Genomic DNA, 119,376 nt, shown 5'->3' on the forward strand with positions numbered 1-119,376 from the left:
ACTCGAGAGGTCAGGGAACGCTCGGCATTCTCTCGGCGGTCACTGTTGGCGTACGTACCGAGGAGCTGGCTTCGGAAGGCCGACCACGCAGAGAATGTGGCCTCGCGGTTCTCGAACCATGTCCGGGCAGCGTCTTCAAGGCTGAAGTAGCCGTTCCGCATTTTCGCAGCGCCGTCCCAGCCGTTAAACGTCGCGGCCCTTTCGTAGTGAGCTAGCCAGTCCTCGGCGTCTTCAAACTGCTCACCGTGAAATGGTTCAGGGGTACGTGGGGTCTGAAGGATGAGACAGAACGAAGGGGTGGAAGGGACAGTCATGGTACGGGCGGGCGGTGTAGTTGCCACAGCTAGGGTCTCTTCGTCAAGAGCGAAGGCCTCGGGGGCAAGCCTCGGAGCCGTCGGCTGGTACTATGAACAGGAGTGGTCACGAGAGGCGGCCGCGTAGGATCGTCCGCAGGAAAAGGGATCATCGATGGCACATCCACCAGTGTCACGACTGAAGTCACAGGGAGCCGTGAAGGTACACGTAGCCGAGGACCAGAGAATAAGGTCGGCTTGTCGTTCCGACCACAGAGTCCAGCACCAGCGCCGCTCGTGCCAACAACGACCGCTTCGTCGTCGTCGGCACTAAACACGGCTGCCGCGCGGCGCTAGGCACGTGGCAATATTGTTACGGGCGATGAAGAAGAAGCGGGCACTGGCGTGGGTAAGCGCGGTCGGCGCTAGATCAGCCATCTTTCATTAAACGTCATCTGCCATCGCCATCGGTCATGTATCGTCTCCTTTCTTCATCGGCTTGCCGCCACGTAACAATATGTTCGCTGATCTGTATGACCTTTTTCTGCGACTTTATTCGCGCTTATAAAACACGTGAGCAGTCGAATTTAAGTATGTCGATGACCAGTTTCAAGTGCAGCGCAGAAGAAGCGCGTCTCGCCTATAGACCCGAAAGTCGGAATACACAACGTCTTATGCGGCTAGTTCAGATTGAACACCACCTATATGATTTCGATGGCAAATGATTGTTTTTGACGAATGTGTGCTTTGGTTTTGTTTTACCAGCAAAATTTACTCAAACCACGTAAAATTTAATCTGACAGCATCAAAGTTTCATGAGTTCCAATAGTTATGCAGCCGCCGTTCCCATGCTTCATACTGCCCGTATTGTCATACGCACTGATGCCCTCCAGCTGATACAGCTACTTAGACCCGTCAGTAGCAGCAGACAAATCTGCCAAAACATGCAGTCCAGCGGCACGCATACCACAGCCAATTCGAGCTGAATGGATTCCGCGGTGATTTCTAAGTTTCCAAAGCCATGCGGATTCTACGACACGCCTTTCCACCTCAATGTCGTCATCGCCAAACCTCCTAAAATTAGATAATGCTACCTTCCTTTTAACAAGAAGCACCTCCAACGCCGTATGCGTGCTCTTATATCTCCGTCTACGGTAAGCCTGCCCCGCGGTCCAACCTTTGCAAAGGAGGTGGCGCTTCAGAGGATCCGAGTTTGGGTGGCCCTAATACCTGCAGTCACTCAAAAGTAGTCTCAATATCGAGATTTGTATCCCCACTCTGGGCACCATGTCTGCAAGTCCCAAGATACAGAAGCCGATATGCCTCACCTGCTGTGGGAATGTCCAGCGCTGAAGCCGACGCGAATCCGGCACCTGGTTGCAGCTGTCCTGTCGACCACCATAATCCGTCGTCATACGCCGCTTGGACGCAGAGAAAACATCATCGTTCACTTCTAGACTTCATTACATCAGCCAATGTGTTTTCATTTATTTGACTATGCCCTTCATCCTTCATAACATTCATTTTATGCACCGAGACAATAAACATCGCGAAACAAAAATTATGCACATCTGCTCTTTCACACTATGATGTCATATGTCATGTCAGAGGTGGCGTATGACATCGTAACGCAAACGAGTTGAGACGCAATTAAAGTGGCAAACATTTTTGGAATTGTTTTCAATGCTAGAAAATGCCAAGAATTATTTTTTTTTATAATTATTGAAAACGTTTTGAATGTACTGAAAACAGTAATGCAGATAATTCATTTTCGGACAAGCAAGGACGTCCGACACCAAAATTACTTGTCGGCGATTCTTTTCAAATACATGTATTCGACAAAAAATTTTATTCGGGATATTTATAGCCCGACGAAGAAACACAAGGAACAAGCAGAACGGGACAAGCGCTACTCTCAACTGCTTTTATTCACCGAAGAAACACACACGTGTATATATTTCTTCCCATGCACAGAAACCCAAATACAGACACTCGTGCAGATGACATTTAAAAAAGCCAAACACTTTCATACATACGTCTAGCCAAAAGACTGTGTTCACTGGAAAATAACTTAACCGAAGGGCTGCTACCGCATTCGGCCCCTTTCTTAGACTATAAAAAGCTTCAATCAATTATCGTGCTAGCTCGTCTTTGCGCCGTCCTAAAACATTTGTCATTCTTAGGTATGGCGAACACTTCCCCGGCTTATTGCAAGGTTTGCTGTGAACATTTGGATTCGGGCCGCTCCCATTATCAAGGCATATTTCGTGCTCGAGAAGCCGCTTATTGAGGCAGCGCCTGAATTGTCCAATGTAGACCCCACACTAATACACAATGCCTATATTGCACTCAACATATCTGTGCTTGCTTATGTTTAGTTACGCAACTCCTCGTTCTTTTTGCATTGTTTACCCACGGGCAAAGGCTTTTCAACCTGCATGGTGCCGAAAAAAGAACAGGAACCTTGTATCTATTCTCCACTTTCTTCATATTGTGGTGGGCCACACGATGCGAGTACGGAATAACCTGTGGCCTTTTGTTCGATTCCCTTTCTTTTTGTTCCTTTCTTGCTGCCTGATTTGCGGAACTGTAGCGCTTGATATTTTCAGCAAGGTTTCTGCAATTGCAGATAGAAGTGAAAGGGGGAACTCGGCTGATAGCAGCCTTGAAATCTGAAAATCAAAACTCCGTTGATCAGCATGATAGCAAGACATTGATGGCTTCTCTCATGCACATGGTATCAACAGCTCTTTTAACCGTCTTGGACTGGGCCGACTCATACGGCATTACTTCTTTTTCTGCATGAGGCTTATAACCCCAGCAAACATGTCCCCTCTAAATAGAAATGTGAAGGTCTAAAAACTGTAGTGTGTTATTTATCGAAACTTCATGAGTAAAGTTTAGCCCTTTCCCAGCTGTTCTCCACGTAGTCAAACTTTCCACCAGAGTGTCATGGTAGGTTTCGGGCTTCGTTTTTCTCAAAAAGACTAAACAATCGTCAACATACCTAAACATTTTAACTCAAATTTAACATGTATTCGTTCTCTGTCTTAGCTTCCCAAAGGCTGCGACTTGCTGGCGTGTGACAGTGATGGTAAATTCGTTTTTTTTTTTTTTTCTACTTCGAGCCATGGTGAGACAAAGAAAGCGGTAATATGGAGCTAAGCTGTGCTACCGGTAAATCTTGCGTTCAGTGTCTACGTGGAGCTTTTCCATGATTTCGTCTCATTTCACTCTCACGGGAAGCTAATTAAGTGAAGTTTTGAGACCGGAGGTAAGCCATTTAGAGCCCACGGCGCAAGTTAAATTAACAAAGGCTGACAGGCAAACAAACCATTCCAGCTTTTAGAAACGCTCTGCCGAGCAAGAGTGCCAGAAAATGCTAGATTAAGCGCTGACGCCAACGATATACACCTTCAGAATAAACTTGTTGCTACGAACACAGAAGCAGAAAAAGCAGCACTAGAGTGCAAAAAGCTTTCATGCAGCATCGTTAAAATTCGCAATAGAGAAATGCAGTACTCAGACCCAATCTCAATTATCTTTATCATCAGCAGGCTTAGCGCTTAGTGCATATGAATGCTTTTGTTCGTTTTTTTTTCTGAAATAAGCAATAAGTTCTGTAATGCTGCCTAGATGGGGAAAAAATGGAAACCGTCTCTTTTTTTTTCACATTTTACAGGCGTTGATGTGGGGCAGCGAGAGAATAACAGTTGAAAAGCTTTCGTTTTTATTTCCACATACCTGCCGCTTTCTGATGTATGTGCAACGCATACAGTGTATGTGCAATGCGTTGTATAATGTATGTGCAGTACATTGCGCAACATTTGTCGTTTAATCTTTCTGTACCAACTGAAATGTAAGCACGACTTCACCGCTCTCACCCTAATTGCTTTAAAACAAGACGATGATGCAACCAGAAACGTTTTTTCGTGTCTTTTTAAAGTGCTACTCTTAGGCGCCCGTTCCTGCCTGGAAAACCGGCCACTTTTCAGACGTTGCAGGTAGTAGTAGAGTCACTGGAAAGTTATCAGAGTACCGCAAAGATGCCCGCGAGTGCCATTTTCCTTCACGGCCGCTCGACATGGCTGCCGTCTGAACGGCGAGTAACCGCCGTCGTAGGCTTAGAGCATATCTTTAAGCTCAGTATACCTGGACAAGCTTTGCACGTTTATTCATAACTGTAGCAATAGTGATTGTGTGGTCGCAGACTTCATTACTGTAGTCAGCAACCGATGCGAAAAGAAGTGAGTGGGTGGATCAGCGAAAACTGCACGTTGCCTGCAAATTATTATATACGGTGGTGCGATGTTGAACTGTTTTGTGTCATTCTGTAACAGCGGCTACAAATCGTGCAAGGAGTAATACTAATATCTGTCAGACTTGTGCCGTGGACACCTGACCGCGTCGTAAGGTAAGGGAGGAAAGTGGCAAGTGAGAAGTGAGAAAGAGGAGCCGTAGTGGAGGTCTACGGTTTAATATCGACCACCCGGGGGTCTTTACCGTGCGCTGACATCGCACTGCACACGGACGCCTCTTCGTTTCGCCTCCATCGTGAAATTTAAGTGAGGAAGGAACTGGCTGTAAACTCATAAATGCTGGCGTACGCTGGCCTCATCGATCTTGGGGAGGGCGACAACCAAAGCAATGAGCTTACGGATTATGGTCTTGTCTCTGCTTTTTCGCCTCCCGACGAAAATTATCCACAGCCAGTGGCTGTGTCTGCACTGAAAGAGTCAACAAAGGGGACGCTCCTCGCTGAGCTCGCGATTCAATGAATTGTACATTTCGATAAGGTCGGCTTTATTGCCGACAGAGTTGCGTGCGACAGCGTTTCCACGAACCGCGCGATGTGGAAGCAGCTCTGCATCAGTGGTGCACTGGGACATATAGTTAACTGCTTTCAGTAACCAAGACAGGTGTATGTTTTTTCTGATGCACCTCATCTCTTTAGTGCGTTAGGAACCTCCTGCACGACAGAAAAGTTCCCAAGTAAGGTGACCAATTTGTTAGATGGTCGCGCTACGACACTCTATTGCCGACAGCAAAAAACACTGGTGCGCTTCGAGCCTGCCCCACGCTTGCTAACAATCATGTAAACCCATTCAACACGCTAAAAATAAGAGTAAAGCTCGCCACACAGCTTTTCAGCAATTCTGTTAGCCAAGGAATCATTTTTTTTTTATGCTCGCGGAGGTGCACCAATATTGGCTGATGCGGAATCGACAGCTGAGTTCACACTTTTTATGAATGACCTGTTCGACACTCTACACCGCCGTTACCCTGCCGAAGAAATTTGACTGGGATGCAGACATTTTACTACTCTCCAGGCTGCATGTCACTGGCTAGACTGATGGGAGCAAGACGTCGTAAACCATGATATAAATCTTTGACCCAGCCGACCACAAAAGGTTTGCGCGTTACATTGACAACTGTTCAACAATTTGCTAGCTACCTCCTAAAAGACAGCGGTTTCAAGTAATGTGATTCCGGTCAATATGAATCACGACCCTTTAGAATGCTTCTTTAGTATCGTCAGACAAACGGAAGGACAAAGTAAACATCTAACTTTTCCCACATTCTTGCAGCTCTATTGCTTGCTAAGCATATGTGCATTGCTAAAACATCGGCAGTTTGACAAGTATACAGGGTCTAATTAGTGCCAGGCAGCGTTTGTCACTTTGTCAGATTTGAGGGAGATATATAAGAGTTCAGCTAAGCTGCACCCTAATGAACTACAGAAATTGAAGCAGAAGCTTGACGGGCTAATTGTCGAAGGCAGCTCTTAATGCGAGACATATTTGAGATAGACGTCTCCGACGCAGGTGTTCAAGACTGTATCGCACATCAAATTATACTGGCTTTGTTTCAAGGAAGGTTGCAAGCGATACCTCCTTCACGGTTTGCAAACAGAAAAAAAGAGGTCGAAAACATCCCTAAAGCCGACCTGGTGAATATTAAAACAACAGGCAGGCTGACGCACCCTTACATGCATCTTCTTGAACTTTTCAAATACTGCGAGGAAAAGTTTGAAAATCACGCGAGTGACTCCATTGTGTACGAAAAGACCATTAATGCTGTGATGGGAAATTTGCGCTTTACACATGCATAAAGTCTTCACAAAGAAGATATGCTTGGGAAACTACATCACTATAACGTGTACCTACAAATGCGTCAGTATTGCAGCCAATTGAAAATTTAGAAGGGCATAAAGAGCCAGTATTAGCGAAATTTGCCAAAACACATGTGAGTTCGTAGTTATAGGGACGAGTGCGACGGAGTTGAAATTTAAACTCTCGTGCAAAATGTTACTTCACCTCAGTTTCCAATGTTAAGAATTGTTTCGTGACTTGTGATTTTATCAGAAATGCTGCCCTATTGCACGAATAAATTATGCACTGAAGCGACTAGAGATCCTTATGTGGTGGGTAGGAATCTAATTCATGTTCTAAAAAAATCGCGGTAGCGCCCGATGCGATGCGGCCCTGTATTTTTCCGGATTTGGCAAGGGGTCTGTTTCCTTACTCAGTGCATGGTTCGGCCATATTTGATAACTGGTAGCCTCAGCGCGATGCCTGCAATGCGACACAAAATGCGGCGCTTTATTTGTGCACAAATTTCGCTGCATATATTGAAGGCAGACCAAAATTTGTCATTGCTTCAATTTTTATACATTGTAATTGCCATCGTTGGATAAAACCATTAGTTTTGTTGGTTCAGCAGCGCACAGGAAAATTACACTAAACTGAACAAATGCCATTCGGCTCGAATGACTTCGAACGTTTTTTCTGGCAAGAGTATTGCGTCTGTCGCGGTGATGCGGTTTTTGGCTCGATATCTAGGAAGCAATGGGAATTTGGAATAGCAGTAACGATCACTCGTCCTCATATATGCCGGGCACCTGCATCAGGGTACGTGAGTGCACAAATCGATGAAGAATTCTAGGGAATGCTTCATACAACAGTGATTTAGCCGCATTCAAGATCGCTGGCTCGTTCTGCCCTCATTAGCCATGAGTACCGAGTAGTGCCTTTTTTTATGTTCAAAGAAGCTTGTCCCCATGGGTTTTCATCACGATTACGGGGGACTGAAAATAGAAGAAAAATAATTGTATCTGGAAGAGGACCAAACAATCAAGCCGGGGAGAACGTGTGGTCGAAATCGTATCATTATGAAATGAAACAGCGCAGGCTGCGGGAGGTGGTCAGTTCGAAACCCACCGCCGGACACCCACCGGTAAAAATGGGTACAAGCGTCCCCCGGTCTGGCACTCGGCTTTCTTAGGGGTGTGCGTTTGGGAGAAGCTCCGTAAACCCCGCTGCGCGCCCCTCCTCCGCAGTGGGCCCAAACCCAGTTTCGAACCTCGCAGCCTGCAAAGGTGGTTCAGTTTGTCTTGCAAATGTGCTTCCTTTGAGCCTCACCTGAAGTGCTCCCTTTGAGCCTCAGCTGCAGCAGTCCTAAAAGTATTTTCGTAAAAAGATATGCTGAATAAAGGATTTGGATTTGGATTTGGAACGGGACAAAACACGGAGGGAAAGGAACACGGACACGGGCGCTGACTAACAACTGAAATTTTATTTCGATGCAAGACACATATATAAAGGTAGAAAGAGGGAGACGGGGGGGGAGGGGGGGGTTGTAGCCAAGGCGATCCTGCACAATCACCAAAACAGTAAAAGGTGAACGGCCGAAACGACTAAAAGAGATAAAAAGCACGGTGTAAGAAGCCGGGACGCAAAGAAAAACCGATAAATATAGATATACACGTAGCCAAAGAAAGCAAGTAAAGACATTAAAATGTAACGGTGAGAACACGGCACTAAAATCGTGGCACAAGGTAATTAATAAAAAATGGCAGAGAGGGTCATTTATAAGAGAAAAATTCAACATTTACCCTACCTCTCAGAAATTCCAAGAAAGCCATTATTATTATTTTGCGACAAGCACAGGTGGGGGGGGGGGGGGGGGGGGGGGGTGTACTCACAAATTGTTCCTTTGCGCTGTGGATTTTGAAAGCTTCTGTGATTTCCCTGGATATCCTATCCCGTCCTCTAACAAGCATTGTGCAGCGGTTCAAATCTGGTAAGCAGGTTTCGTCCGGATCATCATCATTACGTTTACACTTTTTGCAGTGCATGGCGAGGTGCCCGGAAATTGCAATGCTGTTTACGTTTTTCCTGTGTTCTTGAAGTCTAATGTTGAGGCACCTACCTGTCTGGCCAATGTATCTCTTCCCACAGGAAACGGGCACAGAGTAGACGACGCCGGTTTTACCCTAACAGTGCTCGTGGTGTGTTCTTACTCTTGTGTCTTGTCCATGGTTTTTGCGCTGTTACCTGAAGATGAAGTCAGGATGATGATCCGGATGAAACCTGTTACCCAGATTTCAATAGCTGCACAATTCTTGGTAGAGAACGGAATAGGATATCGAGGGAAATTACAGAAGCTTTCGAAATCCACAGCGCAAAGGAACAATGTGTGAGTACACCCTCCCTGTGCTTGTCGCAAAAAGAATTGCAATTTCAGAGAGGCAGGGTACATGTTTAATTTTTTTCATAAAAGCCCCCCTCTGCCATTTCTTGTTAATCACCTTGTGCCGCGATGTTATTCCTGTGCTTCCACCGTTATATTTTAACGTCCTTACATGCCTTTTCTGTCTACGTGTATATCGGTTTTTATCGGTTTTACTTTCCGTCTCGGCTTCTTACACTGTGGTTTTTATCACTTTTAGTCGTTTCGGCTTTTCACCTTTTTTATCGTTTTTACTCTTGGACGTGACCACATTGTTTCAGCGATTGTGCAGGATCGCCTTGGCTGCTCCCCCTTCTTTGTACCTTTATATACGTGTACTACATCAAAATAAATTGTCAGTTGTTAGTCAGCGCCCGTGACCGTGTTTCTTTCCTTCCGTGTTTTGTCCCGTTCTTGGCGCTGTTTATTTCATTATGCAGTACCAACTAGCCCGGCATCATGCACTTCTGGTCCTATCATTATTTAAATATAGCCAGAAAAGCCGATCAAACGTCGAAGTAGCAGCGCGAGCTAATGTGGATGTTCAAACGAATGCGACGTCACGCAACAGCAAGACGGCCTGTGTTTCGACGTCACAGTTTATATGTGCTAATAAATGATTAGATCGGACAAACATGATTAAATATAAACATTTAATTAGGACAAAAGAGGATGCGCAGGAGCAAAAAAAAAGCATACAAGTATAATATGAAGTATAAAAGTATGTTCTGGCGTCACCTCGGCGAAGTCCACTTTTGCTCAAAATATACTTCTTTAATAACAGACACCCATTAATCACTTCTGTATGATCTCAACCATGTATTAACACCTTTACACTGAAGTCGAAACGCATGTCTTCCGGCTTCATGACGTCGCGTTCTTTTACACACCGACATTAGCTTGCTCTCCTATTTCGACGTTTTATTGACTTTTCTGGCTATTCCTAGTTGGGAGGGAGAAAGAGAGGGAGGGAGGGAGGGAGGGAGGGAGGGACGTACGTACGTACGTACGTACGTATGTATGTATGTATGTATGTATGTATGTATGTATGTATGTATGTATGTATGTATGTATGTATGTATGTATGTATGTATGTATGTATGTATGTATGTATGTATGTATGTATGTATGGTTCCGTTTGGTTGGGTTCGGTTTGGGTTGTGGGGTTTAACGTCGCATAGCCACTCAGGCTATCAGAGACGCCGTAGGGGAGGACTCCGGAGATTTCGAACACCTGGGGTTCTTTAATGTGCACTGACATCGCATATGTATGTATGTATGTATGTATGTATGTATGTATGTATGTATGTATGTATGTATGTATGTATGTATGTATGTATGTATGTATGTATGTATGTATGTATGTATGTATGTATGTATGTATGTATGTATGTATGTATGGTTTCGCTTGGTTCGGTGTGGTTTGGGTTGTGGGGTTCAACATCCCAAAGCCACTCAGGCTATGAGAGACGCCGTAGGGGAGGACTCCGGAAATTTCGACCACCTGGGATTCTTTAACATGCACTGACATTGCACACGTATGTATGTATGTATGTATGTATGTATGTATGTATGTATGTATGTATGTATGTATGTATGTATGTATGTATGTATGTATGTATGTATGTATGTATGTATGTATGTATGTATGTATGTATGTATGTATGTACGTATGTATGCATGTATGTATGCATGTATGTATGCATGTATGTATGCATGTATGTATGTATGTATGTATGTATGTATGCATGTATGTATGCGTGTATGTATGCATGTATGTATGTATGTATGTATGTATGTATGCATGTATGTATGCATGTATGTATGCGTGTATGTATGCATGTATGTATGTATGTATGTATGTATGCATGTATGCATGCATGTATGTATGCGTGTATGTATGCATGTATGTATGTATGTATGTATGTATGTATGTATGATCTGGTTTGGTTTGGTTTGGGTTTTGGGATTTAACGTCCCAAAGCCACTCAGGCAATCAGAGACGCCGTAGCGGAGGACTCCTGAAATTTCGACCGCCTGGGGTTCTTTAACATGCACTGACATTGCATATGTATGTATGAATGTATGTATGTATGTATGTATGTATGTATGTATGTATGTATGTATGTATGTATGTATGTATGTATGTATGTATGTATGTATGTATGTATGTATGTATGTATGTATGTATGTATGTATGTATGTATGTATGTATGTATGTATGTATGTATGTATGTATGTATGTATGTATGTATGGTTTCGTTTGGTTCGGTTTGGGTTATGGGGTTCAACGTCCCAAAGCCACTCAGGCTATGAGAGACGCCGTAGGGGAGGACTCCGGAAATTTCGACCACCTGGGGTTCTTTAACATGCACTATCATCGCACATCTATGTATGTATGTATGTATGTATGTGTGTATGTATGTATGTATGTATGTATGTATGTATGTATGTATGTATGTATGTATGTATGTATGTATGTATGTATGTATGTATGGTTTCGTTTGGTTCGGTTTGGGTTATGGGGTTTAACGTCCCAAAGCCACTCAGGCTATGAGAGACGCCGTAGGGGAGGACTCTGGAAACTTCGACCACCTGGGGTTCTTTAACATGCACTGACATCGCACATGTATGTATGTATGTATGTATGTATGTATGTATGTATGTATGTATGTATGTATGTATGTATGTATGTATGTATGTATGTATGTATGTATGTATGTATGTATGTATGTATGTATGTATGTATGTATGTATGTATGTATGTATGTATGGCAAGGAACAATAATTTCAGAGATATCATTACTGAGCGCGCGGTAGAAATAGGCGGCAGGATAGTTAGAGAGGATACCGGTAAGCTGTCTAAGGAGACGAAAGATTTCATTAAGAAACGGCAGAGTATGAAAGCTTCCAATCCAACAGACAAGATCGAATTGGCCGAGATATCAAAGCTAATCAATAAGCGCAAGGTGGCCGATATAAGGAATTATAACATGGAGAAAATTGAGCATGCTGTAAAGAACGGGGAAAGTCTTAAAGCGGTAAAGAAGAAATTGGGCATAGGCAAAAACCAGATGTGTGCGATAAGGGACAAGGCGGGCAACGTCATCACTAATATGGACAAAATAGTCAAAGTAGCCGAGGAGTTCTATACAGATCTCTACAGTAGCCAAAGTAGTCAGGACCGTAATGAGATTGGCGGTAGGGAAAAACAGTCAGCTGTTCCACCTGTGACGAAGGACAAGGTCACGAAAGCACTAGAAACTATGAAAAGGGGGAAATCAGCTGGAGAGGGTCAGATAACTACAAATTTGCTGAAGGACGGGGGGGGGGGGGATATCGTGCTAGAAAAACTGGCCACCCTGTATACGCAGTGCATGGTCTCATCGACGGTACGGGAACCATGGAAGAATGCAAACATTATCCTCGTTCACAAGAAAGGGGACTCTAAGGAACATAAAAATTACAGACCAATCAGCTTACTGTCTGTTACGTATAAGATATTTACTAAGGTAATCGCTAATAGAATCAGGACAGCCTTAGACTGCAATCAAGCAATGGATCAAGCAGGGTTTCGAAAACGGTACTCTACTATCGATCATATCCATACCATCAATCAGGTGATAGAAAAATGCTCGGAATATAACCAGCCTTTATACATAGCATTCATTGATTACGAAAAAGCATTTGACTCAGTTGAAATCTCAGCGGTGACGCAGGCATTGCGAAAACAGGGGGTAGACGAGCCGTACGTGAAAGTGCTGGAAGATATATATAGTGGCTGCACAGCAACCATAGTTCTGCATAAAGAAAGTAACAAAATTTTCATAAAGAAAGGTGTTAGGCAAGGAGACACAATCTCCCCAGTAGTATTCACAGCTTGCTTAGAGGAGGTATTCAGAGACTTGGGATGAGAGCAGTTATGGATAAGGGTAGATGGAGAATACCTCAGTAATCTGCGATTTGCTGATGACATCGCCTTGCTAAGCAACTCGGGGGATGAACTGCAAATAATGATTGATGACCTAGACAGGAAAAGTAGAAAGGTAGGCTTGAAAATCAACATGCAGAAGACTAAGGTAATGTTCAACAGCCTCGGGAAAGAACAGCAGTTTACATTTGGTAGCGAAATACTGGAAGTAGTAGGCTTATATGTCTACTTAGCACAGGTAGTAACCGCAGATCCAGACCATGAAAAGGAAATAACAAGAAGAATAAGATTGGGATGGAGTGCATTTGGCAAGCACTCGCAAATTATGACTAGCAGCTTACCGGTATCGCTCAAGAGGAAAGTATACAACAGTTGCATCTTACCTGTACTCACCTATGGGGCTGAAACGTAGAGGCTAACCAAGAGAGTTCTACTTAAGTTGAGGACAACCCAGAGGGCTATGGAACGAAAAATGGAAGGGGTAACATTAAGAGATAGAAAGCGTGCAGAGTGGGTCAGAGAAATAACTCAAGTTACCGACATTCTAGTGGAAATTAAAAAGAAGAAATGGGCATGGGCAGGACATGTAGTACGAAGAGAGGATAACCGATGGTCGCTTAGGGTAAAAAAACTGGACTCCAAGGGGAGGAAAGCGTAGCAGGGGGCGGCAGAACGTTAGGTGAGCGGATGAGGTTAAGATGTTCGCAGGGGTCAAGTGGATGCAGCTTGCACAGAACCGGGTTAAGTGGAGAAAAATGGGAGAGGCCTTCGCCCTGCAGTGGGTATAGTCAGGCTGCTGATGATGATGATGAAGCGCTTATCAGGGCCAAGCAGTGCTCTGCGGAAATTAAATCTTCACAGTACCACTTTTGTGATGTCAAAATGCACATCTTTCTAAAAACCGACCCCCGAAAGATCTGGATGCATCTGTCACAAAAAGAAAAAAGACCCAGTAAACCAACTTCTGCTTAACAATACAGTTGCTGCCGACACCCTCAACTTAGCGTCTGCCTTCAATGAGCACTTCCTCAAGTCAAGTGGATGCAGCTAGCACAGAACTGGGTTAAGTGGAGAAATATTGGAGAGGCCTTCGTCCTGTAGTTGGTATAGTCAGGCTAATGATGATGATGGTGATGATGATGATGTATTGAAGGCCACTGCCTTCACCCCGGTAAGGGGGAGGGTCTGCGAGGCGCAATAATTCGTACAACGGACAACCACAGACTAAATTTGGCAAACCGCTTTTACTTTGGGCAAACACAAGGAGAATAACGAAGTCGCTACTTTTGCGATAAACAGAAACAAGGAAAACCGCGACAGTGTGAAGGTAACAATCTTCACGGAACAGAAAAGTTGAAAGGAACAACAGCACAATCAGGGACTCACCCCGAACGTCCGGAATCTGCGTCCAAACACGACGCGACGAAAAAATACTCCGTCCAGGTAGTACGCCCCGCCAAACGTTGTCCACGCCGCACGAAGCAAAAAAAGCCCTGCCCCCCTGTCGCGCGGCCTACTTATCGGGAAACCACTATCCCGGCTTCCAACGCGCGGATTCGCTCTCACGCGCATGTGCTGCCGCGCCTGCTGTTGGCGCGAGTTTTAAGTGCATGACTGTATTGCCGCTGCCGAGGACCGAAGGCCCGACACTCCCCACCTCACAAGACGCGACACTCTGGTGTTGCGGCAAACAACAAAAAAAGGGAGCGAGAAATACAATATAGCCACATACAAAAAAAAGATGAGCACTCGGGGAGGATTAATAGTCCAAGTCCAGCAAATCTTCTTGGTCAGCGGCCGGTGGTGCACAGCGGTCTTGACGACGGAGAGCGGCGACAGCAAAGTCCGCCAGCATGCGACGCTGGGCGTTGTTGGGTGCCCCAGGCTCCAGTGACCGTTGCAGAATATCGTGGAGCCGCTGCTGCTCCTGGTGGCCGATGCTGGCGACGTGTGCAGCCTGCGACACCACACAAGTGTCGCAAAGCCAGCACCAGCCGACGTTAGCCTCCTCTGCGAGGGGGCGGAGAGGATCGTCGCGGCGCAGGTCATCGGCACTGCGACCGGTGAATGGTGCCGGCGCCGGTAGACAGCCCCTCTCGGGGCGCTCCTGAAGGTGCCATGGGGCTGCCGAGAAACACCTGGCCGCCGTCTCGCCTCAGATGTGTCACCAGGTTGCCACGTCCTGCCTTTGACCAGTCTCCTCCAGCATCGCCGCTTGTCCTCGTCGATGCGCTCGGGGGATCAGAGGAGGGCGCGGGTCGTAGGGAAACCGGGTGGTTTCGCGACGCCGATGGCGGTTGCGGTGGTCACATCTGAAGTGGCTGCTCCATCTTGGATTGAACCGCTCCATTCTGTGCAAGGTGAGAACGCAGCACAAGTGCCGAATGCCACGATAAGGAGATTATGTTTATGATATCCACTAGCACAAAATAAGTTTTCAACCCTTGTAATGCCACGAGTAGGCAACGTGGTTGATGTGCTCGTGTTGCATGCCCTGAGGTCAGAAACGTTTATGGGCCCGATTACACGACCACCATGTTTCTTACGCAGAAGATAAGCCAAACGAGAAATGCGCTTTGCTACTACATAAGGACCATCCCATCGTGGCGCGAGGGAGACTGCAAACCCTTTTGCTGCGTCGCTGAGAGGGTGCGTGCGGCGAAGTACTTCCTCGCCGACCGGGAACTCCAATGTTCGTCTGCCCTTGTATTGGCTGCAATGTTCCAGGTGGGCGAGGTCCAAGTTCTCTCTGGCCTCCCTCAGAATTCTGGCAAGGCGGATGGATAGTGTGATGTTATATATGGGCCCAGGTCCGTTCAGGAGCTCTGGGCAGGTAGCAGAGCAGGTTCACAGACACACGGACGCTTTTCTTTTCTTGACCAATTAACGTAACTGGCACAGACATGCATACAGCCTAGCTTATCCCAATAGGATATGTCCCAACACAAAACCGTCCTACTTCTGGTTTTCCGCTCGTGGACTAGATGCCGGTGCAGGCGAGTCCGGTTGAGGCAAGACCAGCGGCCGGGGTGTGACGCGGCCTTCGTTCACGCCAGTCGCCCGAAGTCTCGGTAGCGCGGCAGGCCACGCTCCGGCGTCTGTGTCCGGCGTCTGCTTCACAGTCCGGGGTACTGCGGTGTACCGCGGGGTACCGCGTCACGCCCGGGTACTGCAAAGTGCGGCACCAGTGCGGCAGCACAAGTGCGGCGGCCAGGCACGCTGGAGCGGTTGAGCTGTCTCCGCAAGCTGTTCGCCGGATGGCGAAGCGCTGGGCAGTACCAGACCTCGGACCAGGTGCCCGACAGGTGCTGGCGAGCCGGCCTTGAACGCCAGGCCCAGGACGATGAACTCCGCCGCCAGCGACGCCCAGGAACGTCCGACCCGTTCGCTTGCCGGAACAAACTCACGCGCACTGGCACGCCCCGCACGCGGCCACACTTCACTTCCTTTCGAGCCACCCGCACACTCGCCACAATCACCATCATCACAGATACGTCCTCGGTGAATCTGGAATAACTGAATCAGAGTCATGAGTAAGGGCATGTTCAATAGGAAATCGAAGCTCCCGACCAAGAAGTATAGCCGCCGGCGTAAAACCAGTCGACCTGTTTACTGTGGTTCGGTTCGGTTTGGGTTGTGGGGTTTAACGTCCCAAAGCCACTCAGGCTATGAGAGACGCCGTAGAGTAGGACTCCGGAAATTTCGACCACCTGGGGTTGTTTAACATGCACTGACATCGCACATGTATGTATGTATAGTTTGGTTTCGTTTGGTTTGGTTCGGTTTGGGTTGTGGGGTTTAATGTCCCAAAGCCCCTCAGGCTATGAGAGACGCCGTAGGGGAGGACTTCAGAAATTTCGACCACATGTGGTCCTTTAACGTGCACTGACATCGCGCATGTATGTATGTATGTATGTATGTATGTATGTATGTATGTATGTATGTATGTATGTATGTATGTATGTATGTATGTATGTATGTATGTATGTATGTATGTATGTATGTATGTACGTATGTATGTATGTATGTATGTATGTATGGTTTGGTTTCGATTGGTTTGGTTCGGTTTGGGTTGTGGGGTTTAACGTCCCAAAGCCGCTCAGGCTATGAGAGACGCCGTAGGGGAGGACTCCGGAAATTTCGACCACCTGGGGTTCTTTAATGTGCACTGACATCGCACATGCATGTATGTATGTATGGTTTGGTTTCGTTCGGTTTGGTTCGGTTTGGGTTGTGGGGTTTAATGTCCCAAAGCCATTCAGGCTATGAGAGACGCCGTAGGGGGAGAACTCCGGATATTTCGCCCACCTGGGGTTCTTTAACGTGCACTGACATCGCACATGTATGTATGTATGTATGTATGTATGTATGGTTTGCTTGCTTGGGTTTGGTTCGGTTTGGGTTGTGTGGTTTAACGTCCCAAAGCCACTCAGGCTATGAGAGACGCCGTAGGGGAGGACTCCGCAAATTTCGACCACCTGGGGTTCTTTAATGTGCACTGACGTCGCACATATATGTATGCATGTATGTATGTACGGTTTGGTTTCATTTGGTTTGGTTTGGTTTGGGTTGTGCGGTTTAACGTCCCAAAGCCATTCAGGCTATGAGAGACGCCGTAGGGGAGGACTCCGGAAATTTCGACCACCTGGGGTTCTTTAACGTGCACAGACATCGCACATGTATGTATGTATGTATGTATGTATGTATGTATGTATGTATGTATGTATGTATGTATGTATGTATGTATGTATGTATGTATGTATGTATGTATGTATGTATGTATGTATGTATGTATGTATGTATGTATGTATGTATGTATGTATGTAAGTATGTATGTATGTATGTACGTACGTATGTATGTATGTATGTATGTACGTATGTATGTATGTATGTACGTATGTATGTATGTATGCATGTATGTATGTATGTATGCATGCATGTGTGTATTGTCATGTGGTGCACCATGCTGGTATTCAGCAAGTGAAAGACGAAGTGTCTGGATGTGTGGACGAAGACGACGCTGAGTGTTGAGTTGTGCGGTTAAGCGGTGCCCATCAATTTCTGAGTGGTGTTGCCCATCGCTAGGCGATTTCCACTCGTAACATCTTTGGCGGAGGTGAAATAATCGATCCCGTAAAACAGACTGAGCTCCACAGCGGACGCCACGTCGGTACCACCACCATGTCCACTGACCCCACCCTCTCTACCGCTGCCGCCTCAACTGTCGTCAGCGCTTGGACTCCGCGCTCCGGTCTATCATCGACTGTCTGACTACCGGACAGACTCATCCTGCCCTCACCATGTTCGTACTCTAAGGGGACGCCCTATATGCGACCTGATGGCGCTGAGCTATTGCTCGTCGTTCGGAAACATCTGCGCTTCGTCACTCTGGAACTATTTCGTGATGCTCCCATTGCTGGACATATTGGCGTGTCCCGCACGTATGACAGCGTGCGCCGACGTTTTTACTGGCCGGGTCTCTATCGCTCAGTTCAGCATTATGTGGCCGCATGTGATCTATGCCAGCTTCAGAAAAAAAACCATCTGTATTGACATCAGGACACCTGCAGCTACCCTCCATCCAACTGACCCGTTTTTCCTTGTTGGTGTTGATTTGCTTGGACGCCTCCCGGTCTCTGCATCGGGCAACAAATCGATCGCCGTAGCGACCGACTATGCTAGCGTTACGCCATTACCCGCGCGATCCCGACTAGCTGCGCTACAGACGTCGCTGATTTCCTCCTCTACGGCCTGATAATACAACACTGTTTCCCTCGTGAACTACTGACGGATCGTAGTCGCTGCTTCCTCTTCAGAGTGGTTGACGAGCTACTTCGTGTGTGCACCGTCCGCCACACATTTATCACTGCCTATCACTGCAGCCACGAAATTAGGAGACGCCTACTTCTGGGAAAGAGAGCAATGGTTAGCCTTGACCGCCTATTAAAGAGCAGAGACATTAGTCTGCCAACCAAGATCCGTATAACTCGTGCTATGGTCTTCCAGTTGTGATGTATGGATGCGAGAGTTGAACTGTGAAAAAGGCTGACCGCCGAAGAATTGACGCGTTTGAATTGTGGTGCTGGCGAAGACTCTTGAGAGTTCCGTGGACTGCCAGAAGATCAAATCAGTCGATATTGTCGACCATAAACCCTGACTGCTCATTGGAGGGTCCAATTCTAAAGTTAAAGCTCAGCTACTTCGGTCATCTGATGAGAAGAGAGGAGTCGCTGGAGAAAGATTTGATGTTGGGAAAGGTTGAGGTTCGCCGGAGAAGGGGTAAGCAGCGAACGCGATGGTTAAATGGCATCCTCTAGGCACTGCAGATGAAGTTATGTGATCATAGGAAGATAGTGAGAGACCGGAAAGCGTGGCGTGACATGGTCCATAGGGTCACGAAGAGTCGGACACGACTGAACGACTGAACTGAACTGATCATTCGCAGACCAACGGCCTCACAGAACGCCTCAACCGTACGCTCACAGATATGTTATCAATGCACGTTTCCGGTGACCATCGGGATTGGGACAATAATCTACCCATTGTAACATTCGCCTATAACTCTTCTCGTCATGATACCGCTGGCTACGCTCCCTTTTATCTGCTCTTTGGCCGACACCCATTACTCCCCTTTGATACATCGCTACCCACTACTGACGCCGCCACTAGTACTTACGCTCGTGATGCCATATCTCCTACTTGGACCACATGAGGTCTGCAGTATTGTATAAAAATCAAAAAATAAAGATGCTCGCCAGTTTGCTCGCGACAGGCTCTTTGCCTCCCAAGGCTCCCAGCAATCCCGTTATAACACTCGCCACAGCGATGTGAACTACGCCCCTAGCTCTCTCGTTCTGCTCTGACTCCCATCTCGCCGGGTGGGCTTGTGCGAAAACCTTCTAACACGCTACATAGGCCCCTACCGTATCTTGCACCGAGTCGCCGACGTCACATACGAAATCGAACCTTTGAACCCAAAGTCTTCTGCATCACAAGCTTCCGACATTGTGCATGTGACACGACTCAAGCCGTATTATTCACGTCCTACTTCGTTTACCTAGAACGCACCGGGACTGTGCTTCTGCGGGGGGGTAGTGTTATCTGGTGCACCATGCTGGCATTCAGCAAGTGAAGAACGAAGTGTCTCGGTGTGTGGACGAACACAACGCTGAGTGTTGAGTTCTGCGGTTAAGCGGTGCCCATCGACTTCAGAGTGGTGTTGCCCATCGGTGCGTTATTTCCACTCATAACAGTATGTATGTATGTATGTATGTATGTATGTATGTATGTATGTATGTATGTATGTATGTATGTATGTATGTATGTATGTATGTATGTATGTATGTATGTATGTATGTATGTATGTATGTATGTATGTATGTATGTATGTATGTATGTATGTATGTATGTATGTATGTATGTATGTATGTATGTATGTATGTATGTATGTATGTATGTATGTATGTATGTATGGATGGATGGATGGATGGATGGATGGATGGATGGATGGATGGATGGATGGATGGATGGATGGATGGATGGATGGATGGATGGATGGATGGATGGATGGATGGATGGATGGATGTGTGCGTGTATGCATGTATCTGTACATTGTGTGTATATTTATTTATTTATTTATTTATTTATTGTTTCCTCAAGGGTCCACAGGGGACATTACATGAGGGGTGGGCAAACAAAAAGTTAATACGAACACAGATGGTCTTCAATGGCGGTTTTGAATAGAACACGATTGGTGATGGCCGCCACTTCGGATGGAAGGTCATTCCAGTCATTGGCTGTTCGAAGAAAAAATGACATTTTATATGTTTCGGTGCGGGCCCGTTCAGGGTAGACGGCGTTAGGGTGACTATGACGAGAAAAGCGATGAGCGCGTGTTATCGGGGCAGTTTCATGATCGGAAGTGTGATAAAATTTATGATACAGCGAAAGACGGGCGATTTTACGCCGACAGGCCAGTGTTGGGAGATTAAGCTGAGATTTTAGTGCTGTAACGCTAGTATAGCGAGAGTAGTCTGAGCAAATGAATCTGGCGGCGCGGTTTTGGACTGCTTCGAGCGTGGTGATTAGGTTAGTATAGTGGGGATCATATGCAGCACATGCGTAATCAAGTTTAGGACGTATGAAAGTTATGTAAGCAAGAAGCTTAATGGGAGGGGGAGCTAGTGATAGGTTACGGCGCAAATACCCTAGAACTTGATTGGCTGAATTGGTGATGTGGTGAATATGATGCGACCAGGTTAAATCTTTACTTAAATGGATACCAAGATACTTGTATGAGTCAACGGATGAAATAGGATTGTTGATAATTGTATAAGTATTTTCACGGTGGTTGCGCCGGCGATGGAAAGAAATAAGTGACGTTTTACTGCTATTTAGGGACATGAGCCAAGTACTACACCATTCTTCGACGCGTGCGAGATCTTCTTGAAGAATGGTGGCGTCGGAGGAATTATGTATTGGGCGGTAGATGACGCAATCATCCGCAAAGAGTCGGACATTAGATCTGATGTTAGAGGGTAAATCATTTATGTAGATAAGGAACAGAAGAGGGCCTAAAACGGTCCCCTGAGGGACGCCAGACAAGACAGGGGAGAGGGATGACGAGTGTGAGTTAGCATGAACGAATTGATAACGATCAGTAAGGAAGGCTCGAATCCAATCCAGAACTAGGGGATGAAGGTTTAGGCGTGACAGTTTAAAAATTAGGCGCGCGTGCGGGACTTTATCAAATGCTTTTTCGAAATCCAGAAATATTGAATCCGTGGGAATGTTACGATCTAGGCATGCGTGTATATCATGAAGAAAAAGAACAAGTTGCGTGTCACAGGAATGGTCTTTACGAAAGCCGTGTTGGTTAGAATGAAAAAAATTACGAGATGATAAAAACTTGGCAGTATGAGAATATATGATATGTTCCATAATTTAACAACAAACACAGGTTAATGAGATTGGCCTATAGTTAAGTGGTGAAGATCTGTTACCTTTCTTGTGGACTGGAATGACCTTCCCAATGCGCCAGTCCCGTGGTAATGAGCACGAAGAATATGACTGCTGAAAAATCAGAGACAATATGATACTGCAGAGGTCTTTGGTGTTTTTGAGGATTTTGGCATTGATGCCGTCAATACCAGCGGATGAAGAATTTTTTAGTTTATCGATGACCATGGCGATGCCGCGCGGTTCAAATGCAATGTTATCCATAGGTGTGTGAAGAAAACTGGGTGCATCAGGGAGGTTATTAAGAGGTTCGTTTGTGAATATAGAACAAAATGCATCATTTAGAATATTAGGAACCTCTGATTCAGAAGAGGAAACACCAGAATTATCAGTCAGAGAAATTATGCTAGAGGTGGAGGGGCAAATAGTTTTCAAGAAACGCTTCGGGTTTTCATGCAGCATGTTAGGCAAGGTGGATGAGTAGAAGTTATTCTTAGTTTTGATGACCTCGGTATCGTAATTAGCCGCGGCAGTGTAATATTTCTCCCAGGCGGTAGCTGTGCCTGTAGTTTTAGCTGCACGAAATAATCGCTTCTTTTTGTTATTTAATCTTTTAAGTGTTTTGTTATACCATGGGGATCCAGGACGTTCTGTTACGGTTATGGTCGGGATATGTAAATTTATTAGGCGTTGCATTTCGGACTTAAAGAGTAACCAGTTAGATTCAAGAGAGCGTAGTGAAAAACCAGACGAAAAGTTATCAAGGAAAGCAGCAAGATCGCGGTTAAAGCCAACGTAGTTACCTTTATTATAGAGGGTAAGCGTTTTCTTGATCTTTTTCGCGTTTCGTAAATCACAAGAAAATGTAGCATGAATGGCCATGTGGTCGCTGAGCCCTTTAATGTAAGTGATGGGTGAGAAGCTATTAGGTTGTGATGTCAGCACAAGGTCCAGAATATTAGCAGAATGATCTGTTAAACGAGTTGGACGGTCGATTATTTGATCTAATCCAAACGTGAGGCAGGTGTGAACAAATTCACACTCAGGGTTAGATTTTGAAAGCGTGGAAGCAAGATCCGACCAGACGATAGATGGAAAGTTGAAGTCGCCAAACAATAAAATTGGAGTATTGGTATAAAGGGTCGTTAGCGTGTTTAGGGCATCATGCAACAAGGAATTAAATAAAGGATCATTGTTTGGGGGGCGATAGCATATACCAATGAGAACACGTGGATAACATGCATTACAGCAGAGCCAAACCATTTCCAATTTGCTTGAAATTGTCACACGTGAGCAACGTAATGAGCGATCAGTGGCAATGAGAACCCCCCCACCCCTCATTTCGCTACGATCTGCTCGAAATATATCAAAATTCGGAAGGGAGGGTAAAATCTCAGTGTCGCAAACAGTAGAGGTAAGCCAAGTTTCGGTTAACAGAATTACGTTAGCAGAACATGATTCAACGAGGTTACATAAAGCATCGCGTTTTGGGATCACACTACGGATGTTAGTGAATAAGAATGATAATGAGGAACGGTAAGTCTGCTTCGCAGTGTGATTCTGTTGAAGTGGTTGCTAGGGTTGCTCATGTTCAACTACATGATTAGTGGTGCGATCAAATATATAAGTCTTATTTCCGGATATCAACTTGTCATGGCGTAATTTAAATTTTAGCCCTTCGCGTTTACCATAGTCATAGAGGCTTTTCCGCGCGAGACGGGTGTTTGGGGAATAATCCTCGGAGACACTGAAGCCAGTACCTTTGAATTTGCTATTCACCGATAGTACATGCTGCTTGTCTTTAAAATGAGCTAATTTGACGATAATCGGCCGGTTTTTATTTGGTGAATATGTGCCTAGTCGGTGGGCACGTTCAATGCTGCGAGGTTCGAGGGATACGTTTAGGTACTGGCTGCAGTGTTCAGTAATTATTTTTTCTGAATCTTGCCACAATTCATTGTCGGAATCTTTTATACCATAAAATACTAGATTGTTTCTTCGTGCTCGATTTTCCATATCGTCCAGTCGGGCAGTCAGTGCTTCCATTTCAGCCATGCATTTAGCTGTCGTCGATTTTATATTTTCGACTTCAGGTTTTATTGAGGAGAAAGAAGCGCAGTCTGCTTCAATTCTAGAAAGGCGGTTATTCACTTCAGTGAAAGCTTTTTCGTGGTCGGATAAAGATGTTTGGATTGATTTTATTTCAGTAAGCATTGTTAACTGCCCGTTCTGGACGTCCTGGATGGCTTTAAGCAGGTCGGATAAGGTTGGTTCAGTAGGTCCAGGATTGGATTCGACATCACCAGCCATTAGAAGCAAGTCAAAAATTACACAAGAACATTCATAGAAAATACTACATGCACAGTGTGGGCTTGGCAGCACGAATAAAAGGCGGTTACTTGAGCGTTTTGCATACAAGGAATGGCAATTGCTCACCTGTACAAGCAAGAAGGGAAAATTCCGAAGGTAAGTGTGGCCCATCATTTCCGTGCCGCCAAGCCCACTGAAGGTCGCTTTGCTGTGGAAAGGGTTTATGTAGACATGCCGAAGTGGCGATAACTGAATCACGAGGCAGGTTCCCCGATAATGTGGTTGGAGCTGATGTGATTGATCCAGGGCAGGAAGACGCACATGCGCAAGTTGGGATGCGCGATGGTCAGATGCGTTGGCTACGCGGCAACGGCACTCGTCCGAGAGATGTTGTTCCTGCTCCCAGGGAAGGCGTTCCAAGGCTGGAACGTGAGCGCGGCCACCGCTGTCAACGAGGGGCATCGGTACATGGCGTGGCACACCGGCAGGGTCCTGGAAGCGAGCGCAGCAGAGGCCAAGGAGCTGTACAAGCAAGAAGGGAAAATTCCGAAGGTAAGTGTGGCCCATCATTTCCGTGCCGCCAAGCCCATGTGTGTGTACGTGCATGTGTGTATGTATGCGTGCACACGTGTACGCGCGCATTTGTGTACAGCCGCCCTGATTTTTAACAATATAGCGCGAGCATCGACCAAACTGCTGGTCAGCACCATACAACGGCGATAAGCGTGCAACACGGCGAGAGTTCGTGCATGCGCAAGAATGGAACGTCGCAAACAGATATTGGGGCAGAGCGTGTGTTTTTGTGATCCGAACAGCGTAGCAGAAGACGCTCTCTCTTCGTGCGCGTGCGCGAACTCTCACCGTGGTGCACGCTTATCGCCGTTATAAGGCGCTGAGTAGCAGTTTGGTCGACGCTCGCGCTATATTGTTAAAAATCAGGGCGGCTGTACGTGTGCGTGTGTGTGTGTGCGTGGATGGATGGATGGATGGATGTATGTATGCATGTGTGTATGTGTGTGTGTTGGTTTGTGAGCTAGGTTTAACGTCCCTAAGCGACTCAGGCTATGAGAAACGCCGTAGTGGAGGACTCCGGAAATTTCGACCACCTGGGTTTCTTTAACGTGCACTGACATTGCACAGCACACTGGCACCTTGCTTTTCGCCTCCATCGAACAGCGGCCGCCGAGGACGGGATTTGATCCCGCGTCCTTGGGCACAGTAGTCGAGCGCCGTAACCGCTGCACCAACCCGGCGGGTGTGTGCGTATGCGTGTCAGTGTGTGTGTGTGTGTGTGTGTGTGTGTGTGTGTGTGTGTGTGTGTGTGTGTGTGTGTGTGTGTGTGTGTGTGTGTGTGTGTGTGTGTGTGTGTGTGTGTGTGTGTGTGTGTGTGTGTGTGTGTGTGTGTGTGTGTGTGTGTGTGTGTGTGTGTGTGTGTGTGTGTGTGTGTGTGTGTGTGTGTGTGTGTGTGTGTGTGTGTGTGTGTGTGTGTGTGTGTGTGTGTGTGTGTGTGTGTGTGTGTGTGTGTGTGTGTGTGTGTGTGTGTGTGTGTGTGTGTGTGTGTGTGTGTGTGTGTGTGTGTGTGTGTGTGTGTGTGTGTGTGTGTGTGTGTGTGTGTGTGTGTGTGTGTGTGTGTGTGTGTGTGTGTGTGTGTGTGTGTGTGTGTGTGTGTGTGTGTGTGTGTGTGTGTGTGTGTGTGTGTGTGTGTGTGTGTGTGTGTGTGTGTGTGTGTGTGTGTGTGTGTGTGTGTGTGTGTGTGTGTGTGTGTGTGTGTGTGTGTGTGTGTGTGTGTGTGTGTGTGTGTGTGTGTGTGTGTGTGTGTGTGTGTGTGTGTGTGTGTGTGTGTGTGTGTGTGTGTGTGTGTGTGTGTGTGTGTGTGTGTGTGTGTGTGTGTGTGTGTGTGTGTGTGTGTGTGTGTGTGTGTGTGTGTGTGTGTGTGTGTGTGTGTGTGTGTGTGTGTGTGTGTGTGTGTGTGTGTGTGTGTGTGTGTGTGTGTGTGTGTGTGTGTGTGTGTGTGTGTGTGTGTGTGTGTGTGTGTGTGTGTGTGTGTGTGTGTGTGTGTGTGTGTGTGTGTGTGTGTGTGTGTGTGTGTGTGTGTGTGTGTGTGTGTGTGTGTGTGTGTGTGTGTGTGTGTGTGTGTGTGTGTGTGTGTGTGTGTGTGTGTGTGTGTGTGTGTGTGTGTGTACCGTCTGTTACGGAGCTATTTTTTGCCCGGGCCAATGTAGAGGAATTAAAAAACATTTAATAAAGAAAATTTTAAAGACAAAGATCGACGACAATATGTTCACGCTTCACCAAGCTTGAACCTCTCGACTTCGCGCCGTTACACACTTTTTGTGCATCGCACTGCCTCGTCCAGGTTCTGATGGTCCCATCATCATCACTTAAGGAGGGCCTTGAAACTCGAGCGCATGTGGGCCACAGTTACAAGCGCCGTCTGTCGGCGCCCTCGTGAAATCACATTTTGCTGCAGGGGTCTGGGCGTGGGCGGTCTCTGGGCGCGGCCTTTCAACTACTGTAGCCCGGGCACTTCCCACTGAAATAGATGCTTTTACTATATACTAATACGTACTACTGCTAAAGCTACAACTGCTACCAATACTGCTATTACCGCCATCACTACTAGTACTTCCTCTAGCACTATTACTGCTACTGCTGACAGCGACATGTACTACTATTTGCGCGGTAATTTGGCCGTGCTTGCGCGGGACAGGTTATTTAACGAAAGTGTCTATGTTTTGGCCTGCAGTGAGCGTAATTAGAAGGATGATGGCGGTGATGCAATGAATGGCACTCATCTCGAAAGAAGAGGACGATGTGCTATGAAAGGTCCGTGCCTCTCGCACGTGTGCTCTGAGCAGAAGAACAATGGCTCCCATGATGCAGGTTCCGAATTCAGGAGACGGGGCGCAAGGACCCGAAGGAAGGCGCGCTTCGGCCTTCTCCTCCGAGTCGAAGTGGTCCAAGGGCAAGGCGCGGTCGATGCTACGCGGCCGGGGCTCCGTCGACATTCCGGACGGTCCGCCGTCGCCTCCGCATCCCCCGATCGTCCTGGTGGGAGAGCAGGTGCGCAACCTGCCCAAACGCCGGTCGACAACCCCGCAGCTCGACGATGCTGCAGCAGGTGAGGTATGCGCCTCCCAAGTCTTCTGCCGCACCAGAGCCGGGAAAAAGTAGGCATATGTGCTTCGTGAAAACCTAGGTTGTCGGCCCTAAAATGAAGTTTGGAAAAGAACTTTTGAAAAAAAGGTTGCAGCGAAAGATTATTTCCTTCTGGCTAGGTACGTGGTCCGACATCACGAATTCTTCCGTGGGAAGTGCAGACCACGTTTGTAACCACATCTCCAAGGAGGTAACCTATTGAGCCTTTTCGCAATATTAAAGTCACAAAAACTTTTCTGTACACTTCTACGTAATTCCAGATGCTGGCAGCAGCCGACAATACGTTGGGAGTGAACATGTGACGTTGAGTAATTTTAATTTTGCTTAATAAGCATAGCCCCCTCGCCACTTACGTCTAACGTTGATGCAGCTTTGCCTACAGCCGTAGAAAGGATGTTTTGTCATCGAAGACCGATGTTTTCAACAAGGCTTATGGGCTCCCTTAGTGGCCACTCTAAAGGCGTGGTTTTTCCTCGTAAAGCCACAGTAGGCGACACAAAACGCCACACACTACGTCGTGTTTCTAGGTCCTGTTACATTTCGGGTATTTGATTTATTTACTTATTTATTTATTCATTTATTTAGTTATTTATTTACTTATTTATTTATTTACTTACTTAAATGCTGCCATCTGCCTCTTGGCAACCAGGGAAGGAGTGGTCACCATTGTTAAACAAATCCGATCATAATTGTAAAACAGCGCGAACAACGGTGGACAAGAACGGGAAAGACACGGGACGACCGCTGTTTTCAACAAGGCTGATGGGCTCCCTTAGTGGCCACACTAAAGGCGTGGTTTTTCTTCGTAAAACCACAATAGGCGACACAAAACGTCACACACTAACGTCCTGTTTCTAGGCCCTGTTACATTTCGGGTATTTGATTTCTCGTTCTTGTCTGTCATTGTTCGCGCTGTTTTACAATTATGAACGTCTACCAACTTGCCCAAATGGACATTCTGCCTAAACAAATCCGAGTTGCATTTTAACAGTGGCAAGGAAACAAAACCCATGGGAGGATGCACACAGTTGAAGAGAAGCAAAAAAAAAGTTCGAAAGACACCAAAATTACAAATCAAAATAAAGCATCGTTACAAAAACATACATACTACCACAGAAAAGGTGTCACGGTAATTACAAAAGTTTCAGCGGATAGCATATCTACAACTCCGTAGGGTAAAGCGTTCCACTCGGCTATATATCGAGGAAAGAATGAAAAGCGATAGGCATTAGTTTTAACCTGTGGCACTACAGTTGTCTTTCTGTGCCTTTCACTCGTTTTCCTGTATTGGATAAAATACATGTATATGAAAACTCATTTTTACATGGTTGTTCACAATGCTGTGCATCATCTGTCGTCCCTCTTCCCTTCTTTTCTTTTGTGAATATAAGTGTTTTTAAGCCATCGCTAGCTTAAGAGGGTTTTCGCACAGCTTCCGCCAACCCCGTTGATCACGTTCCGTTGGACACTCGCAGCAGTTAAACGACGTTCCACATCCGCCGCTATAGATGAGGGTGACGCTGGTGAGCCCTCTCAAGGTTCAGGAAGGGTGGCTGTTCTTGGCTCTACGGGGCTGGGACTGGTAGGTCAACGCCGCTTGCGGCGGGGGCTAGCCTGCCACAGAGTTTTTATCTGTTGTAGGCCGTCATTGCACCCGCCACCGCTTAGGGGGTGGACAACGGCTGCTGCTGCGCGCGTCTTTCTCTACCTCTTCTTTTTCTTTCTTCTATACTTTTTCTCTTCTGTCCGCACGAGGAGAAAAAGTATAGAAGAAAGAAAAAGAAGAGGTAGAGAAAGACGCGCGCCGCAACAGACGTTGTCCACCCCCTAAGCGGTGGCGGGTGCAATGATGATGATGATGATGTCCGCACGAGGCAGCGGAGGTGGCTCAGCTACAGAGCCAGCAGCAGGCCCATGCGTTTTCTCTTCCTTCTTCCTACAGCCACAACAACAACAACATTCTCAAGGTTCGGTTAAATGCAACATGAATACCCAAAAAAGCAAATGTTCGTACAACCGTCAATGCAGCTCAGTTGGTAAGAGCACCGGACGCGATATTCCGAGGTGTGGGCTCGGTCCCCAACACTGCCGCGTTGCTTTTCTTTCCACTTTGTATTTTTTAATCAATATTTATTGCCTCAGGGCATCAGTAGGATATGAGATGAAGAATGAATAAATGATTAAATGAATGGAAAAAGGCTTGCTGATTTTATGAAGTCCAGAAGTGAGCGATGATGAGGTCCCTGCGTTCAAGTGACATATGAGGCAGGAGTGGTTGCTGAAAGGCCAGCTATGCTCAGGTGCCGGATTCGTGTTGGTTTGAGTGCTGGGCAGTCCCACAGCAAGTGGTGGATGTCGGCCTCAACATCTTCGTTTTTACAGATCGGGCACCCTGGGCGGAGATATAAGTGCTGGAAGCATGACCACGTCCTAGTGACAGCTGGTGTAAGGGCAACACCGACCCGGATCCTCCTAAGCGCAACCTCCTCTGCACGGGTGAGACCGCGGGGAAAGGATATCGCACACGGAGGGATAAGTGCACGTGTGCGGCGCCGGAGGTGTTCCTTTCTTGACAAAAGGAGAGTAGGGTCGTCCACTTCGAGGAGCCGTGGGATTGATGCGTCTTGGTTCACGAGGCGGGTTGCTAAATCAGCTTGACTTTGGGAAGGCAGCAGATCTCGTGGGACCCTCTCAATACGTATTGAGTGTGGGATGCGCGCCGCAAGCTGGTGGATGTCTTGGCAAATTTTAGGGCAGCGGCTGACACGTCGGAGCAGACGTACTGCTTGAAGTGCGTCAGTGCGGATGACAACGTTGGCTATAGGGAGCATGGTTATGGAAGCCGCGGAGCAGAGTGCCTCCTGAACTGCCACGAGCTCAGCGCAGAAAGATGTAAGTGGTTCCGAAAGCTGAAACGTAGTAGTCTGATTCAGGCTAGGTCTCCGCGGGCAGTAGATTGCCGTTTTGGCTTCACAGCCTTGCAGGCTTCCATCCACGTACACTACTATGGAATCTTGAAGCAAGTGAGTATCTTGCTCTTCAAATTTCTGGCGAAGCAACGATGCCGAGTTAGCAGACGTTGGTCTGCGGATATCAGTTGGCTTGTTGTTTCCTAGCTGTACAAATTTCCAGGGAGGGAGAACTGGCGCAGGTGGCTGAAGAATAATGTGTGACGTTACATACGCCCTCAGTGCTAGCGTGGAATGTGACAAAGTGGCCTTGAGTCTGCGATCGTCACGGCGCTGCTGCACCAGTTCATCGATGGTGTTGAGCTGCGCATTCTCCTGTAACGCTACGACTGGTGTGAGCCGTGGAAGGCATGTTATGGTCCTAATAGCTTCTCGATTTAACGGCTTCAAGGTGATCCCATTGTGCTCTTGTAAGATGCTGGAGCTGGGCCTGATAAACAATACGTGGCTGCAGAACCGCCCTCACTAACTGGCGTGCAACAGACAAGCCAGCGCCACCCGTTTTAGGTGCAATTCTTTTTACTAAACTCATAGTTTGAAGTGCTTGCTTTTTTGCCTGAGAAAGCCAAGCAGTCGCTGATCCTGATTGGTGAATTGCTAAGCCCAGAATTTTCAAGCTCGAACTTTCTTGTATTGGGGGACCTGGTAGAGAGAGACGAATTGGATTTGAGGTAAGTTTACGGCATCCCCAGCGGTTGGCGACTGACGTGTATGACGTTTTACACACAGAAAGTTGAAGGCCAATGGAGGATGCGTAATCAGAGGTGATGTCTAATGCTGACTGAAGGACGGCCTCTTGAGTGAGAAAATCATGGTGAGTGCTCCATACCGTGATATCTTCTACGTATTGCAAAAACTTGATTTCAGGGATATCATGTAAACGCCACGGAAATAAGATGAAAGTAATATTGAACAACGTCGGAGGCAATACTAATCCCTGGGGCACGCCACGTAGTGAAACGAATGAACCAACTGTGTCACCACTGAGGCGTATTGCAAATTTTCTTCCGTCCAAAAATGATGCAACAAAAGTGCGTACTCTCGGAGGGAGATGAAGCAGGTCAATGGCATTCAGGATTGCAGCATGAATGATGTTATCATATGCCTTTTCAACGTCCATTGCTAATATGGTACGTACATTGTGGCTGCGGGTAGATGATAGAACTGCTGATGCCAAGACAGCCAACCCGTCCTCTGTACTTATGTATGGACGAAATCCAATTTGAGCAGGGTGATAAAAACCGTGCTGTTCAAGCCACCAAGAAAGCCGCGTGGCTAGCATTTTTTCTGCAAGCTTGCAAAGCGTGCATGTTAAGGAGATTGGTCGTAAGTTGGTGAGGTCTTTTGGAGGCTTCCCAGGTTTGGGAAAAGGGATCACGACAGCGGTTTTCCAGCTCTCGGGTACGACACCATCACGCCACACTTTGTTTATGGTGTCTAGTAGTTCAGGAAGTGCAGCACTACTGAGGTTCTTGTAAGCCTCATACTGATTTTTGTCCAGGCCGGGCGCTGTTTTCCGTTTCGCATCGTCAATTGCAGCCAGCAGCTCAGACGTCGAAAAGAAGCTCGCAATTCCATCCGCGTCGGCAGCAGATGGTAGTTTCCATGCGTCTGCAGTGATACCTGCCAAATTAAGATTTGCAGCTGAAGGAGGCAGTATATCGTATTTTGGGAAAAATGTTCGAGCAGCTTCTTTGGCGAAATCGCCCGGTGACAGATTAGCAGCAAAGCATACTGTTGCTGCTGCATCAATAGAACGACGACCGTGTTCCATTGCACGAAACGTTCTCCAGCGTGATGCATTCGGTGATTTATCAGAGAATTGTTTACACCATGCATGCCACTGGTGTCGCGAGAGGTCGCGTTCATATCTCCGAGCCTTCGTAGTAAGATAATTCAGTCTTGTGCGTGCCTGCCCCGAAGTAGGGTCTCGCGTAGCAGCCAGCTCAGCTTGACGGCGGGCTGCCCACAAGTTAAGCAGGCCGAGATCTGGTACCGCTCGACCTAGATCAATCCAGGTAGTAGTCGTAGCACTGTTTATTGCTCTTTGTATACGGTCAACAAGGAGTGACGGCGAATCTGAAGACATACTGTCGAGGCATGAGCGAAAGCTGTCCCAGTTGATCAGAGAACATTTGCAGCGCAATGGGTTGAGACGGGAGGGATGGAGACCGATGATGATAGGGCGGTGATCACTTCCCCAGCAGTCTAGCTCCATGGGCCATGAGGGAGTTACCGCGCCCAACCACCACGTCAAGTCTGGAGCATAGGCAGCACTACGTATGTGACGCACAGGCCGTGTTGCTGTCCCAGGATGATTAAGCAGAACAAACAGGACATCAGTGAAGGCGTCCCGCACACGCCTACTACGAGGGCTTGCAGTCGGGTACCCCCAATCCGGGTGAGGGGCGTTAAAGTCGCCTCCGAATAAAATTGGACGCCCGGAGTATTGCCGACGAACACTTATTAACCAGCCAAGATTACTACGGGAAGGGGCGCCTCCAGCTGGTCGAACGTAATATGAAACAAGAACAACAGTTCCTTTCGGAAATTTCGCAGCAACTGCTACTACCTCTTGATATGATGTGCACCAGTTTTCGAGAGAAAGTCGCATATAAGGAATACGCGTTTCAACATATACCGCCGCCTTTCCCGGGGGAGAAGCAGTCTGCACGCGACGGTCGGTCACTGACGGAGACACGTAGCCGCTGAAGCCCAGAATGGATGGCAAGGCGTTAGTTTCCTGAAGTAACATAGCCCCCACGCGAAGCTTGTTAAATCGCAGTTGGGTCTTGAGCTCGGCCACCTTCGTGGAAATGCCTCTACAGTTCCACTCTAGTACACCAGGGCGACTGGATATCACCATTTTCGTGTGCTAGTCCAAGCGCAGCAGTATCACAGATGTCAGGTTGGACAACTGGTTGACCATATTGCGGAGCAGCAATGTTGCAGAGTTATCATTGAGCGTAGTGGTACACTGGGAAGATGTAGCAAATGACCCTGTTGCGCGGGATGAAGGCGGCGGTGCTGGGCAATTGCTAGATTTGGCGGTTACTTCTGCAGCTCGCCGACGTCGAGCAAGCATTTCGCGGTGTTGTCGGAGCTTAGAGACCTCTGCTAAGAGACGATTGATTTGCTCATCTAGTACAGCCATGTCGTCGCCTGGTAGATCAGTACGCTGCTGTATTGGCTGTTCTCGACGGCGTTTCTTGAGCACCGTATCGTTAGACTTCGTCTTAGCTGGGGGTGCATTCGAAGCGGGCTCAGGAAGCTCTGGTCACTCGTCATCATCCCACTGGAGAGCTGCAAAGCGATTGGATGTCTGTACTGGTGTCATGTCTTCTATTGGCCAATGCTTAGCGTTCCGAAGACGAGCCTTCTGCGTTGCCTTTTGCTTTGTCAGACAACTTGGAGATGTTATCTCGTGATCGTCCGATTTGCAGAGGCTGCATCGGTACGTTACTTTTCCTTCAGACGCACCTTCATCGGCAGTAGCAAAAGGGCAATATTTGCGCATGTGTCCTGCCTGGAAACAGTTGTAACAGTAGACCAAACTCGGTTTATACGGCCGTGGCCTTAATATGCAGCCGTAATAGTACAGCCAGGCTGGGAGTGTCGGAGGGCCTTGCAAGGTGATCATGCAGGAACGCCCCTTCTCTATGTGTCGGGCCTGTATGACTTGGTGCGTTGGGCAGTACAGCTGAAAGTATGTATGAAAGTATGAAAGTACAGTATGAAATATAACGATAAATTTCGGCAAGAATACAATTAAAAAATCCCCTACGTTTTCATGTTAGTCTGCTTTGTTCTGCTGGCTCCAGGTGTAACCTGGATATCCTTGGTTGGCAATGTAGTCTAATAAGTTCACAGTGTCCCTCGGGAGAAGTAAGCTTTAAATATTTGCTCCCCAGCATACCATCAAGTGGATACAACTGCTATACACTTGATGGTATGCTGGGGAGCAAATATTTAAAGGGTACAATCTTGGAGGTATAATGAAAAGGGTTCAGCTTAAATTGAGGACAACGCAGAATGTTATAGGAAGAAATATGTGTAACTTAAAGATAGATGAAGCGAGATGTGTGAATCAGGGAATAAAGCGAATCTGTGACACTATAGGCACTCTACAATGAGTTTGCTGAGACATTTATTTAATGCCACCTAGAGGCCGACGAGAGCTATGAGTGGTCGGCTCAGAAGCAGCCGCTGTGTATCTTGTGGTCACTCTGTTCCTTTTGCGTTCGGTATTATTTTTTTTTATCCCATACAATGCCCTTCAACAAATCCTTGCGTCCTTCAACAAATCTGTAGTTACCTAGTCCTTCCCAGCTGCCTTCCCGTTATATCTCCTAATGCTTTCTTAACCTCGCCCTTCGTTACTGACGGAACGTCTGGTTGCTCTTCACTACTGCCAATCTTATTAGAGACCTGAGTAATTTGGCTACTGCATAGAACTGTATAGAACTCCTCGGCTACTTTGACTATCATGTTCATATTAGTGACTATATTGTTCATTGGCTACTGCATAGAACTGTATAGAACTCCTCGGCTACTTTGACTATCATGTTCATATTAGTGACTATGTTGTTCATATTGCCCGACCTCTCCCTTAGCGCATACATGTTTTTTTACATAGACCTAATTTTCTTTCCACCGCTTTAAGGCTGCGTCGCTCTTAAAAGCATTGTCGATTGTGGTTCACTTTGCACCTATTGATTACCTTTGATACCTTTTTCGAGTGCTGTGCAATGTCAGTGCACTTTAAAGAACCTCAGCTGGTCGAACTTTCCGGAGTCCTCCACTGCAGCTTCTTTCATAGCCTGACTTACTTTGGGACGTTATAACCCACAAACCAAACCACACCAACCAAACCAGTTCTGTGTGTTATGTTGGAGGCTTTCATGGTTTAACATTTCTTAATCAAATCTTTCGTCTCCTCAGATAATTTACTGCTTTCCTCTCTAACTTTCCTACCACCTACTTCATCCGCGGGCCCAGTAATGATATCTGAAGGTATCGTTCATTGCTTTTACACTGAGGTGGTCTTCCTCAGGTAAATCTGAATATCTATTCTTAGCGAGATTTTGAGTTCTTCTACCTTCCCTCTCACCGCTGATTATTTTATGGACTTCTTTACCAATCCGTTCTGTTCCCTCTTCAAATCTAGACTAATTCGGGACCTTACCATCCTGTGTGTGGGGCCTGTACGCCATCGAGTGACATATTGGCTGTCTTTTGACATACTAGTCGTTTTGCAAGCAAACTACGAAGCAGCTGGCATAGTTCCTTCGTATTTTCTAGCAGAGTGGAAATGATGAAATCACGAGATTCGGGCATGCTGTCCAACGCAAACGACACGGTTTCAAACGAGTGACGGTTTGGAGAGCTGCCCTCAGCAATGCAGAGTTAGAGCAGTACGCACGCTTGTTTCCTTTTTTTTTTTTTTCATAGCAGTGAGATATGGGCTCCGGTAGCCTGAGCAGCAGCGCAGAGAGCACTAAAGATTTGACTGCTTCGGTGCCCGCGCAGTGGTCTCAATCGGCTGTTTTTGTACCTTAAGTTCAGCCCCTTACATGAAACAACATCTTGTACAATTTCGTGGCTTAAATCCAAACGTCAACGTTTCGCGTTTTTTAGAACATTACTTCAGTCTTGACAGTTGTTTCTTTTCCCCCTCTGAAAAACTGCCTTTGTGTGGGCACGCGTGTGTGCAAATAACTCATGCACAGGTACTCAATATATTTGCACCCCGCATGCAGTCAATACCCTTGCACGTTTTAATTACAATGAGGAGAGCAAACGCACAATACCTGCAGAGCGCTGCTTGTTTCGCATACCAGCCACCCCGTCAAACCACCGGAAGAAAAAGAACGAAAGTCAACAACCTCGAACGCGACGAATCGGCGCTCGCTCTACAATCTGCATCGCGTCTTTTGACTGAGCAGAGGACCTCCTTGAAAGGAAAAAGGTACCTGTATGTAACGTAATGGCTACGTCATCCATTTGTCGCATGAGTGCCCACCCAGGATCTGCAAAAAAATTCTCCCATACTGAACACTACCCTTCCACTAGCGCTGCCTGGCCATTGCAGGTTGACTATAGTCATGAAGGAAGGAAACAACTTAGGAGAGGCCCTGCTCATTCCCAATGCATTGGAGAAAGTGTGGCGGAAGTGACGTCAAACTTTAGGGTTAGCCAAGTCGGGCCATTAGCAACGGCGACGCTGTTCCTATGAAAACTCGGGCCACTAGCAACAGCGTTGCTAAGGGCCCTAAGTATGTGAGCGTCGCGGAGAAAGAAAATGCGGAGGGTAAAGGAGGTGGAGAGACGTTGCAGCGTCCGGTCGCGGCGTGGCCGCGCTGGGTTCAAAAAAAAAATAACGTCAGGGCCTCTCCTAAGTTCTTTCCTTCCTCCATGCCTATAGTCAAATTAAGTTGGAAATGGTTAGGGGCAGGGCACGTGTAGTAAATGCAAGATAACCGATGGTCGCTAAGAGTGACGGGTTTCCAAAGGCAAATGTGGCACAGGGCAGCAAAAATTATGCAGACGTTGGGATTAGAAGGACTGTGGGGAATAGGTGGCAACCCCTGTAGCAAAAGACCAAGGAGGTTATATAATAACTTCGGTGGAGTAATATATAACCTCCTTGAAAAATCACTGTTCACTGGATGAATGTGGGAGAAGCATTTACCCTGAAGTGGGTGTTGTCATGCTGCTCCTCAAAATGATAATACTAGAATGTACTCGCAAACACAGACGAACGGATAAAATGAAGGATAAATATGGTTGTAGCTTCCACAGACAGTTTGTAGTTAACTCATAATGATTTCTACCATTTCCTATCTTTCATTTCGTTGATTGGTAGCGCGACTGTCCCGGACAGAGTTCAATCCCCGCAACAGGGAGCATTTTTTAGCTACATAAGCTGCCTGGTTGTCTGTTTTAGCTGCATGACCACGATATGTTTAATTATAATTGCGCTTACATTCGTTCGCTATTCCTCGGGTGGAAAAGCTAGGTATAAGATTCGACGACATATAATCGCCATAATAGACATCCTGGGGCTATAATAAGCCAGAGAGACTTGATATTAAGCTACACTGCGCTCGGTGTAGAACATGGTCCCTAAAAAAATGCGCATGTGTAAAGGTTTCATGAAAAAAGGTCAGGCCTGGTTACTGCTACTCTATCGATGGCCATTTGAGTCGAGAGGGGTGGCAAAAGAAGTAATGAAAAGAGGCAGAGCGAAAAAGAGATCGTAATCAATTTAAAACGAGTGCTTGCAATAACGCGAGCCTCATTTCGCCTGCTTCCATTGAAAGGCGGCCTCCACAGTCGGGATTCAGTCATAAGTCTAGTGATCTGTAGCTGACCGGCATGTCTACACGGAGCACAACAGAGCATGCTTAAGTTGTGCTGATTGTAACGTGCCGTTCTCCATGTGCGGATGAAACAGCGCGAACCGAACACTGTGCAGATGCGAGCCCAGGTTCGCATGCGAATGGTTTGCACCTTTGCGTCGTCATGTCTGAAGTTCTCGCAGAGACCAACGCATTTATTTTATATGTTTATTTTAGCAGCCTTCGCAAGGGCTCGTCTTTGTGTAATTAAATATGAAATCTATAATGTCGTAAAACGGTAGTCAAGTGCATGCATTTTTTTCGAGGGTAATCCTTGACAGCGTTGCCTGCCAGCCTATGTTTGCAGGAAGCGCAAGGTTTCGTAAAAAGACGTCTTCATTGCGATAATTGCATTTGTGACCCACGCTTCATTCTACAATTGCCTGCAGCGATCTTTTCTTGGTGGTTACTATTTATATACATCTCTAAGTAAACGAAATAATGCAGACCATACGTTGTACATTATCATATTCTCGCTGCGTGATAAATTATGACTCTTCGCAATGAGAGAAACTTTGCGGCTCACTCAATTACTAATGCCGTTAACTCCCTAACTGGCGCTCTAATAATAACTTTTAAACCATGAAGATTGGTAAAAGTAATAAATTGTCTGCGAAATACACAACCACGACCGGAATGATTTCCTTTATGGAATTCATTAAACTACGACGACAGCATTAATTTGTCCAACCCACCTGAACTAGCCTAGATGGATCAGGGACGACGCGTTGATTAAGTTAAGGTTTGTCAGAAACGGCGACTATTCCAAATGGGTTCAACCAGGTGGACCATTCCGTCTAAATAATCAAACCCTTCATTTTTCAACCCAAGCAGTGCTGGGTTGCAACAGACCATCGTACACTGACGATAAAAGACGAGAGACAAGAGACTGTTACAGTCAGAGCAAGGATATTGTACAACCAGGAATATCTAATTTGATCTACTTCAGAAGAGAGCAAAGTGATATAACTGTGCCTGCTAGCCTACACATGGCTTGCGAACGTGAGGTTAAGGACAACAGAGACAAACTCTTCCTTCTGCAGTTGCAAATAAAGGCTTGTTTATTGGGAACATAATTTTATGTGCTGCAATTTGTTTGTCTTCAGCCGGTTTAACGAGGCCTACTGAGGTTTAACTTCTTATTGCAACAAAAAGTTCATTAATTTCAACTTTCTCTTTGAAAAACATTCTTTTTCTTTGGTAGAGTAGTTCGCCTCAACGCGCGCTTTCGCGCGACTGGCGTAGCCGATTACGCCATAGAGAAAGGGATTGTGTAAAGAGCGGACACTCGGCGAAATCAGGCCCAGGAAATGACGCATGACTGATAATGTTAGTATTAGCTTCACGCACCATGAACTGGATGGCGCCACCAGCATTTGTCGCGCCGCGCGCGCGGGTGCTGCCGGCGCAAACCGAAGCAGACTGCGGAAGAGCAGGGCCGTCTACGCGGTCTGCGTGCGTGTTTGTGAGGACTGACTGCGTCTTCCTTGGCCTTCGAAGCGGTACTGCAGTTTGTCAAGACGGCAAGGTGAGGAACGTTATTCTGGCCTAAAACGTTGCATTTCGAGCAGTTTATGCTGACCGCACCGGCCGGTTTCTTGAACTGCGCAGCTCGTGAACAGGCGCCGGTGCGCACTTCATGGGTCAGCCAGTTCGTGACACCACGGCAGCTTCCAACAAAGGCAAGGTGAGAAACTGTTTCTGTTTGCAAAGTACGCTGCATATCAAGCAGTTTAGCTCAGCACTCTGGCTGGCGTGGTTGTGAATGGAAGGCCAATATGTGCTCGGTAATGGCGCAACAAGGGCTCGCCGGTTACTGCGCAGTTAGATAAGAGTCAACCCACGCCTGACGCTATTTGCTTGGTTTGCCTAGTGGTTGCTTGTGCGTGGTTTCTCGTTGAGTTTTACGGGTTGGGGTGGGGCGGGGGGGGGGGGGGGGGGGACGTCACCAGTGCGCAATCTCTTTTAGGTGATGTTTTGGCCGGCTGAAATCTGAACATCGAGGGTAGCCTAACGTGTTAAAGACAAGCGCTCTCGCGTGGTATGTACGGGACCGTTATTGTTAAGAGGACAAGAAAAAAAAGGTACCGCACAAAATCTGGAGAACCAGAAACTTGTGTGTCGAGGATCGTCATCTGCAACGCAAAACCCACGGGGAATGCGCTTAAAAAAAGGCAATAGAAAAGGAAACGCCGAGGTGCTTCTAAACAGCTTGATACTAAAGAAGTGGCGCGCTGATAATTCCGTCCCCTCCGTTTCTGAAAACATGCGTTCCACCCGAGCATTTTTTTTTTTTTCAGTGCTGCTAAAGCGCACTGTGGTATCCCCTGTATTCTTGCCGCCGGGTATCAAATAGTTTTGTCGAATGAAACGCGTAGTCGGCTGTCAATGCAGCTTTTAAAACCAAAGATTACCATCGGGAAATGAAGCAATCCTTGGAAATTACTGGTAGGGATCTTCGCCGTGTAGCTTGATTTGTGTATTTTACGTGGGTATGCTTACACAGTGTCAGTAAAAGGTGTATCACGATGACATATATTTCTACTGTAAATTTTCCAGCTGATGCCAGGATTCGGCAGTCTCTCCTGTGTGCCCTGGTGAGAATTGCAGCATACCTGCAAGAGGTCCGGACCAGCATCTCGCATTCCACGAGTGGATAGGTTTGAGCTTTCACTTTCAGCTAGCCATTTCACGTGATTTAATGTGCACATCAGGTATTTCTAAAACGATATAATTGTTATTTAACATGAAAATTGTGTTAATAGGCATGAAATAAATGTCCGTATTGTTTCCTGAAATATTTATATCAGCACATATTTTCACTTCCAACAAATTGACCATCTGAGAATATTGCAGGCTAAGCTTGATTGCTTTCTACTTACCGTCCCAAAGAGACCCAGGCTATAAAGACGCGCACAATAGACGAACCATTCTTATATTGGCACTGTTGAGCATTGTGGCTATGAATTTAACGAGTGCTAGTTACATTGCCATTGTAAAATGAATACAAGGCACTCTGTGCATGTCAGTGTTTTCCAGCTTATTTCGGGCTTACAGAATATTTGTGATTAGGACCCCATCAAACTTTCTACAGAACCGGGTTAAGTGGAGAAATATGGGAGAGGCCTTCGCCCTGCAGTGGGTATAATCAGGCTGATGATGATGATGAAACTTTCTAAAAAAGGCAATGCTGAGAATAAAAGAAGTGACAGTCTGCTGGAATTTTGCTGCCAAGGACATACGCAAAAACACATGCTTGTATGGAGAAGGGTACGCATTTAAGCTGAAAGCAATGTGTCTGTGGCATAATACCTAAACTACTTCAAGTGTATTTATTTGAAATCTGTGTTTAAAATAAAATACAGGATATTGTGAGGTAGTCGCGAATATATTTTGAGCATAGTGTATTTATTTATTTAATTATTTACCCTCAGGGCCCGGGGGCATTACAGAGGGGAATGGGATACATAAAAGTATATGAATGTACGTACAGCAAAGTTACAGAAGAAAATAAATTACAAGTACATAAAAAACATGCGCAAAAAGAACAAGGAAAACAAAACTTCACAATGCAGTGGGGATAAGTAAAAACTATGTCAAGAAGTAAAGGGTAAACAACATAGTAACAAGCAATATACATTCAAAGAAAAACAATGGCTTTCCGAAATGCGTCGTTATCTGTTATACGTGCGATATCATGGGGAAGGTGATTCCAACTGACACAAGTTCTAGGTATGAATGAGTCATGGAAACATTTTGTGTGACTAGATGGAACCCCAACTTTATGGCGGTGATCAATGCGCTGATATGTAAGATGGTCTTGTTAGTAATCTTTCTTTCACGTAGCTGTTGTGGTAAATTTTATGAAAAAGGGATAATGATGCAACTGATCTGCGGTGAGATAGAAGTGGAAGGGTCAAACTTGATTTCATGGCAGTTGCACTACTTGTTCGGTGATAGTTTGACAGTATGAAGCGACAGGCGCGGTTCTGCACAGCTTCCAAATCGGAAACGAGTGAATCAATGCCAGGGCTCCAGACAGATGCAGAATATTCTAATTTGGAGCGTACCAGAGTTTTATAAAGCAATAATTTTAAAGAACTGGATGAACGAGAGAAATTTCTCCGAAGGTACCCTAGCATGCGGTTTGCGTTATTTACGATATAGTCAACGTGGGGTTTCCAATATAGGTTAGAAGAAACGTAAACACCTAGATACTTGTAAGAGTACACAGTCTCAAGAGAAACATTGTTAATCTGATAATATGTCTATTGTGTATCATTTTTCATACTTTGTATATCTGCATGTAATGCTACATTTGTCTACCTATGTTTGTTCCTTGCCTTGTGTGATTTTTTTTACTTATAATATACACGTAGGCTGATGTATCCTACTTTTTGTCTGTCTTCCTGGTTGCTTTCGTGCACCAAACTGACAGGATTGTAAGTGTTTGATATTCGTATGAAGCAAAATAAATGTTTATTTCACAGAGCCTTTGGCGTCTTTCCTGCAATACTGCTGTTTAGCAAAAGAATTGACGCGTTGATGGCCAGGCAGCGGTAATTGTGATCTAATTTTATATTTCATTGCTGAAAATAAGTAGAAAAATAATACCACACCGCACAGAATAGAAATAATGTGTCAACGGGGCGCGGCAGTACGGCAAGCACTTGCTAGCATTCAAACGTCGCGCCTTCAACCGAAAGCGGATGTGCGTCAAGCATCAGCCGCTTGGTGCGCTACAGTCAATAGGGCCGCTGGGCTCCATGGAAGTGTCCCGTCTTTACCTGTCTTTACCTTATCCCTCTCTCTATGATTACGCTGTCGACGCCGTCTTGCCGTTGAACGAGGACAGCGCCAAGTCCGACTTTGCTTGCATCTGTGTGCACCTCTGTGTCAGCATCGTCGTCGAAATGTGCGAGTATTGGGGAGCTTGGAGACTGCGCTGTAGCTCGTCGAAAGCTGTCTGCTGTTCGCTGCCCTACGAAAATGCTGCGTCCTCCCGAGTTAAGGGCATAAAAGGGCTAGCGAGCTGAGCGAAGTTTTTGATGAAATGACGGTGCCGCAACTACTTGAGATTCCGAAACAGTCGCGAGTTTCTCAGGTTCAACCCGGATGCCGCCAGTACACACGACGTGCCCTAGAAACTATTTCAGTGAAACCGAAGTGGCACTTTTCAGGTTTGAGGGACAGGTTGGCAGTCCAAATGATGTCAAGGACAGCTCTGAGACGTTGAAAATGTTCCTTGAAAGTTGCCGAAAAGATCACATCGTGCAAGTAAACTTGACATGTCTGCCACTTTCGACCAGTGAGCACCGTGTCCATCATCCTCTGGAAGGTTGCAAGAGTACAGCACAGCCCGAAGGGGAGGACACGAAATTTGTAAAGCCCGTCCGGTGTGATGAAGGCAGGTTTCTCTTGGTCTCTCTCATAAACTTTGATCTGCCAATAGCCACTTCTGAGATCGACTGAAAAAAAAGTACTTAGCGTGTCGAAGCCTGTCCAGGGAATCGTCTATGCGCGGTAGTGGATAAACGCCTTTCTTCGTCACTCTATTTAGCTTTCTTTAATTGGCGCAGAAGCGCAGTGTGCCATCTTTTTTCTTGCGAGGACGACAGGAGACTATCCGGGATTTCTTGTTAGTTGGATGACGTCATCGGCGAGCATCTCTCGGACTTGCTTCTGGATAGCGTCTCGCTTGCGAGGATACGCATGATATGGCTGCTGATGGATTGGACAAGCGCCTTCATGCGTATTAATTCTTTGTTTCACGATTGATGTTTGGCGCACTTTAGAGGACGACCTTAAACAAGCCCCAAATTCAAGCAAGAGGTCCTGCAGCTCCCTCTTTCAAGAGTGCGGAAGATCTAGATTTATGTCAGCGCTCTTGACTGCAGCTTATACTTTAGACGTGATTGTCTCGCAGGTAAAGCATTCGGCAACTTTCTAACGCGGTCTATGTACGCTATGGTGGTTCCACGGAACAGATGGCGATGCTCATTGCTGAAATTTATATGAGCACTTATGTCTGATCGCCATAAAAGATACCAAGACCGCGTGGTACAGAAACGCCTAGAGCAAGCAGAAGAGATACATTAGACTGGATAATTCTCAGTCCCCGCTGTGGCTTGTCGCAGGTTACTCTCGCGAGGATACTGCCACGGGGGGGCATTGTGGCGTTATCGTCGGCGATTCACAGTGTGGAACGAAACTCACTGACCTCAGGCTTTTCTGTCGCCATCTAGATGTTGAACGTCATCAAACGATTCGGCAAATAAATTGTGGCCCCGTTTTTGCGGAGGAAGTCGCTGCCCAGGGCAACATCTCGAGACGCGAGAGCATTCGCGCAGAACGAGAAACGTGGCAACGAACGTGCAGCCACGCACCGAACTCGGGCCGTACACATACCACGGGATGCGCCAATATGACCTCCGGCCGTACGTATGTGGGGACCATCCCACGGCGTCGTCACTTTTTTTTAGAGCCATCGTCAGTCGTCAGCTAAGAATTGAGTAATCCGCCCCGGTGTCGATTAACGGGCTGACTTTCTGTGCGTCGACGAGAACAGCCATGAAGATCCAGTCATTTGTAGAGCCCGCCGATGTCGAATTGGGGTTAAAGTGGTTTACTCGGTGCGGTTACGTATAAGGTATTTACTAAAGTAATCGCTAATAGAATCAGGGCAACCTTAGACTGCAATCAAGCAAAGGATCAAGCAGGGTTTCGGAAACGGTACTCTACTATCGATCATATCGATACCATCAATCAGGTGATAGAAAAATGCGCGGAATATAACCAGCCCTTATACATAGCATTCATTGATTACGAAAAAGCATTTGACTCAGTTGAAACCTCGGCGGTGATGCAGGCATTGCGAAATCAGGGGGTAGACGAGCCGTACGTGAAAGTGCTGGAAGATATATATAGTGGCTGCACAGCAACCATAGTTCTGCATAAAGAAAGTAACAAAATTCCCATAAAGAAAGGTGTTAGGCAAGGAGACACAATCTCCCCAGTACTATTCACAGCTTGTTTAGAGGAAGTATTCAGAGACTTGGAATGGGAACAGTTAGGGATAAGGCTAGATGGAGAATACCTCAGTAATCTGCGATTTGCTGATGACATTGCCTTGCTAAGCAACTCGGGAGATGAACTGCAAATAATGATTGATGACCTAGACAGGAAAAGTAGAAAGATAGGCTTGAAAATCAATATGCAGAAGACTAAGATAATGTTCAACAGCCTCGGGAAGGAACAGGAGTTTACATTAGGAAGCAAAATACTGGAAGTAGTAGGCGAATATATCTACTTAGGACAGGTAGTAACCGCAGATCCGGACCATGAAAAGGAAATAACAAGAAGAATAAGATTGGGATGGAGCGCATTTGGCAAGCACTCGCAGATTATGACTAGCAGCTTACCGGTATCGCTCAAGAGGAAAGTATACAACAGTTGCATCTTGCTTGTACTCACCTATGGGGCTGAAACGTGGAGGCTAACCAAGAGAGTTCTAATTAAGTTGAGGACAACCCAGAGGGCTATGGAACGAAAAATGGTAGGGGTAACATTAAGAGATAGAAAGCGTGTAGAGTGGGTCAGAGAAATAACTCAAGTTAACGACATTCTAGTGGAAATTAAGAAGAAGAAATGGACATGGGCAGGACATGTAGTGCGAAGAGAGGATAACCGATGGTCGCTGAGGGTAACAAACTGGATTCCAAGGGAAGGAAAGCGTAGCAGGGGGCGGCAGAAAGTTAGGTGGGCGGATGAGATTAAGAAGTTCGCAGGGGTCAAGTGGATGCAGCTAGCACAGAACCGGGTTAAGTGGAGAGATATGGGAGAGGCCTTCGCCCTGCAGTGGGTATAATCAGGCTGATGATGATGATGATGATGATGATGACTCGGTGCGGCGGAGGGAGCTGTTCGATGATGTGGTGATCGGCTTCGGAGGGATTGAGCCGATGCGGAAACGGGAGATATTCGATGATGTGGCGGTCAGTTTCAGTGCCATTCAGTCGGTGCGGCGGCGAGAAATGTTGGTGTTGCGGCGGTCTGCTTCGGAGTGATTCCGATGATGAATGCTGATCGGTGATGCGGTGCCCAAGTAGCACACATCACGTGGCCCACCTGGGGCCCGTATGGGCAAGTTGGGCTTGGGCAACCACAATAACGCCTATGAGGGCCTCTTTAGGGATCAAGCGGGCAAGTCCAAATTGGGCTTGCCCCTGCTTTTTCCATCTGGGCATCATATAGGCGTGGAAAGGGCTGAGTGAGTACATATTCCCCCATCTGGCCCTCAAGGGTCTCGCTTGGGAAATTTTAGGGCCGATGCAAATAAAATTTGGGCTTTGTGTAGGGAAAGCCTGGGCTAATCTAATTGGGGCTGCCCACTGAAAAGCCGAATAGGTACCGCATGGGCCGCGGCGGGGCTAAATACGGGTATTCCCGCACATTGCGTACATGGAACTCTTGATGGGTACATCAGGGAAGGTCGGACGAAAATGTAGAATTCATGCAGAAAATTCCTGGGCGGCCCAAAATGGGGCTGCCCACCATAAACCTAGATAATTTCCTCATGGCCGTTGGCGGGGCAGGCAAGTACTCCTTACCGCATCTGCCCGCATCGGTCTCTTGCGGGCCAATTAAGGGCAGATGCAATGCAAATGTGGGCCTAAAGCAATTAGAAGATGGGCTAGGTCGACTGGGGCTGCCCACGCAAAAGCCGAATAGGTCCCGCATGGTTTGCGGCCGGGCTGAAAATCGAGCACACCCCCACTTTGCCCGCATGGGTATTAACGCGGTAGCGTTAAGGAGCTCGTGTCGCAGAAAAGCCGGTGTCGTCGGTGGCGTTGGCCGTGAGCGATAAATCCCGGCATGCACTTCATGCATGCACATCATAAATAAAAACCAACTTCCAAGATGGGCTGGGTGGGAATCGAACCAGGGTCTCCGGAGTGTGTGACGGAGACGCTACCACTCAGCCAGGAGTTCGATGATTGAAAGCGGTACAAAAGCGCTTCTAGTGAATGCGGTGTTGCCTTAGAAACGTGCCGTAGAACGTTATGCTGCGGTTTATACCGGTAATTATGAGCATGTTACAGAAGTCGCAGTTACACGAGTAGCGAAGTACGTTTCCGCTACATTTCTTCTCAGCTCTGCGCATATGCAGAGCCATCTTGCGGCAAACACAGAACAACCCCTCCTCGCAATGTGCGGCGCTGCTCCGACACGTGGCGCGCCACTCGCCCCTGACGTTTCGCCGTGCCCCCTCACTGGTTGTAGAATCAAGCGTCTTTCCTTTCTTTAGATCACTATCTTCGCTCACCCGCTTCTCCCCTTCGGGCCGCGCGGGTACCGGTGCGAGGATGCCCCAATACCCTTGCGTTTAATAAGTTTTCTCGCTCTCTCCCCTTCCAACATCCAGCGTGCGTCACTCGAAGTTCGAACAGTGGTGTTTAGGCGACGCGGCTTTTCCACTCACAGCGTGATTGCTAAGTGCAGCGTCTGATGCCGGACGCCTCTGACGTGATCGCTGCGCCGTAGCGCTTCTGCTGGGAAAGCGTCCCCTGCAATGTGTGCCGAGCTGCTTCCGAGGAATCATGCTTCTGCGTGGTGCTCCCAAGCAAGATAGAGGACGATCCCATCAAGGCGTCAGCCCCATGATCGCGTCCGCTTTCATGGTGCGTCGCTGCCCGGCTTTCTCCCTCCGAGACACCGAGTTCTTTGGTTCGTTCCGCTTGCTCAGGCGCACGTTTCGTTGCCGCGCCGAACGCTGTGTGACTCTAGAGCATACCGAGCGAATGAGTGGGCGGTGCGAACGAGGTGCAATAACGCTATCGCGTTCCACTCTTGAAGCCGAAGCTTAAGCGTCCTCCAATTTTTTCTTGGGGTACTTGCGGGAAAATGAAACATATATTCGTAGTCTATGCGGTAAAAATAATATCAGCCTAATTGGGGCGGCCCATGAAAGGCCGCAGTGGGCCCCAAATTGGCCGTAGGCGGGCTTACCGCTCTGAAACGTCTCCATGCTATCTTTAAGGCACCATTTTCTTTATGTAAATTATGGTATACCGTCCACTAATTGCCTCTTCTAAAGGTTTCACATAACTGTTCTAAGGATATCTATGCCGTGAATAAAGACTATCTATTTTTACTCTAAAAACTGCGTTAATTATGCAGTATCGACAGAAAATATGCAACATTAACTGTTCCGCTTTACGAGTATGTACTGAACGACCTCCAAATATTTCCTGCGGCATTACTATTCTACACGCACCACCGAAATAAATATTTAGACCAACATGTTGGGGGTGATGTGGGCCAGCCCATATTATTGTAGTGTTGGGAATAAATTTCTCTCATGTTACTGAGTGTCGCATACAAGCAAAAATAGTACCTGATGTTTCACATTTGATGATTATTGGAACATGGACAGCCCCGAAAATGCCAGATTCAACCCATGAGGGCAGCACGTGGGTCAGCCCGAAACGGACTGGCTTTCGCAAATCCCGCGCCTGTAAAATTCAGGTATTGCAGGGATTATTGGTTTAAAAATTAAAACCTTGATCAATGGGATGGCATTGCCTGCACAAACGTGGGACCCATTATTGATTCTGGTGGCTGCGCACACGGATACAGATTGGGACCGATCGCGACAAAATTGGGCAGCCCACGCGGGGCCCCTCTGGGTACGTGTTGCAAATCCGGCATGGGGCCCGTATGGGCTGCCCTCACGGGCCCCACGCGGGCCCCTACGTCATTGCCCACTTTGTGCTACTTGGGTGGTTGTCGGGGCGATACGATCGGGGCGGTGGTGGAAGCTTTTCAGTGAATCGATGTTCGGCGGCCTCACCTCCAAAGGTCGCCTGAGCTAGTTTCCCGACGGGGGCTGGAGGATGACCTACGTCGTTCAGTGGCATAAAGGAATATTGAAGGCGATTAGCGACGAGGCGACGGTGACCGCGATTGGCTGCGTGGTGTAGATGGTGGAAAGGCCTGACGGGTGACGTACTCGGCAATTTCATGTGGCCTCTCACCAGGCCGTGGACGAGGGCTGTCGGTGGAAAACCCGCGGGGTCTTAGTTCACGGTAAAGTAACCGACGGTAGAGGTGACCGCCCTCACCACAGTGGTAGCAGAGAGGCTGCCGTCGATCTGGAGTGCGCCAAAGGTCAAATTTCTGTGGCACCTGGAGCCGCTCCTCCCAGTAGGGTGCCGGAATTGAGCAGCGTGCACCGCAAGCACCGGAGGAGAGTATGGCGGTGGAGCAGAAAATGGGGCTAGACGGCGCAGTATGTCCGCATAGGTCACCGGCTGAACGGGGGCCGGTGGGCTGACCGGAACGACTGGGGCCCTGAGTGCGCTTTAGACTTATTCGCGGATTACGCTACTCACGAAATCCACGGAAAGGGAAAAAGATCCTAGAAGCTTTTGGATCTCTTGGACCACGGAGCGGATTAGTTCACATAGAACGCTTGGGTTGTTCAGAGGGTCACAGTCAAATTAGTCCAAGGTGGACAACGTGACACTGTGGCCGTTGGACGGGCGCACTGGCTAGTTCGCTGCTGCAGCATTTTTTTTTTCATAAGGACGGCGTCAGTCAGGAACGCTGCCACAGTGAGAGGTGGGTTCCTGATGAAGCCGCAAAACAACTGTTCTTTCACACCATGCATCAGGTGCCGCAGTTTTTTGTCTTCTGGCATGGAAGGATCTGCGCGATAGCAAAGAAAGGTTACATCCTCGACCTACATTGCGACTCCCTCGTTTGGGAGTTCGATGAGCGATTTTGAGAGCGTTCCGGAGTTTTGCCGGGTCGTCCCAGTTGGTAAATGCGGCTACCCGTTCGGATTGAGCCTGCCAGTCTTCGGCATCTTCGAATTGATCACCATGGAAAGGCTTTGGGAGGCGAAATGTCTGCAGGATGACGTAGGCGGGAGCAGCAGGAGCACTCACGGTACGAGTTTGCTGTGACGTTGCCATATCTGTTGGAGTGGTCTGCAGGGGCGTGCCCTCAAGAGGAAAGGCCTCGGGGGACCAACCTCAAATCCTACGGCTTGTACGATGCACAGGGGTGGCCACAAGAGGTAGGTTGGTCGCGTTTTCTACCCCAAAAGAGAGTATTGATGGCACCTCCACCAGAGTCACGACCAAAGGTGCCTGAGACGGGCGAGTAGATGCTGTGCGGACGCAGAGCGACGTGTAGGCAGACCCACGAAGCGTTCTCCAAATCTACCAACAAGGTCCGGCCCGAGCGTTCTCCACGCGCTATATATATATATATATTTGTCACGTACAAGGTGATTGAGGATATCAAGAATATCAAGGGGTTAGCTCCGATACAACAGCGGTGAGCAGCACAGACGCAAAACCCACAAGCGACATTTCGTCGTCCTTCACTCAGTCATGCGCCACCTGGCAACGCTAGGTGGCATTACTCCCCCTTCCGAAAAAGAAATGGAAAAAAAAGTGAAGACGGGCGGTGAGAAAGGTGTGAAAGTAAGAGAGTCGTCACAGGAGGTGGCCGTGCGTTATCGTTGGTAGTACGGCTTCAGCCGCACAATGTGCACAATGTCCGAGCTGGGCTTTCGACGTTTTGAAAGTGCGGCGCCGTCTGGAATAACTTCATAACTGAGATCACTCACACGACGCAACACTTTGTACGGCCCGAAGTAGCGGGAAAGGAGTTTCTCTGACAAGCCTGGACGGCGAACTGGTGTCCACACCCAGACTTGGTCCCCAGGTTTGTAGTGAACCTGGCGGTGCCGGAGGTTGTAGCGGTGCGCGTCAGAGGTCTGCTGCCGCCCGATGTGCACACGGGCAAGCTGGCGGGCTTCCTCAGCGCGGATGGCATACTGCTGGGCACCTGGCGGAAGCTGGTCATCATCTGGGCACGGAAGCATGGAATCGAGCATGCTCTGAACTTCACGTCCGTACACAAGTCGAAATGGTGTGAAGCGCTTTGTTTCCTGTTGGGCTGTATTATACGCAAATGTGAAGTACGGCAGCACCTCGTCCCAGGTCTTGTGCTGCACATCGACGCACATTGACAACATGTCCGCAATCGTCTTATTTAACCTTTCGGTGAGACCATTGCTCTGCGGATGGTACGCTGTGGTCTTGCGATGCGTCGTGTAACTCAACTCAAATATGTGGTCGATGAGCTGCGAAGTGAAAGCCGTGCCTCTGTCGGTAATGACATACGAAAGGGCGCCATGCCGCAAGACTATGTTATGCATGAAAAACTCGGCTACTTCAGAAGCTGTGGCATGAGGGATTGCCTTTGTCTCAGCGTATCGGGTCAGGTAGTCAGTAGCGACTACTATCCATTTGTTTCCCGCCTGCGACAAAGGGAAAGGGCGAAGGAGGTTCATGCCGATTTGGTCGAACGGAATACGTGGTGCTCTAACGGGCTTGAGAAATCCGGCAGGCTTCAGAGGCGGTGTTTTACGGCGCTGGCATTCGCGACAGCTTCTTACATAGCGTTTCACAGTTGCGGAGAGTCCTGGCCAGTAATACATGTTGCGGACGCGAGCAAGCGTCCGTGAGTAACCCAAATGACCAGACGTCGGTTCGTCGTGGCAAGCAAGCAGAATATCCGCACGGATCTCGCATGGTACTACCAGAAGGTAAGCTCTTTCTTGGCCTTGGGAGTTTCTTTTATACAAGACGCCTTGCTGCATACAGAATGAACCAATGTGCCGAGATAGGCGTCGAGGGAGCGGAGTATCACGCCCTCCCAGATAATCGATGAATGGAAGGATGTCTGGATCAGCTCTTTGTCGATCCCTGAGCTCAGATGCGCTGAGAGCTCCTAGAAAGCCGCTGTCGCCATCGGCTGCAGCATCGTCAGTGTCAACGGGGGCTCGTGATAGCGCGTCAGCGTCTTCGTGTCTGCGGCCTGACTTATAAACAATAGTTATGTCAAATTCCTGAAGTCGTAAACTCCAGCGTGCAAGTCGTCCCGATGGGTCTCGCAGATTTGCCAGCCAGCACAAACAATGATGGTCAGTGACGACTTTAAATGGTCGGCCGTAAAGATAGGGGCGAAACTTCATAGTGGCCCACACGACCGCCAGGCATTCCTTTTCCGAGGTAGAGTAGTTCGTTTCGGCGCGAGAGAGTGTGCGGCTAGCATAGGCTATTACTCGCTCAATCCCGTCTTGATGCTGAACAAGGACTGCACCAAGACCGATACTACTGGCGTCAGTGTGCACCTCTGTGTCAGCCGCTTCATCAAAGTGCGCCAGAACAGGTGATGTTTGAAGGCGCTCGCGAAGCAAAGAGAAGGCCGTCTGCTGCTCAGAGTTCCACACAAAGGCGGTGTCCTTCCTTGTGAGGCGCGTTAGAGGTTCCGCAATTTGAGAGAAGTCCGCAATGAACCGCCGATAATATGCGCACAGGCCGAGAAAGCGCTGAACAGCCCTCTTGTTAGCTGGAACGGGAAACCGTGCGACGGCAGCAGTCTTTTCGGGATCCGGGCGCACCCCATCGGCGCTCACAACATGGCCAAGGAACTTGAGTTCTGTATACCCGAAGTGGCATTTCTCGGGCTTCAGCGTGAGATCAGCAGAACGGAGCGCTTCCAGTACAGCTCGAAGGCGTTCGAGGTGTTGGTCAAATGTTTCGGAAAAAACAACTACGTCGTCTAAGTACACAAGACAGATCTGCCAATTGAGGCCAGTGAGGACGGTGTCCATCATCCTTTGGAATGTAGCTGGGGCAGAGCACAATCCAAATGGGAGTACTTTGAATTCATATAGGCCATCTGGAGTGACAAATGCGGTTTTTTCTCGGTCTCTTTCGTCTACTTCGATTTGCCAATAGCCGCTTTTCAAATCAATAGATGAAAAATACTTCGCACGTCGCAATCTGTCCAGTGAGTCATCGATGCGCGGCAACGGGTATACATCTTTCTTTGTCACATTATTCAATTTCCGATAGTAGACGCAAAATCGAAGAGTGCCGTCTTTCTTCTTGACCAGGACTACTGGTGAAGACCACGGGCTTTGTGAAGGCTGTACAACACCATCATCTAGCATCTCCTGAACCTGCGTCTGGATCACTTCTCCTTCTTTGGCAGACACACGATAAGGCTGCTGTCGTATAGGGCGAGCGTCTTCATAAGTAATGATGCGATGTTGTGTGATGGGCGTTTGACGAACCTTCGAGGAAGAAGCAAAACAGTGCTTGAAGTCCAGTAACAGTAGCTCTAAGGCCCGCCGTTTCTCCTTCGACAAGTGGCAGTTAATGTCGATGTTGTCAAGAGATGGCTCATTAGTTTCGACTGCCGTGGATGTAAAACAGACCGGATCGTGCGTAACAGGGTCAGCGAAAGCGATAGCCGTTCCCGGAAACAAGTGCCGGTGCTCATTAGAAAAATTTGTGACAAGGAGTGCAGCCCGGCCATTGTGAAGCGACAATAAACTTCGAGCAGCGCAGATGCCTTGAGCAAGCAGGAGTGAATGGTTCGCTTCCACTACAGCATCGCCGGCACGGAAATCGTCACAGGTAACTTCCACAAGAACACTGCTTCGCGGCGGCAGCGAGACGCTCTCGGCGGAAACGCGAAGTGCGGCATTGCAAGGACTGCTACTATCTCGTTCGGCAGATTGTCCCATCGAAAATGTGACGCGTCTATTTCGCAGGTCGATAACTGCTCCGCATTCTCGCAGAAAGTCAATGCCGAGGATAAGGTCACGGGAACAGTCACTCAAAACGACGCAGCTAACGACGAACATATATCTTTCAATCTGAATACGAGCCGTGCACATTCCCTTTGGGGTAACTATATGACCGCCGGCGGTTCGAAGGTACACACCTGGCCAAGCAGTGAGCACCTTCCTCAAAACAGTCGCCATGCGACCACTCAAAATCGAATAATCCGCACCGGTGTCCACTAATGCATTGACTGGAGTACGGCTGCCTAAAATAACAAGAATGTCCAGAGAAACGCTTTTGGCTTCCCTAGGGGACGGTACCAGCAGCTCGCGGTCGGATCGAAGCGGCGACGACGGGAGGTCTTCAACGCAGCGACTACCAGCGGCCTCGCCCCCGAAGGTCGCTGTTTTCAGTTTTCCCGACCAGGGCTAGACGAGCGGCCTTGTCCCTCTCGCGAGGAACCTTGGGTGGACGTCAATGAGCGCCTTGGTGAAGGGGAGCGGGACTGACGCTGCGAACGAGATGAACGCTGTTCCGCCAGATACTCTTCAATAACTCGGGGTCGTTGACCAAACCGGGGAGGAGGCGCGTCGATGCGGAAGCCGTGAAGACCGAGGCGTCGATAAGGACAATCCCGGTAAAGATGGCCTGGTTCACCGCAGTGGAAGTAGAGTGGACGGCGGTCAGGCGTGCGCCAAATGTCGGCTTTGCGTCGGGGAAGGGGACGTTCGTCGAAGTACTGCACTGGTTGCACTGAGGGCAGCGAAACTGTAGGCGGCGCGGGAATGGGTGGTGGTGAAGGGGGAGCCTGACTCTGCAGAACTTCAGCATATGTGGGACGGTTTTCGGTCCCCGACAGCAATGGTGGGCTCGTAACTATAGGCGAAAGAGGGCTCTTGAGCGCCTGTCGTACCTCCTCTTGCACTATAGCAGAAATGGAAGCTCGCGATTGCTGCATGGGGTTCCAGAACTTTCTCAGTTCTTCGCGCACGACACTGCGAATCAGTTCACGCAAAGCATCAGGATGCCGCTCGGAAGATGCAAATGACTCCGCAGTTGTGCCAGTATGGAGGGGTCGGTTATAAGGCGCGGCACGTTGTTGGAGCACCCTTTCTATTGTGGTGGCCTCCGCAAGGAATCCATTTACAGTCGACGGTGGGTTGCGCACAAGGCCTGCGAACAGTTGCTCTTTCAAACCCTGCATCAAGTGCCTGACCTTTTTGTCCTCGGACATGGCGGGATCCGCTCGCCTGAAAAAATGCATCATGTCCTCGACGTACGCTTGGACACTCTCATTGGGCATCTGGATGCGGGAGTGAATGGCACGTTCTGCATGTTCGCGACGATCCGCGCTAGTGTAGGCCTCGAGCAGTTGACGACGGAATTCCCGCCACGATGTTAACATTTGCTCTCGGTTCTCGAACCAGATCCGGGCGCCATCCTCAAGGCTGAAGTAGACGTTCCTTAGTTTGGCAGCATCGTCCCACTGGTTGAATGCAGCGACACGCTCACACTGAAGGAACCAGTCCTCCACATCCTCAAAGAGGTCACCGTGAAAAGACTTCGGTACCCGAGGGGCCTGCAAGGTGTAGTTACAGGCCGGTGCGACGCCCGTTACCTGCTGAGCAGGAGCACTAGATGTCATGGCGGCGGGTGATGGCTGAAACTCCGGAGGCAGTCCCTGGAGCCGTCGACTGCAGCGATGCACGGGGGTGTCCAATGGCACAGGGCTGGCGCGACGTCTTTCAGATGGAGACTCTTGCATAGGTGATCTTACCCAGCACCTCCACCAGAATGTCACGTACAAGGTGATTGAGGATATCAAGAATATCAAGGGGTTAGCTCCGATACAACAGCGGTGAGCCGCACAGACGCAAAACCCACAAGCGACACTTCGTCGTCCTTCACTGAGTCATGCGCCACCTGGCAACGCTAGGTGGCAATACATATATATATATATATATATATATATATATATATAGATAGATAGATAGATAGATAGATATATATATATATATATATATATATATATATATATATATATATATATATATATATATATATATATATATATATATATATATATATATATAAAGTTAATGATTTGCCAGATGTTGGAAATTCTGTCTCCATGCGATTGTTTGCAGATAATGGAAAATTCTGATCATGCTATTCCCCAAGCCTCTATGAAAGCTATTGACCAATGGTGTTGGTCCATTCCCACTTTGAGTTATAGATCAATTCGCTCTCGCCCTACCCTCTCATCTACTGACTGTCCTGGTTAGCTTAGTCGGTAGAGCAACTGCCCCGGAAAGGCGGTGGTGCCGAGTTCGATTCCCAGATCAGGACGAATTTTTGTTTAACTACGAAGTTTCTGATAAAGCTGTTTAGCTTTCCTTGGTAGCCTTATGGCTGCGCTCGGATGGATGCAATAAGTAATTGCTCCCATATTACAAAAACTACGAAGTTTCTGATAAAGCTGTTTAGCTTTCCTTTGTAGCCTTATGGCTGCGCTCGGATGGATGCAATGAGTAATTGCTCCCATATTACAAATCTACTACGCCTTGGGGGATTCCCCTAAATTTTGACCGACATAACCGCTCTTGAAATGATTCAAAGGAAAGTAGTCTGGTTTATTTTCCGCAAATACAGCCGATCTAATTCTCCCACACAGCTATTAGATGAACATAACATCCCACACCTTTCAGTCCACCGCAAAATAACCGGAATTTTGTTCTTTCGAAAGATTTTGTTACGGAAAGTAAATATTCCAATACCTAGTTTTGTCCGCCCTTCTACTGTCAGACGAACACTACACACTAGGGAACACACGCTGGAACCTGTCTTTGCCCGAACAAATTCATGTAAGTGCAGTTTTCCCCCGGATCATATTCGATTGAAATTTGGTGCCGAATTTCTTCTCCAAATTAGTTACTTTTGCAAGGCACTGGAAGACCATTTGCTTGGTTAGGCTGCTCAACTTTTGCTATTATTAATATTACTCTATTTTTGTTTTATATGCTCACGCCGAATCGGTCTGTGTGCTGTATTATTATACCATTTGATTTGTTAAGCTGTCCAAATTTGTATTATTATTATTATTATTATTATTATTATTATTATTATTATTATTATTATTATTATTATTATTATTATTATTATTATTATTATTATTATTATTATTATTATTATTATTATTATTATTATTATTATTCCTTTGTTCTCGCCGAATTATGCTGTGCGTTGTTCTTTTTGTGTGTGTGATTGTTACCTTGTATACCCCTCCTGCCTGGGCCATAAGGCCTGCAGTATTTTGGTTTGGTTAGGTTTATGGGGATTAACGTAGCAAAGCGACTCAAGCTATGAGAGACGCCGTAGTGGAGTTCTCCGAAACTTTCGACAACCTGGGGTTTTTTAACGTGCGCTGACATCGCACAGCAGACGGACGCCACTCCGTTTCACCGCCAGCAAAACGCTGCCGCCGAGGCCGGGATTCGATTCCGCTTCCTTGGGCACAGTAGTCGAGTGCCGTAACCACTGCGCCACCCCGGCGAGGACTGCAGTATTTTGAAATAAATAAATTGAGTGCATACTGAGCGTCTGCTTTGGACAGACCAAAACTTACCGCACTGGCTTGTTATGTCCGTCGCGGTGCACATGGGGCTGTCCTTTTAAATAATCCTTTATTTTGATCCGTAAGACATAACACGGGAGACCGGCAGTAAACGTTGACACATAGTACAGCTCGACGAGACCGCCGGCCCAATTACACAGTTCACAACAATGCATGACACATATGCAACTGCAGGGACTAGGATGGTGCATACATTTAACTACATTAAAGAGACGCGAGCTTTTACACAAGAATACATCATTGATTTCATTTTCTAATAATTTACTATGAACGAACAGAGGCTGTGTCTGAACAAGGCCGGTCTCGAGTGAGAGCGCGCTTCTCTTCTTTTACGGCCTCCTGCCGCGCATCGGTGGGGTCGCCACCGCCCCACTGCTGCACCTCTGCTACCGCCGTTCACGCGCAAAGGAAACGTGCGCTCGCTCTTCACTCCGCCCGCATCAGTTGCAACCAAATGGTAACTAAGACCAAGTCACACCAGCGCGATCGCCTGGCCTGCCCTACACACACCACCACACAACAACAAGGAAAAGACGTCGTTGTCAAGAACCTGGAAGCCAAGTATCTGCCACGCACGCCAACGGAAACCCACCCGCCATACAGGGGGCTGCCCAACGTGTGGCTCGACCGAGACATTACCATGTCAGAGGTACGGGTAGCGCTGCACGAGCTCAACACCCGCTCAGCAGCCGGCCCCGATCTTATTACCAACAAGATGCTACGCAACCTCGACTATGCATCGATCGAGGCCCTAACCCGCTACTACAACGAATGTGGCGTTCGGGAAAGCTCCCCCCGACCATGGAAAACGGCAACAACAATCCTTATTCCGCAACCGGGAGAGACATCAGACATCGGCAACTTGCGTCCCATCTTGCTCACGTCCTGCGTGGGCAAGGTGCGGGAGCATGTGGTTACCAACCGGTGCCACAGTACCTGGAAATGGAAGACCTATATCCGGATACAATGATCGGCTTCAGGCGCATACTCAGCACACAAGAGGCCTTGCTACAACTCAAACAAGAAATAATCGACAACAAGACACAAGGCAGCAAAGTAATTCTGGGACCTGATTTACAAAGCGGATTCGACAAAGTCAAACACTCAGCCATATTAGCACAAGTATCGAGACTCAACATGGGGTTAGCGAGCTACAATTACATCCAACTTCTTGACCAACCGCACGGTGGAACTGCACGCCGGAAGTTCCCCGAACACAAGCTCGGTAGCACGGGTGCCCCGCAAGGTTCAGTCAGCTCACCATTGCTCTTCAACTTTGTCATGATAGGGGCAGCGAGGGCAATAGAAGGGACCGGCGTCTGGCATACGGTCTACTCCGACAACATTACCTTGTGGACTGCAGGCGGCACCGACGACAGCATTGAGCAGGAGCTCCAAGAGGCTGTTACTGCCGTCGAGCAACACCTTGACAGCACAGGCCTAGTGGGCTCGCCCCGCCAAATCCGACCCGTTCGCCCTCACACCATGACAACCGGGACGGAAACGCGCTCCCCCTCGGGAGTGCGATCACAAAGATCGTGACTGCGTCGGGGCAGCGCATCCCCGAAGTTCCCAAGATCAGGGTCCTGGGCCTGCTACTAAAAAAGAATGGCCGCAGCGACGAGATCATCAACAAGATTACCACCAAGGCAATGGACGCTATCCGGCTCATACACCGAGTCTCGACACGACGGGCAGGCATGCGTGAAGACAGCCTTCTGCGCCTCCTCCAGTCGTTCGTGGTCAGTCACATCGCCTACATTGCGGCCTACCTCAACTGGCAGGTCACTGACAGGACAAAGTTAAACACCCTGATCAGACAAGTTTACAAGACGACGCTGGGATTAAGGGGGACCACGAGTACGGCTCGACTCCTGCAGATCGGCGGCCATAACACCTTAGAAGAAATAGCCGAGGCGCAGCTCACTGCGCAAATGGAGCACCTCTCTACCACCAAGACAGGCCGCAGTATACTTACATCCCTGGGTTACAACCCCGAGCTCCCACTAGGCAATCGTGCGAGATCAGCGATGAGGCGTGGGCCCACATCCACGTGGACCCCATCCCGAAAAACATGCACACCGAGTACAACCAAGAATGGCGGCATTCGCAGGCCAAAGTCCTCGTCGAGCAACACGGTCAGAACACGCATGCCCTGTTCGTGAACGCAGCAGAATACAAGCGAGAAGGATTCGTGGCAGTGGCTGCGGCGGCTACCGGCATCAAGACAACGGCAGCGAGCGTGCGGCGCACGGACGCCACAGACGCCGAAGAGGTTGCAATCCCTCTGGTGATCTCGGAGGCCGAGTGTCGCACCGTGCTCAGCGACTTGAGGAACACTGTGCGCAACTTTGCCAAGGGGCGAGTGTGTGCGCCGGCGGCCGCCATCATCAGTAAGCTCCAGCTCCAAGACCGCGGCAACACTATCCGCATCAAGTGGTTCCCGGCGCACGCTGGAGATTGTGCATCCTCACCGAATCATAACGAGACGGCCCATTCGGTGGCGCGAACGCTTACCTTCCGCGCCCCCGAGAGGGACCATTTCCAGAGATGGTTTGAAACAAAAGACCGAATGACCAGTTACGAGGAGGGGACTAAAATTTACCGCCTAGCTCGACGGACAATACCGCCGTCTCACCCGGCACTTAGTCGGGAGGAGGCGGTCATCCTAAGGCAAATGCAAACCGGGTCACTCCTAGCCCCGGCAGTGCTACACGTCCTCCACCCAGACATCTACACGAGTGATAGGTGCAGTGTATGTCAAGTGAGTCCGGCAGACCAATGGCACATCATGTGGGACTGTGCCAGGTTCCCGACTGAAGCTGCATCCCGGACATACCCGCCGGAACTTCAAAGTGCTGTGCAAAATATAGACAAGGACATTCAACATGAGCCGTCCAGCAGGCCTAGGGTGCGCTCGAAAAGCACAAGCCTCACAACCCACCACAAACTAGCCAAATGAGGTAGTGCAGAGTAGGGAATAACCCCGGGACGACGCTTGGCCAGCGTCACGACGCTTTAACCCGTCGTTTGCCGGCTCCTTAATAAAGTTATACGTACGTGCGTACGTACGTACGTACATACATACATACATACATACATACATACATACATACATACATACATACATACATACATACATACATACATACATACATACATACATACATACATACGTACACACATACATACGTACACACATACAGAGGTACGTACATACAGAGGTACATACATACATACATACATACATACATACATACATACATACATACATACATACATACATACATACATACATACATACATACATACATACATACATACATACATACATACATACATACATACATACATACATACATACATACATACATACATACATACATACATACATACATACTGAAAGGGGGTGTTTACTGTCCTTTAACAGGGATAATAGCCCTCTCCAAGTTGCACAGAGAACCACACAAGAGCACAGCCAGTCTAGGCCTCCACAAGCGAGCTCGAGCAGCGCAGCGGCACTTAGTCGTTCTTCTCCTCGTCTTTGTGATATCCTCGCCTAGTTCATCCTCGTCTTCATAATATCTTCGCAGAGTTCACTACAATACATACATACATACATACATACATACATACATACATACATACATACATACATACATACATACATACATACATACATACATACATACATACATACATACATACATACATACATACATACATACATACATACATACATACATACATACATACATACATACATACATACATACATACATACATACATACATACATACATACATACATACATACATACATACATACATACATACATACATACATACATACATACATACATACATACAGTTCTCTAGTGGAGTGAGCTCTTCTAGCTTCGTTCAAAACATATCAGTCGGTTGAAAGAGTGATAAATGTGTAGTCTCGCGACTGACCCATATGTATGACATAGTCTGTTTAATACATAGTTAAAAAACAACTCTTAATCAAGGAAATGGCATAAACAGTTATGCATAATTGTAGAGAGCGGCAAACACTAAAAAATGGTCCTTCAAAGTTACACATTGCACTTCATATTCATCAATTCATCAAAATGCGACCTGCGGCTACAAAATTCCGTCTCAAAATCTTCCTGCACGGCTTGTGCACATATGGAGTTGGCCTCTCGTTAATGTCTGTCACTTTCTCTCCATAATTAATTGACAATGAATCTGAGGAATTTTGCAAATATCAAAGAAGCGGACCTTATAAAATGGCCGTTGTCAATTGTTTCCGGGCAGTGGTGAATTCTCAAGTGCTGACTGAGGCAGTACTTCTACAACATTTGTGTGTAGTAGGTTCACGGCAGATAGGGCAATCATCTCTGGTTTCCGATAATGCAGTCCACTAGAATATTGTCCTCGTAGAAGAGTGTACACAGGGCTGCTTCTTTCGCAAGTTTCAAGAAGAATCACACCCGAAGTTGATTAACTTAACGATATATCCAGCGACGTAAGGTAAGCCGAAAATATCTGACAGTGGGTAATGGGATGGCAGGAGATGCCATCACTTTCTTCAGTTCCTCGGTTACTGACTGCGGCACAGCAGAAATTATTTTTTTTCTGCATCGAAGCAAGGTGCCTTGATTTTGCTCTCAGATGAAACGTGCCGTTGCTGTTGCCTCGCCTCTAGCATGTCATTCCCTTCCGCACATTAGCCTTACTTTCGCAAAGAGAGCCTCAATGTGGTCGCTATATGGCTTGAAATGTGTCTTTAGTAAGAGTTTTCTTCTTTAACGGTTTAGAAGTTTCTTGCATACTTTCGATATAGCTGAACTTATTGTAAGCCACTGCATCGAGTATCACCAACGTCATTTAATGCCCTCTTTTTACCACTTTCAGCACAAATGATGTCATGAATATCAAACCATTTGATTGTTTCATAATAAGTTTAATATCATGCAAAACTTTCATTAAAACAATGTTAATTTGCAAAAAAAAAGTAACGTTTATATTAAACACATTTCCTAATATATGAATTATAATAACATTTAAAACTCAACCCTACAACGTTTACTTTGACTGTTATACTAATACTTTATACCATGCAAGCATTTTTCAATTTACATTACATTTTTATGAAATTATTTTCACCTGTTGCTACATCGATGGTTTCGAATGTAGCGCTGAAAGGCGGTTTTGCTGTTGCAGACTAGTTTCTGTCATGTTAGCCTTGAAGAAGCTTCGATGTGAGCACTGCTCATTCAGTATTTTTTTTTTCTATTCTTGTACAGGCTTGGGAAAAATTCGTATTAAAATGGACAAAACTAGCTTCCAAGCCGCAATGTATGTGATATGCTTGTCAAACGTTTGCTGAGCAACCATGTTTTTTATATAAATACTCCGTTCACGTGTGTAGTACATTGACGACATGCCGCTGCAGCATCTACCTTCTGTGTTCTTTCATTCTGGGCTGCACTCACCACGAAACTCGCGAGCGACAGCACGAAACCAGGCAAAAGCCACCCGCCGCCGCTGGAACAGACGCGAAGCGGACAGTGAGCTGGTCGCGCTCCTTGCGGTGGCAGAGAGCGTAACTCAAGGAGAAACGTTCCCATTGCTCCCGCGGCGATTGAGAAGGTCGTAAGAAGGAGCGCGCGCTCTCCCTCGAGACCGGCCATGGTCTGAAGCAAGCAAGATCAGCTTAAATAGTAGAAGCCAAGAATGCAATGGTTATAAGTTAATAGGTAAATTATGCTCATTGTTTATTGCAACAACATTTAAAGAAAAATGTTCAAAAGAAAATGAAAAACGAGACGAATAAATATACAAATGAACGAGCAGGCTTTTACTGTGTAATAAAATAGTTGCGAAGTTCTGTAAATGTTGTGTCTATGTTAATTAGTGCACGATGTTCTCTGTTCACAATCTAGGTAACTTCTTTACGAAAGTTTTCAGCCTGTGGAAGGTAATCACTCGCCACAGACGGACAAAGTTCTGGGGTGGTACTAGTCACCTCGTCTCTACTTTGCGCCGTCCTGAGCGTCAGCCTCGTTAAGCGTACAGGATGGGTCATATGACCAGCATTCTTCATGCAGAAAACCGCGGCTACTAAGGATGGAGTGATAGTCGTATATCACTTCATTTCCTCTTGAGAGCAGTGTCACTAAGATGTTGTGCTTGCCAGAATTCTGAACGGACACCAACATAGATAGGCGCGCTAAACTTTGACCCAAGACGATTAACTAAAACAAGAGTGGTACGTGCGCGAACTTTAAACTGTTTATTACATGTACTTATCTCGTTATATGCACACATACAAAGAAAACATGTAGAAACACCAGTCAAATACAAGTTTATAAGTGCAATTCATCAAACCGTAACCTATGGATCACCGTTTTCCATTACGCTGCCTGTTAACAACTCAACCTTTCTGCGTCAGCGCTATCGACGGATCGCTTACGCTTTCCGTGGAACCGGCCCGTGCCATTTCATATGCTTCAAAGATAGCTCTTTCGCGCTGGTCTGTGAAATATTCGATTATAGTAGTTTCTTCGAATCTTGGGATGCATTTTTTACAGCTACTAACGTGCTTGGCGAGGTTGCTTGGGTCGTTATTTTTGCCACAATTCCTTCGATGTTCACCCAATCTTATGTTTATACATCTTTCGGTCTGGCCCACGTATCTCCTGCCACAAGACAAAGGAATGATGTACACAACACACTTATCGCAGTTGCGCTAACCCTCTTTTTCCTATCCCGGGAGTTAACTTTTCTGCACATTGAGGTCAGTTTTGGGGGGGCTGAAACGACAACGGGGGTTTCATGTTTTGCTGCAGTTTTCTTAAGTCGATACGATACCTTGTGTACGTATATTACCACGACCTGCCTCGCCCTTTCTTTTTCCTTCGTTTTCCCATTTTCTGGTCCGGTTACCTCTTTAATCAACATCTCAGCTATTGAACCAATCAGATGTTCGAGAAAACCGCTTGCGGCCAGCCTGTCAACTTGCAGTTGCGCATTTCTTTCCATTTTGTGATCACAGGACTTCTTAACACACTGTCGGAGGGACGAGTATGCTACACTCCTTTTTACAAGCTTAGATTACCATGTGTCATATCTCATTATTGGCTTTTTACCTTTTGTTCTGTACATCCAGCATGTATGGTCCGGGTACAAGTGTATTTCAATGTCGAAGAACCTGATGGTGGAGTTTACCGACATTTCATGCGCATGCGTAAATTCTAGACCTGCGAACACCGTTCTAAATTGCTGTAATGCAGGACCAACATCAAGCGACTTGATCATACGGTAGGGGCAAACAAAGTAGAAAGTCATCTACATACCGGAATCATGCCACAAACCCAAGGGCCTCTAGCTCGTTTCCCAGCGTACGGTCGTCTTTCGCCATGTGCATATTATAAATGTTTTAGTGAATCGTCTTAGGTCAAAGTTTAGCGCGCCTACCTATGATGGAAAACTAGCCGCCATTACAGCATTGCTCGGACACCAACAGGGTACCTTGTAGGCCACTCATTTAAATATTCATATTATCAGCGGCGACCGCTTACCGACGGAAGCGAAAGGCAAAGACTGCTGCAGTGTACTGCGTGATGTTAGCGTGCACATAGGAATCACAGAGGACCGAGAATAATTCGGAGCCATCCTCTACGGCGCCCCTCATAGCCCATGTCATATTGGGACGTTAAACCCATTATACACTCATGTCATAACACCATGGGTTGAATCCGATACCACACCCTACAATGATCTACCATGCCATACCATACATAATGCATGAACAGCCATACTGTACCATGCCATGCCATTTCTCTGCTAGTGTGTCGATAAGTGCGCTGCGCTTCAGAGTGAGGGGAACGTTTTGCGCTGCTCGGCATGGAATAATTTCAGGATGCGCGGATATAAATATGTAAACTTTTCTTATGATGCTGCCGCTCATGATTATCCAATTTTTTTTCTTCCTCCGCAGAAGGACTCAGGCATGTGTAAGTAAACAAAATCATCACATATATGTAGCTTGTTTTATGCTGCAGTTGTATACATAGTTCTTACGTCTATAAACCAACGCGCTGGCTCATGATGATATTGGACGTTAAAGCACTTCCGGTGATGGTGTTTGAAAAGGCATCGTACACTGTAGCATCGGAAGCTCCGGTTCAGACGACGAGTGTCGCGCAGCCATTGAAAGTGCAGAGCTCTTTAACATTACCAGTTGCAAAATTTCTCATGAGGAGCATGTACCAAAACCCATGGTCCATATCGGTCAAATTTCATGTGTCTGCATGTAATGCCGGCGTCCGCGGTCATTAAAGTACGGTGTCAAGTTGCAAACTTTCAGATTGTTGATAAATGCACATCCACCTGGAAAATAAAATATTGATGAGATATGATAGCAAAAATTCTTAGACGTAACAGCAGTACAGGTAATTAAAATAAAAAAGAAGACAAAGTTATTTTCAGAAAACAATGATGGCAATGGTAATAGCTTTTACTAAACGCTATTAGATGGCACCACAATCCGTAAGCAAACTAAAAATATATTTTAGAACTGGTCACTTTTTGAAATGGAGTTTCCAAAAAGCCATAGGGACCAGAAGACGGATGTCCCAATGGAAGTCCAGGAGCAACTAAAAATGCCCCCGCTGCCATGAAACATGCATCCAGAGCATTCCCAGGAACGAAGGAATAAAATGGCGGAAACGCTGCCGAAGATATATCGAGGAAGACAGGACGTGGTCTATGTCGACCCTGCCGAGTATGACTACAGGCATGCTATGGTTGCGAGCATTATGGTGTCGCAGCGCTGACAGACGAGGCTAAAAAGACGAGAGGCACACACACACAACTGCGCTGAACTTTCAACATTATGTTTGGACGTATTTGATACGCGCCTTATATTGGACAGAAGGGCATCGACTCGAAAGCGCACCTACAAGGCAGATATGACAATCTTAGTAACAACGGTATTTTTTCTGGCAAAAAACAGGAAGTCAACGGCCTGACCACAAAACAAAAGCCGCGCAAAGGACACTGAATGGGGCTAAAAAAAAAAGAAGGCTAGAAGCAAGCAAAAACACAAGGCAAGTAGACAAAAGAAAAATGGCACTGAAGAGCCAACAATTAACAAGGCAAAACTAATAAAAAAGTGAAGACTGATGAACAATAAAATATGCCAACAAATAACACGTCAAAAACCTTCAATGGGGCAAAAAATAAAAGCTGTTAAAAATTCATAAATGAGACAACGATTCATAAATGAGACATCCACTGAATTTAATGAGAGCTACAAACGATGAAAGGATGACGCCAGTGAGGCGACAATTAACAAAAGAGGTAACAATTAACATTCAAAAGTTCAATGAGTAGCTAAAATCAGGTAAAAGTATGGCGTAAGTGAGGCGACGATTAACAGGTAAAAACAAAAAGACGTAACACGAAAGACGTGTGAGACGTGAAAGATTAAGAAGTGTCAGACGAAAGGGACATTTTTGGCGCTCTTTTTGTGGCCAGACCGTTGACTTCCTGCTTTTTGTCAGACAAAAAGAAACGTGGTTACTAAGAGAGCCATATCTGCCTTGTAGGTGCGATTGCGCGTCGATTCCCTTCAGTCAAATATAAAGCGCTGATCAAATACGTCCAAAATAAAGTTGAACGTTCAGCGCTGTTGTGTGTGTCTCTCGTCCTTTTGTCCTCGTCTGCCAGCGCTGCGATACTATAATGCTCGACAACCACCAACTAGCCCAGCAGCATACCCTACTACGGTTGCGGTAGGGACAGATGGTGAACAGAGCCTAAGCAAATGCGGCTCGGTCAGAATGAGCTTAGCTGACACGGCTGAAGATGTGGCTATTGCCCTTGCGATAGCAGGGACAATGGTAACTACAATTATAAGTGATTCGAAAACAGTAAAATGCAATTTTCTCAAGGGAAGGGTCTCTTCACAGGCAAAGAGGACACACTGAAAACATATCAGGGTGACAGAATAATCTGGCTAATATGGGCACAAGCCCACTCCTAGTACAGGAAAATGAGGCTCATAAGCTTGCCCGCGGTCGCACCTTCCGTGTAGGCTCTGACCCTCAGTACACTGAGCAGGGACATGCTAGTCGGCTATAAAAATATTACTGAGCATTACCGGTTTAATAGAGTACAATACCCACTGACAGGCAGGACACTAAATAAGATCTAAGAACGCGTCTGAAGGTGCTTCTAAACAAGGATTTTTTCGAATCCAGCTACTCTTAGCCAGTGCTACCCAGAACAATTCTCAGACAGGTGCAAACTATGTCAGGATAAGGCAGATCTGGCACATAAGGTATGAACGTGTCCAGAAATCAAAAATATAAATCAAAAGATAAAAACAAGAATTTTGCGAGATTCTACTGTTGAACTTACACCCTGACACTCAGCTAGGTGTAATCCGACTGGCCGAACACACTGCCCGGGTCCAAGGACTGCAGGCTGCCGTGTAGGCGGATAGACTGCCGCCTATCGTGTATCTGTTGGAGAGTTGGAGTTCAAAAAACTCCTTGAAGGCACAGTACTGACGCAGACATAGAATAATCTACATTTGCAAATATGAGTCTTTCGAATGCGAAACGAATAACGAATATATTGTAACAGGTAAGAACGCAATAATGCAACTTTATCTCTGCTTCATTTTTTTCTTTTCGTGCTTATCGAGTACTGCTTCCTGTATACTATAATTGAGCGTCATTGTCTTTAGTCTATTTTTCGTAATTGTACCTTGTGTTGTGCTTTTGGCGTCAGATAGTTTGCCAATTTTCTTGCTACTGCTAGTATCTTATTGTGGGATTTCTGATTTTTAACACCATTTGGATTCACAATTTACATTGTCATGTACCCCTCTTCTTCCCTCCCCTCCTTTTTTCCTTAATTCCAAATTTCACTCCCTTCTACAATGTCCACTGGGTCGAAAGGGTAATTTTAATAAATAAATAAATATTCGATTCGTATTCAAAACTATGGATATTCGCACACCTTAGGTATATGTTATTTAGATGTTATCTGCTCTATCATTTATACATATTTGGCTATGCATACTGAAATCTTGTTGCAGCTGTTGAGAAAGCCCGATAACATCGCTTCATCTAATTACTTGCCTGCTGCACCACCCGGATGCCATTGGTGTCATCGCGCAGCGCCATGCGGAGAGCAGAACTTCATTTTTTTAGCATCAAAATACTACTCCACTAGGTCCAACCGGTTCGTCATTCCCTTCGTCATGGCAATACCACATATCATGGCCGACTTTTCAGGCACTGCCAGCTCGAGCTTCACCATTTGGAATGGCAGATCGGAATCCAGCCTTCCAGGACCCCAAATTAGACACACTGCCCCTAGGCCACGCAGGCACATTAATACGGTTCGGCTAAAGCGATTTATTTCTACGTCGCAACCTTGGGCAGCTCGTATCAGAGTCAGCAGCGTGCCTCTGCAAGGGTGCAGGTGACATGGCCGGGCACTGATGGTTCATGGATTTCTGTGACGTCACCTGTCGCCAAGTTGTCTTAGTTTATGTGGACAAAACATGTAAAACATATCAAAATTAAACGTGTGCGTGACATCAACAGGGCGGTAGGTCTCTTATGGTTTAGCCATATATAAACGTTTTTTTACCCAGTGGAATTCAGTCTGCTTCGAGATTGCCAGATTGCCTGGTTCTTCATGGCAGTTGCCGGAGGCTGAGATGTGCCGCCCCAAGCAGCGTGAAAAAACAGCTGGCGACAAGACAGCGACAACGTCACGTACCATCTGTAGAAGGAGGCGCAGCAGCCGTTTCTAGCCGATCTTTACTAATGTCCAAACATAGCGCTAAGACTGCTGCTCGAGCCCCACGCCTCTCGCGCTTCTTCTTCCTTTTCGCCTTTGGGGAGCATTAGGTGCCAATCTTCAATACACTCCAGGCCCCGAGGTTACAGCCTCTAATGGATCAGACATTGGACGGGCCTAACTAGCTCCGATCCTTGCGTTAAGTAAATTCGGCATATGTGGACTATCCCGTCCTTACTCTTCATGCATTCTACGGTAACAGCAGTCTGCGACCGTCACCAGCATTGAGTTTGTGGGCATTGTGCACTTGGCGAGCATACAAACTGCGGAGTGCAAGGAGGCACTCATGGTGCCACCGTTTCCAGAGATGCATCATGATCATCTGCCTGTGATCCCACATATGTAGAACATCCGTTAGTTGCGATTCCTCACTGCTTTCTAGCGTAGACAAATGCCGACAACCCAGCAAGAAATGCGACGGAGTTAACACACTATCACTAGTACATTAGTATTTCGAATGCTGCTGTCTAATAGAAATGTAAAACTTTGCTAGGTCCCTAGATGTCCTTTTTAACGCCGCCGCATTATCGGAATAGACGACCTGTGGAGTTCCCGTCTAGCGTAGAATCTCCTGAAAGCTATGAGGAAGTACGCTGCGATAACGTCGAGGACAAGTTTAAGATGAATGGCCCTTACCGCGGCACAAGTAAACAACACGATGTACTCTTTCCTCGTGTGACTGTCTAGCGAAAATTAGTCCGATGAAATCAACTAGTGTCACTTCTAAAGGGCGAGGGTTGTACAGCCTTTCACATGGAAGAGGTGCTGTCGAAGCAAGCTGACTTCAGCCGAAATCGCGCACACACCACGCACTTTGCCAAGACACTTTTAACACACTGATGGTCTCGTGTCACCCAGAACCTTCCTTGCAGTTCGATTATTGTGCACCTTACACCGCCATGAAGAATATTGCGATGTGCATGAAAAACTACAAGGCGTTTGACGGGTTGCCACCACGGATCAACACAGGCGCTTTTTCTCTGGACGTCGCTACAGATTCTGCAGCCGGGTCCTGATCCTGATCACAACGTCGTCATCGAGGAAAGGGTGAAGATCTCTATTTTCGAGGATGGGGAAGAATATTTCCCTTTATGAGTTGGAAGAACTCCGCAGCAAAAGCGTCTTTCTGATTTTGGTTGAACCAGATGACCTCGGTCTCTCGCGCATCAAGGGGACCTGTACGACGAGTGACGGTGGAACGACACTTATTGAGTAGCATACTATCCATGCTGTCACTCGAATAGTTCTGCTCCAAGTGCTGAACCGGTTAACTGGAATACGTGGCTCCCTGGTCACGCTCACCAGAGTCATCACGTCGCGCTTCAGCTCTGATATATTTACACTGTTATCAGTGCATCCTACATTGCTGTCTCACCAAGCGTTGTGAGAACGTGACAGCCATTCAGGACCTCTCCACCAGAAGTCGTTGTCTATCACGTCCCTCGCGGATAGTCCTCGAGTTAAAATAGCCACTGGGTGTTGATGATCAGGGCAGTAGCTCCAACGAAAGGGCGCACTTAGAGCCGGTTTTATGGTGAATTGATTGGAAAGAACTGTTTCGACTTAGTTGCCAAACCACTTATCAAACAAAGTGCGACTGAAGAATCGGTCCATAAATACTTCGAGGTGCCCGTACCTTCTCGTCAGCGCTTCTCGTAAGAACTTCACTAGGCGAGCTGCGACTACTGCAGTGGCCAATTCTAAACGAGGTAGGATGGGCCGTTTTGTCGGTACTACTCTACTTTTCGCAAGAAGATGTTGAATGCACATAACACCTCCCACATCTTCTGTCCAAAGGTATGCGACAACACCATACGCACTGGAATTTGCATCAGAAAAGACGTGCAACTGGTAGATGGGAATTTGACCCAAAACTTGTTTCAGTTCGCATCTAGGTCGAAAAACCATGTGCAGATTTTTAAAATCTGCACACTATTCATCCAAAACTTCTCGTAACGTTTCGGACATGATGCCCTCCCATACGTGCCAAGCATACAAAGCCTCTTTAATAGGTTCTTTATCCTGATGAAGAGCGGGGATAACCATCTCAACGGATCGAAAAGGCGTGCTGTATTCTGTAAAACGTAACACTCCGTGCTCTCATTGCGAGCTAGCAGTTTTAGCACTGCGTCGGCAGTTAGATGAAGCCGGTCACAAGCGGTGTGCTAGAAGAGCCCCAGCATCTTCGTTAGTGCAGCAAGGGAATCTAGTGACGCATCTTAGTGCATGTGTTCTTGCAGTGCGGGATCATTTGTAGCCCACTTTTACAAATTCATGCCAGCAGTGCTGAGAATAGTGTTTGCCTATTCGTATACCTTAAGGGCTTCCTCGGACAAAGAGCCCGGACATTGTTTACACCATGCAGAAGCGTGCCAAGAACGCGACAATGAGAGACTTTGGGGATTGGGGCGCCGCCCAAGATAAGGGAGATCAGTGAGTTGTGAGCTCGTTGATAAGCAGAGAGTCAAAAATAGGAATTCTGACTTGTCGTGCGCGGGAGACAGGCCTGCATGGTCAGGAAAGCAAGAAACGATATCCAATCCCTGTGTGAATGGTGTCTTGAACGGGACCAGGAAATCCGTAACAGCCCCACAGTGTGATATCGTCGATGTAAAAAAAGTGCTGAAGATCGGGAATAGACGATAACTGAACCGCGAGAGGAGCCATGGTGATATTAAAAATGGTCGGTGAAAGAACGGCACCCTGCGGGGTACTTCAGGTAAGACGTAGGGGTGTAGAAGTGAAGTTCAATACTTGGAAACGGGCGTCGCGATTATAAAAAGAAGCTCGAATGCCGGAGCCGCAGTCGGTGCTGGAAAATCAGGTAAACAGAATCAGGACCATCTCAGACTTCAACCAAGCAAAAGATAAGCATGTTTTCGGAAAGGGTGCCCTACTCTCGATCATATCTGCAGCATCAACCAAATAACCAGATTATAGAAAAATGCTCGGAATATAACCAGCCCTTATACATAGCATTCATTGATTGCGAATAAGCATTTTACTCAATAAAAACCTCGGCAGTCATACCAGCACTGCGAAATCAGGGTACAGACGAGCCGTATGTGAAAGTACTAGTAGATATATGTAGTGGCTGCACAGCAATCATAGTTCTTCATAAGAGAGAAAAAAAAATCGCATAAAAAAGGTGCTAGGCAACGAGATATGACCTCCCTAGTAGTATTCACGGCTTGCTTAGAGGAAGTATTCAGAGAGTTTGAGGGTAGCAGATAGAGATAAGGGTTGATGGAGAATACCTAGGTATTATGTGATTCGCTAATGACACTGCCTTGTTAGGTAACTCATGGAAAGAACGGCAAAGAATGATTGATGATCCAGACAGGAACAGCAGAAATGTAGGTTTGAAAATTCATATGCAGAAGAAAAAGGTAATGTTCAACACCTCGGAAAGAAACAGCAGTTCACAATAGGTAGCGGACCACTGGAAGTGGTAGGCGAATACGTATACGCGATGCGCAAAACGCCGACAACACCGCCCGTCGCCAAAGCCGCAAAGCGTAGGCGGGCTAGGTCGGGCGCTGTTTAGGTCAGCCTCTATGCGCGCGCGTCGTGTTTTCGTCTTTGGTCGTGGCCTAACAGATATAACGCCGCTGTCAACCTTTAGCAATGCCCCGGAAGAATTGCTGAGTAGTTGGTTTTTCGAACAGACATAAAACCTTGCCAGGAACACGTTTGTATACGTTTCCAGGGATGCTTCACGAGAATGACGGCGGCCGTGAATCGCGGTTTTTCGACGCAGAAAGCAAGCAGGAGCACCGAATGCCATTTGCTCATGTTAATGTCATTTTTTTGACCCGCTGCTATACGACCAAAGCTAATGCCATTTCCAAAGTATGTTAACTGCAAATGGCATGCAAATGTTGGTGCGCCTTAAATATGTTGCGAAGATGACTGCGCTGTGCACGAAAGCAGCCTTTAGATTGACATTCATGTTTTGCATGCCTTATAACCAGCCTGTTGATTAGGACTATTAATTACGAAGTTAGCGGCAGTGTCGGCGGCGTTTGTTTAAGAAAGGGCACGGAAGGTGCGCTCGACTCCGAAAAGCGTACGAGTTTCAACAAAGCGTACACTTTGCGCACTAAAGCAAGTGTCAATAGCAACACGTAAAATAAGCGGTATCTAGTGTACTGTCCGTCGGCGCTTTTATAGAACCTTCGAGTATCGCCATACGACGCAGCATACTACAACCCCGTTGACTTCCGTACGTTTTCGCCACATCGTTCGCTTGGCGTATTAAGGCTCGTCGAAAAATGCCCGAGCTTGGCCTCATCAAGAAAGCATATGACAAATTCGTAACGGTTGCTACATCGGATGCCGCGAGCTTACCGCAACGGCGCTTCCCGCAAAAGCGGCCGACCACGGCGCTCTGGCCGTGTGAGGCCCTATAGTCGTCGCTATGCCTAAACGGTTTCACATCAAAGCCGTAGCTGGAAGCGCTTTGGAAATAGTAAATTTCATATTCATAAAACTGCCTTAGTGTCAGTTCAGTTGTCTCGCAAATTGTCTTACAGTAAACGGAAGGTGTAACTTCGGCGACGCCTTAGCAGCGGAGCTAGCGAACGAAATCGCATGAGCAGAAAATTACTTGTATTGCAGTTCTCACTTCTTCCAAAATCTCGTTACATAACAGCGATCGTCAGTAAAGATAATTTTTTTATGCCTTCATCAGATTCAGCGCTTATTATTCAAGATCAACAGAGCATGCTTTTCTGTAGGTGGCGGAAGAAATTCGCTGTGTCGACGACTCGGCGCCGACGGACCGCGGCCGCAGGAGCGACCTGTTCCGCCCGCGCTGGATGCGGGTTGGCTGGCAGCGATGGGTGCCAGTTTTTTTTTTTTTGTTTTTTTTTTATGATGGTATTTGGCATACTTCGCAAACATGACTAGCTGCACAATTATAGGAGCACAGTAGTATTTAATGCAGGTGGCACGTTTGTAGTTTATTTTGGGTGTATCTTCTCACCGAGTCTCATGGTGTCAAGATAACCCATTTCCTCGTTGATCGCATTCGGATGAGTACCTCAAACTCTTTCGATACCTAATGTCGTTTTCATCAAATGTCATATTTTCTCGTGTAGCAGGAAAACAATATCATTTTGAACGAACGTCATTCGATAAAAAAGGTATTAAATTTGCCGTGTGGCAGGGCTGAGTGATAACTATGTTTTCAGTGTTTTATGCTTATTGCACCTTCCGTGAACACCTCTTGTTTAAACTTGGTTGCCTCCGCTGCCGGGAATATACAATATGCATTAGCTTTATGAAATGCTTAGCTACACAATCTTTAGAATGCATTGTCATCGCACAGCACATTGTTGCATATTGCGTTTCGCCTGTTAAACGCGGGCGGCGATGGTCAACTTCGGTCCCGATAACTCGACCTTCCTCAGTAGCCTGAGCCGCTGCGGCAGGTTATTGAACAGAAATTTTAAAATATACGTTTCGAAACTTGCCATGCAATTACTTTGAAGATCAGAGCCAGAGTTCCTGTTGGCTGGCAAGATTACGAAAACAAAACATGTCGCTGCACTTGATATTCAGTCCAAAGGTTCTAGAGCTTGTTATAAAGCGCGCTGCAATTCTGCAGTTGGCCGCGATGGTGATACAAATGAAATGAAGATGATACTATAATAATAAAATGCGATATAAAATTTAAATCTAATATGCTTTTGGCTAACCTGTGATGCAGCTTTTCAGATATTCCCTCTGCTGATATCTCACTCCCCTATGAAATTATCTACCCGATCTGCCTTTTTGACGACGAAATAGATGAAATCCATCCTGTACAGGCAGTGGTAAAGCGCAAGCATGAAAAATCTGAGCCCTTGCTACAGGAGCCCAATATGCGCTATTTTTCTGATGCTCAGAATACTGGTTTGCAAGCTCGCTGGCTTTTCCTGCGGTCGCACCGGTACGAAATCACTCGCAGTTTCGACGACGCTGCCTAGTTTGTTGTAGCAATTTATTGCATGTAATCTAAGCAAGACTGTACGATTAAGCAAAGAAAGAACATTGGTTCATAGGTCAAGGACTGAAGGTATTAACGTGGCGCTGTAATGAAAGCGGGGAACTCAAAATGAGCTCCACTTCGTACGCAACCTTGAGGCCAGTCTGCAGGAGACACTTGATGTATATGGAGGCGTTGTAGTTCCAGACGGCCGTGATATCGAACACATGTAAACTATTATAAAGGGCGATCCCCCGCGAGACGCGCACAAACGGCAGATCGCACGCGCGCACCACGACCACGCTTGCCGCATGAGGCCCGCCTCGGGTTCCGACGGCCGCCGCTGCGCGGCTTTCAGTGGCGCCCCTATAGACGCTGCGCATGGCGTATACCTACTTAGGACAGGTATTAACCGCAGATCCAGACCATGAAAGGAAAATAACCAGGAGATTATGCTTGGGATGGAGTGCATTTGGCAAGTATTCGCAAATTATGACTAGCAGCTTACCGGTATCTCTCAAGAGGTAAGTATACAACCGTTGCATCTTACCTGTACTGGCCTATGAGGCTGAAACGGGGAGGCTAATGAAAAAGATTCTACATAAGTTAAAAACAACGCAGAGGGCTATGGAACGAAAAATTGTAGGTGTAAAGGCCGACCCACATGGAGCGATTTTCCCGCGTCAAACCTTGCGAACTGCCGCCCGGCGGCCGTTCGCGGCCGCCGGCGGCCGTTCGCAGGCTATCAAGCCTAGCCTTAATCAAGCCGGGTCAGATTATTTTCGCCGGCGGCCGGGCGAACGGCCGCTCCTGAGCGCGACCACCGTGAGATGGCAGCACTTGCTGCCGCACCGCGCCGGCTACAGCGCCGAGGATACGCAAAACTTTAGAAAATGGTGCTAAAGTTTGTTGTTCCCGTAAATAATAAGCGAAATGTCAATACTGAATCCTTCCTGAGGATCGCTGAGCCATACCGAGTGGCTGATATAGAAGTGACAGCTGCGATGCAAGCAAAGTTCTGCTCACAATTATCTGCCGCCGTCGCGGCACGACTGCTAAGGTCCGCTTGCACGCCGCCTCCGGTAAAAAGTGGAGCCGACGTTAATCATATTTTGCTTTTATTGTTAGAGAATGGGATTGAGAGGAAGTTCTATGAGTAGACCATTTACTATAGCACGAAGGAGTTTCATGGCGCCGTTTCATGTACCATTGACGCGAAACAAAATAGGCCTAGCGCCGACTAGGGAGCAGCGCACGACTGAGCACTGTCGTCCGCCGCGCCAGCGGGCGGCACTACTTTGGTAAGGTCCCGCCATAAGGTGCTATAAGCGTTGCGACCTGCCTACTCTGATGATACAGCTGAAGCGCGAGCTTTTTCAACGTTCCGCTCAACACTGGCTCAAACCCTGCTTCAGAGAGACGCGCCTGCAGTACGCTGTTGCTACGGCGTCGGACGTACACTCGGAGGCAGTATACAAGCGCTGTCGGGCGCAATTTGAGACGCTAGCTTATTTATATGTTGCTCTTGAAATGCCATTTAGTGTGAAAAGTAAGTTGTTGAGTCGGACCCAGGTCGTCAGTTTTCACACTCGGGCGCCGACGCTGCCGACGCCGCCAGTTTTTCGCTGCATGTGGTTCGGCACGGCGACGGTGTGTCGGCGTTCCGCCGCGCCGCATAAAGTTCGCAGAGAAAGTTCGCTCCATGTGGTCGGCCCTTTACGGTAAGAGATGAGAAACATCCAGAGTGGGTCAGAGGAATAAGTCAAGTTAATGACATTCTATTGGAAATCAAGAAGAAAAGGGCATGGGCAGGTTATGTATTGCGTAGAGTTGACAACTGATTGTCGCTTAAGGTAAGAAATCTGATTTCAAGAGAAGGAAAGAATAGAAGGGGGTGGCAGAAGGTCAGGTGGGCAGATGAGGTTAAGAAGTTCGCAGGGGTCAAGTGGATGCAGCTAGCACTTGTTCGGGTTGACTGGAGGAATATGGGAGAGGCCTTGCAGTGGGTATAGTCCGGCTGGTGATGATGACGATGATGATGATGACTGCTGAAGCAAGTCAGTACCAGAACTAAGGCGTTGAATCAGGCAGTATAGTCGTCCGAGCGTCACCGAACCGTTGTCACAGAGGTTAGCATGCAAGGTCTTCCACGGAAGTGCGACTTCATACCTCCCGTTTCGCAGCTGGATGTTCTAGGTAAATGTTTCTAGAACTACGCTGTCTTGCAGGCGTTCGGTGGAGGATCACATATGCCGATGCTGTCCAGCTCCCAGAAACGTTGCAGTGTGTTCGAAACTTCTGCATCGACCGAGCTCGTTCTAAGCACGCAGACTGTCCCTACTTGAGATAAAATGCTTTCATTGCATGAGTCAGGGCCTTGTGACGTCCAATTAAGCCTTTTATTGATGTCTGTAGGGCTATTCGCCTGGTAATGGGAACAAGCTTCATTGTAAAGGAACCTTGAAATTCGGTCTGCCTCGGTAAGCCACTCAATTTCTTTGCCGCCATTGATGCCTTGGAAAACCATCGCGTCAGCAAGATATTTCTTCGCAGCAGCAAACTGTTTTACGAACACGTGTGCACTAGGAACTTAAGCCAGTGCGTCGCAAATAACTGGAACTTCGACAGCCTCGATTCAGTTTTTGATGTCATATTGGCTTTGCAGATGTAGGCGCATTAAGTTGAGCTTGCGTGGGGGTAATTCTGTAGCTGTCCCGAACGCTTTGATGGGCAAATCGATAGCCTTCGCCGGCCGTAGTCCCAATTTCCGTGAGACGTCGGTTCTAATGAAAGTTCGTTGGCTACAATTATCAAAAATGCAGCTGATGTAGTACATCGAATGACTCTGTTGTGATCAACCATGCTCTAAATGTTTGCAACCGTGCTTGCGTCTGCCTGTAACTTGTTGCATTATGACCTCGGCATGCAATTTACACGGTTTGTAGTGGTAACTATTTGCCGCGAAGAATCAGTACAATTGCAGTTTGAAGTCGCATGCCTACTTTCGCCCTGGAAAAATAGAATGCTACGACAGCAGTATTTCGACCAATGCGCTGTATTTGTGCATCTAAAACAACGGCCGGATCTAGTTAAGAGACTTCTCCGTTCTGACAGACTAATGTCGCAGGTGTAAATTGCTTTGCGTGCGTCGTTGAAAAACAGAAGAAGCACTCATCGCTTTGACCAGACGTGACGCTGAGTAGAGCAGAAGCCGAAGGCAAGGCGCTCCTACTCCAGTCGCGTGTTGCATCGTTACCACTGCGTGTTCTCAATGAGTTCTCGATCACCCAATGGATCCAGTTTGTTCTCGAGCTTCCACCTCGATGTGTGGATACTCTAGCAACCATTACAGCCCCGCTTCTGGCGACTGCTGTTCAGTGTGAGTTGGCTGGATGTTTCGCCGTTTGAAGTAGTCTATCATAACTTCACTCGGTATTATTTTCACAAGGATCTCTGCAAGCATGGCAGAGTAAGATAACTCAGGCACACCGAGCGCATACAGCCCTCTGATGTTGAGAAGACTGATGTTCAGAAGACTGCGTAACGCAACCACATAGGCAGGAGGCTTGACGGGCTTGAGTATTCGGAGGTTGGCCAAGTACTGCTCGATAATATTATGTCGATTTCCGAAGCGGGTCATTAATAATTATGCTGATAGCGTCGCCGTATGAGGTTTCTGACACTTGAATTCCCTTGATTGCTTGTGCCACCATTCCACTGAGCAGGCTTTTCAAGTAATGAAAACGATCTATGTTGCTCACGTCTGTGTTAGCATGGACGGCATGGGGGTAGATGTCCTAAAAGGCTGACCAGTGGGACACGTTGCCGTCAAAGCGGAGCAAATCAAGCTTTGGCAGGCGAGAACCAACTAGTCCTGGTCGTTAAGCAGCCCCCATCACAGTGGGTTGACTGTCTGCCGCCGCCGGCAGCTTAATAGCAGTGTCGGTAGCATGAATAGAAGCATGCACAGCAGGAGGTGGCGCTTGCCAACCCTCGATGTGATGACAGAGTAGCGTCAAAGTTTTTACGGCGGAGTCTTCGTACTATAAAATTAATGCAAATTATTCTCCCACCTCCTCGTCTGAAAGAAATGTCTCTAGCCTTCCGTTGAGGGATCGCAGGCCATCGTTACAAACTCTGATGCGCTGCTGAAACTGCCTGCAGGCGAGCAGAGTACCAGTTCCCGATTCGATGAGTCAAGCAACTTCATTCCGCAGCCGAGTACGTAAAACACACTGGGCTGTACGCTTAGCTTTGTCGCGCTCCTTCTGGAGTCAGAAAGGCAACTTGTGTCAGAAGGTGCTCCTCTCCTCTTGTAGGTTAGCTAGCAGAGCTCCTGATAGGCTTCCTGGAGGATCGATGCAGTGTTCCTAGTAACCTTGAGGAAGGATCAATGTCAGAGCTCATGATATACTCCCGGGTTCTGGCACCAAAACATGAAGAAAAAAGGCACACCTGCCGTTTCTTGCCGATCTTTACTGAGGTCTCAACATGGTGTTCACACTGCTGCTCGAGTCCACGTTCTCAAGCTTCTTCCTTTTCTTTATGGAGCATCAGGCGCCATTTCAGAATACCACCTACCAAGAAAAACTATTCAAAACTATTGTTATACTAAGTTTAGCCATGTTCAACCTCTGAAGTTGTTTTCGGGCAGAATAGTTGTACCTATAAAAATGACAGTACCAAATCTTGGCCACATAGACATATGGTAAGCAGCAGCCATGGTGCTGAGAACATTCATGTGGTGGCATCCTCTTAAGTGGAGGAAAAAAAACAGTACAGCTAAGGAGATAAAAAACAATGCTCTCTGATGCACACGAATCGAGTTTTACAGTGAAACTTGTTGCGGAATTGATTTAACCATACAGCTGTGCTTATGACTGCCCTGGAAACTACAGCGTCAGCCGTAAGACTTTGATAACATAAGGAAATAAATTGATTAGTCAATGGAATCAATGTTCCTAACTGCATTAAATATAAGCCACCTGACATGGGTGGTGGCTGGCAAAGCAGAGTGGGAAGAAAGGCCTCTCTGCACATCTAGACGAGAGAAGTGAAAGGTGGCTTCGACGGGAAGAACGCATAGGGCGGCTATCATGGACGGAGAAGGTTCTCGCGAGGGCGGAGGAATGCGCAACCGGAGATTGGTTTCGACGGGAACAACCCGGCCAGTGGCTTCCGTATAGTGTTGCTGTACCTCACTATGACGGCGAGAGAGAAGGGGAAGAGGAGGACAGCAAGGATCAAACAATCACGTGATGGGATTTATTTATTTACTTATTTTTTACTTAGTTTATTTCGACTGACTCGAGCGATCACAAAGCTCTCGTCTCGCTTTGCGTGAAGAAATGCTTTGTGAGACACTTGTGCGGCAATAAACTCGGCAAGAAGCTACAGCAGCTTTGCCGAGTAATGTGCCAAGGCGGCCACCTTAGGTCTGCAATGTAAAGAGGCCGGCCTCTCGTAGGGTTCAGCGTCAGCATTAGAGCCTGCAGTCATCCTGATGCTCAAAAGTGAAAGCAAAGAATAAACGAGAAAGTGTAGGTGCTTTTAGACTTCTGGATATTCGGCACTTTTCCATGCTCACCAAAAAAATTGCAAAACGTGCTGTTCAGTACCGCACCAAACTTCACCGCTTCGTAGGCAGGTAAAACATAGAAACTAAAAATTCATTTCGAGGATCATACCTGAATAATTGATCGCGGCCCAAGTCGAAATAATTATTTGTGTAACCGGATACAACTCAAGTCTACTATGGCCTCTTTACAATATTTCCCCGTGACAAAAAGTTATTAATCTTCTTCATGTTGCCTGGGCAAGAAGCTGACCGTGAAATGAAATTGTTAGCGCAATAACATACCGCTTGCTTATTCATAAAGCCGAACATTGAATTACTTGTGGTTTAGCTCTGGTTAACCCTAGTTGAATTGTGAAAGCAACGGCGGAAGCTTCTTTTGCCGGCTACTTTATTTCCCTATCACGCCCAATAAGTGTCCGGTGCTACATTATTTTGGATACTTAAGCTCATCCTTTAAGGGTATGACGCGAGAGCTTAAGCTACCAGCCCACATATAAAGTCCCGCTTTAACTGATCCGTATGGAAGTGCCTGCGTGTTATAGGGGTAACGTGAATGCAAAGCGTTCTGGCAAGTTGATTCTGATATCACCCTCCCGTATGAAAGGAGCGACCCCAGTTGGCAGCTCCTGCCAACGACGGAGCACACGCGAGACTCGGAGCTGACTAGCCTAGTGAAGCTTTTAGCTTCAAACCCGATTTATATGTTTTTCAATGGATCAGCATAGCAGCACAGGTAGTGGGCATGGTTACCTGTTGCTGCTTTCAGTTTTAATTGCATCTTTCATTACTGTCGAAATTGCGGCCCGCCGGGGTTGTGCAGTGGTTACGGCGCTCGCCTGCTGAGCCGAAGTTGCGGGATTGAATTCCGTCTATGGCGGCCGCTCTTTGATCGAGGCGAAAAGCAAGACGACCGTGTACTGTGCGATGTCAGTGCACGTTAAAGAACCCCAGGTGGTCCAAATTTCTACAGTCCTCCACTACGGCGTCTCTCATAGCCTGAGTCGCTTTGGGACGTTAAAAAAACTATCGAAAATGCGCGGAATATTTGTGGGCAGCCGGTGGCCCATGCCTAATGCATGGTATGGAAGAAGTTAAGGGTATATGGACAATGATGGTGAAGTCTTGCAATAAAAGCGGAGCTAGATAAGTGGTTCGCGGCTTTTTAACAGTAAATAAGGTTAATTTTTAACCCACATCTTGTTTTTTCGGTGGCGATATTGCAGCAGTCGGTAAATCGCAAAGTTACACTGCTCCAAGCGGGGCACTGCTAGTGACAGACTGAGCGTTGTTAACTCAGGATACTAGAGGGGAGCTGAAATTCATTTTTGAGAATTTCCCGTGATACACGCATTAGTGTATAGATTAAGCTCACCAGATAGATTGCAGATTAAGCTCACCAAATGATTTTGCGCAGCTATTTACAGATATAATGTAATCGACTAGTATTAAAACCACGACCATTTCCAGACTTCTTCTCAAAGCACGGCAGTACGCGGAGAAACTGGATGATGGCGTCATTATTGTTGACGTTTTCAATGCTGGCTGCTTTCGCTCAATCCTCTCTGTGAGCCGCCTGATACCGCCGAACAACGCCTCGCTGATTTTGCATTCATTTACATTGGTCTCTTTCCTCAATGCAAATGTTTATATGTTTGCAAATGCATCACCTCTACAGATCTACTGTTGGTGTCATCATAGGTGTCATCGCTCGTCACCGTGGGCTGCTGGGAAAACTGAACACAGAAATAGTTTTATTCAACGAATACGTAATCAGTTTAAATGCTAGTGCAAAACGACTTGTCTTGATTTAGCGTTAGCCTTCAGGCATTCGACTCCTTTGATTCAGTTAAATTTGGAACCGCTTCACTTGCCTTTTAACGCTCGTGCGTCGTCTGGTCAGCCGCGAACCTTGTACTGCAAGAGCGGCCCTTGAGATGGCGGCGCTCCAAGCAAGGAACGTCCATATATTGTAATCATGACGTACGCAGGCGCTTCTCCGAGTCTCTGATGTCGGCTCCAGACATGCAGAACGACTTCACCTGCTTCCTAATCATCATTTCAGTCATCTTGGGCTTCGTGCTTGGAACCGTGGCTTACCACTACATCGGCACAGGTGCGTTGTTCACGCGAAACCGCAGATGTATTCGTATTTAGTCTATATGTATGGGTAGTTGTTCCCGCAGCAGCGCTTGTTGCCAACCAAAGCAAAACATCAATCAATCAATTGATCAAGTTTATTTTGCATGTTCAAAAAAGCTGGCGGCAGAAAAAGCTGCATTGTTTTCAGCCTGACCAGGCTCCAGCCACCCACACCTCAGACACTTGAACAGCGTGACAGTTGCATGAGAAAGGGTGAACAGTGTTAGTAATTCTTTTTTTCACTACACACTGCTATTTCAGTGTGAAAAAATAAAATACGTTTTGCATCACAATCTTACACAGTGTCACAAGAAGATCTCTAAAACACTCTTGTATGGCATCGACAGGATGCATATTTGATTTGACAACGGGCGATTATTGGTTCTCACATGAGTCCAAGGCCGTCGCTAGAAATAATTTTGCTCTAATTATCACAGACCTAATAAATTCTCTCGCCTCTGCTCTGTCCGTATCTGACAACCCGCGCTCGCTTAATAAAAAGAAAGGAAACAATTGGTGCTGATTACGCAGTTTATCAGTTCTCGGGCATTCTTTATCGCCACTTTCAACGTTGTCGCAGAAGCGGCGTACGCAACTCGCTGATCTTATCACTGGCAGCCACGAGGAGAGCCGATGATTTAGTTTTACCTTAGACCTGATTCTTACAGGGGTCCCTAAAATGCTCACAGTAGCCGAACATTTGAAACCTCGTCTAATTAAAAGGTATCCCACAGTTCTGAGAAGCTCTACATACACAGTGAAGTTGTGTAGAGCAAGTCACTATTCTTCAAGTGCAGTTCACCAAACGGAAGCCACGATTTCATCTTACTGAAGAATTTCTCAGTGTTTCTCTTTAAAACAAAAAAGAACATCACCTCTCGCGTAGTGGCTAATGGGAAACACAGATGCTTAAAGCCACTCGGTAAGTAAATTGTTCGAGAAAGGCTTAGAGGTGTACCATGGAATTATTCTCTTACAGGTGTTTCAAAACACGCCGCCGCTAATTTTTAAATATATGCATGTTGAGATTTTAAGAAGGCAGCTTTCGCAGCATAACTGCATCATTACTGGCGCTCGTCAGAAAACAGGTAGGTGTGCTAATAGTAAACCGACTAACGGATCTTGATAATTAGGTTTGTAATTATTGCAGTTAGGTATCTATTTGCAATTAAATATTTGTAGCAGGCAATAATAAAAGCAATATTAGCATCATTGTTAGCTTTTAGAATTTCGAAAGTGCGACATGATTTTGGTTTTGTGGTTCAGACAATTCTGGCTATATGGAGTGGTGCCGGGGCTCCCCGCTGTTTTCTGCTACATACAGTCCATGCGCTACATTAAAGACCAGGGCTATTTAACGTTACGATTTGCAAAACTTCGCATAATGTCCATGTATTAAAAACCGGCGATTTGATTGGTCAAAATTCAGATGGTTACGGATAGTGGCGACGCCAGTAAACTGTATCTAAGTTGTAAATATATAAATTTTGGTAGTTACTTAGTCGTCATTGAAGTAAGCTGTGTATAAGATGTAAATATTTAGATTTTTGGTAGTTACTTAGTCGTCATTGAAGTAAGCTGTGTCTAAGTTGTAAGTTTTTAAATTGTTTATAAATGCTAGTTAGAGTCCTTAGTACGGGACCCCAATGGACTCCACTGCCGACATTCCTCGTTTGAGCATCGCCTTTCTGGCTTTCATGTCGGAGCAGGCATGCTTTCCATCCCTTGGAATCCAGTTTGTTACCCTAAGCGACCATCGGTTATCCTCTCTTCGCACTACATGTCCTGCCCATGCCCATTTCTTCTTCCTAATTTCCACTAGAATGTCAGTACCTTGAGTTATTTCTGTGACCCACTCTACACGCTTCCTATCTCTTATTGTTACCCCTACCATTTTTCTTTCCAAAGCCCTCTGGGTTGTCCTCAACTTAAGTAGAACCCTCTTGGCTAGCCTCCACGTTTCAGCCCCATAGGTGAGTACAGGTAACATGAAACTGTTTCATACTTTCCTCTTGAGCGTACCGGTAAGCTGCTAGTCATAATCTGCTAGTGCTTGCCAATTGCGCTCCATCCCAATCTTATTCTCCTTGTTGTTTTCCTTTCATGATTCAGATCTGCGGTTACTACCTGTCCTAAGCAGAAATATTCGCCTACTACTTCCAGTGCTTGGCTACCTAACGTAAACTGCTGTTCCTTCCAGAGGCTGTTGAACATTACCTTAGTCTTCTGCATATTGATTTTCAAGCCTACTTTTCTATTTTCCTGTCTAGGTCATCAATCCTTATTTGCAGTTCATCCCCTGAGTTACTTAGCAAGGCAATGTCATCAGCAAATCGCAGACTACTGAGGTATTCTCCATCTACCCTGTGGGCGATTCCTTTGCCCAAGGAACACGCAAGACACACACACACACAGCGGGCCGTGTAAGAAACATCTTTTATCTCACAGTCGGTTGTCCATGAAGATGCGGGAGGTCAGGGATCGTTGCCAGGAGAGCAGCTCGGCAGCGGCCAGCGGGTCGTCCAGGGACCAGGAGCGAAGAGGCCGAGGCGACAGCGTGCGCCTTCCTTTATCACCCTCGCGCAGGACCGGTTATCCCAGAACTAGCGGGGAGAGGGAAACGGGCATTGCGCAGAGAGTGCTGGGATGTGGCGCGGCCTTTGAGTGCGGCTGGCGCGCAGCTGCCAGTGGAGCGGGTCCCCACAACCCTTATCCCGAACTGCTCCCAGTCCAAGTCTGAATACTTCCTCTGAGCAAGCTGTCAGTAGTTATGAGGAGATCGTGTCTCCTCGCCTAACAACTTTCTTTATAGGAATTTTGTTGCTTTCTTTATGGTTGCTGTGCAGCCACTAAGTATATATATATATATATATATATATATATATATATATATATATATATATATATATATATATATATATATATATATATATATATATATATATATATATATATATATCCTAGCACTTTCACTTACGGCTCATCTACACCCTGATTTCTTAATGCCTGCATGACCGCCGAGGTATCTACAGAGTCCAATGCTTTTTCGTAATCAATGAATGCTATGTATAAGGGCTGGTTATATTCCGAACATTTTCTATCACCTGGTTCATGGTATGGTTGTGATCGAGAGTGGAGTGCCCTTTCCAAACACCTGTTCGACCTTTTCCTTGGTTGCATCTAAAGTTGTCCTGATTCTCTTACTGATTACCTTGTTAAATACCTTATACGTAACAGATAGTAAGCTGATTAGTCTGTAATTTTTAGTGCCCTTAGCGTGCCCTTCCTTATGAATTAAGATAATGTTTGCGTTCTTCCATGGTTCCGGTACCGTCTATGATACCAGGCACTGCGTATACAGGGTGACCAGTTTTTCTAGCACGATATCCTCCACGTCCTTCAACAAGTCTAGTTACCTAATCTTCTCCAGCTGCTTTCCCCCTTTTCATAGTTTCTAATGCTTTCGTAACTTCATCCTTCGTCACTGGCGGAACATCTGGCTGCTTTTCCCTACACAAATCTCATTATTGTCCTGACTTCTATGGCTACTGTAAAGATAAGTATAAAACTTCTCGGCTACTTTGATGCTATTTCCCGCCTTGTCCCGTAGCGCATACATCTGATTTTTTCGAGTGCCCTATTTCTTCTTCATCGCTTTCAGGCTTCCCCCTTCTTTTCTACATGTTTTCTACATATTGATTAGCTTTGATATTTCTACCAATTCTATCTGGTGTGTTGGATTGAAAGCTTTCATACTGTGGCATTCCTTAACAAAATGTTTCGTCTCCTAGAGGGCTTACCGGTATTCTCTTTAACTATCCTACCGCCTACTTCTACAGCGAATTAAGTAATGATATCTCTGAAATTATTGTCCATTGCTTCTAAGCTAATGTCGCCATCCTCGGTTAGAGCTGAATACCTATTCTGTAGCGAGATCCTGGACTCTTCTGCCCTCCCCCTCACCGCTAATTTGTTGATGGGTTTCTTTCTTACTAATCTGTTGCGTTCCTTCTTCAGATTTAGGCTAATTCGGGACTTCACCATCCTGTGGTCGCTGCATCGCACTTTCCCGATTACCTCTACATCTTGCATAATGGCGGGGGTTGAACACATTATGAAGTCGATTTCATTTTTAGTCTCTCCGTTAGGACTTTTCCATGTCCATTTCCGGTTCTTCCGTTTGTTGAAGAAGGTATTTATGATTCTTAAGGTATTGCGCTCTGCAAACTCAAGTAGTAACTCCCTGCTGCTATTCATAGACCCAATTCCTTAGTCACCCACTGCCTGGTCTCCTGCCTGCTTTTTTCCTACCTTGGCATTGAAGTCGGACATTAGTGCAGTATACTGCGCCTTTACTTTTCGCACTGCCGATTCTACATCTTCCTAGAAGCTTTCAACTGCCTGGTCATCATAACTACATGTAGGTGCATAGGCCTGTACACTCTTCAGTTTATATCGCTTATTAAGCCTAATTATGATGCCTGCCACCCTCTAATTAATATTACTATAGAATAAATCTATATTACCCGCTATATACTTATTGACAAGGAAACCTACTCCTATTTCTCGCCTCTCCGGTAAACCTCGATAACACAGTACATGCCCGTAATTCAGTACAGTATAGGCCTCATTTGGCCTCCTAACCTCACTAAGCCCTATGACATCCCATTTCATAGCCTCTACTTCCTCTAACAGCACTGCTAAACTAGCTTCACTAGGTAGAATTCTAGCGTTAAACGTTGCCAGGGTAAGTTTCCAATGGCGGCCTGTACAGCGGAGCCTGAGATTCTTAGCACGGGTGGTAGTGAATGTTGTGTCTGTCCCGATATAGTTTAGTTATTTTCCTGAAAATGCAAGGCCGACGTGGCCTTTTCTTCTTCTTCTTCTTCTTCTTCTTCTTCTTCTTCTTCTTCTTCTTCTTCTTCTTCTTCTTCTTCTTCTTCTTCTTCTTCTTCTTCTTCTTCTTCTTCTTCTTCTTCTTCTTCTCCTTCTTCTTCTTCTTCTTCTTCTTCTAAGGAGGAGGAGGAGGAGATGGAGGAAGTTGTCCGTCTAGAGAGCGATAGCGGCTGAGTCTGCTGCATGGTTTGCTCCTAGCCCAGAGTAGGCCGGAGCTCAAGCTATGAAGCGGCGGTATGGACCTCGTTCGTACGAGCTTCTTTGCAGTCGCCTGTAGGCTTTTCGTGTGTCGGATAACGAGCTATTCCTGACCAGAGCAGTGGACGCGATATTTACGGACGCTGAGGCCGCGTCAGGAAAGTGAAGGAAAAATGGAAGTAGTTGCTGAGGAGGTGGAGACTTCGTCCGTAGTAGATGTGCACCGAGGCTGGACAACCAAAATCAGCCGTAAACCCCGGCAAGCCTGCGAGACCTATCGGGCGCCTGAGCCCGATCACGTGGCAGCGCAATAGGAGGTCGGTCATAATAAGGAAGCGCGATCAGCATGTAATAAGACTGGATTAAAAAAAGACGCTTCTTTTATTGGCGTTAAACTAGCCAAGGCTGTCGGGAGACGATTTAAAGGTGCTTTTTCACTCGAAAAGGGGACTTGTGCTCGACACGGTCTCATCGTGGCAGTTGTTCGAAACGATCGAGAGAGCGTCTGACATCGCACCCGAAGAAGGGAAGGGACAGGATTTCATCGTGATCAATGACAGACAGAGCATCTTTGTGTACAGCACGCCGGACGAAGATCAGGCGTTGAAGGTAGTTCGAGTCACCCGCATGCGGATGGATACCGGAGAGATTCAGCTCACACCGCATGCATCCCCTTACAAATTTGCAACGGGAAAGGAGTGCATGGTGCACAGCATAGAGCAGGACATTAAAGACGAAGAACTGGAGAGGTATCTGGGTAAACCTAGGAACCCGGAGATATATTATATAATATATACTAATATATTAATATAATATATTGTAATAATAATATATTAATATATTAAGGCGAAGATCGGGAGAGGTAACTGGTAACCCTGTGAACCCGGAGATAATTGGTGCTCGACGGAGAGGCAAGTCTACCTCAATCATCATCGTGTTCAGAGGTGAAGCGGTCGCGAGCCTGGTATGCGTCTGCAGCTGCCCATGAAAGTACATCATGTGCAAGAAAAATACGATGTCTGCTATCGGAGCGGCAACCTTGGAAACCGTTCAGACGTATGCACAAGCGGACACACCAAGAACCCACCAAAGGACCACGCGTGTGATCCAAAGTGCAAAATATATGTCGCAAGAGACATTTTACCGGAGCCTATGAGTGCAAAGTGAACCTTCCGAACTCCCTATATGGTAAATAAATATCAATGGGAGGCGAAACTGCGAAAAGAATCAGTCGAAGCGGCGACCAGAACCGGGACAAGTAGACTACGTAGATGTGATAAGCTGCAGGAACTAACCCCAAACAGCCCGAGGACGAGATAGATGTCCTTCCCCCGATTACCACAGCCAGAAGGCATAAAGATTGACAGCAATCAGTCAAATAGTCTAGAGCCGTCCAAGGAACGGAACGTGATCGGAGGGTCGACACCAAAAACGCAACAACCGGCAGAGATGTCCTCGCGGGAAAAGGAAGCAGCGACAAGACAACCAACACCGCAAGCCATGGAAGAAGACGCAAGCTCCCATCCGCAAGGCGTGTTGACCAGGGAACCTCATGGTAATCAGACGTCCGCGGTGGCAAAAAAAGTTAGGCTGCGTGCGCGGGACCAACCATGGCTCCCATTGCTCAGACAATGGTAAAACAGAACTAACTCAGGCGCAAGACCAACTACGCGCTGAAGGCCAAAAGCAGCATGAAAGAACATGAGAGGCAACTTGGGCAGCTGCAGCAACATCAGCAGCAGCAACTCTAACATTTAAAGCACCCGAAACAGCGGCAACGCTAATGTATGCAGGCTGAACAGTGATGGCAGCAGGTAGAACATCAAAAAGAGGATGAACAATTGTACTAGAAGCAAATGGAGTACATGCAGCAGCTTGAGAACATCCAGACTTCGCGACAATAGCGGCAGGTCATACGTGCCTGTCCAGCACCATCGGTAGCCAAACGCCAGTGGGAAACCGGCAATAGTTGCGAGAGTGAAGGAGAGGATGATACGGAAGAGGTCGCGTCTTCAGAATCGGAGTCTCAAAGTAAACAGGACAGTATTGAAGTAGGTCACCTAACGAGAGCAGGCCTGAGTATAGTCTTTCAGAACTATTCACGTCCGAAGAAGAAACAGAGCCAGGTAACATCATCAGGATCAAATTTTATAAGGACTTAACTGCCCGAGTGCAAGAACATTTTGACGTAATTACCGCAAAATTTTAACATATGACTATATATCAGAAAGGACCGGGTGGTATACAGATACACGTAGAAAAGCGTATATCAGCTGATAGGAGAAATTACTAACGCTCTGTTAAATCTATGGCTCCACAAAAAAGAAGTAAAACAATTATCTGGCTGTGGGACTGCATAAAATACAGGGGAAAAGGTCAGTATTAGAACAGATCATTACGGTGGGGTAACGGCCGGATGTACTTGCCCTACAAGAAACAGGGTAGGGATCAAAACTAGCCGACTATAGGGCATACACCAGTGGTAGGGATAAATCGCGGGACCACCTTTATAAGACGAAAGGTTACGGTCATTCAACACGACACAAGGTAGACACACAGATATCACGTGCTGGTTCACCTTGCAGCCGACGAACTGCAGGAAACGAACATCATTCTCAATCTACATTGCAACCCAATATAGGTTAGATGCACGTTCGGGGAACTTTTTGGACTTGCAAAAAGAAAGGCAAAGGTCAGTGCACTTCTTATCCTAGGGAACTCCAATGCTTGTCATCAGGTTTGGGGATATATAACTGAAAACGCGAAAGGCAAAACGCTTTGGAAGCATCATCATCACCAGCCTGACTGTAGGGCGAAGGCCTCTCCCATATTTCTCCACGTAACCCGGTTCTGTGCTAGCTGCATCCACCTGACCCCTGCGAACTGCTTAATCTCATCCGCCCACCTAACTTTCTGCCGCCCCCTGCTACGCTTTCCTTCCCTTGGAATCCAGTTTGTTACCCTCAGCGACCATCGGTTATCCTCTCTTCGCACTACATATCCTGCCCATGCCCATTTCTTCTTCTTAATTTCCACTAGAATGTCAGTAACTTGAGTTATTTCTGTGACCCACTCTGCACGCTTCCTAACTCTTATTGTTACCCCTACCACTTTTCTTTCCAAAGCCCTCTGGGTTGTCCTCAACTTAAGTAGAACCCTCTTGGTTAGCCTCCACGTTTCAGCCCCATAGGTGAGTACAGGTAAGATGCAACTGTTGTATACTTTCTTCTTGGGTGATACCGGTAAGCTGCTAGTCATAATCTGCGAGTGCTTGCCAAATGCGCTCCATCCCAATCTTATTCTTCTTATTTCCTTTTCATGGTCCGGATCTGCGGTTACTACCTGTCCTAAGTAGAAATATTCGCCTACTACTTCCAGTACTTCGCTACCTAATGTAAACTGCTGTTCCTTCCCGAGGCTGTTGAACATTACCTTAGTCTTCTGCATATTTATTTTCAATCCTACCTTTCTACTTTTGCTGTCTAGGTCATCAATTATTATTTGCAGTTCACCCCCGAGTTGCTTAGTAAGGCAATGTCATCAGCAAATCGCAGGTTACTGAGGTATTCTCCATCTACCCTTATCCATAACTGCTCCCATTCCAAGTCTCTGAATACTTCCTCTAAGCAAGCTGTGAATAGTATATTTGGGAGATTGTGTCTCCTTGCCTAACACCTTTCTTTATGGGAATTTTGTTACTTTCTTTATGCAGAACTATGGTTGCTGTGCAGCCACTATATATATATTCCAGCACTTTCACGTACGGCTCGTCTGCCCTCTGATTTCGCAATGTCTGCATCACCGCCAAGGTTTCAACTAAGTAAAATGCTTTTTCGTAATCAATGAATGCTATGTATAAGGGCTGGTTATATTCCGAGCATTTTTCTATCACCTGATTGATGGTATGGATATGATCGATAGTAGAGTACCGTTTCCGAAAACCTGCTTGATCCTTTGCTTGGTTGAAGTCTAAGGTTGTCCTGATTCTATTAGCGATTACCTTAGTAAATACCTTATATGTAACAGATTGGTCTGTAGTTTTAGGGTCCTTAGTCCCCTTTCTTATGAATGATCATAATGTTTGTGTTCTTCCATGGTTCCGGTACCGTTAATGACACCAGGCACTGCGTATACAGGGTCGCCAGTTATTCTAGCACGATCTGATCCTCTCCAGCTGATTTCCCCCTTATCATAGTTTCTAATCCTTTCTTGATCTCGTCCTTCGTCACTGGTGGAACGTCCGACTGTTTTTCCCTACCGCCAATCTCATTACGGTCCTGACTACTTTGGCTACTGTAGAGATCTGTATAGAACTCCTCGGCTACTTTGACTATCTTGTCCATATTCGTGATGACGTTGCCCGCCTTGTCCCTTATCGCATGCATCTGGGTTTTGCCTATGCCCAATTTCAATACCGCTTTAAGGCTTCCCGCACTCTTTACAGCATGCTCAATTTTCTCCGTGTTATACTCCTTATATTGGCCACCTTGCGCTTATTAATTAGCTTTGATATCTCGGCCAATTCTATCTGGTCCGTTGAATTGGAAGCTTTCATACTCTGGCGTTTCTTAATCAAATATTTCGACTCCTTAGACAACTTACCGGTATCCTCTCTATCTATCCTACCGCCCACTTCTACCGCGCACTCAGTAATGATATCTCTCAAATAATTGTTCGTTGCTTCTAGGGGAATGTCGCCATCCTCGGTTAGCGCTGAATATCTGTTCTGTAGCGAGATCCAGAACTCTTCTGCCCTCCCCCTCACCGCTAATACGTTCATCGGTTTCTTTCTTACTAATCTGTAGCGTTCCTTCTTCAGATTTAGACGAATTCGGGACCTTACCGTCCTGTGGTCACTGCATCGCACTTTCCCGATTACCTCTACAACTTGCATAATGGCGGGGGTTGAACACAGTATGAAGTCAATTTAATTTTTAGGTCCCGTAAGGACTTTTCCATGTCCATTTGCGGTTCTTCCGTTTGCTGAAGAAGGTATTTATGATTCTTAAGTTATTGCGCTCTGCACACTCAACTAGTAACTCCCCCTGCTATTCCTAGAACCAATGTCATAGTCACCTACTGCCTGGTCGCCTGCCTGCTTTTTCCCTACCTTGGCACATTAAAACAATATACTGCGTCTTTACTTTTCGCATTTCCGATTCTGCATTTTCGTAGAAGCTTTCAATTGCCTGATCATCATAACTACATGTAGGTGCATAGGCCTGTACAACCTTCAGTTTATATCGCTTATTAAGCCTAATTATGATGCCTGCCACCTTCTCAGTAATACTATAGAATTCATTTATATTACCCGCTATATACTTATTGACAAGGAAACCTACTCCTGTTGCCTTGCCGGTAAACCTCGATAACACAGCACATGCCCATCCTTCAGTACAATATGTGCCTCATTCGGCCTCCTAAACTCACTAAGCCCTATGACATTCCATTTCATGCCCTCTAGTTCCTCTAACAGCACTGCTAAACTAGCTTCACTAGCTAGGGTTCTAGCATTAAACGTTGCCAGGGTCAGTTTCCAATGGCGGCCTGTCCAGTGGAGCCAGGCTTTCTTCGCACCCCCTGCTGCGTCACAGGTCTGACCGCCGTCGTGGTCAGTTGTTCCGTAGCCACTGGTGACTGAGGGCCGGGATTTTATGGAACTTGTCATGAGAGGGTGCGGACAATCTGCACCAGGGTGGCCAACTCCTGCTCTGGTGAGGGAGTGCGTTGCCGAAGGTGTTCACCGGCATCAGGTTGCACCCCAAACCTGTTTATGCAATTACGTCGACACGCGGAGTTTTTTTTTTTTTTAATCCGGTGGAGAATTGCGCGGCACCGGGATTTCAACCACGGTCCTCTTTCATGCGAGGCGGATGTTCTACCGCTACGCCACCGCTGTCCAAAAGTAAAGCTTAGACCTTATAAGGAACTCAGACCTTTCAACGAGGCACGGAAACAGTGTAACAGAAGACACAACACCAGACCCTATAGTGGTCACAGAGTGTACCAAGGCCACATGGTGCAACATTCAGGAAAACATGTGAAGTGAGCACAACGCCATATAAATTGTTGTGGATGGAGGATCGACCACATGGAAAAATAACAAGGTCAAGTTGATAAATTGGGGCAGATTCCGGGAATGCCCACACACCGAGATGGAGTAGAGGACGTAAGCGCTTGGGGCCGCGAAATATTAAGAGACGTGGAGGCGGCTGCCAATGAGATCGAGGATGAGCAGAACACATGTGCTGTAGACCGTCGGCTAGCAAACATGTGGCACAAAAAGAAAACCTTGGAGGTCCGACTCGCAGCTATGAAATCGGATAGATGTCTGCGAAACTAATAGCTACGCTCAGCAAAGAGATCGAACAATATGCGCTGGAGCTCACGTGCCAAAATTGGCGCAGCGCATGCGATAATTTAGAGCGCAGCATGGGAATTGCTCTAACCTGGCAGCTGTTTCAACACTTGATTGACCCAGACAACAGCAAAGCGGCGGCAAAACTACTGCTACATGAAGCAATATATAGCTACTCGGGAACAGACGACCGACTATTGCACGAAGGCCAGGCAAGGTATATTGCTTCGACAGATGCGACCCAGCTCCCAGAATACCGTAGATGGGTAAATGAGAGGCCAGATGCGCCGATCATTGTAGCTAATAGCATGGTCGAAATTAATAGGTTAAAAACGAAGTCTGCAGCCAAGATCGGGTGAGCTACAAAATACTTCGAAATTTGATGGTAGGTCAGTAGGTAACCTAGCGGCTTATATACGGAACTGTTGGGACAAAAGGCGTAATCCCACATTAATGGAAGTTAGCTAAAGTAGTCTTTGCACCCAAACCTGGGAAAAAGTTGGGGTTATAAAATGTTAGGTCCATTCCGCATACATCATGCGTGGATAAGCTCATGGAGCACGCGCAAATTAGGCTTAACAAATCTCTTGAAGAGAACGAGCTGTATCCTGACACGATGATAGAATTTCGATGGAAACTCTCTGTAACCGACGTCATACTATACCTGAAACATCAGATAATAGAATCACAAATAAACGACACGAGAATAGTGGTATAGGCCCCATGTGGCGAAGGCATTTGATAACGTCCGCCATGACGTATTCCGGACAACCCCAGTGCGCAAGGGGTAGCTGAAGCCGGATGTATACAGTTATATTAAATATTTTCTAACGAACAGAAGAGCACATCAACATCGGCCATTGTAGACAGAACGGAGTTCGACTCGGAGACCGTAGGACCCCACAGAGATCGGTGCTCGCACCCATCTTTTTTAACGTAGCTATGATTCGTTTACCAATAAAGCTGGTAGAGGTAGTGACTCCATCATAGTGTCTATACAGGCGATATCACTCTCTGAATGAACCACGCAACCAATGGCTTTGTAGAATAAGCTTCACGGACGACGGTACATGCGATAGACGAATATTTTCGAGGCAAGTGACTATGGTGTTCCGCTGAAAAATCAGGACTCCTTACGATGACGCACAAGCGCAGAAAAAGAAGAGCCGAACATCACTGTTCGGGTAGGTGCACAGGCAATCTCACGGATAGACTGCATGTGCATACTGGGGCTGCACGTCCAGTCCAGAATATGTAACTCCCAATCATTGGAACGAATCCAACAGAGCACGCAGCACACTAGGACGCTTATTCAACGCGTCGCCAACAAGCAGGCAGGCATAAAGGAGGCAAATCTTAGACTGCTACAAGCCTTTGTTATCGGAAAGATCGTGTTTGCTATGGCGTGTCAAAAATTCATTGTCTCCGACCGTAAGTGCTTAGAGTTCATCATAAACAAAACTGTCAAGGCCGCTCTAGGGCTACAGCAGTGGGCTTCGACTAAAACGCTCGTGGCCTCAGGAGTATCAAATACCATAGACGACCTCATATAAGCTGCGCTCGTTGCGCAGTTTAATCGATTAACGACCACGACGATAGGTAAATATATCATCAAGCAGTTGGAATACTCCCCCGCGCATACGAAAGAATTTGCGGGGAGATTTCCAACTGAAACGAGGCAGAAAAAATCGCTCGTATGCCACGGAAAATGCAACCCTGTTTTCATGAGGCACATAGAAAAGACAGGGCGGAAATGTTGCATCAGAAATACACTAGAGGCAGGACGTGGTCTATTCCGATGCGGCCGAGTACAACGGACGAACAGCGAAGGTAACGGTTGTCGCAAAGGAGGGTGCCCGGTGAGCTGCACACTCAGAAGATCTCGCTCATACACGAAGAGACATAGTGGTCATCAGCGACATACCCCTGTTACACGGGCACGTTAACGGCCGTTAAGGAAAACTGCCGTTGGCATTAACGGCCGGTCTCCGCTCCGCCGCCGTTCCCGTCCGTTTCGTCGTGAAGTAGGCAAGTTGGCAGCCGCCAGCAGCAATGTGTCTCCGCTGCAGGCGAGCGCTTCGGCGCAAAAACGCTTTGCCTGGACAGCATCACTGACGCATTTACTTGTGGCAAGATCACCTTGCCGAACTGCGAGCGCAGAAACAAGGATGACAGCACTGAAAACATGGAAAGTGCCGTGTGAGCGCAGCCACCACCTTTCCGTTCCCACGGCCGTTACGGCGTTCAACAGACGCTCAACTGAACGGCCGTTGAAAACACCCGTGTAACACGGGTATAAGGAAGCGATACGTAATCTCGATTTAGGTCGAGTATCACCAGCGGAAGCACACATACTGCCGAACGGCACAATTGGGCTCTTGCTTTGGGCGCCTGCGCACCAAACCCTTCATGGTAATGAGGGAGCTCACGAGCTGGCCCGAGAGCCGACTTTAAGGCCAATCTCCGCGACTCCCTCCGAGGATGCACACATTTCCAGATACGAGCGATTATACTCTTTTCGCGGTGTCACTCAGTTTTATATGCTTAGCAGAAGAGAATATCCAGAACCGTACAAAAAACTCAGTAAGAGGGAGGAAGCAGCATGGAGGCAGTTGCAGGTGGACATTTTTCCAAACCCAGCCACGCTCAGTAGGTTTCTACAGGGCCTAAATGGCGACAAATGTAGGGCCTGTGGAAAATATGCGATCATAGCCAATATGGTGTGGGCATGCGCCCAATTCACTTTAGTGAAGGAGTCCTGGGAGGTCTTGCTAAGCAGCCAGGACCTCGAGGAGTAAAAAACACCATAAGACAAGCCTACGGAGCCGCCAGGTCCCAAGGGATCTCGGACGGGAGGGCGATGCCTTCCTCCTGATATTGATCTGATATAGTAGTTTTTGTTATGCTATACTATGCAACTGGTATGATCAAAAAGCTCTGATAGAAGGCCGCTTACGCCATGGAGTGATGGCACTGGGGACATTGCAGGGCGGGTTTATCGAAAGCGTTTATCTTTGAACGTGGGACTGCAAAAATTTGTTTATCCTCAGCGCCGAGAGTGATCGTGTTTTCAAATTTTTAAAACCTGACGCTGCTAATAATAATGTCCAGTGAACTGCAAATTTCTATATGCAATTATACGTTTAACTACAATAGTTAAAGCCTAATTATCACTGTTATTTATGCAGTTGATTATTAACATCCACCCTGTTCTGATGTGCGCCAGCACAGTTAAATGTAATCCAGAAGCCGAGCTTACATCCCAAAAACCTATTATTATAAATCTGTGGAGGGCTTCCTCGAAACACCTAGTATACCTGAGAACTGAGGAGATAAATTTTTTTGAATGTCACTGCTGTGTGACTTTTAATGATTCCGACCTGGCTCTTTCTTCTTTTTTTTTCAGATGTAAGCCCAACAGATAATCAGCGTAAGTAGCCGAGCTCCGCAAAAATTTGTGGACTATATTATTAGTATTCGGCGAACCTGTCTTGGTGGCCTAAGTTTACGATGTCTTTTTTGTTTTTGTGTGTTTTTGCAGCCACGGTTCCTTTATATGACGCACGCAACGTAAGTAATGTATCACAAAGTCCCTTAGTAACCAATGCCAACATTTGGCACGTCAGCAGTAAGGGTATTAAACCGCGAGACACGATTGTGTTGAGGTTGCTGGTCGTTTCGTACCCCTTTACGCAATGTGGAAGGCACAGTTTTTTTTTTTTAAACGAAGGCTCAACTTACCAGATTAGGTCACACTGCTATCATCAAATCTTAGGAAAATGCCTTTCTAATCGGACGATTTGATCATAACCAGAACTTTACTAACCGCCTATACAACCCTTATTGCATATCTAACTCCGGCATTCGTATTTGTCGAAACCTCGTAGACGGATGTTATGGCACTTATTGCATCCAGATGTGTACGACACAGGGATGCTGAAAATGTGAAATTAGTGAAGACAATACTTAAGTGCCTTAGGGCCAAACTCATGGGCAACATCATCTAACCTCCGGGCTATATGGCCTAAGGAATGCAGCTCTGTGGGAGGCAGGCTTAGAATCAGCCAATCATGGAGCGAGTTCACCGCCATCCACGTCCACTGACCCAACGCAATACAATAGTAGCGGGCAGTACCAATACTGAACTGTAAAATAAGTGCGTAACAAAAACTTGACAAAGAGGAGAAGTGGACAACGACGACGCAGAACTGAACTTTTGTGCCGAAGTAATACTGAACTGAACTTTGTGCCGTAGCAATAGCTTTGAGAGCATGTCCCGTAATCGGTCGGCGATGTGACTCTATTTCCCACAAGCCTTCGCGGTTTTAATGAGGCAGCAGTTCCATGGCGTCCAGTGAACACAAGGTTAGCGCGTCAGGTTGCACACTTGTTGTGTTTCCTAAACCGGTTAACTTTAGCGTAACTTTAGCGTCATTCTCTATCCTCTTTTGCAGGCAACCGCTGTGCTGCTGGAGACATAGCCATCACATGGAAATCACGTACTTGTTTTTCTTATAAGACGCTCTCATTTTTCTCCTACTAAGCATATTTTTGCATATTAGTAATCGCGCAATCAATAAAAGCAAATACAGATTTTTTTCAGTCGGGGCTTACCTTTCGGTTGCAGACTTCGTCGCTGTGCGCCTGCGAGACCGCATAATTTCCAAGCAAAACTAAGATCCAAGATTTTCGCAGTGCATAGAAATCGATGGCAGGTACTGTTTATTATGTCACCTAGTGGTGACAATGCCGTAGGCGACAATGGAGGAGAATGGAGTTGCATGTTGGGCTGGCTTGCGCCCGTAAAAGAGCTAAGCAATCGGCGGCAGCGATAGCAGCAAGCGTGCTAGGTGGTCGTCGATCTACGAATTCCCGTCGCACCCGTCAACGCTCAATTAAAAAGCGGCGGAGAAACATGTAGATAAAGCCGCGAACGGTGGCTAACATAAGCTGGGGTAACGGGGGTGACTAGCCTATTTTCGACACACTTGGCCGCCGTTCGGCGCCATGTTGTTTCTCTGATTACTTGTCAAAAAAGTCACGTGTTTCAAATTTGCGGCGCGAAATTGCGGTCTGTCGAAATGGCTTTTGGAGGTGACCTAAAAATGACGTGAACGTGAAAACGGATTTTTAACAGCGCTGTTCATGATGCCTGGTTGGTATTTATAAGTAATTGTGCAGGGAAAACCGAGGTATAGATGATAGAGAGGAAAACACTTGCGCTTGTTTTACGAATGGGGTGAAATGAATTGCCCATCACTGTCAAGAGCCACCTCCTAAAATCTGATTGGCTGACGTTGTGTGGCGGATATACGTCATGAATAAACATTATATTTATTTATTTGAACATACCTTACAGGCCCATTAGGCATTGTGTAAGGGGGACATAAAATCTATACAGTGCAATATATACATAAAATGTAAGGAAACAGGCAAGAAATACAAAGGTAATTAATATATGAACAAACAAAATAGTACGACGCGGAAATTATTATATCATTAAGAAAAAGATATACGCGACACAGATTAAAGCACAATGGTACACACACAGATTAAGCACAATAAAAAGCAAGCGGCACACAGTGCCCCGAATGGCGCTTAAAAAAAATGGTAAGGAAAAAAAAATGGAGAGAGTACATAGGCAAACACAAGTAAATAAAACCCATCAAGACATTTCACAGCTGCAACAAATTTAATAAAAATGTATAGATAGGACAAATAAGGCAAAATAAAGGCTCAGTTATATAATGTGATGAGTTGGCGATGGAACGCTTCTAGATTAGGGAAGAGAAGCGATAATGTCGATATGATGACGTCAAAACGACGTTTCATCCGTAAAAGATGTGCTGCCATTGCTGTAAATGACCAAAGTTGAGCGCCACATTTTGAGTCACTTGAGACAGCCGCGTAAAAAACATGGCGAATTCGACGTGCAGTATATGCTGCTGTTAGCTCACCGCAGTTTGGTAGACAGTTTGGTGGATGGTGGAGTAAGCTGGACATCTTGTTGTAATTTCAGATAGCACCAAAATTACGTCATAAGGGAACTTTTCAGCTGGGTCATCTTTTAGAGGATTAATAATCAAGACGCAGATTTACAGCCCCCCGAGGGTCGTGCGTACCCTTCCGTTGCAAATGATTTGCTCTCATAGAGAAACCATCGATCCGCGCCGTCGTTGCCAAGCGCTGCAATGCGGCCCGATAACTCAAGCAGTTGATCTGCACGAGACGAGGTATTTCAGAGAGCAACAGAAGGGAAAGTTGGACGAGTTGTATTGTTCATGATGGTTTCGTGGCCGCTCTTTAACATAGAGACAAAAGAAAAGATATAAAGGCGCCAGTCCTGTGTTATCTTTTCTTTGTCTCTGTGATAAACAGCGCCCACCAAACCATCATGAATTTCAGAGAGCACCGCTATGCTTTCTAATTATCTGTCTGGTCGATTCGTGAATACAACCTCAGGGATCATATGGTGGATGGCTGTGCAGGAACTTGATTCGCGCAACAGACAGCGAGGGATCACAAAGACGGTCTTAAACGTCGGCCCTAAACACTGCCTTTATTGCCTTGCACTATGCACTCACTGCAATGTTAATGAATTGAACAGCCTTTCCCCGATGGTAAAAGCAAGCAAAAATACTTACAGCTTCTATTTTAATAAAGTGATGCTTAGTTTGTTTGCTACACATGATGTCTTTCATGCAAAATTTTGTTTTGATGTGCATGCGGGCTCACTGATTGCTTATCTTTTAGAACAAATAAGTACTCCAGAGCATGTTATGACGGTACGCTAGTTGAGTGGCATTGTGTGTTGATTTCTTTTTTTTAATACAGCCGAAAATAATCTCCTTTTATTGATTTGCATTTTACCATTTCGACAGTAAGAAACACGCGCGCGCGGCGCTGCCCTAGCTTCATACCACGATTTCCTCAGTCATATTTCGCTTTCATTCCTTATACGTTTATCCCCCTCTGCACGCGTACGGTAGCCTGGGTATAGCCTAATTAACAATCCTGCTATTCCGTTCTTCTGTTTCTTTCTTTTTATCGTATATCTTTTCGTTTCGCAAGAACCTTTCGCACGCCCGCGTTGTCCTCGGACATGGGCCATGCCGGCTGCGCATGGCGGCTCTCCGTCAGTGCTGGAGCTACTTTGGAAATCTGTCGATTCCTTCTGTTTACAAGGTTCTTAAACATTTTAGTTCCTGCATTTAAAATCCGCTTATAGGTCATCGCGGCGCTTATGAGGAGCAATGATACTTTCCGCACCCATTCTACGCCAACTCACTGCGCATATTCCGTTGCCCTTCTTGCTCTTCAGCTGAAACTCGCGCAGCCTCTTCGTGCGTAGCTGCTGTCGAATGTCCGACCGCAAGTATGCCATGACCACTGAGACCGCAACGCGATAACATATTTCACTCGCCCTCACTGCAACCCCAAGGCTTCCGAAACGCGGAATGCAGCGCAGCGGCTTGGTTCATGCAAGCGCAGCGTCGTTTTTCATACTTGGCGCAAATATATAGCAGCAGACGACAGCACTTTTTTCTATCACTTCACTTTTGCTTCAAAATACATAGCCCGATTGTGTGCTTACGTAACATGGCACCGTCCTACTGCACACGTCAAGCGTACGTCACAATTTGAACAAAATGGCGAATTGTCGAAAATAGGGCCCGTGGAACATTATAGGAACACAAGCGAGTGGCTAGAATTCCTTTCAGATACATCTCGGCACATCTTGCGCGATCAAAAAAAAAAAATGAAGCCGCGTCTCGCGAGTACAGAATCGATTCGTGCGCTACAACCGCAGGGATAAGGCAGCATGCTAGCGGCGGTTGAAAAAGAACAATTAAGGACTTGAATGGTTCGTTACTCCCCCCTTAAAAAGGCATAGCCTCGATGCTTACAAAATAAACAGACAAAGGTAAACAAAATATTACAAATTAAAACAATTACTGCCTTTAAGGCGCTTATATAAGGCTTCAGGCGAAAACATTCCCAATTTCTGGGTAAACCCCGGCTCCGCTGTGATGGCCTCTTGCCGTCGGGGATATGGCTTCGTAGTCACGTTGTCTGAAGTGTCGAAGGATTCTGTATGGTCCGAAGTACCGCCGAAATAGCTCTTCGCTGACGGCTTGCCGGCGTCCAAACCCGCACTTGGTCTCCTGGCTTGTACTCAGTGTCGCGTCGTCGCAAGTTGTATCGTTAGACGTCGTTGCGTTGTTGGTCCTTAACGCGCCGTCGGCCGAGTCTTTGGGCTTCCTCTGCGCCGTGAAGGTATAGGCGGCCGCGTAGGTCCTCTTCCGTGGCGTGCGGTAGCATCTCATCTAGCTTTGTCACACAGAAGCTGAAACGGGCTCGCCCTTGTTGTCTCCTGGATGGCGCTGTTATATGTGAACATCACGTGTGGCAGGATGAGCACTAAAATTAAGACGCTACACCACTAACACTTTGACCCGAGGCATTACAAACATTGTTCTTTCTCATCAGCCGCCAGCATACCGCCTTATCACTGGGATTGTAGCGCATGAATCAATTCTGTGCTCTTCGTTTATTAATGCTCGTTGTCACGGGACGCGCAATCATTGTCTTTTTTTTTTTCTTAAAAAGTGCACCGGGATGTACCTCGAAGGATTCCAGCCACTCGCCTATGTTTCTACATTGTTCCAGGTTACGGTAGTCACCGTTTGCGGCTTTATCTAGACGTTTCTCCACCGCTTTTTAATTAAGCATTGACGGGTGCGACGTGCATTCGTAGATCGATGGGCATCTGTAGATTGACGATCGCTGAGCACGCTTGGTGCTATCGCCACCGCCGATTGCTTGGTTCTTTTGCATGTCAGTCCAATAAAGAGCTCATTTGAACGCAACTCGAGTGTCCTCCTCTGTCGCTTACTGCGTAGTCATCACTACGTGGCATCAACAAATAAAGATTTGAATGGTCTGCGGCCATAATATGAAAGATAACCACACAATAAAGCATAATGAGTTGCTGTCAGGGCAGTGATAAGCGGCTTCCGGAATCGTCATCGGAAATCAATAGTTTTAGATGCGTCGGCTATATGAGCTCGATTCCTGACTGCGGACCACGCTCAGTTTTTCTGTTTTATACGCCTTTTCTTCAGTTTTGTCTAGCTGCACAAAACCTAAGACAGATGTTCCTTTTTATTCAAACTTTTCGCACTGTTAACGCAAGCTTCAAGCAAAATAAACTGCATTTCTTAAATACTTTGTATAGGATATGAATGCAGTTTGCATCTTTAATAAGTTCGGCAGTACGCTTGTTTTCGTAATTTATTTCTTATTTCTCCTGCCTGAAAAGGTGATCACATATTCATTGTCCTGTGAAATATTTTATTATATTTTATTGTACCATACGTGAACACTAGTAGCCATCGCGGCACGCTAATTTTCTGCGCGAACTCGCCGTATAACGGAATAAATTTCAGCCTCGATCTTGTTGTCCTTTTTTTGTTGTTTCCCTCATAAGCGAATGAATTCGATAAAACAAAGTTTGTATTTTATTAATTAACCTAATGGGCGATTTCTGGAAAAATATATTACGGCAGCCGCACAGGAAGCGGCGCGTGGCAGCCAACGCACTGAATGAACGTGCTGTTTCCGAAGGCCATGATATCGAGTGGGATGGCGCGGAGATAATCGGAAAAGAAAAACGCAAGACTTTACCTGGAATCTCTTTTCCATATTCAGACGACAGCACACGCGTTTAGTCGCGACGAACGCAATCTCCATGTATAACCACATCTCACGTCATTGTTTTTTAGCGATTGGTCGGCGCTCGAAGCTTTTCCACCAGTAATTCATGCGGAGTTTCATGTTTCCGCCCCGCTGTTGGCTATTTGTTCTCTCCGTTTCCAAGCACTGCCCGGCAGACTGGAGCGTATAGGATCAGAAACAGTAGGTGTGGTCCATTGCAGGCTCATATCGTCGCGAGTAACATTCTCCGAGATGACTGGGAGACCCTGTTACTCTCTGAGGCCGGCAGAAGACTACCTCTAGCCGGACTGTCACGGACAGCAGAAACCCACAGGAACCACGGAAAAGGGAACACGGACCCCTTAGTGCGGGGGCCCAGAGGCCTATGGCCCCAAACTTCTTTGTTTAAATAGAAGCAATTTACTATTGCTACTACTGTAACGTCGTCCGCTTCGTAGCCTCGCTATGCCCAGCTGGGCATGAGTGATAACGGGGATAAAATAAAACAGTTTATTTGAAAGTGAGTCTGATGGGTGGGGTTCTTAGCCTTTAGTGCAGACTTCGAGGTTTGCACACCAGTTGTGATAATGTGCTATTGTGACTGCTTTGTGCTCATTAAATAAGGAACTGCAGCATGGCGCGCTTCTCCGACTTATTAGTTTTCTCGAAAACAATCTAGGTACGGATCGAATTACCTGCATCTCTCCAGTATTTGTTTACATTCCTTATAAAAGCCTAAGTCAAAAATTAATGCTAACGCGCATACCATGAGATAAAAATTTATATCGTTCTGTACGCACTAGCTCAAGCGCTGGCGAAATTGTGAAAAACAAGTACTTTGTGGAGGTCGCCTCGTAGGCAACCCGCGGCCCCATTTATACTATATGATATGCAAGACATGCGCTCCTTAGATAGAAGAAGCCAGATTTAGGCAACCTAGCTGAACGCAATCTACCACCCAGCGTTGTATTGATTTCAAGGCGGAAGAGAGGAACACAAGAGCACTTGACATAAGCTTGATAAACAAGCATGCGTGAAGAGCAAACAACACGGAAAAACACCAAGCTAATCACAAAGTTCAAAAGTAACAAAAAAAAATCTTTTATGAAGCTCGGCTGAGAATTCGTGGCGTAACCCCATTCGCTGTGCCTAAGTGATACACACCATAGTAGACACGAATGTGTGTCGCGTGTTTCATTCTTAGGCTATCTCCCTCCGGGTGGAAGGAGCCGTGGGAGAGCTTACGTAGTCGCCTTCCATTCCTGAAGTCAATCGAAAGGCCTAAATTGTACCTCATGTTTTTCCTTCTGTTCTGCCCTTGCTCTACTAAGCACGTGACGAAAGGCGAGACATTGAAAACTTCCCACCACCCACACCCATTTCCTCAAATGCGGGCCCTATCTCACTAACGCTTCTACAAGAAGGAAAGAAGCCAACAGTCGGCGAGGCCAAGGAAAGCGTTGGGGATGGTACTTTCTCTTTTCTGTCTTTTATTTTTAATGTTTACTTGGATAATCGCAGAGATTAGGAATGTAATCTGTTTAGGGGAATATAATTAAACACAAAGTAGAAGAAAAAACAACGTGCCGATGGTGGGAACCGAACCCACGACCTCCGAATAACGCGTCTGGTGCTCTTCCAACTGAGCTACATCGGCCGCTGTCCCCCCTGCTACTTTCTTGGGTATTTATGTTGTCTGTATACGAACCTTGAGAGTGTTCACCAGCGCCACCCTCAGCCAAGGCGGCGGACGTGGAACGTCCTGTGTTACCGCCAGCGTCACGTAGAACGTGATAAAGAGCGAGGGCGAAAGCTGTGCTAGAACCCTCTTACGCTACCTATGGCTTCAAGACTGCCAGAACCGAGACCCCCGTAAGCTACAAGCAGATCAATTAAGGGGAAATGAGGATGCTCGTTATAATACATGAAAGAAAGAAGCCAACAGTCGGCGAGGCCAAGGAAAGCGTTGGGGATGGTACTTTCTCTTTTCTTTCTTTAAACTAGTGAGGGAACTGAAGGAATAACCTTGACCCCTCGTGAAGCCTCTGGCTATTTTTTTAACCTGTGCGAGCTGCCGTGAACGCAAGACAGAATCGCACTTTTTACGCGAAGTGTTGGTGTTGCGCCGAAAAGCCGTCGCCGTTCCCCGGTTTTTGATAGGGAGATTTCAAGGTCAACTGAAAACCGCGCCGAGGAAAACAATTGAGTGGCGCCGATTCAGAAGACGCCGACATTCCGACCTGATACGTCCCTGTCAACATAGACTCCACCGAGGTCTAGTGCAATCTGCGCATCTACTTCAAGAATGTCGCAAAACGTGCCAGCAAAATATGATGAATTGCATATGATGTATGTAGTGTTTTTGATTGATTGATTGATTGATTGACTGATTGATTGATTGATTGATTGATTGATTGATTGATTGATTGATTGATTGATTGATTGATTGATTGATTGATTGATTGATTGATTGATTGATTGATTGCGTGGTTGGGTGAGGTGTTAATAATGTCATTGACTGATAAGTCAGTAGTGATTGGGGATTACGGAATGAAACCAGAGTGGCGTAGGCGAATAGTATCGTGCCTTTGTCGCTGAATTTGACCACGTGTGATAGAACCTGTGACTAGTACTACGCGGAAATGCCGTCTGGCATTGTGCGAGGTGCGTGCACTATTGTGGGGGCTTTGTTTGAGGATGCCGAGAATGTGGGAAATGCTTGGTATGAGGCAAAGATGATTGAAGCAAAAGCGGGATGCCGAGGTATGAGCGTTAGAAGTGAGTTAATGAGTTCATTCGCTATCACGTCTTCTTTTAAAGCGAGTTTTTCAAATTTTTAGCCATTTTTAGCCATGACTTAAACAGGGGCTTGTTTCATACGATAGTGCGATGCCTCTTTCTACAAGTTTTGTTTGCCCAAAATCATGAAAAAAGGTTGCTTTTTTTTTTTTCATCTCATCTTGCGGTGGCTGGAAAGCACATTTATTTTTCTCAAGTTTACATCCCTTAGTTGGTAGACAACGCTTAATCGTTCGTGTCGCTTCTTTAACTGCCTTCGTCGATTTGAGCAGCGGTCGTCTTGTTCCAGATAGCTCAATCTGAAGCAGTTCCTAAAATTTATCGAAGTGGACGGGGAGGTTAGCGGAGTGTTAGCGACAGCTTTTAGTCTACAAGAGCGACAGTTCCTTAAAACGACAGTGCATATATGCAAGCGTTCCGTACAGTGTCTGCAAACGTAGATGTCACCAGGAGTATTTCACTGCAATAGTGGTGGCGGAATGATAAATTGGTGTCAACGCGTACACATTGATCGGTCCTCAGCATTTTCCAAAGGCGCATCGTAGCTATGTCTCACAGCAAATGCGACAAGAAATCTCGTGTCGTGAAATAAGACTGTCAGAAGTGACGGGAATTGACACAGCGCCCGCAACAAGTTCAGCCAAAAAGACGGAATCTTTTAAGGTTGATAATTGCCAGTTGGCATGGACATATCGTCACTAGTTTTCTGCACACTTATGATGCATCACCTGGTGTGCTGTTTTCACGGGCGTAACGCTGAAATCTCCGTTAATTCCCGCATTCCCAATCCAGGCATGTGACGATGCTGAAGTTGTTTGTAGTGTTTCAGAAACCTTTGGCGTTGCCTTAAAAACATATTAAAGCTTCGTCTCAAAGGAATAGCCATGTAAATTTGATTAACATAAGTCGTCTTTAGGATGTCTAGCTTTATTTACGAAAAGGTAAAGGTCAAACTTAATATTGTAGCAGAGAAGCCGGTGAGGCTATTTTTTATATCCATATAAGCAGGCTGTGATCCATCGGTGCATCGTCCCACGTGCGGCTAATCCAACACATAGTGAATCTTTGAGATGAAACTACTCAGAACATTTAAGGCTATTCAACTTGCACTGAAGTGCACGCTACATTTGAACATCAAATCTGAGAACATTCCATTGAAGATATTCGTTGTAAGTTCAAGTTGAACATCGTGCTATTGTTGTGTTCTAAATGTCTAAGTTTCTAATTTTATTACTTTTTCATATGTTTGTACCCTAAACGTTAACTTGGCTTGCAAACTACAGACACCATTGTAACTGTTATATGCACAAAATGTGAACAAAGTATTGAAATCGCAACTATAAAGCAACATTACAATGTGTGCATCAAGGATTTTGTCTCGTAACATTTCCTACGTTTCTTAAAAATGTGCCTTTCAACTTGCAGTACTTCGCTGCAAGTTTACTGGATAATATCTTCCAAAAATAATACGCTTGTTAGTTAAACCATTGCTTATTATACCATTCCCTTCTAAACCAAGCGTGGGACACCCTTCAATAATAGCTTTGTAAGCCTGTTCCCATGACATCCATTCAGATATGTTATTCAGCTGCATGTCCCGGTTTTTGTGTATTGTAGAAATCATTTGTTGCCCTTCATTGTTGGCGAAGTGCTGTGTAGCGTCACACACAAGTTACAATATTATTCTAACGTTATTTATAACGTTTTATAAAAGTCTTAAACAAACAACATTAAAAAATGCATTTCAAAACATCATTTCACCGTTTTGTGCTACCTGGGAATGGCGTTGGGCTTAGCACTGTGAGACCTTAGCGGAAAGTAAAGATGCGCTCAGTCTGACTTGTGTTTTCAGCCAAGGGTCAGGGATCTTCGATGGGAGGAGACAGATTCAACAAGCCCTCGCCTTTCTTGGTGAAGTTCGGCGATGACACCGCCCACTACGGGAGATTTCTTGCACGTTACATTTTGGTTGCTCTCTGCTACGATTGCTACGTTACGACGATTGTTGTAATCAAAGAAATAAGGCGAGCTTTTCTTATACGTGTTTTCAGAATATCGGAATGTCTTGTGTATATAGATGGATACGCTGCAAAACTTACAGATGCCGTGAGTTAGCTGATCACCCCACTTCACTTTCGAAAGTATACCTCCATAGTAAAGGACATGATTACACGCCTCGCCAGGAACCTTCGAGAACATCTAGAAGAGCTTGCCTGCACAACTAAAAAAGTTCCACCCCCTGTGAGGAAGGCCTCTGCATATGCTGCCATAGTAAGCAAGGTAAATGCGCGAGTCATTTGCACGCACGCCTTCAAGCGTCCGTACGCTCATACAAGGGTACAGATCGATGTTCGGTGAAGTTGTCTATCGATGCTACGTAATTGTTATAGCTTTCGTACACGCAACCTATAAGCTTTACTTGCCGTCGATGTGCTAAGAAAGTGCGTAAGTTCATCATAAAGAGGTCAAATGAACTGCTGCTGAAAGGCAGAGGTGTTTCAATTGCGCTTGGAGTGCGAGATAGAACTTTTTTTTTTTTCAGTGAGAGATAGCGTACCACATAGCCCGCTAACAGTAACGCATATGTGGGTGGAAATTTAGGCAAAAATGACCAGGTATCAAGATGCACCCACGAACCAGCTAACAAGATGCACGCATGGCAAGCTGCATGCATTCATCTTGCCACATGGCCATTTTTGTTTAAGTTTCCACCCACGTATGCATTGCTGTTAGCGGCGCTATCTGGTGCGTTTACTACTTATTTTTACAGCAACCTTTAACGTAGGACGTGTGCGTTAGAGCCTTTCACGCGCTTGCCTGACTTTGTATTAAGCTATCTATTTGTTTGTTTTTTGTATTGTTGTTTACTCATTTATTTATATTTTATCTATTTGGTTCCTTAAAATGCCGATGGAATTGAGTATTACTATATGAGCGATCAGCTGAATGCTCAAATGAAGAAAGATCGATGGCAGCGACGGTATATTGAGCCGGGCCGTGGAGGCCACCGGACTCAAGGACTGATCCTCGGCCTACTACTTCGGACCGACGGAAAGGCACACGCCGCCGTCACAAAGATCAAGACTACAATCGAACAGATACTCACTTGGGTATCTAACAGAAACCAAGGCACCAAAGAGGACGATGTCATGCGCCTGATACGCGCGTTCGTCGTGTCGAGGGTTACCTACTCCGCCCCTTATCTCCAACTGACGAAGGCAGATAGGGACACCCTAAACACGATGATTCGTAAGGCAACGAAGCAAGCTCAGGGCATACCCATATACTCGTCCACGCAAAGACTGCTAGACATAAGCGCCCACAACACGGTGGAGGAGCTCATTGAAGCCCACCTCTCTAATCAGAGAATCCGGCTCAGTCACACGAAACACGGACGAGCCGTCCTACGCAAGATAGGATGGCAGATTCAGCCAGTACCCCTCAAGGAAGCCCTTCCAGAAGACTGGAAGACGACCATTCAGACCAAACTCCTTCCCCGAAACATGACGCCGGACAAGGACGACGAGAGGCGCACCACCGCGCGGGCCAAAGCCATAGCCCGGAAGCTGAAAGAGAACCCCGGGGTCCTCTACGCGGACGCCTTGCTCCGAAAACACAGTGACCGTGCAGCGGTGATGGGTACGTCAAAAGACAGGCTGATCGTCAGAGCGTCCATAAAGAGAACAGACTCCGCAGTTGCCGAAGAAGCGGCCGTGGCCCTCGCACTCGCACAGCCGAGCGGGGACACCGTGGTCATCGACTTAAAGACAGCCTACAGAAGCTTCCGCAGAGGGGTAATCCACTCTACTGCCCGGGTCATTCTATCCAAGTTCAAGCCTGAGGGAAGAGCCATAGAGCTCAGGTGGGTCCCGGCTCACTCGCAGGTAGCAGGCAACACCATCGCAGACTACCATGCTCGAGAAATGTCAATCCGGGGCGAGCACGAGCCGGAAGAGCTACCGCATGCGGTTATCAGCTTTCGGGAGATAACCCGTATGTACCGAGAGGAAAGGTGCAGACTGCCAGAACCGCACCCCAAACTCACCAGGTAACAACAGACGATCCTACGTTGAGCGCAGGCAGGATCGCTTGCGCATCCCGTACTGATAAACCGCATGTACCCTACGGAACTCGATATGCTGTCCTTTTTGCAAAAAAGAAAAAGGCACCCTGCCGCACATTTTGGCAGAATTCACAAAACTCAAGACCCCCCCACCTCCTCCCCTTCCCACCAATACCCCCAATTTCCAACCCATTGAGCGATGGGAGACCTTGTTATCCAGCCCCGCCCTACCCATCCAGCTCGCACTGACGGACAGGGGCCGGGAGCTGCTGGGAGCATATGGATCCCGCAACTAGGGAACCACCCCGTCTGGTGCAAGCATGTACCAATGAATTATTTCGGGCTTAATAAATGTTGATTCCTCCTCCTCCCGGCCGTCGAATTCACCATCCTGCTTACAAGGCCTGCTAATATGACAAAGTATTCATCAATGCACCGAAAAATCAATCGACCAATCAAGTTTTGAAATAAAGTTAATCGAACTTGAATACACAGGTCGGAGGCTCATTGTTCCAATGCTAGACGATTTCCACCAAGGATGACCGAAGGTGCGCTGTAGACTGTGCTGTGGCATAGAGGATCGGGGGAGAGTTGTGCAGCTTGATGTTGTGAGCTAGCAAGATGACTGAAATGACTAGCTGGTGCGAGATGAGACAAATGTCTCAACTTGAGGGTCTTTTAACTCAAGCTTCTTTTAGGAGTAGACGCAAAGCAACTTTAACGCTGCCTTTTCACTCGGCTATTTTATTGCGAAAGCAATACTACTCTAGGTTTCGAGCCTTCAGCGTAGCGCGGCCGGTAGCCACGTCTTACCCACGTGACGTTGTGACGTCACCTCCCACATGACATTAGGGTGAGAGCTGGGCTACCAACTGAAACGATCGGCGTAGCGCGGTCAAAGCCGCGGCGCAGCGCGTGACATCACATCCCACGTGACACAAAAGCGAGAGATGGGCTGGCAGGAGCTGCCACCTTGGGTCTCTCGTTTCACATGGGACGATTATGTCAGAATCAGCCTGCTAGGATCCTGGCATTCACGTTACCCCTATAGGCCACTAAGGAACGTTCATACGGCTTGGTTAAAGTGGAGCTTTATATGTGGGCTGAGGAAGAAGAACGCTCGGTCACCCGCAGCTAATGATTTCGCTCAATATTTGGTTCAGCAGCGTTGAACCCTTGGAAATTTTTTATGTGTTATTTCAATTTTAAATCTATAATTACTGCAACATCACTGTGCACTCTAAACACACGTTAGTAAGTCATACGAACCACAACACGTTCACTAAGTGCTGCTTTTAACACGGTTGGTACCAGCAACCCGCCGTGAATGTGGAAAAGTAGGATAGCGGTGCGTCACGCATGTCTTTTTTCTTTTCTTTTTCTTTTGCGATCTCGAGAAGTGAGATTGCAAAAATTGGTAAAGTGTTTTATGAGCAAAGAATTATGTCTACTATCTGGATTGGTTTGGCTTATGACGTTGAATTTCCCAAAGTTAGTTAGGCTATGTGAGAGACGCCGTAGTTCTGGGCTCCGGAAATTTCGACCACCTGGGGTTCTTTACATTCACTGAAATCGCACAGCACTCGGGTGCAATACTTTCTGCCTCCATCGAAAAGTGGCCACTGAGGCCGGGATTCGATCCCACATCCTTGGTCACAGTTGCCGAGTGCCCTAACCGCTGCGCCACCGCGGCGGCACTCACGCAGATGAAACTTGTGGATCCAGCACCTGACTGGCTTCCGCACACTGAAACTTTAAAGACATTGAAAGAATTGTAGTCATGTTACCACGGTCAAAACGGCTGAGAGCTCTTGCGTAAATATTGTATATTTGTAATGAAAAAAAAATAAACCGTGGCCTGTGCGTTGCTTGCCCTTCTAGCATGTAAAGGACCTTGGTTCCAAACCAAGTGGCGGAAACTTCGATTCAATTAATTACTCCTCATTTCTAAAATGCATCAATTCATGAAACCTCCTCGCCAAATCGGTTTCATTGGACCCTTCTTAAATTCATTACATAGCTTTATTTTGCATGTAGGGTGTTTGGAATTCTCGCGCAAGGTCATGGGGTTGTGACACTGACGTCACAAACCTGTTGACCAATTAGTGTTTTTCCACACAAATATTTTCAGCACGCGATGCCGGCCAACGTTACTAGTTTCTTCCAGTAATGTTAATGCCGACAACGCCGACAGTTTTCGACCGAACCAGCTGTTTAAGTTGCGCTCAATAAATCCGGCACCGCAGTTTTGAACTTATTCGAGCGTGCACGTCAGATTGATGAGGGCCCCATACTGATCATGCGTATTCAAACTAAGGCAGGGTAGATGCGCAATAAAACTTCTTTTTTTTTTTAGGGAAACAGAGCCGAGTCTCGACTTTCGATTGAAATAACCAAGAGCACAATTGCCTCCGTTTACTACACGCACCGACCGCGTAAGTATGTTAACTAGAAAGGCGGTGCTGTTGCCTTTATGTGACTGAGCCAACGGCATTTCTGGGCCAGAGGTTGAGTATTTATAGAACTGACATTGTTGCCGCTTATGAAAAAATATGTCGTTCTGCTGTGTTTGAGTGCATTAATTGGTCGCATTAGGCTGCAGCACGTTTATAGTCATCTTGAATGATATTGCTATGAAGAAAGCGACCGAAGAGCACGAAGTGCTCGCGCGTGTCGCTCGCTCTTTGCGGAGGTGCGGCGCGGCCCTCCCCTCCCGCTCCCTTACGGCGGCTTCCTTTCTGTCTCCTGTCCAACGCCAACCATGAGGTTTGCGTTGAAGGCAAGTTCACTCTGCACTCAACCACGCAGTGCGAGTGAAGTGGCATTTGTTCTTGTTCTTTCATTATTTCTAACACTTAGACGCAGCGATCATGCCCCACGATTGATAATTCAGATAAACATCACATCAAAAGCACGCATTTCCGAAAAAGGCAGAAACACTCGCACGTGTAATAAGTTGCGAGGAAATTCACTGAGCAAGCGGCTTAAGACAGGTGATTGCCCAGTATGAGGTCAGGCGTTGTAGTTAGGTCCCAAGCAAGAGCCTTTCACATACCACACGCAGAGCTGAAAGCCTTTTACTTTGCATTCTCTACATTTAACTTTTCTCCGGTCCTTTCTTCCAAAAGGTGTAAGTTGACTTCCGCATTCAGCTGAAAGCCTTTTACTTTGCATTCTCTACATTTAACTTTTCTCCGGTCCTTTCTTCCAAAAGGTGTAAGTTGACTTCCGCATTCAGCTGAAAGCCTTTTACTTTGCATTCTCTACATTTAACTTTTCTCCGGTCCTTTCTTCCAAAAGGTGTAAGTTGACTTCCGCATTCAGCTGAAAGCCTTTTACTTTGCATTCTCTACATTTAACTTTTCTCCGGTCCTTTCTTCCAAAAGGTGTAAGTTGACTTCCGCATTCAGCTGAAAGCCTTTTACTTTGCATTCTCTACATTTAACTTTTCTCCGGTCCTTTCTTCCAAAAGGTGTAAGTTGACTTCCGCATTCAGCTGAAAGCCTTTTACTTTGCATTCTCTACATTTAACTTTTCTCCGGTCCTTTCTTCCAAAAGGTGTAAGTTGACTTCCGCATTCAGCTGAAAGCCTTTTACTTTGCATTCTCTACATTTAACTTTTCTCCGGTCCTTTCTTCCAAAAGGTGTAAGTTGACTTCCGCATTCAGCTGAAAGCCTTTTACTTTGCATTCTCTACATTTAACTTTTCTCCGGTCCTTTCTTCCAAAAGGTGTAAGTTGACTTCCGCATTCAGCTGAAAGCCTTTTACTTTGCATTCTCTACATTTAATTTTTCTCCGGTCCTTTCTTCCAAAAGGTGTAAGTTGACTTCCGCATTCAGCTGAAAGCCTTTTACTTTGCATTCTCTACATTTAACTTTTCTCCGGTCCTTTCTTCCAAAAGGTGTAAGTTGACTTCCGCATTCAGCTGAAAGCCTTTTACTTTGCATTCTCTACATTTAACTTTTCTCCGGTCCTTTCTTCCAAAAGGTGTAAGTTGACTTCCGCATTCAGCTGAAAGCCTTTTACTTTGCATTCTCTACATTTAACTTTTCTCCGGTCCTTTCTTCCAAAAGGTGTAAGTTGACTTCCGCATTCAGACTGCAAGGTTACCAACGCGCGTTGACACCATACCAACAGAAAATGTTAAGCGCGAAACGGCCTTTTGGAGCTGGGAGACGGTTGACGTCTCCAGGCTCAAACACTTTCAGTTGCGTTTCTCATTTTAACGCACTGACTGACTTTTTCAGAGAGAAAAGTTGAGAACCGCATAATGGACTACGTCAGCACCCTGGTGTGCATTCACTCTCAATTCCCATTTTAAATCACCTGACCTCAATAAAGGTGCCCTTTTTCTTTTTTTTTTTCTAGTCAACGTATAGTGATCCTACAGGCTTGCCCTTCCACTGAGCAACAGGAGCGAGAAATGCATAGGAGATAAATGAACGAGACAAAAAGGAAAAGACTGCCCGAGAGACTGCCAGCGGTCCTCGCTGGCAGTCAACCCGCCAGTGCACTCCTCCTTCTATTTCAAGACCAACCACGAAGAAGAAAAAGAGAAAGGAGGATGAACTCCACATACAAAAAGAGGCGATGGCGCGGCCGTCGACAGGTGTCATCTAACACGCTCCCGCGCAGAGGTGTCCGATGGGTATCGGGTCAATGGTGGTGTTTCCATGGTACACGCACGATCACAGGTCCGGAGCAGCGTTAAAATGGTTTGGAATCTCTGGAATAAACTAAGCCATGTGTTTTCAAGTACTCCTCGAAACAGAATAATTCGTTCTACGAGAAAGAAGCACTTGCCAGTCAGTGTCTCAGCGGCACCAATCCGCGCCTTTTGCGTCTTTACACAATGCTAATTCATTTCGCCCCCCCGCCCCTCCCTCTCCCTCAATGCCCAGCTGCACCCCCCTCGCGACGGTACTGCTGCGATGAGCAGCCGTTTTCCGCTTTATATCTTGTCTTGTGTCCTGAAGCTAGCTCCGAACCACGTAACATCTTTAATGGAGTCACGAGATACTATCTTCGCACCACGGAGCTTCGCAGTGGTCACGAGGCTGGGACCGCCAACATGCACTCAACACGGCGAGTCACGGAGCAACAATACCGCTCCTTTCATAGTAATGGTGCCGCCTCACGACCCTGGAAGCTTTTCCGACACTGGCGGCACCGACGTCGAAGATTGGCTAAGCTTGAACGAAAAAGTAAGCCCGTACTGCGATCCTACCCTTATGTTGGCCAGCATAATCTTTTGTCTCAATGGCACAGCGAGGGTTTGGTATGAAACCCATGACGTACAGCTAAATAGTTTGGACATCTGCAAAGAGTAATGCAACCATGGTTTGGAAGGCGTGATGATCGACAGCTCTCCGAAAAAAAAAACTGACATGTCGCACACAAGTTTCGACGGAGAGTTATGTGACCTACATTCAAGACATCCTGACAGTTTGCCACAAGGTCGAAAGCGCCATGAATGAGACCGACAAGGTGGGGCAAGTATACAAATGAACTGCCGACGACGCTTTCCGCTTGCTCGTCTGCAAGGGTTCCTCCACTGCCGATGCCATTATTGAAGAGCGCCGCCGTTTTGATCAGGTGAAAAGCCGCCGCATTTCCCAGCAGTTTTCGCGGCTGCCGAACACGGCAGCTTGCGAGTAACAACTACCGTCATCTCGAGAGTCTGTGGACTCACGCAACGTCACGAACACGCTAACAAATCGTCCGCGGGGAATTGGAAGCTCTGGCACCTCTGAGACCACTTCCGATGACTACAGACACAACGCTCCCTGTAGTGTCGCTCATTCAGGCCGTACTGAGACAAGAGCTTGCCACCTTGGACCTACTTTCCAGTGTGCGCAGTCAGCAGTCAACCAATTTATCAAACTCATCATCCTGTTTTCCGGCCGTCCTATTACTACCATTAACGTTACCGCAATCCGGACCAATTGTGCACTCCAGATGGCCGACCGATCTGTTTCAAATGTTATCGCGTTGGCCATATTTTGCGACATTGCCAAAGCTCAATTCTTCTCCCAGCACCTTCTTCCCTTCTTGTTGCCGTGCTGACTCGCCGCTGCGCGTCTCGCTTCGATCCCCATTTTACTCCTCCGGAATCTCTTTTCATCGACCTCGGCGCTTTCCACGCTGCCCATTGCCGCAAGGACTCCGTGCTCATCCTGCGGCAGCCGTCTCCCCTTTCGGTTGCTACCCGCAGGAATGCTCCACTTCAGGGCACAATAGTTGATGCAGCCCCCAGTGGTGAGGTTGCATCGACGCCTCGATCCAGAAACCCTCTTTGACCCCCTACCGAACTTACTAAATGTTGCTCTCGACGGTTGACACTGATGCGCATATATCCGTTATGAATGCTGCCCTTCGCCATCGTCTCCTCAAATTTCCCACACCTGCGTTGACCCACGTGCGTCTCGTGGTACAGTTCATTGTTCTGAAGACATTTGCTCATTACCTTATCTATGGTTCGGACTTTCTGGCCAGGGATGTTAAGTTCGTGTTCGGCAGGTTGATGAAGTAAGATGACAAGTCAGGCAGTCTTGAAGTTGAACAAAGAGGGATGATATTGTAATGTATGAAATGGTTTTAATACAGGTGAACTTCGTATGAAGGACGGACGCACACGGCTCAGAAAACCCGGATCAGTCTGCGCGCGCCTCGCTTTCTCCGATTCTTCTTCTGCTGCTGCTCAATGCGCCGCTACGCGGAGTAACAATTCCCCTCGGGCAAACGATTCTCGTCCTCGAGAAAATTATGCAGATCGAAGATGGCAGCGCTTGAGGCGAGCCACGTGAACAACTTGTGTCTTGCGGGATCGGCGGTTACACTTCGTGACTTTGGCGATGACGTAATTCACGTCATTCAGTTGGTCCAACACGACGAAGGGGCCATCGTACTTGCAGAGAAACTTCTCATATAATCCTCGCTTGCGAATAGGCGTCCAAAGCCAGACGTAGTCTCCAGGGGAGTAAGCAACTGCACGATGATGCAGATCGTAGTGTTCTTTCGAGCGACTTTGAGAAGCCAGTGTGCGTAAACGGGCTATACGACAGGCTTCTTCGGCACGACATAGTATCTGGGAAACAGACGTATCATTGTTGGGGGAAAATGGGACGATGGTGTCTAAGAAAACGTGGGGAGTTCTTGCATAGAGTAAATAGAAAGGAGAATAGCCGGTAACTTCATGATTTGCAGTGTTATAAGCGTACGTCACATACGGTAGCACTGTATCCCAGTTGCGATGGTCGGACGAGACGTACATGGACAGCATGGTTGTCAAGGTGCGGTTGGTGCGGTCGGTGAGACCGTTGATCTGCGGATGATACGGTGTCGAGTGCCGGTAATGTAAACCACAAAGTCGTTGCATTTCTTCCACGACATCAGCAGTGAATTTCCGGCCACGATCACTTATAATAACACGAGGTGCGCCATGGCGAAGAATAAGGCGAAGACTAACGAAATGCAAAAGAAACGACTAAACATCAGCAGTCTTTGCGGTAGCGAGAGAAGCGGTCTCCGCGTATCTGGTAAGATAGTCAACGCAGACGATAACCCAGCGACAGCCCTCTACAGTCTTTGGAAAAGGACCAAGCAGGTCAATTCCAATCTTTTCAAAATGTGAGGTAGGTGGCTTGACGGGTTGCAAAGGTCCGGCCAGCGTGGTGGTGCGTGCTCTAAATAGTTGGCATTTTTCACATGTCACAACGTATTGCTTGGTGGTCTTATAAATTTGTGGCCAATAAAAACGCTGGCGAATTCGGTGCAGAATAGGACAGAAGCCTAGATGTCCACAGGTAATATCATCGTGCATGGCATGCAAAACTTGTGCACGGAGACTTTTTGGGACGACCAAAAGGAGGGCAGCTGAGTAGTTCTTCTTGAACAAAACACCATCTTCGATAGTAAACTGCGTTGACTCTGCTCTTCTGCCTCTTGTATAAGAAGCTGTAGTGAACGGTCGTTGCGTTGTTCTCACCTAAAGGTCGCCATACTAGGAAACGTCGACGCGATTGAGGCTAAACGCCCGTCGAAGCCGTCTTCAACGTTAACGGAAGTCGGCAATGGGTGCCGTGACAAGCAGTCTGCATCACTGTGATGTCGTTCACTCTTGTACGCGACACAAAAGTTGCATTCTTGTAGGCGTAATGCCCAGCGCGCCAGACGACCAGATGGATCGCGAAGTCCGATGAGCCAGCATAGCGAATGGTGGTCAGGTACTATGGTGAAGTAGCGTCCATATAGGTATGGTCGGAACTTGTGCACAGCAAACACAACTGCGAGGAACCCCAATTCGGTAACTGTGTAGTTCCGTTCACATTTTGTGAACGTGCGGCTGGCATATGCAACAACATGTTCAGCCCCAGAATGCAGCTGCACAAGCACCGCCCCAAGACAGACGCCACTGGCGTCAGTGTGAACCTCCGTCACAGCAGAAGGGTCGAAGTGGTGCAGCAGTGGTGCTGAAGTTAGAGAAGACTTGAGCAGATTGAAAGAGGATTCGCACTCTGGTGTCCACACAATTTGAGAATCATTGTGCAGTAGAGAAGTAAGGAGGTGGGCAAGTTGCGCAAAACCACCAATGAAGCGACGAAAATAAGAAAAGAGGCCAAGAAATCTCCGAAGACTTTTCAGGGTGCGTGGATTTTTGAAGTCGCGTGCTGCAGCATTCTTCTGCGGATCCGGCCTGATACCATCCTCGTTGACGAGAAACCCAAGAACTAACGTTGGTCGCTTTCCAAAATGGCACTTCTTCGAATTCAAAATCAGGCCTGCTTTGCCAATGCATTCAAGAAGAGGAGGAAGAACATTTATTACCGCCGAATAAGGCGCGGCAGCCACCTCCGGGTCCGCACGCAGGCGTCCGGGGAGGCAGTCTGTCGCACCGCAGCCGAAGGGCATCCGGCCCCGTCTAGGAGAAGATGTCTTCAGCCTCGGCCGCCAGGCGGACGGC

At 46.8% G+C, this 119,376-nt stretch overlaps 1 protein-coding gene and 1 pseudogene across 3 annotated transcripts; both read left to right on the top strand.

Moving 5' to 3' along the window:
- Positions 1-23,849: 23,849 nt before the first annotated feature.
- LOC146194030 (uncharacterized) lies at positions 23,850-98,653 on the top strand. Of its 3 annotated transcripts, XM_084602931.1 has the most exons (7): positions 23,850-24,159; positions 24,410-24,555; positions 26,887-27,129; positions 82,232-82,356; positions 97,241-97,264; positions 97,376-97,404; positions 98,289-98,653. In XM_084602931.1, exons 1-5 carry the CDS (start codon positions 24,051-24,053, stop codon positions 97,257-97,259), a joined length of 642 nt encoding a protein of 213 aa, XP_084459057.1. In that variant the 5' UTR covers positions 23,850-24,050; the 3' UTR covers positions 97,260-97,264; positions 97,376-97,404; positions 98,289-98,653. The 3 variants fall into 3 exon arrangements, with proteins under 3 accessions (XP_084459057.1, XP_084459059.1, XP_084459058.1); XM_084602933.1 differs by lacking the exon at positions 82,232-82,356; XM_084602932.1 differs by lacking the exon at positions 82,232-82,356 and having other exon boundaries at positions 26,887-27,124.
- Positions 98,654-109,592: 10,939 nt separating this feature from the next.
- LOC146194031 (uncharacterized) lies at positions 109,593-110,709 on the top strand (annotated as a pseudogene).
- Positions 110,710-119,376: the final 8,667 nt, after the last annotated feature.

Source organism: Amblyomma maculatum, chromosome 4 (assembly GCF_055883805.1).
Source record: "Amblyomma maculatum isolate TAMU_Amacu chromosome 4, ASM5588380v1, whole genome shotgun sequence".
Classification (NCBI taxonomy): Eukaryota; Metazoa; Arthropoda; class Arachnida; order Ixodida; family Ixodidae; genus Amblyomma; species Amblyomma maculatum.

Bases quoted from the DNA above. Each gene is read 5' to 3' on its own strand.
- LOC146194030 (XM_084602931.1), top strand. From the start codon at position 24,051: ATGCACAGTGTGGGCTTGGCAGCACGAATAAAAGGCGGTTACTTGAGC. The intron at 24,556-26,886 runs GTAAGTGTGGCC...CCCATGATGCAG, and splicing joins AAGAAGGGAAAATTCCGAAG to GTTCCGAATTCAGGAGACGG. The intron at 27,130-82,231 runs GTATGCGCCTCC...TGACGTACGCAG, and splicing joins ACGATGCTGCAGCAGGTGAG to GCGCTTCTCCGAGTCTCTGA.